This window comes from Anguilla anguilla, chromosome 6 (assembly GCF_013347855.1).
Source record: "Anguilla anguilla isolate fAngAng1 chromosome 6, fAngAng1.pri, whole genome shotgun sequence".
In the NCBI taxonomy this organism is placed as follows: domain Eukaryota; kingdom Metazoa; phylum Chordata; class Actinopteri; order Anguilliformes; family Anguillidae; genus Anguilla; species Anguilla anguilla.
In genome coordinates, this window is record NC_049206.1 from 32,029,487 (window position 1) to 32,142,133 (window position 112,647).

The 112,647-nt window shown below is 40.6% G+C and overlaps 1 protein-coding gene and 4 long non-coding RNA genes across 14 annotated transcripts; 1 reads left to right on the forward strand and 4 right to left on the reverse strand.

Annotated features, from left to right (window-relative positions):
* Positions 1 to 10,537: 10,537 nt before the first annotated feature.
* On the reverse strand, positions 10,538 to 33,879 carry LOC118229853. Of its 3 annotated transcripts, XR_004765745.1 has the most exons (6): positions 33,495 to 33,879; positions 32,583 to 32,642; positions 29,994 to 30,103; positions 28,599 to 28,779; positions 11,375 to 11,562; positions 10,538 to 11,258 (listed from the first exon to the last, which is right to left on the reverse strand). It is a non-coding gene; the product is annotated as an uncharacterized LOC118229853 (long non-coding RNA). The 3 variants fall into 3 exon arrangements; XR_004765746.1 differs by lacking the exons at positions 10,538 to 11,258; positions 11,375 to 11,562 and having other exon boundaries at positions 28,087 to 28,745; positions 33,495 to 33,875; XR_004765744.1 differs by lacking the exons at positions 10,538 to 11,258; positions 11,375 to 11,562; positions 28,599 to 28,779 and having other exon boundaries at positions 29,750 to 30,103; positions 33,495 to 33,875.
* On the forward strand, positions 14,920 to 92,197 carry LOC118229847. Of its 2 annotated transcripts, XM_035422310.1 has the most exons (6): positions 14,920 to 18,202; positions 89,971 to 90,140; positions 90,257 to 90,495; positions 90,615 to 90,730; positions 90,982 to 91,222; positions 91,307 to 92,197. In XM_035422310.1, exons 2-6 carry the CDS (start codon positions 90,134 to 90,136, stop codon positions 91,487 to 91,489), a joined length of 786 nt encoding a protein of 261 aa, XP_035278201.1. In that variant the 5' UTR covers positions 14,920 to 18,202; positions 89,971 to 90,133; the 3' UTR covers positions 91,490 to 92,197. The 2 variants fall into 2 exon arrangements, 1 of the variants encoding a protein (XP_035278201.1); XR_004765737.1 differs by lacking the exon at positions 14,920 to 18,202 and having other exon boundaries at positions 90,001 to 90,140; positions 90,615 to 90,864.
* Positions 35,790 to 41,579, reverse strand: LOC118229851. 3 transcript variants are annotated; one of them, XR_004765740.1, is made up of 4 exons: positions 41,199 to 41,579; positions 40,287 to 40,346; positions 37,697 to 37,806; positions 35,790 to 36,448 (listed from the first exon to the last, which is right to left on the reverse strand). It is a non-coding gene; the product is annotated as an uncharacterized LOC118229851 (long non-coding RNA). The 3 variants fall into 3 exon arrangements; XR_004765739.1 differs by having other exon boundaries at positions 35,790 to 36,482; positions 41,199 to 41,578; XR_004765738.1 differs by lacking the exon at positions 35,790 to 36,448 and having other exon boundaries at positions 37,453 to 37,806.
* LOC118229852 lies at positions 43,494 to 49,283 on the reverse strand. 3 transcript variants are annotated; one of them, XR_004765743.1, is made up of 4 exons: positions 48,903 to 49,283; positions 47,991 to 48,050; positions 45,401 to 45,510; positions 43,494 to 44,152 (listed from the first exon to the last, which is right to left on the reverse strand). It is a non-coding gene; the product is annotated as an uncharacterized LOC118229852 (long non-coding RNA). The 3 variants fall into 3 exon arrangements; XR_004765742.1 differs by having other exon boundaries at positions 43,494 to 44,186; positions 48,903 to 49,282; XR_004765741.1 differs by lacking the exon at positions 43,494 to 44,152 and having other exon boundaries at positions 45,157 to 45,510.
* On the reverse strand, positions 51,199 to 60,442 carry LOC118229854. 3 transcript variants are annotated; one of them, XR_004765749.1, is made up of 4 exons: positions 60,417 to 60,442; positions 55,693 to 55,752; positions 53,106 to 53,215; positions 51,199 to 51,857 (listed from the first exon to the last, which is right to left on the reverse strand). It is a non-coding gene; the product is annotated as an uncharacterized LOC118229854 (long non-coding RNA). The 3 variants fall into 3 exon arrangements; XR_004765748.1 differs by having other exon boundaries at positions 51,199 to 51,891; XR_004765747.1 differs by lacking the exon at positions 51,199 to 51,857 and having other exon boundaries at positions 52,862 to 53,215.
* Positions 92,198 to 112,647: the final 20,450 nt, after the last annotated feature.

Sequence of the window (112,647 nt, forward strand, 5' to 3'; positions counted from 1 at the left end):
GTGTTTAAGTGGTTGCTAGGGTGTTTGAACTGGTTGCTATGGTGTTCCTGGTGGTTGCTAGGTGTTCTCAGTGGTTGCTAGGGTGTTCTAAGTGGTTGCTAGGGTGTTCTAAAGGGTTGCTAGGTGTTCCAGGTGGTTGCTAGGGTGTTTTATGTGATTGCTAAGGTGTTCTAATTGGTTGCTAGGTGGTTGCTATGGTGTTCAAAGTGGTTGCTAGGTGGTTGCTATGGTCTTCAAAGTGGTTGCTAGGTGGTTGCTAGGGTGTTCCAGGTGGTTGCTAGGGTATTCTAGGTTGTTGCTAGGGTGTTCCAGGTGGTTGCTATGGTGTTCTAGGTGGTTGCTAGAGTGTTCTAAGCGGTTGCTAGGGTGTTTTAAAGGGTTGCTAGGTGGTTGCTAGGTGGTTTCTAGGGTGTTCCAGGTGGTTGCTAGGGTGTTCTAAGTGGTTGCTAGGGTGTTCTAAAGGGTTGCTAGGGTGTTCCAGGGGGTTGCTAGGGTGTTTTATGTGGTTGCTAAGGTGTTCTAAGTGGTTGCTATGGTGTTCAAAGTGGTTGCTAGGTGGTTGCTAGGGTGTTCCAGGTGGTTGCTAGGGTGTTCTAAGTGGTTGCTAGGGTGTTCTAAGTGGTTGCTAGGTGGTTGCTAGGTGGTTGCTAGGGTGTTCCAGGTGGTTGCTAGGGTGTTCTAAGTGGTTGCTAGGGTGTTCTAAAGGGTTGCTAGGGTGTTCCAGGTGGTTGCTAGGGTGTTTTATGTGGTTGCTAAGGTGTTCTAAGTGGTTGCTAGGTGGTTGCTATGGTGTTCAAAGTGGTTGCTAGGTGGTTGCTAGGGTGTTCCAGGTGGTTGCTAGGGTGTTCTAAGTGGTTGCTAGGGTGTTCTAAAGGGTTGCTAGGGTGTTCCAGGTGGTTGCTAGGGTGTTTTTATGTGGTTGCTAGGGTGTTCTAAGTGGTTGCTAGGGTGTTCAAAGTGGTTGCTAGGGTGTTCCGGTTGGTTGCTAGGTGTTCTAAGTGGTTGCTACGGTGTTCTAAGTGGTTGCTAGGGTGTTCTAAAGGTTGCTGGGTGGTTGCTAGGGTGTTCAAAGTGGTTGCTAGGGTTGTTCCAGGTGGTTGCTACGGTGTTCTAAGTGGTTGCTAGGGTGTTCCAGGTGGTTGCTAGGGTGTTTTATGTGGTTGCTAGGGTGTTCTAAGTGGTTTGCTAGGGTGTTCTAAGTGGTTGCTAGGGTGTTCCAGGTGGTTGCTAGGGTGTTCCGGTGGTTGCTAGGGTGTTCTAAGTGGTTGCTACGTGTTCTAAGTGGTTGCTAGGGTGTTCTAAAGGGTTGCTGGGTGGTTGCTAGGGTGTTCAAAGTGGTTGCTAGGGTGTTCTAGGTGGTTGCTACGGTGTTCTAAGTGGTTGCTAGGGTGTTCTAAAGGGTTGCTATGTGGTTGCTAGGGTGTTTTAAGTGGTTGCTAGGGTGTTCAAAAGGGTTGCTAGGGTGTTCAAAGTGGTTGCTAGGGTGTTCCGGTTGGTTGCTAGGGTGTTCTAAGTGGTTGCTACGGTGTTCTAAAGGGTTGCTAGGTGGTTGCTAGGGTGTTCAAAGTGGTTGCTAGGGTGTTCTAGGTGGTTGCTACGGTGTTCTAAGTGGTTGCTAGGGTGTTCTAAAGGGTTGCTAGGTGGTTGCTAGGGTGTTCAAAGTGGTTGCTAGGGTGTTCCAGGTGGTTGCTAGGGTGTTCAAAGTGGTTGCTAGGGTGTTCTAGGTGGTTGCTAGGGTGTTCTAAGTGGTTGCTAGGGTGTTCTAAAGGGTTGCTAGGTGGTTGCTATGGTGTTCAAAGTGGTTGCTAGGTGGTTGCTAGGGTGTTCCAGGTGGTTGCTAGGGTGTTCTAAGTGGTTGCTAGGGTGTTCTAAGTGGTTGCTAGGGTGTTCTAAGTGGTTGCTAGGGTGTTCCAGGTGGTTGCTAGGGTGTTCTAAGTGGTTGCTACGGTGCTCTAAGTGGTTGCTAGGGTGTTCTAAAGGGTTGCTAGGTGATTGCTATGGTCTTCAAAGTGGTTGCTAGGGTGTTCAAAAGGGTTGCTAGGGTGTTCTAAGTGGTTGCTAGGGTGTTCAAAGTGGTTGCTAGGGTGTTCCGGTTGGTTGCTAGGGTGTTCTAAGTGGTTGCTAGGGTGTTCTAAAGGGTTGCTAGGTGGTTGCTAGGGTGTTCAAAGTGGTTGCTAGGGTGTTCTAGGTGGTTGCTACGGTGTTCTAAGTGGTTGCTAGGGTGTTCTAAAGGGTTGCTAGGTGGTTGCTAGGGTGTTCAAAGTGGTTGCTAGGGTGTTCCAGGTGGTTGCTAGGGTGTTCAAAGTGGTTGCTAGGGTGTTCTAGGTGGTTGCTAGGGTGTTCTAAGTGGTTGCTAGGGTGTTCTAAAGGGTTGCTAGGTGGTTGCTATGGTGTTCAAAGTGGTTGCTAGGTGGTTGCTAGGGTGTTCCAGGTGGTTGCTAGGGTGTTCTAAGTGGTTGCTAGGGTGTTCTAAGTGGTTGCTAGGGTGTTCCAGGTGGTTGCTAGGGTGTTCCAGGTGGTTGCTAGGGTGTTCTAAGTGGTTGCTACGGTGCTCTAAGTGGTTGCTAGGGTGTTCTAAAGGGTTGCTAGGTGATAGCTATGGTCTTCAAAGTGGTTGCTAGGTGGTTGCTAGGGTGTTCCAGGTGGTTGCTAGGGTGTTCCAGGTGGTTGCTATGGTGTTCTAGGTGGTTGCTAGAGTGTTCTAAGCGGTTGCTAGGGTGTTTTAAAGGGTTGCTAGGTGGTTGCTAGGTGGTTTCTAGGGTGTTCCAGGTGGTTGCTAGGGTGTTCTAAGTGGTTGCTAGGGTGTTCTAAAGGGTTGCTAGGGTGTTCCAGGGGGTTGCTAGGGTGTTTTATGTGGTTGCTAAGGTGTTCTAAGTGGTTGCTATGGTGTTCAAAGTGGTTGCTAGGTGGTTGCTAGGGTGTTCCAGGTGGTTGCTAGGGTGTTCTAAGTGGTTGCTAGGGTGTTCTAAGTGGTTGCTAGGTGGTTGCTAGGTGGTTGCTAGGGTGTTCCAGGTGGTTGCTAGGGTGTTCTAAGTGGATGCTAGGGTGTTCTAAAGGGTTGCTAGGGTGTTCCAGGTGGTTGCTAGGGTGTTTTATGTGGTTGCTAAGGTGTTCTAAGTGGTTGCTAGGTGGTTGCTATGGTGTTCAAAGTGGTTGCTAGGTGGTTGCTAGGGTGTTCCAGGTGGTTGCTAGGGTGTTCTAAGTGGTTGCTAGGGTGTTCTAAAGGGTTGCTAGGGTGTTCCAGGTGGTTGCTAGGGTGTTTTATGTGGTTGCTAAGGTGTTCTAAGTGGTTGCTAGGTGGTTGCTACGGTGTTCTAAGTGGTTGCTAGGGTGTTCTAAAGGGTTGCTAGGTGGTTGCTATGGTGTTCAAAGTGCTTGCTAGGTGGTTGCTAGGGTGTTCCAGGTGGTTGCTAGGGTGTTCTAGGTGGTTGCTAGGGTGTTCTAAGTGGTTGCAAGGGTGTTTTAAAGGGTTGCTAGGTGGTTGCTATGGTGTTCAAAGTGGTTGCTAGGTGGTTGCTAGGGTGTTCCAGGTGGTTGCTAGGGTGTTCTAAGTGGTTGCTAGGGTGTTCAAAGTGGTTGCTAGGGTGTCCCAGGTGGTTGCTAGGGTGTTTTATGTGGTTGCTAAGGTGTTCTAAGTGGTTGCTAGGTGGTTGCTAGGGTGTTCCAGGTGGTTGCTAGGGTGTCCCAGGTGGTTGCTAGGATGTTTTATGTGGTTGCTAAGGTGTTCTAAGTGGTTGCTAGGTGGTTGCTAGGGTGTTCAAGGTGGTTGCTAAGGTGTTCTAAGTGGTTGCTAGGTGGTTGCTAGGGTGTTCAAAGTGGTTGCTAGGGTGTCCCAGGTGGTTGCTAGGGTGTTCTAGGTGGTTGCTAGGGTGTTCTAAGTGGTTGCTAGGGTGTTCTAAAGGGTTTCTAGGGTGTTCTAAGTGGTTGCTAGGGTGTACGAAAGGGTTGCTAGGTGGTTGCTAGGGTGTTCCAGGTGGTTGCTACGGTGTTCTAAGTGGTTGCTAGGGTGTTCTAAAGGGTTGCTAGGTGGTTGCTATGGTGTTCAAAGTGGTTGCTAGGTGGTTGCTAGGGTGTTCCAGGTGGTTGCTAGGGTGTTCTAGGTTGTTGCTAGGGTGTTCCAGGGGGTTTCTAGGGTGTTCTAGGTGGTTGCTAGGGTGTTTTAAAGGGTTGCTAGGTGGTTGCTATGGTGTTCAAAGTGGTTGCTAGGTGGTTGCTAGGGTGTTCCAGGTGGTTGCTAGGGTGTTCTAAGTGGTTGCTAGGGTGTTCAAAGTGGTTGCTAGGGTGTCCCAGGTGGTTGCTAGGGTGTTTTATGTGGTTGCTAAGGTGTTCTAAGTGGTTGCTAGGTGGTTGCTAGGGTGTTCCAGGTGGTTGCTAGGGTGTTCTAAGTGGTTGCTAGGGTGTTCTAAAGGGTTGCTAGGTGGTTGCTATGGTGTTCAAAGTGGTTGCTAGGTGGTTGCTAGGGTGTTCTAAGTGGTTGCTAGGGTGTTCAAAAGGGTTGCTAGGGTGTTCTAAGGGGTTGCTAGGGTGTTCTAAAGGGTTGCTAGGTGGTTGCTATGGTCTTCAAAGTGGTTGCGAGGTGGTTGCTAGGGTGTTCCAGGTGGTTGCTAGGGTGTTCTAAAGGGTTGCTAGGTGGTTGCTATGGTCTTCAAAGTGGTTGCTAGGTGGTTGCTAGGGTGTTCCAGGTGGTTGCTAGGGTATTCTAGGTTGTTGCTAGGGAGTTCCAGGTGGTTGCTAGGGTGTTCTAAGTGGTTGCTAGGGTGTTCAAAAGGGTTGCTAGGGTGTTCTAAGTGGTTGCTAGGGTGTTCCAGGTGGTTGCTAGGGTGTTCTAAGTGGTTGCTACGGTGTTCTAAAGGGTTGCTAGGTGGTTGCTAGGGTGTTCCAGGTGGTTGCTAGGGTGTTCTAAGTGGTTGCTAGGGTGTTCAAAGTGGTTGCTAGGGTGTTCCAGGTGGTTGCTACGGTGCTCTAAGTGGTTGCTAGGGTGTTCTAAAGGGTTGCTAGGTGGTTGCTATGGTCTTCAAAGTGGTTGCTAGGTGGTTGCTAGGGTGTTCCAGGTGGTTGCTATGGTGTTCTAGGTGGTTGCTAGGGTGTTCTAAGTGGTTTCTAGGGTGTTTTAAAGGGTTGCTAGGTGGTTTCTAGGGTGTTCCAGGTGGTTGCTAGGGTGTTCTAAGTGGTTGCTAGGGTGTTCTAAAGGGTTGCTAGGGTGTTCCAGGTGGTTGCTAGGGTGTTTTATGTGATTGCTAAGGTGTTCTAATTGGTTGCTAGGTGGTTAGTATGGTGTTCAAAGTGGTTGCTAGGTGGTTGCTAGGGTGTTCTAAGTGGTTGCTAGGGTGTTCAAAAGGGTTGCTAGGGTGTTCTAAGTGGTTGCTAGGGTGTTCAAAGTGGTTGCTAGGGTGTTCAAAGTGGTTGCTAGGGTGTTCCGGTTGGTTGCTAGGGTGTTCTAAAGGGTTGCTAGGTGGTTGCTAGGGTGTTCAAAGTGGTTGCTAGGGTGTTCTAGGTGGTTGCTACGGTGTTCTAAGTGGTTGCTAGGGTGTTCAAAAGGGTTGCTAGGTGGTTGCTATGGTGTTCAAAGTGGTTGCTAGGTGGTTGCTAGGGTGTTCCAGGTGGTTGCTAGGGTGTTCTAAGTGGTTGCTAGGATGTTCTAAGTGGTTGCTAGGGTGTTCTAAGTGGTTGCTAGGGTGTTCCAGGTGGTTGCTAGGGTGTTCTAGGTGGTTGCTAGGGTGTTCTAGGTGGTTGCTAGGGTGTTCTAAGTGGTTGCTAGGGTGTTCTAAAGGGTTGCTAGGTGGTTGCTATGGTGTTCAAAGTGGTTGCTAGGTGGTTGCTAGGGTGTTCCAGGTGGTTGCTAGGGTGTTCTAAGTGGTTGCTAGCGTGTTCTAAGTGGTTGCTAGGGTGTTCTAAGTGGTTGCTAGGGTGTTCCAGGTGGTTGCTAGGGTGTTCCAGGTGGTTGCTAGGGTGTTCTAAGTGGTTGCTACGGTGCTCTAAGTGGTTGCTAGGGTGTTCTAAAGGGTTGCTAGGTGATTGCTATGGTCTTCAAAGTGGTTGCTAGGTGGTTGCTAGGGTGTTCCCGGTGGTTGCTAGGGTATTCTAGGTTGTTGCTAGGGTGTTCCAGGTGGTTGCTATGGTGTTCTAGGTGGTTGCTAGAGTGTTCTAAGCGGTTGCTAGGGTGTTTTAAGGGGTTGCTAGGTGGTTGCTAGGTGGTTTCTAGGGTGTTCCAGGTGGTTGCAAGGGTGTTCTAAGTGGTTGCTAGGGTGGTCTAAAGGGTTGCTAGGGTGTTCCAGGGGGTTGCTAGGGTGTTTTATGTGGTTGCTAAGGTGTTCTAAGTGGTTGCTATGGTGTTCAAAGTGGTTGCTAGGTGGTTGCTAGGGTGTTCCAGGTGGTTGCTAGGGTGTTCTAAGTGGTTGCTAGGGTGTTCTAAGTGGTTGCTAGGTGGTTGCTAGGTGGTTGCTAGGGTGTTCCAGGTGGTTGCTAGGGTGTTCTAAGTGGTTGCTAGGGTGTTCTAAAGGGTTGCTAGGGTGTTCCAGGTGGTTGCTAGGGTGTTTTATGTGGTTGCTAAGGTGTTCTAAGTGGTTGCTAGGTGGTTGCTATGGTGTTCAAAGTGGTTGCTAGGTGGTTGCTAGGGTGTTCCAGGTGGTTGCTAGGGTGTTCTAGGTTGTTGCTAGGGTGTTCCAGGTGGTTGCTAGGGTGTTCTAGGTGGTTGCTAGGGTGTTTTAAAGGGTTGCTAGGTGGTTCCTATGGTGTTCAAAGTGGTTGCTAGGTGGTTGCTAGGGTGTTCCAGGTGGTTGCTAGGGTGTTCAAAGTGGTTGCTAGGGTGTCCCAGGTGGTTGCTAGGGTGTTCTAGGTGGTTGCTAGGGTGTTCTAAGTGGTTGCTAGGGTGTACGAAAGGGTTGCTAGGTGGTTGCTAGGGTGTTCCAGGTGGTTGCTACGGTGTTCTAAGTGGTTGCTAGGGTGTTCTAAAGGGTTGCTAGGTGGTTGCTATGGTGTTCAAAGTGGTTGCTAGGTGGTTGCTAGGGTGTTCCCGGTGGTTGCTAGGGTATTCTAGGTTGTTGCTAGGGTGTTCCAGGTGGTTGCTATGGTGTTCTAGGTGGTTGCTAGAGTGTTCTAAGCGGTTGCTAGGGTGTTTTAAGGGGTTGCTAGGTGGTTGCTAGGTGGTTTCTAGGGTGTTCCAGGTGGTTGCAAGGGTGTTCTAAGTGGTTGCTAGGGTGGTCTAAAGGGTTGCTAGGGTGTTCCAGGTGGTTGATAGGGTGTTCTAGGTTGTTGCTAGGGTGTTCCAGGTGGTTGCTAGGGTGTTCTAAGTGGTTGCTAGGGTGTTCTAAAGGGTTGCTAGGTGGTTGCTAGGATGTTCAAAGGGGGTGCTAGGGTGTTCTAAAGGGTTGCTAGGTGTTTGCTATGATGTTCAAAGTGGTTGCTAGGTGGTTGCTAGGGTGTTCCAGGTGGTTGCTAGGGTGTTCCAAGTGGTTGCTAGGTGGTTGCTAGGGTGTTCAAAGTGGTTGCTAGGTGGTTGCTATGGTGTTCAAAGTGGTTGCTAGGTGGTTGCTAGGGTGTTCAAAGTGGTTGCTAGGGTGTTCCAGGTGGTTGCTAGGGTGTTCTAAGTGGTTGCTAGGGTGTTCTAAAGGGTTGCTAGGTGGTTGCTAGGATGTTCAAAGGGGGTGCTAGGGTGTTCTAAAGGGTTGCTAGGTGTTTGCTATGGTGTTCCAGGTGGTTGCTAGGGTGTCCCAGGTGGTTGCTAGGGTGTTCTAAAGGGTTCCTAGGTGGTTGCTATGGTGTTCAAAGTGGTAGCTAGGTGGTTGCTAGGGTGTTCTAAGTGGTTGCTAGGGTGTTCCAGGTGGTTGCTAGGGTGTTCTAAGTGGTTGCTACGGTGTTCTAAGGGGTTGCTAGGGTGTTCTAAAGGGTTGCTAGGTGGTTGCTAGGGTGTTCAAAGGGGGTGCTAGGGTGTTCTAAAGGGTTGCTAGGTGGTTGCTATGGTGTTCCAGGTGGTTGCTAGGGTGTCCCAGTTGGTTGCTAGGGTGTTCTAAAGGGTTGCTAGCTGGTTGCTATGGTGTTCCAGGTGGTTGCTAGGGTGTCCCAGGTGGTTGCTAGGGTGTTTTATGTGGTTGCTAATGTGTTCTAAGTGGTTGCTAGGTGGTTGCTATGGTGTTCAAAGTGGTTGCTAGGTGGTTGCTAGGGTGTTCTAAGTGGTTGCTTGTGTGTACTAAAGGGTTGCTAGGTGGTTGCTAGGGTGGTCCAGGTGGTTGCTAGGGTGTTCCAGGTGGTTGCTAGGGTGTTCTAAGTGGTTGCTACGGTGTTATAAGTGGTTGCTAGGGTGTTCTAAAGGGTTGCTAGGTGGTTGCTAGGGTGTTCCAGGTGGTTGCTAGGGTGTTCTAAAAGGGTTGCTAGGGTGTTCCAGGTGGTTGCTAGGTGTTCTAGGTGTTGCTAGGGTGTTCCAGGTGGTTGCTATGGTGTTCTAGGTGGTTGCTAGGGTGTTTTAAGAGGGTTGCTAGGTGGTTGCTAGGGTGTTCCAGGTGGTTGCTAGGGTGTTCAAGTGGTTGCTAGGGTGTTCTAAAAAGGGTTGCTAGGGTGTTCCAGGTGGTTGCTAGGGTGTTTTATGTGGTTGCTATGGTGTTCCATGTGGTTGCTAGGTGGTTGCTAGGTAGTTCTAGGTGGTTGCTAGGGTGTTAAGGTGGTTGCTAGGGTGTTCTAAGTGGTTGCTAGGGTGTGACGAAAGGTTTCTAGGTGGTTGCTATGGTGTTACTAAAGTGGTTGCTAGGTGGTTGCTAGGGTGTTCCAGGTGGTTGCTAGGGTGTTCTAGGTTGTTGCTAGGGTGTTCCAGGTGGTTGCTAGGGTGTTCTAAGGTGGTTGCTAGGGTGTTCTAAAGGGTTGCTAGGTGGTTGCTATGGTGTTCAAAGTGGTTGCTAGGTGATTGCTAGGGTGTTCCAGGTGGTTGCTAGGGTGTTCTAAGTGGTTGCTAGGGTGTTCTAAAGGGTTGCTAGGGTGTTCCAGGTGGTTGCTAGGGTGTTCTAAGTGGTTGCTAGGGTGTTCTAAAGGGTTTCTAGGTGGTTGCTATGGTGTTCAAAGTGGTTGCTAGGTGGTTGCTAGGGTGTTCTAGGTTGTTGCTAGGGTGTTCCAGGTGGTTGCTAGGGTGTTCTAGGTGGTTGCTAGGGTGTTCTAAGTGGTTGCTAGGGTGTTCTAAAGGGTTGCTAGGGTGTTCCAGGTGGTTGCTAGGGTGTTCTAAGTGTTTGCTAGGGTGTACGAAAGGGTTTCTAGGTGGTTGCTATGGTGTTCAAAGTGGTTGCTAGGTGGTTGCTAGGGTGTTCTAGGTTGTTGCTAGGGTGTTCCAGGTGGTTGCTAGGGTGTTCTAGGTGGTTGCTAGGGTGTTCTAAGTGGTTGCTAGGGTGTTCTAAAGGGTTGCTAGGGTGTTCCAGGTGGTTGCTAGGGTGTTCTAAGTGGTTGCTAGGGTGTTCTAAAGGGTTTCTAGGGTGTTCTAAATGGTTGCTATGGTGTTCTAAGTGGTTGCTAGGTGGTTGCTAAGGGTGTTCCAGGTGGTTGCTAGGGTGTTCTAAAGGGTTGCTAGGTGGTTGCTATGGTGTTCCAAGTGGTTGCTAGGGTGTTCCAGGTGGTTGCTAGGGTGTTTTATGTGGTTGCTAAGGTGTTCTAAGTGGTTGCTAGGTGGTTGCTATGGTGTTCAAAGTGGTTGCTAGGTGGTTGCTAGGGTGTTCCAGGTGGTTGATAGGGTGTTCTAGGTTGTTGCTAGGGTGTTCTAAATGGTTGCTACGGTGTTCTAAGTGGTTGCTAGGGTGTTCTAAAGGGTTGCTAGGTGGTTTCTATGGTGTTCCAAGTGGTTGCTAGGGTGTTCCAGGTGGTTGCTAGGGTGTTCTAAGTGGTTGCTAGGGTGTTCTAAAGGGTTGCTAGGTGGTTGCTAGGGTGTTCCAGGTGGTTCTAGGTGGTTGCTAGGTGGTTGCTAGGGTGTTCCAGGTGGTTCCTAGAGCATTCCAGGTGGTTGCTTTACTTTTGCTAGGTGGTTGCTAGGGTGTTCCAAGTGGTTCCTAGCGTGTTGCTAGGGTTTTCCAGGTGGTTGCTAGGGTGTGACAAGGTGGTTGCTATGGAGTCCTGGATGTTTGCTAGGGTGTTGCTAGGTGGTTTCTATGGTGTAGTAGATGGTTACTAGGGTGTTGCTAGGTGCTTGCTATGGACTACAAGATGGTTGCAAGGATGTTGCTAGGTGGTTGCTATGGAGTCCTAGATGGTTGTGTTTAGCAGCTTGAAGAAACATTAGGACATGGGTCCATGGGTTTGAATTATAGTATTCATAATATTTACCTTGTTTTCCAACAATTTAAAATGGGTTATCTGATGTTTTCATAGGCACCAATGGCTTCAATTAGGGTTTAGGGCTCAAACCATGGATAAACTAGGCTTAGGGTTAGGGAAACGGTAAGTCTGAAAGTTGAGGCAAGTTTACGGTATTTAGCTGCTTGATTAAAGGTAAGGAAATGGGTTTGTTAATGATTTTGAATGAACCAAAAAAAAATCTCCAGTAGCATGTGTAACATTGACCAAAGGTATGTATGTACAATATGTATTTCACATGCAGAATTTATTGTATGCAGCAGATATACAATTACTTGCACATGTACTGAATTTCAGTTCAGAAGCAAGTACAAACATGTTTTCTGGAGAAAAATGCTTTCTGTAGTTCTCAGCAGCAGTGTTGTACATTAATTTCAATGTGTTCCATGAGGCAATTCAAAATATTTTGTATTTTGTCATTTTGATATCAATACTTTTGAGTAACTTGGCATTTTTGTACATTGAAAACATGCTTTTTATTAGTTTAAACATATACTTAACCGCAACATAGAAAGTGTTATTTCTGTTTAAATGCTCAACATGAATTTTTATTTGACTCAGGAGAGATGAATATCCTCCCCCTATACATTTCCCTTCTATCATGTCAGCGAAAGACTGTGGAAACTCGTTGACAATCTTGACAGAAATTATGAGGCACTGCGACCACGAAGGGTTGGCCTCAAACTTTCTCATTTTGTCCACCAAGACCCAAACCACTTGCCTTCTATCTGCTGGTGAGGACATTATCCCACTTTCAGTGGCAGTACAAATACCTGGTGGCACTTTCTCCAAGGGTACCTGGAACGTTTCTGGCCATTTCTGCTTTACTGGTGGCCGTATGGAATGTGATTGTGAAGGGCTACTGGATCTCAAGGAGCTTGACAGTGATGAACCGCTTTCTGGGGACTGGAGTAGGGGGGTAGCACAACTTATGGCATCTGGCAATGAAAACAAAAATCTATCATTATGAATATTGACTAAAATTATGCCATAATTCATTTAGATAAAACAATAAGCTTTTTAATTTGATAGTGAAGTAGTAAATATACAGTACCTGCTCATTTCCATGCATTTAAATGTTTTCTGCACTGGATTGGTCGATTAACCTCTGCAATTTCCTGTTCTCTTATGTACTGCAAGTCATCTTTGCTTTCCACTCCCTGGTGTAAGATCATTTCTTCTGGCACACTTGGCAGGACAGAAATGACTGCGTCCTTGATGCTCTCACTTATATCAGACATTCTGAAGGAAAGGAGTGGCTATTAGAGACAGACCAAACATGTTGTACACAGGCAAAGGGTAATAGTCAAGCAGGCTTGCATGTTCGAGGCAGAAATAATTTGAAATGGGGTTCTCTGAGCCCATCTTTAGGCAGTAAATCCCCTGATCAAAAAGGAAATCAGACTGGCATTTCTCTGTGACAAAGTAAACACAACTGTTGCAAACAAGAATCAGTTCTATCTTGCCAAAGACTAGTCCCTCATCATTCTTCTCAAAGACAACACACGTGGCTTTTTTTGTAGCTTGTGCCTTTAACGGTGACATTGTGTACAGCCACAGAGCTACGTAGTTGGAGGCCTAAATAATCAACAGATCACAAATTCTTGAAGTTGTGTAATTTGCGAGCACACTGTTTAAAATTTGTGTGTGTTTACTCTCAAACCTAAGGGTCCAAGAGCGAATAAGAGGCCCAAAGCAAAGTATCAGTTCAGGATAGTCACGTATATGATGATTGTAACCCACCTAAAGGGTCACTTAGCAGTATCCCTTTTCCAGTTTCAAACATGTATTTTTATGATTAATATTATTATTATTATTGTTATTATTATTTCTTAGTATCTATTCTCAGTACATTAATTATATTTTCTTATTTTATTCCTACTAAGACTATCAAACGAGCTTCCCTGTCCATAAGAATTAGGCGGTGAAAATAACTACAATGCGCTCTGACGCGTGACTAGATGACACACTCGCTCGCAATAACGCATTAGCTATGACACAGCCTCGTTATTTCTTATTATACTTTCTCAGTAAGTTAAATTAATTATATTTTCTTATTGTATTTTCTTATATGTATGAGCTTTCGTGCAGGTTACCCGCGCTAACTATTGGTTGATTCAGTTCTCCAACAGCAATCCTTCTCTCATGTTATCACGACAAAGCTAGATAACATGGCTTAAAATGATTCATGTTCGAAGTGTTTTATCTGCTTTTTTACTGTCTGGTTAGCTTGCTACGATGACGCGTGACAAGATGACACTCACTTTCAATCACGCCTTGGCTATTTACAAAACATCATATAGTAGCTAATATCATTATCTCAGATAAAAAAAACTAATGTGTGACCACCATTTTATTTTGGCTGGTTATTTATTTGAGAATACAGCGATGTCCTCTGGAAATGTAGATCCTACGCTGCTTATGTGCTCACTTCCAGTTCATAAAGGCTTGCTAGCTTGCTAAAGTGAACCAAATGTTAGCTAGCTCGCTCGTTTGATAATGAGGATAGATAAACATAGTGGTCGTATAAACGCATTTAATTAAAAACTTTCACTAAATCTACATACCTTTATTGCCGCAACCGAATCTGTGCAGACAAGTCTTGCAGTGGAGAATATTGGATGAGGCACGAGTAACAAACGTCTTATTAGAGAAGTAGCGCGTCAGCTGCTGCAGTTCACACTTGTATTAGAGCTCCCTCTACTGGATAATTGTAGTAAATAGCAATTACAACGTTCAAGCAGACAAGTACAGATAAATAATCGTTTTTTTTTGTTTATTATATAATATATATTAATATATTATAGATATATCGGTCAGGCTCTAGTACATAATCTGCAGAAATGGGTGCTTTTACTGAAGTTTTCACTAAAGCCACTCTGTGATCCCATATTATCTCCAGCTATGGCACACAATGTACCTCGGATGCATTTGCTTCTCTTTTCTTTAGCTTTCGGCAGTCTGTAAAAAGATAGCTCCGATTTCTTGTTGACTGTGCATGGACCACTGTTTCTTTGGTAAGTTGTAAGGATCACTGTCGAGTCCAACTGCCCTTGATTTAAGCAGATAATCGTTTGTTTTACTCCCGGTTTTGCAGTTCTCTCTACTAAAGGCAGCCAAGTCCCGACTGAGGGGGCGTATTCCGGTGGGAAAGTGACGTCAATGCATAGCCTCTATAACACCTCTAGTGTCTGCAGCAAGGATGTCACATTCCTATGCTAAATGGCTGAAAGGGTTCCCAGGGAGGGACAAGACCATTTGTCTCCGGCCCGCCACTTAACTCAATCTTTTGATATGTATGACCGCAAACTGTATATCCAGACACCACACCGCGTGATCAGCAGAGACTTACTTGGCGCACTGCCCGAATGTTCTGAGTTTGTCTCTCCCTTGCGTATTGTAATAAACATCAAATTCTCTGAGACGACGTCGTCAGCGTGTTCTTCATCGTCCTGCATTTGACTCCATAGAGAAGGGCAAAATAATCCTAACACTATGTAATAAGGAGGCAATGTAAAAAAGCAATATACCTTTTTGGTGGCAGTGTAGTATACTTCCATTCCATGCAGCGGAATGGAAGGAACCATACTAAAGGTCACAGATTCGATTCCTGGGTAGGACACTGCCATTGTACATCCAGTTATATAAATGGATGCAATACTTCACTGTGGAAATAACAGTAAAAATATGTCAAGCATATGGTAGCAGGCTGTATTTCTATTATATTACAATGGTTCACAGTAAAAATGCAATGTTTTACATTTCAGCCTTTTACAATTTCATACCATCGCCATTTTACAGACCTTTACTGTAAAATTCATATATTTTTGTAAAATATTTGGCAGCGTACAGTGCAATTACAACAGGCTAGCATGGTGACCTATGGAAAAAGCAGACACCTTGAAAAGCCATAAAACTTAGCCTACTCACACATGGGAAGGGCATCGATGAGCCTCACGTTATGCAAAATCCTCGAAACTCTTGAAGTTCAGCTCTAAAACTATGATGGTATTGACAGAAAGTAAAGCCAGTCTGTCTCTCATGCCCATTGCTGCTCCGCAGGTATATCTTTATTCAATTTAATTTAGAAAGTTAGCACTCTGCTGTTGAGACTGTGACAGGCAGGGTCATGAACAACAGCAGCCAGTTGCACTAGCTAGGCTGTATGTAAAATCAAACACAGGCTAGTTATAACTACTAAATGAAGGTTTAAACTAGGGCTGGCCAACCCTGTCCTATACTTTTTCACTCCAAGCCTAACAAAATATATCTCATGTAACAGCTAGGGTTGGGTCGGTTTCCGGTTTTGCCGGTCCGGTGTATGAGCTTAAACCGGTTTGATTTTATGCGAACCAACCGGCATGTGTCATAAGACATTCTGGCAAATTAAAAAGTAGCCTACGTCAGCAACCTGTACCGAAGGCGCTAAATCCAACATGTATTGCATTAGTAATAAGAAATATGGCAACGTGATTAACATAATATTATGTTTGTTTATAAGCCACTAATGTCTGAGTGGGAAACAAAAAAAGAAAAAAGATTGATAGGCACAATTTAGTGCCTGGTCGCGATCGCCATCATAGACGTCAGAAGGAAATGTCACTGACAAAAATTTTAAAAGTTCGCTCTCTTTGCAGTGGTTTGGGCTGGAAACAAGCTGTAAGAGCAAATAAGCCCCCAAAGTGAAGCACAACACTGCCTACAGATCGTAGATGAGATCGCTGTGAGGTTGCTTTCTGTAGAGGATTTCAGCTGCATGCTTCCAAATTCCTGAAAATGCTACAGCGGTGGCTTATAAGTGCATGCTGCCGTATGAGTGCTCTGTGCCAGGGCGATCGCGACCACAGCATTTATTTTGCCTTTTTGTACAGCCATTTCCGTGGATAAAATCGCATTTATTATTATTTTCTGTTAAAAACATTTAATTTATACCCAGAGAGATAACCAACTACTTGCAAGTTAGTATTAGTAAATGCCTACACATGTCATCTATCGCATTTCAGGCTGGAAAATAAACCGTTAAACCAGAGAAAATGCTGAGTTGTCTTAGAATCTTTATCGCAACAGAATGGATCAAGGCTGGCAGAGTCCGCATTGCAACGAAGGCTGTAAGGAAACGTTAACTACGTCACATAACAGCTGTTTTAGAATGTCATTGCGTCACCTGGATCATTTTTGCTGCCCGGATAAAAATTGGCGTGGCAGTTCCACTAGGGAGCGGCTGAGTCACGTGCGACACCTAGTGGTATAATTCGGTATTACCGGTCCGGTCCGGCATTTGGCTTAATATCGAACCGGTTTGAAAATTTCTACATCGGCCCAACCCTAGCAACAGCTAGATGTCTCGTTAAGCTTCTAATTCCTAGAACTAAGTGCGCAAATTTAAGGTTGGAATAAAAATTTACAGGATGTTAACTCGGCAGGATGAGGTTTGGGCATCCCTGTTATAGATTACTTAATGCAGGACAGCCCAACCCTGTTCCTGGAGATCTACTGTCCTGTTGAGATTCACTCCGACCCTAATAAAACACAACGTATTCAACAGCGAGAGCTTGTTGAGCTGCTAATTAGTAGAACCAAGGGTGCCAAATTAGGGTTGAAATGAAAACCTACAGCATGGCAGAATTCCAGGAACAGGGTCGGGCAGCCCTGCTTTACACTAACAGTAGCCTACTAAACCAAAATGGGTTGCACAAACATACAAACTAGCTTTTACACGGAATAGTAAGCTACTAAACGCTACAAGTACCCCTAAGTAGGAGTAAATAAAACAAAACCATGGACCATTTTGTTTGAAGGAGGCTAGCTAAACAACCATAATCGTTATTTTGAAATTTTGTAGCCATTCGGTTGTCACGAGGAGACATTCAAATTAATTGTAACCGCTAGTCGAAACCTTCTCCAAAAAAGTTTTACTTCATGTGGGCTACATTCCATGTGTTTCCATGCAGTTTCATAATTTTAAAAGCATGTTCAAAATCTACTAACTACAGGCATACCCATAATGGCTCTAAAAACCAAAACGGCGCTAAAATTATTTCACAAACGTTATCACAAACTTACATATAACCAGTGCAACACAGTCCAGGGCAGGTACAGAATGACAGCAGGGGAGGCCATTTATTTAATGTTGTGGTCAGACGTTTTACCATAGTTGAGACAAGACTGCTTTTTTGAAAATCCATCCACGCATAAGGCATTTAGATTCGCTTTGTTATGGCTAGAACTACTCTTTCGTCTCACCTTCACGTAGCTAGTACCATAGACTGTAGCCGACATAAAAATGTTACCGCCAAAACTAAGAGCTGCACACCCGATCATCACATAGTAAAAAGACACGTGACAACAAGACGCATATCTCCCAGCAACCTCTCTGCATATCTGAAAAGACAAGACTTCTGCCAAAATAAAGTACCACAAATATAAATTACGTTTTTGCAATACATTTGCTATTATGAAATTAAAAAGTTCTTTACCATGAATGTGATTTTTTAAAGAAAGGGTAGGCTATATAAAACACAAATGATTTGTATATGTAGTCGTTCATACGTCATGCGCCAAATCCACGCTTGGCTGAGACAGGTAGTTTACAAACTCCATACCTTTTCGATTCAATAGCCTAATGGGCAAAAACACATTTCTCTACAGTGCAGCAGTACAGTGGAATAATCTGCCCACAAATCTGAAATAGAGTGTTCAACAGAGCACGTTTAAAGTTGGCCTTAAAGAAATCGTCACAAAGTACCATGTAGCAATTTCAATTTTAACCTTTATGACCAAGAAAGAATGAGCATGTTCACATAGCTGCCCCACCGCCTGCTAATTATACGTTGATTGTATTGTCTTCGCTTGCATTCTTGTTTTTATCAGGTAGTGTGTTAAGTGTTATACCCTACTAGAGGACCACAACGGAAATAAGCCTTCGGGCTTTATTGAGTTTTCATCCTCTGTGATTTTTAATGTAGGCTATGTAATGACTGCAGTGCAATGTTTTTTTAATAATCAAATTCATTCACCCTCCCCTGTACAGTGCTTTGTGTTGGCCAGTGGAAAGGTTTGAGCACCTCTAGTAGGAATATTTCATATTACCTTTTTTTTCCCCCACAGACGCAACGAGAAAGAACCCCGAGTCAAGGGCCGCCACGTAGAGGGCTACATAATTCGCTGGCTGAATTACTCAAGCGACCGAGGAGGTGGACGAAGGAATAGGGAGCTTTGTCGTAATCAGAATAAATAAATAAATATTAATCAACTTAACCAGCAGATATAATAAACATTGTTATTTCATCTTTCTTATTGTCATTATTGGTATTATAGTTTCTTAACAATACACAAATACATTTCTTGATGCTTACTCTTGACTGCGGTTTCCTGTTGCAATTTCATAGGCGAAGACAGTTAAGATATAAGCAGAATCACTTTCCCCCGATGTTAAGTACGAGCAGTGTGAAATCGGATAGTCTACTTAAGCTAGTAAACCTACATAAAATCTTAGTGAGATATTTACATCAATCATCAATGGCATCTGTATATAAAGAGGTTTATTATTGTGTTTTGTTAAGGGCAGTTAGGGTGATATTCAGCTTTAATGAAAAAGCAATAGACTACCAATATAACAGACCTAATTCTAGAACTCTAAAATTAGCCAATCACAACCAAGAAAAATCGTGTGGCTGTGAGTCGTTTGCCAGAGCCGGGCCAGACGTCATAACGGCTCTGGCCCGACTGCAGAAACCAACTATAGGCCGGTTGTGCGACGAGTCGGTGAACAGATCAGGCCCAGTGTAGAACCGGCTCTCCTTGGCTATCTGGGAAGAAACATTGTGAAGGAATTCACACAGAAGAATGCAAGGAGGAAAGGGCGTTTTGGTCATTGTTAAAGGTAAGTATATATTTAATTCTATTAGGGATATGTATTAATCATGGAATCAAATTAACTCGGGGTAAGATGTTGGCCTAGCCGTAGGCCTATTTGTAGGTCTGTTCTCTGTGCTGGTTTGTGCATGGATGTGTGTAGCTGTGTGGGCGGGCGCACACGCGCGCACACACACACGCACACTCCTGAGTGTTGGCATTCTGAGCAAAGAGGCAGCGCGGTGTAGCTGATATAGATGTATATACCATATATTAAAAAATCGGGCCCCGATTTTGCGTTACGCCACTGACTAGTATTAAATACAAGAATAATATTTTGAAATTTGGACTACTAAACATAAGATCCCTTAATTCTAAGGCAGCTCTTGTGAATGAACCAATTATGGTCTTAATGTATTCTCTCACTGAAACATGGCTGAAAGTGGATGAGAAATTTTCTTTAAATGATTCCTCTCCACCAGGCTTCATAGTCAATTACTCCATCTTTGTCAAAGAGGGGGTGGTGTTGCTACAAAATCCTTATTCATGCATTTACAAAACCTGATTAGGAATTTGATTCCTTAGAAGTGGTATTTATGAACCTCTCTCAGCCTGATCATGGTAGGAACGGCCTTTTCTCTCACCCCATTGTCTTGGTGACTGTCTACAGGCCCATACACTAGCTTTGTTCATGACTTTGCAGAATTTCTCTCACTTAGATATAAGCTATGACAAAGTGGTGTTGGTTATGTGAAAATTCCATGCATATCTAAAACCTATGGTTTTAGCAAAAAGCCTATGGTACGCACTCAACCTCCTCCTCTGGAACTTTCTCACCCATTTGCCCCAGGAACAGAAGCCTGAGAAGCCATTAATAATTGGTGACTCCACAGCCCAAGATGTGAGTTTTTAAACCAGCAATAGTAGTCAATAGTCAATAGTAGAGCAACTGACATCTAGGCAAATCTGAAAGTGCTGGCTAAGGGTATATGTCAATTTTCCAAAATTGTTATTCACGCCGGCACTAACGACATCCGTATGAGGCAATCAGTGGTCACAAAAGCTAATTTTTTGAGTTTGTGTTCTTGATGCCAAAGACTATGTCTTAGTCAGGTGCAGTGATTTAGGGTTTCAGTTGACGCATTTGCCTCTGCGGTACAGGTTCCGCTGTCCAGAGGGAAATGCTTGCAGGATTCTGACAGTAGGGGGAAGCAGTGTGTAATTTTTCCTCATAAGGACAGCTTCCATAATTCTGCATTGTATGTGACGTCACGCCGCATTGCATTTCAGGGTGATTCGCTATCTTAAGATGAATTCTTAGCAAGATAACATTAGTATTTGGGAAAAATAAAGCCATAATACCAGGTATTGGGCTGGTATCAGCATAGAAGACATCTGAAAATTTTTATGGATCCAGTAACTCTCGTTATATAATTGCAACATAAAACCCATGTAAAATGTCAAACTCGTTTTTGGTGATTTTTCAGAAGACATATTTTGACAGTTTATTTTTCACAATGTCATAAATGCTACTCAAATAACATATACATGTTATACATGTCATATAGATGTTATGTCCTAAAATGTTAAGCTGCCTAAAAGTCAGAAGTCACACAACGATACCCTTCCCCCCAATGATAATGATTACATGCCAAGGGAAGCAGCTAATTTTACACCGTATTTAAAGGAAACAACATATTTTCATATATATATATATAAAGTGGCCAGTGAGTGTATGTATGTATATATATATATACACACACACACACACACACACACACACACAAGTCAGCGATTTATATATTATTATTTGATTATATATATATATATAGCATTTATGCCATTATGTATGAAAAATAAATTGGCAAACTGTTTTCTGAAAAATCGAATAGCTCTAATTACACTAATAACTCATTTGCGAAACAAAAGAAACCTGCTTGGTGCAGAGTAAATGGATATCTCCAAAATAAATTTAGTGAAGATGATTTCACTTGCTTTCTTGCAAATCTTTGAGCAAATAGAACAAAAAATGTTTCTATGGGTTTTTACACAAATATGTGGTCGTTTAACATTAGAAAGGCAGTGTTTTTTTTCTACTTCCGGTTACTTTCTGCTCCCATAGAAATCTGAACTCATGCATATTAGGGAACAACAGGCTATGTTGCTAAATTAATTTCTTGAAATAAAGTACACAGCTGAATCAATTCCAATGGTTTGTATTTCTAAATTATAGCGCTTTTCCTTCTAGGCGATAAGTGATTTATTACCAGTACAAAATCATTGCACACATGAAAACACATTTGAGTATTAGGACAGGGGGTGCAAAGCCAGTTAAGGGAGCCCCTATTATCCGATTATTTTAGAAAAATTGCTGTGACCCAGATGCAGATGCAGGTCTGTATCGGCATATCACACTTGTTACAGAAATCTAGCTCATAGATTATGACCATAGCAATTGTTAGAACATCACATGTAGACCTCACCGGCTATAGGTTAGATTTTCTACATACCAAAATGCTAAACTTTTCATTTCAATAATTTGGGCAATTAAAAATTAAAACAATTTTACTGTATAGCTACTGGTCACAGAGCAGAGAGAGTCGGTAACAATTCCATGCACAGTTTTTTGAATATCTCATTTTCTCAGAAAACATTTAGCCTGTGAAACTTTACTTCAAACAGCTCTGGCATGTCCGTAATCTCCCATTTCAGTTGTTCATAACTTAATCGTGTTAGATAATTTATGCTGGATTTTTATTACCATTACTGTAAATTACTGTAGCCTACATCAAAACCTCCATGTAGTCTACTGTTGTAAGACAATCTACAATTTAGAAAGTATCTGGTAGCACTGCTTTGGAATACAGCTTCTTTAATTTTGGTGAGGCAAGATAGCCTATATTGTTTGTATTACAGCAACTTGGCATCATTTTGATATCAACACTTAATGGCAGGCATAGATTTTGCCCGTTTCAATGAGTGAGTTATAGACAGTGCTTTGTATGTGTGAGTAACTTGACATTTTTGTATGTTGAAATTAAGATATAATTTCTTTTTGCAAAGTATTTGAGAAAGTGAGAACAGTAATGCATATAAATATCAAATATGCACACAGCATAGGCAGAGGCAGAGCGAGATTTTGGGGTGGACAAGTTGAGGACATGATTTGTGATGAACAGTGGAGCGGACCTGGGTGTAAAAACGCAAAGTAACCCTTTAAGAAATGGTTGCGGATTATGGGTATCATTGTGTGAATTTGTACATTCTGATGAACGTGTACCGTTTAGCACTTTTGCTTTGCTATACATGTAAAACAATGGTTGTGTTGTGACAAAGTGGTGTAAGTAAAAAAGAGGCTTGCACCATCTCGAAAAGCAACAGAAATGACCCGTGTATGGGCATGTAGGTGACATGATCACAGACTATAATGCAAAGACAAGATGAGTTTCTTTATTGAACTGTATAAAATAGACGGTAATGACTCATTTAAATAATTGTTGAAGTAACGTGTGAAATTGCATTGGAAAACTGTTGTATAAATGTACTTTTCTCACATTCAGTACTAGTAGTTATAATTATGAATGAGTCATGTTTTTAAATGTAATGGTTTTAATGGGGTGTTACAGACAATTAATACGTAGAAATTGTTTGTATGTGGGTAGATAGAGAACACGGTGAGGTAACAAATGTAGGAATGGGGCGTTCGCTGATAAGAACGTTTTCTACAGTTGCCTTGAAGAAATATAGTTAGTAGAAACGCCAGTGGTCAGCCGGTGTAATTTAAAAAAAAAATCAATACATTTACTGTCATGAAATGCATATGGCTGGCCATGAGTGACTTTTGGAAACATATGCATTGAAGATTCTGATATTTTGGTAAGTGCAAAATCAATAGTTCAAAAGCAATAGACAATTACTTGTTAGCAAATAAGTGTAAGAAAATGTTAGTTTAAGATGAACAGATCTGCCTGAGGGCAAGGCGGGATTCGATCGTCCAACCTTGCACTTCCCAGTCAATAACATTGACAGTATCCCACCGTGATGCAAAGGGGTGAATTTCTTGGTCAAATGTGTCCATGGTTTTAAAGAAGACAGGTCAGTAAGCACAGCTGAGCTCCAGTTATATCCATATGGCCTGGCGATATTGTAGACTGTTAACTGAACATGTAGATGGTATGTCATAATGCAGTCTATATGTTCGGTGAACGGCGGGCGGGTGGTGCAAAAGTAATGGTTGTGAAGTAAAAGACGATTACTAGTGAGCAAATAAGCACGTGTAAGAAATTTGCTTCAGGTGGGATTTGACCCTTTGACTCAACGATCCATAAACCGCAACATTACCACTGAGCCACAAACTGACTAGCTGAAGAGATTGACAATTTTCTTGGGGAAAAAGATGTCAATTTTGCGTGTGTATGTGACATTTTGATTGGCTGCTGTAGGTGAAGGATTGGCTGGTGTACATAAAATTCTTTACGTATTCTTTGTGGGCAAGGAGCATTTCTGGCAGGAAATGCAAAATCCACTTTTGGGGCTTTATTGTGGGGACATGTGAAGTTGTTGAAATGGGGTCAGAATATACCGAAATTAATGTTTTTAAGGGCTGATAGTCTGTGGCTGTTGTGGTTATTTCGGTGGGGATCCCTGAAAAGTGCCAAAAGTGCCAAACTCTCTGGGCATGCTCCCCAAAGGTGTAACTAAAGCCGCGTTTCCACCAAAATTACCCGGAACTTTCAGTCCCAGGAACTACTTTACCAGGAACTAAAAGGTTCCTTCAGCCAATGGTTGTCTGCGTTTCCACCGGGGTCTAAAGTACCGCGAAGATTAGGCAAATTAGCCCACTGACGTTGTCGTCGGTCCATCTGTCATATGATTTCTTCTGTAACCCTATACTACCACCGAAGTAGCCTACATTATTTTCTAATAACCGGGACAGCCCGGAGGGGTTTATTCCACTTATATACAACGGGTTACCAACAATGACTATATATGGTTACTTTTGTATTTATTGATTTTCATATATCCTCTCAAACACATTCATTAACAGCAGAAAACATGCACACGTTGTAAACAATTTGCTGTTTTATTACTTTCTCGTCGTCAATTCCATATAGGCTAATCGCAAAATGACAAGAATAGAACGAAAACTCGGACTTGCGTGAAAATGTAAATTAGTAGTGGTACAGCCACCGTTTGCTTTCCTTCGAAGTTACTGCTAGCCGAGCAGCGAAGTGTGCCCTCCAGATGCGAACCATGCACCATAAATGAGTCCATAGTCTTCCTGGTCTTTTCGTGGAATTGAAAAATGGCAGTAAAATTGAGTAAAATTACGGCAGTCTGAAAAAGCTAAAGGGAAGATTACTAGAATTAACCTGTTATTTTACCCGGATAAAAAGTGCGGAAGGTGATTTCCAGTTTGCTTGTACTGTATCACCAATGTTAATTATGCAGAACTACCGCATACCTCACATAACTGTATCAAACGTTTTGAGTCAATTACAACGGGCTAACAAAGAAAATCCGGAAGAAAATATTCAGCAACCGAATCCGTTTGAATGTTTTGGTAGCCTACGTAATATGCTGTCCCAGCACGAATGCTTAGCATTTTATAAAACGAATACTAAAGCAAGAAAAGAACAGAAGAGCACACGTTATAATTCCAAGACGTTGACAGGCTATAACCAAAAGTAGGCTACTGCGCCGCATAACATACAAGTTTGATTTGAAGTTATTATGAAAATAAATTGGTTTGCCGCTGCATATTTTCAAACATGGCGGGTAATGGCGGAAAATAAATACAACACAAATGCTACGAGTACTCGACCAATCAGAAATGTTCAGCGCTGCAAGCTCCACCCAAAAGGTTCCTGTACTTTCGGAAAGTACTACCCCCCGAGCAGGAACGTTTTGGGGGGTAAAACAAAGCCCCCAGAACTAAATTTAGACCCTAGTTCCTGCGGTGGAAACGCACTGAGTTCCTCAAAAGGTTCCTAGTTCCGGGGTATAGTTCCTGCGGTGGAAACGCGGCTTTAGCTGGATGGCATACCTGCCATCCCAATCTGTCCTCGTATTAACACTCACTACAGAGTTCCAAACTACCTCCAAATAACATCAGAACGGTTCATCAAATTTCATGAAATGGGTTTCTATGGCTGAGAAACCATACACAAGCCTAAGATCACCACGTGCAATGCCAAGCGTTGGCTGGAGGGGTGTTAAGCACACCACCATTGAACTCTGGAGCAGTGGAAATGTGTTCTCTGGAGTGATGCATAACACTTCACTATCTGGCCCAGGTATGTATTTTTGTTACATGCACTGTCCCATACTGAGAACACGTTCTCTTTTATGAGCTTTGACTATTGCAGGTGAGATCTCTAATTCATTCATTGCCTGTGGATTTTTGGAAAACAATAAATGTTCCCAGGTTGTATGCCATTAAATGCTTTACGAGATATCACCACGTGTACTTAATCGAAAATAAATTGCATGCATGGATTACTGCATGTTCAGAAACTTTGCAGCTATTACTGGCAAAATTACAACTTCCCTTGCAACCTTCCCATTTCTGTTCCACCAGACACCCTTTAATATTTAAGATCAAAGCTACAGATGACATTGGGGGGTTTAACAACCTATTTGCATATAGTGGAGGCATGGAACGTGCATTGTAAACCACGCATGAGGTGTTGACCTCCCACTGTGTTATAGCGTCAAACTGCGCCAGCTTGGAGCCCGGATAATTGCTCTACATTCCTAAAGACAGCTAGCGAGCACTCATTTTTAGCTGCAACCGCAGCTCTGTAGCTCTGTCTGTCGGTCAGTCGGTCGGTCCACAAAAAGTGTCCCACCCCGTAGCGGTCACAGTTTTCGCCCCAGGAGTCTGAAATTTGGCATGGACGTTGGTCATGACCGAAGATAGAGCTGAGTAACGTTCAAGGCCGATTGACCAAGAGGGGATGTGGCGATGGGTGTGGCCTATCACAAAAAAGCACATAACTCCTGAATGGATTCACAGATCTGCACAAGATTTTCTGGAAAGGTTGGTCATGAGCCAGAGAAGAGGTCACGTGTTTGTGTGAGGGTGCGTGGCGATGGGCGTGGCCTATCACAAAAAGGCACATAACTCCTGAATGTATATACACATTTGCACAAGATTTTGTGGAAAGGTTGGTCATGAGCCAAAGAAGAGGTCACGTGTTTGTGTGAGGGTGTATGAGGGGGCGTGGCGATGGGCATGGCCTATCACAAAAAGGCGCATAACTCCTGAATGGATATACAGATTTGCACAAGAGTTTGTGGAAAGGTTAGTCATGAACCAAAGAAGAGGTCACGTGTTCATGTTAGGGTGTGTGTGTGGATGCATGCATACTAGGGGTGTGCAGAGACATCATTATCTGTATCTGTTCAACCAACAAAACTATCTGTATTCGGATACAAGACAGGAAGTTGGCGGGGTTTATACAGGAAGTCAAGTTAAATCCCCCCCCCCTTTAACTGGGGGGGGGGACATTGAACAATCAGAAACTGAATATATAAATGGAAAGATTCTGTTTTGCATTGGAAATAGAAACTATTTACAGTAAAGATATATAGAAAAATGAATATCATTGGAATTTAAGAAGGGAATAATCTTAAATTCCAATGATGCTGCGTTTGCGTTTCTTAATGTGGTAGGGAAACGTGAATGCCCACTTTACAACACTAATTACATAACAGTACATGAACTTTTTCGCCTGTTTTATTTTATTCTCCTACTGAACTAAGTTTGGATAGACTGCAAACCATCTGATGTCAACTGTTAGCCTACCATGAAATCTGGACTGGATTTCATGTTCATTTGATAGCCAAGACCTATGGCTGATACATACAGCATGTTACATCTTAAACTGATGAATATTGACTGAAATACAAAACGTTTCGTAAAATATTTTGACTGGATTTTTTTAAATGGAGGAAATTAACACATACAGCTGAAACTTACAGGTTCTAAGCTTCATTTTGATGTATAGGTTGCGGGGGTTTGAAAGAAATCCAGCTGCCACACCAGGCTTTTGTCTCGCTAGCTCCCGCAGTGGTGTGTCAGCCGGAGTTCCAGATACAGCTAGCAGCCGTGCGTAACATCCCTCTGTCTGTCTCTCTCTCGTTAGACTTCCGGTGTAAACCACACCCACTTCCCGTCTTCTATCCAAATACAGATACAGATAATGATGTCTCTGCACACCCCTAGTGCTGGTGCACCTAAATGAAAATTAGGTGCACCAGGGAAACCAATGTAAAAAGTTAGTCTGGAGCCCTGCCATGGCACAACACCAAGAATTTGGCACTTGTCAGGGCCCTTGGCCATTAAAAGCATTCATTTCTGTACGTTGAAACCGCATCATAACTAGAGCCCGAACGGTATCGGTTTGGCCGATATATCGGCCATTATTTGACTTTTTTGAGGACATTGGGATCGGCAGTTATGCAGCCGATGTCTCCCGATTTTTAAATAAGTATAATAAACAAAACATTGATTATTTATCTGCACTTGTCTGTTCAAACGTTATAATTGCTATTTACTAGAATTATCCAGTAGAGGGAGCTCTAATACAAGTGTGAACTGCAGCAGCTGACGCGCTACTTCTGTAATAAGATGCGTCACCCGTGCCTCATCCAATATTCTCCATTGCAAGACTTGTCTGCACAGATTTGACTGCCGCAATAAAGGTATGTATATTTAGTAAAAGTTTAAAATTAAATGCATTCATACAACCACTATGTTTATCAATCCTCATTATCAAGCGAGCGAGCTAGCTAACATTGGTTCACTTTAGCAAGCTAGCTGGCTAGCAAGCCTTTATGAAGTGGCAGTGAGCGCACAAGCAGCATAGGATCTACATTTCCAGAGGACATCCCTGTATTCTCAAATAAATAACCAGCCAAAATAAAATGGTGATTGAATGAATCACACATTTGTTTTTTTTATCTGAGATAATGATATTAGCTACTATATGATGCTGTGTCAATAGCCAACGCGTTATTGCAAGCGAGTGTGTCATCTAGTCACGCGTCATCGTAGCAAGCTAACCAGACAGTAAAAACGCCGATAAAACACTTCTAACATGGATCATTTTAAGCCATGTTTATCTAGCTTTGTCGTGATAACATGAGAGAAGGATTGCTGTTGGAGAAGTGAATCAACCAACACTTAGCGCGGGTAACCTGCACGAAAGCGCATTGTAGTTTTTTTCACCACCAAATTCTTATGGACAAGCCTCACGTTACGTATTTCATCCAATCAATTTAGTTTCATCTAACGTTACACTTGATTCACTCATTAGCTCGCTAGATAAAGTCTTACTCTTTGAGATCATGTAGTAGGAATAAAATAAGAAAATATAATTCATTTACTGAGAATAGATACTAAGAAATAATAAATTAATAACAATAATAATATTCATAAAAATACATGTTTGAAACTGGAAAATGTATTTTTTTTTATAGATGGCTGGAAAAGAAAGGAACATGGAGTTATTTTTAAGTCACACCACTTGAATATGGTGTTTATATATATACACATTTAATTTACTTTAATATCATCATTTACATTTTTTTATCTATCAAAAAGTTCTTTGATAGACCTAGCTGACATCATTTTCTGGAGTAAAACAGAAGCGAATAGAACAGTATCACTGATACCGTCTGTCTCCATCTACTGAACATAGATGAGATTTCATCATTGCTATGTAAGTATTACTGCTCAAAATAGTTCGGTTATATACGTTATTTTTGAAACTGAGTATCTTTAAATAGTTAACTGAGTTAGCGGTGTTATATAATGTGGATATTTCACACTATAATGTAAGCGTTAGATGGTAGTGTAATAGATTTTGTGAACATGTAACAGTGATGACGTGAGAGTTGGAACATTGCCAAAACGTGGTGGACAGTTGAAAATTGTTTTCATGTCGTCCCATCCCCATACGAGAGTACAGAGTATATATGCTTCCTTTCTTGAATGAAATCACTCGGTGTATAACCAACCAATCACTTAAGTAGACCGTAGTTAGTGGTTGCTTAGTTTTAAATGTATTTAGAATCTAAATTATGCTATATTGACGGTTGGCCTAGAGTTAACCTACCCAACTAGTTTAACTCACACGCTGTTTTTTTTTCATGAGCTAAACCCCTTTTTGTGTATTAGCAAAACACATTTTAACCTCAATGTATATACATCAAAAGATCTTCATTGGTGTATGTATCAAAATACCTTTTAAAAGAAATAGTATCAATTCCCCAAACATCAATATCAATCAACAGAGCAATAAAAGTAACTTCAACCAATGAAACAGTGATTCCATTTTTTTCAGTCCAATGAAGGGAATGAAAATATACAGTCTATTAAATGTGTCCTTCAGTGTTCTGGCAATGATCAGTCCTACCAGGATTTCAGATGAAAGCAACAGTTCAGATCTTTCAGAATCGTCCCATCAATTAGCTTGGCTCGCCACAACTGCTGAACTCTACCACCACTGTAGTAGCGCAGAGAAGCAGCAGAAGAAATCCACTTTCCTCCAAAGATGTCGAATCTAACACAAACAGGGAGAAAGGAAAAGACCCGGCCTGAATAGGCCAAAAAGCGGATTACATATTCACTCTTTGTGCATTTACATATAGTTGTGATCATAAACTGCTCCAATTACACATTTATGTGATTCATTTCTTTGTGCGTCTCATTACTCTTCATTAAATTAACCATACACATGGCTAAATACTTTTTTATAAACATCACCGTATTAATTAGTTGCTCTGACCCATAATTTACTTTCCCTTTTATTTTTACTGCTAGCGCACTTGCCAAATACACACAGGCGGAGCGCCAAATTACAACGCACTGGTTCAACACGTCACGTTCAGAAATGTCCAAGAACCCTTAAACGCGAATTGGCGTTTTCTTTGAAGTTACAATCTCGAAGATTTCCGTTTCGTTCTCTTTGGCGGTACCAAAGGCGAAAAGCAGTAATTGCAAGTGTGTTTTTGGACCTCACTTCCCAGAGATCCAACCGGATCCAACCAGTTTCGCCTGTGTGACGTCAGTCAGTTGGCACCTGGGCCACGCCAACTATCCCTACTAACAAAATGTGGTTGTGGCGACGTACTATCAACATCATCTATTGGTCTCGTAACGTCCGCGTTACGTCTCAATTTACGTAGTATTACCGTAAAAACGTAAGACCAGCACCCCGTCGCTGCGACGTCGCAAAACAACGTTGTGGATACGTAACAGTTACGTCCTTACAACTTTACGTTTGACAATGTAATAGAATAACCTTACCCCGAAGTTGTGATTACGTCGCCAGGCAGTCATCCGTCGTAACGTTATAGATTTACGTCGCCGACACGTTGTTTAAACTTCTTTATTACGTTATTTACCTTTCCACAACGTTGCGGATTGGTCACTTACTTACTAAACCCTGACCATACATTTTCATCTCCATTCTATCCTACCAATGAAATGCCATTGCTTCTGTAATTCTTCAAAATTTAAGATACTTTAAGTGCAGCAATAAAAAATGTACACATAAAGCCCAAATAGAATAGAAAGCCTTTATTGTCATTGTATAGAATACCATTGAGATCAGGTTCAAGTTACATTTCTAGGTAGGCAATATGTGCAAGCATAATTATGGTACAGAAGATGAGACAAACTAGATACAAAAACAAAAAGGGTGAAGGGTTTCAGGACAGTAATAACCATAGACCAATGATTTCAACGTTAATAGTGTTGAGTATTTTTGTCTTTTTCAAGCGGTGAACTACATTTAAGTTAGGATCACCTTGGATCAACTTGGAATACAGTCACTCTTGTCTCAGGCATGTCTTGAGTGGGGAAGGCTGGACCTCGGGTTCTTCACTGGGGCAACAGTCATAAGGCCATGTGTGGGAGCTGAAAGGATATGAAATTGGACCAAGTAAGAAAAATACATTGAGTAACACACGCAGCAGGCTAAAATCGTAATTGTGTTTTGACAACGACAAACGGTCAATGAGCAAAGAGCTGTTTCCATATAGGGTAAATGTCCCTATTAAGCCCACCAAGTCCGCTTTTCAGACATTTTTTAATGTATACTGCCCCAATTTAAGTGAGAACATTTTAGTTAAAATGAAAGTCTAATCTCCATTTGAAGTGCCAATAATTCGTTTATACCAAATTCTAATGTTTTTATTGTTTAATTTGTCAAAATATGTCAAAAGTCTGGCATGGGCTTAATGGGAACCTAACGTACCCTTTAAGCCCATGGGTGTTCCAAATAAGCCCACTTCATGATTTGTTGATAAATAAATATACATTTAAAAAATCTTAATACAAACTTCTATTCAAATCTGTAATCTCTTAGCTCTCAATAGCTATTTTCATTTTGTCTCCACTCCTATCCTATGGCCTGCAAATGGCATTTGAAATAGGCACGACCAGCCTTTTTGCTGTGTTGTCAACACAGAAAAAGCTAAACTTACAATATGTCTTCTTTGGAATGTAGCCAAAAAAACTATTTACGAACAAAATCAAAACTATAGTGGAAATTGCTCTTCAATACTTCATCTTTCAATACGTGTTGTCATTTTGTCTGTTTATCTATCCTATCATGTGCTGTTGGCATTTGAAATTGGCCAAAATTTCTGGTCCAGCCAGCTGGTTGAAAGTGCAGGTGTTATGAAAATTTCTGAAGACCGACTGACTGAACGAAAAACAATTTCAGGTTCAATACTAATGTTCTAAGGATAGTAATGAGTCAATTTCAGGATTTACAATTAAACAATAACTTTAATTTATTTTCAAATGTTAATCACATTTAGGATAGTAGTTTGAAAACATAGTAAAAACACATTTTAGAACCATTCAGTTCAGTAACATTAAAACACAGTTCATTATGAGGAGACAGTCATAACATCTTGAAGCTCATGTATCATTAGCCTATAACTTAAACAAAATAAACAAAAAAGATTTCAACGTTTCTGCAATTTCTACTTTCTCCTAGACTAAACGTAGGCCTATGCTCTTTGAGGTGATTGTATCGTTTTAGTAAGGCTATCATTTGCTCCATGCTCCATCTTAGTAGTGTAACATAACATAGGTTATAGGGTGGTCTAAGCTTGATTTTATTGGTTTGTTTCAATCTTTTGCCCACGTTGTGGTTGTCTTTGTCTTACGCTAACAAGTCTTTCATGGCTTTCATCTTGTTTTTGTACAGATTTTCAATGACCTCATGATTGCGCAAATAGAATGGTCCAGGTCCCTACAGCCCTGCTTTGCAGAGGATGAACTTGCGCTTCTATCATGCGTGGACATGAACTGTAGTTCTTTTGTGTTTTAGTCATCTTAAACTAAAACTCATCTGAAAAGTAAAGATTAAAAAATTATTGCTTATGTTAAGACACAGGCCTATCCAGAATGAATTGACCTATGCAATATCACTGACATTTAAATATGGGTATTAATTATCTGAATTATGAAGCTGATTCATCAGGTGAGGTCAAAATTAGGGAGGGAAATGGTTCAAAGGTGAAAAGGGAGAAAATCCCCACTGAAACACAGTAAAGTGGGCTTAATGGGAACAGATGGGCTTAAAGGGAACATCAGTGAATTCATGGTTAAAAGACAGAATATTTTATTCTACTCGCATGACATTAAAAAAAACAACTATATGAAATAAATCTATATATGGTGCACTAACATAATATGAAAAGTATAAATTGATCATGCAGAGAAGTAATTAGCTATACTCATTTACATCCACCCCAGACAGTGTGATTTGTTTTGCTAGAGTCCCCTTTAAGCCCACCAGGCAAAAATGTTAATTAAAAAAATAAATAAAGATTAACACACACATTTATTGTCTATTTAACAATATAATAATATAAACTGCATACAAAAATATAAACTATACATGCTTATCATGCTTTATGTCATTGCAATGAACCGTACTATGTAGCTACTGTATTAGTGCAGCATGTGGTCTGTTTTCTAGCGTGCTAAAACTCATATTTTGATTTCAAAAGAAACAATATTTCTTATTCAGGTAATATTCTAACATATGCCTCATTCAAAACACTAATCACTTAAATTTCAATAACAAATGAGTACTTACCAAAAACAGGAGTAGAAATATACAAAAAATGTTATTTTCTGAGGGTACCAAAATCACCTAAGTTTTTTTTTGCAACTTCTGGGATCAGCAGGCACATGTCACACGTGCTTCGATAACTCAATAAAAAGTGTAATTTATGTAACAAGCAGCTTCATTTGAAAAAACATCACACAGCAAAAAATGATGTTTTTTTTATTTTTTATTTGACTCAGAAGTTGCAAGTGGGCTTATATGGTATGTGGGCTTAATCGGGACGTTTACCCTAATATCCATAACTACCTTCATTCTGATCTTGTGCTCTAGTTTCCATTTGAGCTGTTGGGCCAAATGTAGAGAACTCTGCAAAAGAAAATCAATTTAAGTCAGTATTTGGTGAAAATACAGAGAAATACTCTTGATTAATATTGATTACACAATGCACTGGCGCGAAGCCAAAGCCTATTTATTTAATTTTTTAAGGCCACGATTACACCAGGTATAGAGAAATAATGCTAGAGTTGAGTTTTTGTATTTCTAATGGAAATAATGCTTAGCTAAATGCTTTTAAAAGAGCGCAAAAATAGCTTTCAAAAGAGGCGCCAACAATGCTAGCTTGAAAAGGCTTGCTAGCTCCAGTTTGTCAAACACCAAAAACCAAATGAAGACCACAACTATTTTATATCATATTTATGATGCATATTTTAACCAACATGTTAATATCTCATTAGGACGTGGACAAGGTGAATTACAGCTTTCAAAAGAGGCGCTGGCAACAACGCTACCTAAAAGGACAAACAAAGGTGCTTTACGGACAGCCGTTTATACATGTCGAATTAGCTCAATTGTTAGCTAACTAAACAGGCCATCGCCGAGATCAGCTAGGTAATGTTAGCTGGTCTTACATTACATTTGCACTGGGCTATTAGCGTTAAATACTCAAAGTAGCAAATATGTTATCTAACAGAACACTAACTCAAATTAGCCCCAAACAGACGCCATTTCACCTACTAACTTAAAGCATTAGCAACATTAAGCTAGAACTGCAAACATGCATGCTGAAAGTAGGACTCCATCATTACATTGCAAATACTACTAACTGAAAATGTCTCCAATGCATTCAGTTCTTCTTGTTAGTTTTTACGGCGGTTGGCATCCAGTATTGTTGCATTAATACATTCAGTTAAAAATATAAAGGCGTAATGAAACGCTTACCTGCTCTTGAACGCCGCCAGATTTTCCCACGGAGAATTTGAAATCACAACGACCTTCTTCCAAGATCACGTCACAGCAACATGCGCATGTGATTGGATATACCGTCTTCTTGTTTTACAGCGGGTGGTACACAGCTTATTGGTGAATTACCGCCACTTTCTGCTCCGGAGTGTGTATCAGACAATAGATTTACACTCAAAAATCCCTTCACCCTAAGCTATATTTTATTCTCCATGCTTTACACCGAGTCCTACTATATAAAATCCCTATCCATGTCAGCCACCCTAGAACCCTATACCTGCTTATGCATCATATCCTATATTTAAAAATAAATAAAAATTTAGTTTTCTCCGGCTTGACATCTTTACACAGAAATCAGACTCGGCTCTGCTCCACCTATACCCCAGGTTAATGCTCTGTGTAAAGACGGCTTTATTCCGATCATTATAATATATTGATGAACTTGATGGCAATGTAAATAACGGTAACGCCAATTCAGATCAATGATTCGCAACGAGACGAAACTGTTTTAGAATGTTGCAGAGAAAATTGCAGCGGTGTGAACTGGTTAGTTGCAGAGCGTCTGAAGCCGTTGCCTGGTCTCAAAAGACCCACCTTGTCAAATCGGCAAGTGCAGATAGAACGTTTACATTCAGACGTCTTGGAATTTTGCAAGTTGCATACAGTCTCGTTACGAATCATTGATCTGAACTGACCTTTAGTTAGCTACATTGCAACGTTGCAACAAGGTAGCATTGCATTCGAGAGACGTTTTGCGAGGTCAGTACCAGTCGGTAGCGTTAGCTAGCGTTTTTTTCTAATTGTTAGCTGACATTAGATTGTGTTAATTACATTAGCTATCTAGCTAACGCAACGTTACCTGAAATGAGAGATGGCTACTGTGCGCAACTCTGTCTAAACTAATGTTGCCTTTCTTGACATGATCCGGTAGCTAGCGTTAGCTGTGCAAATAGCTAGAAGTGTGAACTGCAGCAGCTGACGCGCTACTTCTGTAATAAGGTGTGTCACCCGTGCCTCATCCAATATTCTCCATTGCAAGACTTGTCTGCACAGATTTGACTGCCGCAATAAAGGTATGTATATTTAGTAAAAGTTTAAAATTAAATGCGTTCATACAACCACTATGTTTATCAATCCTCATTATCAAGCGAGCGAGCTAGCTAACATTGGTTCACTTTAGCAAGCTAGCTGGCTAGCAAGCCTTTATGAAGTGGCAGTGAGCGCACAAGCAGCATAGGATCTACATTTCCAGAGGACATCCCTGTATTCTCAAATAAATAACCAGCCAAAATAAAATGGTGATTGAATGAATCACACATTTGTTTTTTTTATCTGAGATAATGATATTAGCTACTATATGATGCTGTGTCAATAGCCAACGCGTTATTGCAAGCGAGTGTGTCATCTAGTCACGCGTCATCGTAGCAAGCTAACCAGACAGTAAAAACGCCGATAAAACACTTCTAACATGGATCATTTTAAGCCATGTTTATCTAGCTTTGTCGTGATAACATGAGAGAAGGATTGCTGTTGGAGAAGTGAATCAACCAACACTTAGCGCGGGTAACCTGCACGAAAGCGCATTGTAGTTTTTTTCACCACCAAATTCTTATGGACAAGCCTCACGTTACGTATTTCATCCAATCAATTTAGTTTCATCTAACGTTACACTTGATTCACTCATTAGCTCCGCTAGATAAAGTCTTACTCTTTGAGATCATGTAGTAGGAATAAAATAAGAAAATATAATTCATTTACTGAGAATAGATACTAAGAAATAATAAATTAATAACAATAATAATATTCATAAAAATACATGTTTGAAACTGGAAAATGTATTTTTTTTATAGATGGCTGGAAAAGAAAGGAACATGGAGTTATTTTTAAGTCACACCACTTGAATATGGTGTTTATATATATACATTTAATTTACTTTAATATCATCATTTACATTTTTTTATCTATCAAAAAGTTCTTTGATAGACCTAGCTGACATCATTTTCTGGAGTAAAACAGAAGCGAATAGAACAGTATCACTGATACCGTCTGTCTCCATCTACTGAACATAGATGAGATTTCATCATTGCTATGTAAGTATTACTGCTCAAAATAGTTCGGTTATATACGTTATTTTTGAAACTGAGTATCTTTAAATAGTTAACTGAGTTAGCGGTGTTATATAATGTGGATATTTCACACTATAATGTAAGCGTTAGATGGTAGTGTAATAGATTTTGTGAACATGTAACAGTGATGACGTGAGAGTTGGAACATTGCCAAAACGTGGTGGACAGTTGAAAATTGTTTTCATGTCGTCCCATCCCCATACGAGAGTACAGAGTATATATGCTTCCTTTCTTGAATGAAATCACTCGGTGTATAACCAACCAATCACTTAAGTAGACCGTAGTTAGTGGTTGCTTAGTTTTAAATGTATTTAGAATCTAAATTATGCTATATTGACGGTTGGCCTAGAGTTAACCTACCCAACTAGTTTAACTCACACGCTGTTTTTTTTTCATGAGCTAAACCCCTTTTTGTGTATTAGCAAAACACATTTTAACCTCAATGTATATACATCAAAAGATCTTCATTGGTGTATGTATCAAAATACCTTTTAAAAGAAATAGTATCAATTCCCCAAACATCAATATCAATCAACAGAGCAATAAAAGTAACTTCAACCAATGAAACAGTGATTCCATTTTTTTCAGTCCAATGAAGGGAATGAAAATATACAGTCTATTAAATGTGTCCTTCAGTGTTCTGGCAATGATCAGTCCTACCAGGATTTCAGATGAAAGCAACAGTTCAGATCTTTCAGAATCGTCCCATCAATTAGCTTGGCTCGCCACAACTGCTGAACTCTACCACCACTGTAGTAGCGCAGAGAAGCAGCAGAAGAAATCCACTTTCCTCCAAAGATGTCGAATCTAACACAAACAGGGAGAAAGGAAAAGACCCGGCCTGAATAGGCCAAAAAGCGGATTACATATTCACTCTTTGTGCATTTACATATAGTTGTGATCATAAACTGCTCCAATTACACATTTATGTGATTCATTTCTTTGTGCGTCTCATTACTCTTCATTAAATTAACCATACACATGGCTAAATACTTTTTTATAAACATCACCGTATTAATTAGTTGCTCTGACCCATAATTTACTTTCCCTTTTATTTTTACTGCTAGCGCACTTGCCAAATACACACAGGCGGAGCGCCAAATTACAACGCACTGGTTCAACACGTCACGTTCAGAAATGTCCAAGAACCCTTAAACGCGAATTGGCGTTTTCTTTGAAGTTACAATCTCGAAGATTTCCGTTTCGTTCTCTTTGGCGGTACCAAAGGCGAAAAGCAGTAATTGCAAGTGTGTTTTTGGACCTCACTTCCCAGAGATCCAACCGGATCCAACCAGTTTCGCCTGTGTGACGTCAGTCAGTTGGCACCTGGGCCACGCCAACTATCCCTACTAACAAAATGTGGTTGTGGCGACGTACTATCAACATCATCTATTGGTCTCGTAACGTCCGCGTTACGTCTCAATTTACGTAGTATTACCGTAAAAACGTAAGACCAGCACCCCGTCGCTGCGACGTCGCAAAACAACGTTGTGGATACGTAACAGTTACGTCCTTACAACTTTACGTTTGACAATGTAATAGAATAACCTTACCCCGAAGTTGTGATTACGTCGCCAGGCAGTCATCCGTCGTAACGTTATAGATTTACGTCGCCGACACGTTGTTTAAACTTCTTTATTACGTTATTTACCTTTCCACAACGTTGCGGATTGGTCACTTACTTACTAAACCCTGACCATACATTTTCATCTCCATTCTATCCTACCAATGAAATGCCATTGCTTCTGTAATTCTTCAAAATTTAAGATACTTTAAGTGCAGCAATAAAAAATGTACACATAAAGCCCAAATAGAATAGAAAGCCTTTATTGTCATTGTATAGAATACCATTGAGATCAGGTTCAAGTTACATTTCTAGGTAGGCAATATGTGCAAGCATAATTATGGTACAGAAGATGAGACAAACTAGATACAAAAACAAAAAGGGTGAAGGGTTTCAGGACAGTAATAACCATAGACCAATGATTTCAACGTTAATAGTGTTGAGTATTTTTGTCTTTTTCAAGCGGTGAACTACATTTAAGTTAGGATCACCTTGGATCAACTTGGAATACAGTCACTCTTGTCTCAGGCATGTCTTGAGTGGGGAAGGCTGGACCTCGGGTTCTTCACTGGGGCAACAGTCATAAGGCCATGTGTGGGAGCTGAAAGGATATGAAATTGGACCAAGTAAGAAAAATACATTGAGTAACACACGCAGCAGGCTAAAATCGTAATTGTGTTTTGACAACGACAAACGGTCAATGAGCAAAGAGCTGTTTCCATATAGGGTAAATGTCCCTATTAAGCCCACCAAGTCCGCTTTTCAGACATTTTTTAATGTATACTGCCCCAATTTAAGTGAGAACATTTTAGTTAAAATGAAAGTCTAATCTCCATTTGAAGTGCCAATAATTCGTTTATACCAAATTCTAATGTTTTTATTGTTTAATTTGTCAAAATATGTCAAAAGTCTGGCATGGGCTTAATGGGAACCTAACGTACCCTTTAAGCCCATGGGTGTTCCAAATAAGCCCACTTCATGATTTGTTGATAAATAAATATACATTTAAAAAATCTTAATACAAACTTCTATTCAAATCTGTAATCTCTTAGCTCTCAATAGCTATTTTCATTTTGTCTCCACTCCTATCCTATGGCCTGCAAATGGCATTTGAAATAGGCACGACCAGCCTTTTTGCTGTGTTGTCAACACAGAAAAAGCTAAACTTACAATATGTCTTCTTTGGAATGTAGCCAAAAAAACTATTTACGAACAAAATCAAAACTATAGTGGAAATTGCTCTTCAATACTTCATCTTTCAATACGTGTTGTCATTTTGTCTGTTTATCTATCCTATCATGTGCTGTTGGCATTTGAAATTGGCCAAAATTTCTGGTCCAGCCAGCTGGTTGAAAGTGCAGGTGTTATGAAAATTTCTGAAGACCGACTGACTGAACGAAAAACAATTTCAGGTTCAATACTAATGTTCTAAGGATAGTAAATGAGTCAATTTCAGGATTTACAATTAAACAATAACTTTAATTTATTTTCAAATGTTAATCACATTTAGGATAGTAGTTTGAAAACATAGTAAAAACACATTTTAGAACCATTCAGTTCAGTAACATTAAAACACAGTTCATTATGAGGAGACAGTCATAACATCTTGAAGCTCATGTATCATTAGCCTATAACTTAAACAAAATAAACAAAAAAGATTTCAACGTTTCTGCAATTTCTACTTTCTCCTAGACTAAACGTAGGCCTATGCTCTTTGAGGTGATTGTATCGTTTTAGTAAGGCTATCATTTGCTCCATGCTCCATCTTAGTAGTGTAACATAACATAGGTTATAGGGTGGTCTAAGCTTGATTTTATTGGTTTGTTTCAATCTTTTGCCCACGTTGTGGTTGTCTTTGTCTTACGCTAACAAGTCTTTCATGGCTTTCATCTTGTTTTTGTACAGATTTTCAATGACCTCATGATTGCGCAAATAGAATGGTCCAGGTCCCTACAGCCCTGCTTTGCAGAGGATGAACTTGCGCTTCTATCATGCGTGGACATGAACTGTAGTTCTTTTGTGTTTTAGTCATCTTAAACTAAAACTCATCTGAAAAGTAAAGATTAAAAAATTATTGCTTATGTTAAGACACAGGCCTATCCAGAATGAATTGACCTATGCAATATCACTGACATTTAAATATGGGTATTAATTATCTGAATTATGAAGCTGATTCATCAGGTGAGGTCAAAATTAGGGAGGGAAATGGTTCAAAGGTGAAAAGGGAGAAAATCCCCACTGAAACACAGTAAAGTGGGCTTAATGGGAACAGATGGGCTTAAAGGGAACATCAGTGAATTCATGGTTAAAAGACAGAATATTTTATTCTACTCGCATGACATTAAAAAAAACAACTATATGAAATAAATCTATATATGGTGCACTAACATAATATGAAAAGTATAAATTGATCATGCAGAGAAGTAATTAGCTATACTCATTTACATCCACCCCAGACAGTGTGATTTGTTTTGCTAGAGTCCCCTTTAAGCCCACCAGGCAAAAATGTTAATTAAAAAAATAAATAAAGATTAACACACACATTTATTGTCTATTTAACAATATAATAATATAAACTGCATACAAAAATATAAACTATACATGCTTATCATGCTTTATGTCATTGCAATGAACCGTACTATGTAGCTACTGTATTAGTGCAGCATGTGGTCTGTTTTCTAGCGTGCTAAAACTCATATTTTGATTTCAAAAGAAACAATATTTCTTATTCAGGTAATATTCTAACATATGCCTCATTCAAAACACTAATCACTTAGATTTCAATAACAAATGAGTACTTACCAAAAACAGGAGTAGAAATATACAAAAAATGTTATTTTCTGAGGGTACCAAAATCACCTAAGTTTTTTTTTGCAACTTCTGGGATCAGCAGGCACATGCCACACGTGCTTCGATAACTCAATAAAAAGTGTAATTTATGTAACAAGCAGCTTCATTTGAAAAAACATCACACAGCAAAAAATGATGTTTTTTTTATTTTTTATTTGACTCAGAAGTTGCAAGTGGGCTTATATGGTATGTGGGCTTAATAGGGACGTTTACCCTAATATCCATAACTACCTTCATTCTGATCTTGTGCTCTAGTTTCCATTTGAGCTGTTGGGCCAAATGTAGAGAACTCTGCAAAAGAAAATCAATTTAAGTCAGTATTTGGTGAAAATACAGAGAAATACTCTTGATTAATATTGATTACACAATGCACTGGCGCGAAGCCAAAGCCTATTTATTTAATTTTTTAAGGCCACGATTACACCAGGTATAGAGAAATAATGCTAGAGTTGAGTTTTTGTATTTCTAATGGAAATAATGCTTAGCTAAATGCTTTTAAAAGAGCGCAAAAATAGCTTTCAAAAGAGGCGCCAACAATGCTAGCTTGAAAAGGCTTGCTAGCTCCAGTTTGTCAAACACCAAAAACCAAATGAAGACCACAACTATTTTATATCATATTTATGATGCATATTTTAACCAACATGTTAATATCTCATTAGGACGTGGACAAGGTGAATTACAGCTTTCAAAAGAGGCGCTGGCAACAACGCTACCTAAAAGGACAAACAAAGGTGCTTTACGGACAGCCGTTTATACATGTCGAATTAGCTCAATTGTTAGCTAACTAAACAGGCCATCGCCGAGATCAGCTAGGTAATGTTAGCTGGTCTTACATTACATTTGCACTGGGCTATTAGCGTTAAATACTCAAAGTAGCAAATATGTTATCTAACAGAACACTAACTCAAATTAGCCCCAAACAGACGCCATTTCACCTACTAACTTAAAGCATTAGCAACATTAAGCTAGAACTGCAAACATGCATGCTGAAAGTAGGACTCCATCATTACATTGCAAATACTACTAACTGAAAATGTCTCCAATGCATTCAGTTCTTCTTGTTAGTTTTTACGGCGGTTGGCATCCAGTATTGTTGCATTAATACATTCAGTTAAAAATATAAAGGCGTAATGAAACGCTTACCTGCTCTTGAACGCCGCCAGATTTTCCCACGGAGAATTTGAAATCACAACGACCTTCTTCCAAGATCACGTCACAGCAACATGCGCATGTGATTGGATATACCGTCTTCTTGTTTTACAGCGGGTGGTACACAGCTTATTGGTGAATTACCGCCACTTTCTGCTCCGGAGTGTGTATCAGACAATAGATTTACACTCAAAAATCCCTTCACCCTAAGCTATATTTTATTCTCCATGCTTTACACCGAGTCCTACTATATAAAATCCCTATCCATGTCAGCCACCCTAGAACCCTATACCTGCTTATGCATCATATCCTATATTTAAAAATAAATAAAAATTTAGTTTTCTCCGGCTTGACATCTTTACACAGAAATCAGACTCGGCTCTGCTCCACCTATACCCCAGGTTAATGCTCTGTGTAAAGACGGCTTTATTCCGATCATTATAATATATTGATGAACTTGATGGCAATGTAAATAACGGTAACGCCAATTCAGATCAATGATTCGCAACGAGACGAAACTGTTTTAGAATGTTGCAGAGAAAATTGCAGCGGTGTGAACTGGTTAGTTGCAGAGCGTCTGAAGCCGTTGCCTGGTCTCAAAAGACCCACCTTGTCAAATCGGCAAGTGCAGATAGAACGTTTACATTCAGACGTCTTGGAATTTTGCAAGTTGCATACAGTCTCGTTACGAATCATTGATCTGAACTGACCTTTAGTTAGCTACATTGCAACGTTGCAACAAGGTAGCATTGCATTCGAGAGACGTTTTGCGAGGTCAGTACCAGTCGGTAGCGTTAGCTAGCGTTTTTTTCTAATTGTTAGCTGACATTAGATTGTGTTAATTACATTAGCTATCTAGCTAACGCAACGTTACCTGAAATGAGAGATGGCTACTGTGCGCAACTCTGTCTAAACTAATGTTGCCTTTCTTGACATGATCCGGTAGCTAGCGTTAGCTGTGCAAATAGCTAGAAGTGTGAACTGCAGCAGCTGACGCGCTACTTCTGTAATAAGGTGTGTCACCCGTGCCTCATCCAATATTCTCCATTGCAAGACTTGTCTGCACAGATTTGACTGCCGCAATAAAGGTATGTATATTTAGTAAAAGTTTAAAATTAAATGCGTTCATACAACCACTATGTTTATCAATCCTCATTATCAAGCGAGCGAGCTAGCTAACATTGGTTCACTTTAGCAAGCTAGCTGGCTAGCAAGCCTTTATGAAGTGGCAGTGAGCGCACAAGCAGCATAGGATCTACATTTCCAGAGGACATCCCTGTATTCTCAAATAAATAACCAGCCAAAATAAAATGGTGATTGAATGAATCACACATTTGTTTTTTTTATCTGAGATAATGATATTAGCTACTATATGATGCTGTGTCAATAGCCAACGCGTTATTGCAAGCGAGTGTGTCATCTAGTCACGCGTCATCGTAGCAAGCTAACCAGACAGTAAAAACGCCGATAAAACACTTCTAACATGGATCATTTTAAGCCATGTTTATCTAGCTTTGTCGTGATAACATGAGAGAAGGATTGCTGTTGGAGAAGTGAATCAACCAACACTTAGCGCGGGTAACCTGCACGAAAGCGCATTGTAGTTTTTTTCACCACCAAATTCTTATGGACAAGCCTCACGTTACGTATTTCATCCAATCAATTTAGTTTCATCTAACGTTACACTTGATTCACTCATTAGCTCCGCTAGATAAAGTCTTACTCTTTGAGATCATGTAGTAGGAATAAAATAAGAAAATATAATTCATTTACTGAGAATAGATACTAAGAAATAATAAATTAATAACAATAATAATATTCATAAAAATACATGTTTGAAACTGGAAAATGTATTTTTTTTATAGATGGCTGGAAAAGAAAGGAACATGGAGTTATTTTTAAGTCACACCACTTGAATATGGTGTTTATATATATACATTTAATTTACTTTAATATCATCATTTACATTTTTTTATCTATCAAAAAGTTCTTTGATAGACCTAGCTGACATCATTTTCTGGAGTAAAACAGAAGCGAATAGAACAGTATCACTGATACCGTCTGTCTCCATCTACTGAACATAGATGAGATTTCATCATTGCTATGTAAGTATTACTGCTCAAAATAGTTCGGTTATATACGTTATTTTTGAAACTGAGTATCTTTAAATAGTTAACTGAGTTAGCGGTGTTATATAATGTGGATATTTCACACTATAATGTAAGCGTTAGATGGTAGTGTAATAGATTTTGTGAACATGTAACAGTGATGACGTGAGAGTTGGAACATTGCCAAAACGTGGTGGACAGTTGAAAATTGTTTTCATGTCGTCCCATCCCCATACGAGAGTACAGAGTATATATGCTTCCTTTCTTGAATGAAATCACTCGGTGTATAACCAACCAATCACTTAAGTAGACCGTAGTTAGTGGTTGCTTAGTTTTAAATGTATTTAGAATCTAAATTATGCTATATTGACGGTTGGCCTAGAGTTAACCTACCCAACTAGTTTAACTCACACGCTGTTTTTTTTTCATGAGCTAAACCCCTTTTTGTGTATTAGCAAAACACATTTTAACCTCAATGTATATACATCAAAAGATCTTCATTGGTGTATGTATCAAAATACCTTTTAAAAGAAATAGTATCAATTCCCCAAACATCAATATCAATCAACAGAGCAATAAAAGTAACTTCAACCAATGAAACAGTGATTCCATTTTTTTCAGTCCAATGAAGGGAATGAAAATATACAGTCTATTAAATGTGTCCTTCAGTGTTCTGGCAATGATCAGTCCTACCAGGATTTCAGATGAAAGCAACAGTTCAGATCTTTCAGAATCGTCCCATCAATTAGCTTGGCTCGCCACAACTGCTGAACTCTACCACCACTGTAGTAGCGCAGAGAAGCAGCAGAAGAAATCCACTTTCCTCCAAAGATGTCGAATCTAACACAAACAGGGAGAAAGGAAAAGACCCGGCCTGAATAGGCCAAAAAGCGGATTACATATTCACTCTTTGTGCATTTACATATAGTTGTGATCATAAACTGCTCCAATTACACATTTATGTGATTCATTTCTTTGTGCGTCTCATTACTCTTCATTAAATTAACCATACACATGGCTAAATACTTTTTTATAAACATCACCGTATTAATTAGTTGCTCTGACCCATAATTTACTTTCCCTTTTATTTTTACTGCTAGCGCACTTGCCAAATACACACAGGCGGAGCGCCAAATTACAACGCACTGGTTCAACACGTCACGTTCAGAAATGTCCAAGAACCCTTAAACGCGAATTGGCGTTTTCTTTGAAGTTACAATCTCGAAGATTTCCGTTTCGTTCTCTTTGGCGGTACCAAAGGCGAAAAGCAGTAATTGCAAGTGTGTTTTTGGACCTCACTTCCCAGAGATCCAACCGGATCCAACCAGTTTCGCCTGTGTGACGTCAGTCAGTTGGCACCTGGGCCACGCCAACTATCCCTACTAACAAAATGTGGTTGTGGCGACGTACTATCAACATCATCTATTGGTCTCGTAACGTCCGCGTTACGTCTCAATTTACGTAGTATTACCGTAAAAACGTAAGACCAGCACCCCGTCGCTGCGACGTCGCAAAACAACGTTGTGGATACGTAACAGTTACGTCCTTACAACTTTACGTTTGACAATGTAATAGAATAACCTTACCCCGAAGTTGTGATTACGTCGCCAGGCAGTCATCCGTCGTAACGTTATAGATTTACGTCGCCGACACGTTGTTTAAACTTCTTTATTACGTTATTTACCTTTCCACAACGTTGCGGATTGGTCACTTACTTACTAAACCCTGACCATACATTTTCATCTCCATTCTATCCTACCAATGAAATGCCATTGCTTCTGTAATTCTTCAAAATTTAAGATACTTTAAGTGCAGCAATAAAAAATGTACACATAAAGCCCAAATAGAATAGAAAGCCTTTATTGTCATTGTATAGAATACCATTGAGATCAGGTTCAAGTTACATTTCTAGGTAGGCAATATGTGCAAGCATAATTATGGTACAGAAGATGAGACAAACTAGATACAAAAACAAAAAGGGTGAAGGGTTTCAGGACAGTAATAACCATAGACCAATGATTTCAACGTTAATAGTGTTGAGTATTTTTGTCTTTTTCAAGCGGTGAACTACATTTAAGTTAGGATCACCTTGGATCAACTTGGAATACAGTCACTCTTGTCTCAGGCATGTCTTGAGTGGGGAAGGCTGGACCTCGGGTTCTTCACTGGGGCAACAGTCATAAGGCCATGTGTGGGAGCTGAAAGGATATGAAATTGGACCAAGTAAGAAAAATACATTGAGTAACACACGCAGCAGGCTAAAATCGTAATTGTGTTTTGACAACGACAAACGGTCAATGAGCAAAGAGCTGTTTCCATATAGGGTAAATGTCCCTATTAAGCCCACCAAGTCCGCTTTTCAGACATTTTTTAATGTATACTGCCCCAATTTAAGTGAGAACATTTTAGTTAAAATGAAAGTCTAATCTCCATTTGAAGTGCCAATAATTCGTTTATACCAAATTCTAATGTTTTTATTGTTTAATTTGTCAAAATATGTCAAAAGTCTGGCATGGGCTTAATGGGAACCTAACGTACCCTTTAAGCCCATGGGTGTTCCAAATAAGCCCACTTCATGATTTGTTGATAAATAAATATACATTTAAAAAATCTTAATACAAACTTCTATTCAAATCTGTAATCTCTTAGCTCTCAATAGCTATTTTCATTTTGTCTCCACTCCTATCCTATGGCCTGCAAATGGCATTTGAAATAGGCACGACCAGCCTTTTTGCTGTGTTGTCAACACAGAAAAAGCTAAACTTACAATATGTCTTCTTTGGAATGTAGCCAAAAAAACTATTTACGAACAAAATCAAAACTATAGTGGAAATTGCTCTTCAATACTTCATCTTTCAATACGTGTTGTCATTTTGTCTGTTTATCTATCCTATCATGTGCTGTTGGCATTTGAAATTGGCCAAAATTTCTGGTCCAGCCAGCTGGTTGAAAGTGCAGGTGTTATGAAAATTTCTGAAGACCGACTGACTGAACGAAAAACAATTTCAGGTTCAATACTAATGTTCTAAGGATAGTAAATGAGTCAATTTCAGGATTTACAATTAAACAATAACTTTAATTTATTTTCAAATGTTAATCACATTTAGGATAGTAGTTTGAAAACATAGTAAAAACACATTTTAGAACCATTCAGTTCAGTAACATTAAAACACAGTTCATTATGAGGAGACAGTCATAACATCTTGAAGCTCATGTATCATTAGCCTATAACTTAAACAAAATAAACAAAAAAGATTTCAACGTTTCTGCAATTTCTACTTTCTCCTAGACTAAACGTAGGCCTATGCTCTTTGAGGTGATTGTATCGTTTTAGTAAGGCTATCATTTGCTCCATGCTCCATCTTAGTAGTGTAACATAACATAGGTTATAGGGTGGTCTAAGCTTGATTTTATTGGTTTGTTTCAATCTTTTGCCCACGTTGTGGTTGTCTTTGTCTTACGCTAACAAGTCTTTCATGGCTTTCATCTTGTTTTTGTACAGATTTTCAATGACCTCATGATTGCGCAAATAGAATGGTCCAGGTCCCTACAGCCCTGCTTTGCAGAGGATGAACTTGCGCTTCTATCATGCGTGGACATGAACTGTAGTTCTTTTGTGTTTTAGTCATCTTAAACTAAAACTCATCTGAAAAGTAAAGATTAAAAAATTATTGCTTATGTTAAGACACAGGCCTATCCAGAATGAATTGACCTATGCAATATCACTGACATTTAAATATGGGTATTAATTATCTGAATTATGAAGCTGATTCATCAGGTGAGGTCAAAATTAGGGAGGGAAATGGTTCAAAGGTGAAAAGGGAGAAAATCCCCACTGAAACACAGTAAAGTGGGCTTAATGGGAACAGATGGGCTTAAAGGGAACATCAGTGAATTCATGGTTAAAAGACAGAATATTTTATTCTACTCGCATGACATTAAAAAAAACAACTATATGAAATAAATCTATATATGGTGCACTAACATAATATGAAAAGTATAAATTGATCATGCAGAGAAGTAATTAGCTATACTCATTTACATCCACCCCAGACAGTGTGATTTGTTTTGCTAGAGTCCCCTTTAAGCCCACCAGGCAAAAATGTTAATTAAAAAAATAAATAAAGATTAACACACACATTTATTGTCTATTTAACAATATAATAATATAAACTGCATACAAAAATATAAACTATACATGCTTATCATGCTTTATGTCATTGCAATGAACCGTACTATGTAGCTACTGTATTAGTGCAGCATGTGGTCTGTTTTCTAGCGTGCTAAAACTCATATTTTGATTTCAAAAGAAACAATATTTCTTATTCAGGTAATATTCTAACATATGCCTCATTCAAAACACTAATCACTTAGATTTCAATAACAAATGAGTACTTACCAAAAACAGGAGTAGAAATATACAAAAAATGTTATTTTCTGAGGGTACCAAAATCACCTAAGTTTTTTTTTGCAACTTCTGGGATCAGCAGGCACATGCCACACGTGCTTCGATAACTCAATAAAAAGTGTAATTTATGTAACAAGCAGCTTCATTTGAAAAAACATCACACAGCAAAAAATGATGTTTTTTTTATTTTTTATTTGACTCAGAAGTTGCAAGTGGGCTTATATGGTATGTGGGCTTAATCGGGACGTTTACCCTAATATCCATAACTACCTTCATTCTGATCTTGTGCTCTAGTTTCCATTTGAGCTGTTGGGCCAAATGTAGAGAACTCTGCAAAAGAAAATCAATTTAAGTCAGTATTTGGTGAAAATACAGAGAAATACTCTTGATTAATATTGATTACACAATGCACTGGCGCGAAGCCAAAGCCTATTTATTTAATTTTTTAAGGCCACGATTACACCAGGTATAGAGAAATAATGCTAGAGTTGAGTTTTTGTATTTCTAATGGAAATAATGCTTAGCTAAATGCTTTTAAAAGAGCGCAAAAATAGCTTTCAAAAGAGGCGCCAACAATGCTAGCTTGAAAAGGCTTGCTAGCTCCAGTTTGTCAAACACCAAAAACCAAATGAAGACCACAACTATTTTATATCATATTTATGATGCATATTTTAACCAACATGTTAATATCTCATTAGGACGTGGACAAGGTGAATTACAGCTTTCAAAAGAGGCGCTGGCAACAACGCTACCTAAAAGGACAAACAAAGGTGCTTTACGGACAGCCGTTTATACATGTCGAATTAGCTCAATTGTTAGCTAACTAAACAGGCCATCGCCGAGATCAGCTAGGTAATGTTAGCTGGTCTTACATTACATTTGCACTGGGCTATTAGCGTTAAATACTCAAAGTAGCAAATATGTTATCTAACAGAACACTAACTCAAATTAGCCCCAAACAGACGCCATTTCACCTACTAACTTAAAGCATTAGCAACATTAAGCTAGAACTGCAAACATGCATGCTGAAAGTAGGACTCCATCATTACATTGCAAATACTACTAACTGAAAATGTCTCCAATGCATTCAGTTCTTCTTGTTAGTTTTTACGGCGGTTGGCATCCAGTATTGTTGCATTAATACATTCAGTTAAAAATATAAAGGCGTAATGAAACGCTTACCTGCTCTTGAACGCCGCCAGATTTTCCCACGGAGAATTTGAAATCACAACGACCTTCTTCCAAGATCACGTCACAGCAACATGCGCATGTGATTGGATATACCGTCTTCTTGTTTTACAGCGGGTGGTACACAGCTTATTGGTGAATTACCGCCACTTTCTGCTCCGGAGTGTGTATCAGACAATAGATTTACACTCAAAAATCCCTTCACCCTAAGCTATATTTTATTCTCCATGCTTTACACCGAGTCCTACTATATAAAATCCCTATCCATGTCAGCCACCCTAGAACCCTATACCTGCTTATGCATCATATCCTATATTTAAAAATAAATAAAAATTTAGTTTTCTCCGGCTTGACATCTTTACACAGAAATCAGACTCGGCTCTGCTCCACCTATACCCCAGGTTAATGCTCTGTGTAAAGACGGCTTTATTCCGATCATTATAATATATTGATGAACTTGATGGCAATGTAAATAACGGTAACGCCAATTCAGATCAATGATTCGCAACGAGACGAAACTGTTTTAGAATGTTGCAGAGAAAATTGCAGCGGTGTGAACTGGTTAGTTGCAGAGCGTCTGAAGCCGTTGCCTGGTCTCAAAAGACCCACCTTGTCAAATCGGCAAGTGCAGATAGAACGTTTACATTCAGACGTCTTGGAATTTTGCAAGTTGCATACAGTCTCGTTACGAATCATTGATCTGAACTGACCTTTAGTTAGCTACATTGCAACGTTGCAACAAGGTAGCATTGCATTCGAGAGACGTTTTGCGAGGTCAGTACCAGTCGGTAGCGTTAGCTAGCGTTTTTTTTCTAATTGTTAGCTGACATTAGATTGTGTTAATTACATTAGCTATCTAGCTAACGCAACGTTACCTGAAATGAGAGATGGCTACTGTGCGCAACTCTGTCTAAACTAATGTTGCCTTTCTTGACATGATCCGGTAGCTAGCGTTAGCTGTGCAAATAGCTAGAAGTGTGAACTGCAGCAGCTGACGCGCTACTTCTGTAATAAGGTGTGTCACCCGTGCCTCATCCAATATTCTCCATTGCAAGACTTGTCTGCACAGATTTGACTGCCGCAATAAAGGTATGTATATTTAGTAAAAGTTTAAAATTAAATGCGTTCATACAACCACTATGTTTATCAATCCTCATTATCAAGCGAGCGAGCTAGCTAACATTGGTTCACTTTAGCAAGCTAGCTGGCTAGCAAGCCTTTATGAAGTGGCAGTGAGCGCACAAGCAGCATAGGATCTACATTTCCAGAGGACATCCCTGTATTCTCAAATAAATAACCAGCCAAAATAAAATGGTGATTGAATGAATCACACATTTGTTTTTTTTATCTGAGATAATGATATTAGCTACTATATGATGCTGTGTCAATAGCCAACGCGTTATTGCAAGCGAGTGTGTCATCTAGTCACGCGTCATCGTAGCAAGCTAACCAGACAGTAAAAACGCCGATAAAACACTTCTAACATGGATCATTTTAAGCCATGTTTATCTAGCTTTGTCGTGATAACATGAGAGAAGGATTGCTGTTGGAGAAGTGAATCAACCAACACTTAGCGCGGGTAACCTGCACGAAAGCGCATTGTAGTTTTTTTCACCACCAAATTCTTATGGACAAGCCTCACGTTACGTATTTCATCCAATCAATTTAGTTTCATCTAACGTTACACTTGATTCACTCATTAGCTCCGCTAGATAAAGTCTTACTCTTTGAGATCATGTAGTAGGAATAAAATAAGAAAATATAATTCATTTACTGAGAATAGATACTAAGAAATAATAAATTAATAACAATAATAATATTCATAAAAATACATGTTTGAAACTGGAAAATGTATTTTTTTTATAGATGGCTGGAAAAGAAAGGAACATGGAGTTATTTTTAAGTCACACCACTTGAATATGGTGTTTATATATATACATTTAATTTACTTTAATATCATCATTTACATTTTTTTATCTATCAAAAAGTTCTTTGATAGACCTAGCTGACATCATTTTCTGGAGTAAAACAGAAGCGAATAGAACAGTATCACTGATACCGTCTGTCTCCATCTACTGAACATAGATGAGATTTCATCATTGCTATGTAAGTATTACTGCTCAAAATAGTTCGGTTATATACGTTATTTTTGAAACTGAGTATCTTTAAATAGTTAACTGAGTTAGCGGTGTTATATAATGTGGATATTTCACACTATAATGTAAGCGTTAGATGGTAGTGTAATAGATTTTGTGAACATGTAACAGTGATGACGTGAGAGTTGGAACATTGCCAAAACGTGGTGGACAGTTGAAAATTGTTTTCATGTCGTCCCATCCCCATACGAGAGTACAGAGTATATATGCTTCCTTTCTTGAATGAAATCACTCGGTGTATAACCAACCAATCACTTAAGTAGACCGTAGTTAGTGGTTGCTTAGTTTTAAATGTATTTAGAATCTAAATTATGCTATATTGACGGTTGGCCTAGAGTTAACCTACCCAACTAGTTTAACTCACACGCTGTTTTTTTTTCATGAGCTAAACCCCTTTTTGTGTATTAGCAAAACACATTTTAACCTCAATGTATATACATCAAAAGATCTTCATTGGTGTATGTATCAAAATACCTTTTAAAAGAAATAGTATCAATTCCCCAAACATCAATATCAATCAACAGAGCAATAAAAGTAACTTCAACCAATGAAACAGTGATTCCATTTTTTTCAGTCCAATGAAGGGAATGAAAATATACAGTCTATTAAATGTGTCCTTCAGTGTTCTGGCAATGATCAGTCCTACCAGGATTTCAGATGAAAGCAACAGTTCAGATCTTTCAGAATCGTCCCATCAATTAGCTTGGCTCGCCACAACTGCTGAACTCTACCACCACTGTAGTAGCGCAGAGAAGCAGCAGAAGAAATCCACTTTCCTCCAAAGATGTCGAATCTAACACAAACAGGGAGAAAGGAAAAGACCCGGCCTGAATAGGCCAAAAAGCGGATTACATATTCACTCTTTGTGCATTTACATATAGTTGTGATCATAAACTGCTCCAATTACACATTTATGTGATTCATTTCTTTGTGCGTCTCATTACTCTTCATTAAATTAACCATACACATGGCTAAATACTTTTTTATAAACATCACCGTATTAATTAGTTGCTCTGACCCATAATTTACTTTCCCTTTTATTTTTACTGCTAGCGCACTTGCCAAATACACACAGGCGGAGCGCCAAATTACAACGCACTGGTTCAACACGTCACGTTCAGAAATGTCCAAGAACCCTTAAACGCGAATTGGCGTTTTCTTTGAAGTTACAATCTCGAAGATTTCCGTTTCGTTCTCTTTGGCGGTACCAAAGGCGAAAAGCAGTAATTGCAAGTGTGTTTTTGGACCTCACTTCCCAGAGATCCAACCGGATCCAACCAGTTTCGCCTGTGTGACGTCAGTCAGTTGGCACCTGGGCCACGCCAACTATCCCTACTAACAAAATGTGGTTGTGGCGACGTACTATCAACATCATCTATTGGTCTCGTAACGTCCGCGTTACGTCTCAATTTACGTAGTATTACCGTAAAAACGTAAGACCAGCACCCCGTCGCTGCGACGTCGCAAAACAACGTTGTGGATACGTAACAGTTACGTCCTTACAACTTTACGTTTGACAATGTAATAGAATAACCTTACCCCGAAGTTGTGATTACGTCGCCAGGCAGTCATCCGTCGTAACGTTATAGATTTACGTCGCCGACACGTTGTTTAAACTTCTTTATTACGTTATTTACCTTTCCACAACGTTGCGGATTGGTCACTTACTTACTAAACCCTGACCATACATTTTCATCTCCATTCTATCCTACCAATGAAATGCCATTGCTTCTGTAATTCTTCAAAATTTAAGATACTTTAAGTGCAGCAATAAAAAATGTACACATAAAGCCCAAATAGAATAGAAAGCCTTTATTGTCATTGTATAGAATACCATTGAGATCAGGTTCAAGTTACATTTCTAGGTAGGCAATATGTGCAAGCATAATTATGGTACAGAAGATGAGACAAACTAGATACAAAAACAAAAAGGGTGAAGGGTTTCAGGACAGTAATAACCATAGACCAATGATTTCAACGTTAATAGTGTTGAGTATTTTTGTCTTTTTCAAGCGGTGAACTACATTTAAGTTAGGATCACCTTGGATCAACTTGGAATACAGTCACTCTTGTCTCAGGCATGTCTTGAGTGGGGAAGGCTGGACCTCGGGTTCTTCACTGGGGCAACAGTCATAAGGCCATGTGTGGGAGCTGAAAGGATATGAAATTGGACCAAGTAAGAAAAATACATTGAGTAACACACGCAGCAGGCTAAAATCGTAATTGTGTTTTGACAACGACAAACGGTCAATGAGCAAAGAGCTGTTTCCATATAGGGTAAATGTCCCTATTAAGCCCACCAAGTCCGCTTTTCAGACATTTTTTAATGTATACTGCCCCAATTTAAGTGAGAACATTTTAGTTAAAATGAAAGTCTAATCTCCATTTGAAGTGCCAATAATTCGTTTATACCAAATTCTAATGTTTTTATTGTTTAATTTGTCAAAATATGTCAAAAGTCTGGCATGGGCTTAATGGGAACCTAACGTACCCTTTAAGCCCATGGGTGTTCCAAATAAGCCCACTTCATGATTTGTTGATAAATAAATATACATTTAAAAAATCTTAATACAAACTTCTATTCAAATCTGTAATCTCTTAGCTCTCAATAGCTATTTTCATTTTGTCTCCACTCCTATCCTATGGCCTGCAAATGGCATTTGAAATAGGCACGACCAGCCTTTTTGCTGTGTTGTCAACACAGAAAAAGCTAAACTTACAATATGTCTTCTTTGGAATGTAGCCAAAAAAACTATTTACGAACAAAATCAAAACTATAGTGGAAATTGCTCTTCAATACTTCATCTTTCAATACGTGTTGTCATTTTGTCTGTTTATCTATCCTATCATGTGCTGTTGGCATTTGAAATTGGCCAAAATTTCTGGTCCAGCCAGCTGGTTGAAAGTGCAGGTGTTATGAAAATTTCTGAAGACCGACTGACTGAACGAAAAACAATTTCAGGTTCAATACTAATGTTCTAAGGATAGTAAATGAGTCAATTTCAGGATTTACAATTAAACAATAACTTTAATTTATTTTCAAATGTTAATCACATTTAGGATAGTAGTTTGAAAACATAGTAAAAACACATTTTAGAACCATTCAGTTCAGTAACATTAAAACACAGTTCATTATGAGGAGACAGTCATAACATCTTGAAGCTCATGTATCATTAGCCTATAACTTAAACAAAATAAACAAAAAAGATTTCAACGTTTCTGCAATTTCTACTTTCTCCTAGACTAAACGTAGGCCTATGCTCTTTGAGGTGATTGTATCGTTTTAGTAAGGCTATCATTTGCTCCATGCTCCATCTTAGTAGTGTAACATAACATAGGTTATAGGGTGGTCTAAGCTTGATTTTATTGGTTTGTTTCAATCTTTTGCCCACGTTGTGGTTGTCTTTGTCTTACGCTAACAAGTCTTTCATGGCTTTCATCTTGTTTTTGTACAGATTTTCAATGACCTCATGATTGCGCAAATAGAATGGTCCAGGTCCCTACAGCCCTGCTTTGCAGAGGATGAACTTGCGCTTCTATCATGCGTGGACATGAACTGTAGTTCTTTTGTGTTTTAGTCATCTTAAACTAAAACTCATCTGAAAAGTAAAGATTAAAAAATTATTGCTTATGTTAAGACACAGGCCTATCCAGAATGAATTGACCTATGCAATATCACTGACATTTAAATATGGGTATTAATTATCTGAATTATGAAGCTGATTCATCAGGTGAGGTCAAAATTAGGGAGGGAAATGGTTCAAAGGTGAAAAGGGAGAAAATCCCCACTGAAACACAGTAAAGTGGGCTTAATGGGAACAGATGGGCTTAAAGGGAACATCAGTGAATTTATGGTTAAAAGACAGAATATTTTATTCTACTCGCATGACATTAAAAAAAACAACTATATGAAATAAATCTATATATGGTGCACTAACATAATATGAAAAGTATAAATTGATCATGCAGAGAAGTAATTAGCTATACTCATTTACATCCACCCCAGACAGTGTGATTTGTTTTGCTAGAGTCCCCTTTAAGCCCACCAGGTAAAAATGTTAATTAAAAAAATAAATAAAGATTAACACACACATTTGTCTATTTAACAATATAATAATATAAACTGCATACAAAAATATAAACTATACATGCTTATCATGCTTTATGTCATTGCAATGAACCGTACTATGTAGCTACTGTATTAGTGCAGCATGTGGTCTGTTTTCTAGCGTGCTAAAACTCATATTTTGATTTCAAAAGAAACAATATTTCTTATTCAGGTAATATTCTAACATATGCCTCATTCAAAACACTAATCACTTAAATTTCAATAACAAATGAGTACTTACCAAAAACAGGAGTAGAAATATACAAAAAATGTTATTTTCTGAGGGTACCAAAATCACCTAAGTTTTTTTTTGCAACTTCTGGGATCAGCAGGCACATGCCACACGTGCTTCGATAACTCAATAAAAAGTGTAATTTATGTAACAAGCAGCTTCATTTGAAAAAACATCACACAGCAAAAAATGATGTTTTTTTTATTTTTTATTTGACTCAGAAGTTGCAAGTGGGCTTATATGGTATGTGGGCTTAATAGGGACGTTTACCCTAATATCCATAACTACCTTCATTCTGATCTTGTGCTCTAGTTTCCATTTGAGCTGTTGGGCCAAATGTAGAGAACTCTGCAAAAGAAAATCAATTTAAGTCAGTATTTGGTGAAAATACAGAGAAATACTCTTGATTACTATTGATTACACAATGCACTGGCACGAAGCCAAAGCCTATTTATTTAATTTTTTAAGGCCACGATTACACCAGGTATAGAGAAATAATGCTAGAGGATTTTGACGAAAAAAAGTTGAGTTTTTGTATTTCTAATGGAAATAATGTTTAGCTAAATGCTTTCAAAAGAGCGCAAAAATAGCTTTCAAAAGAAGCGCCAACAATGCTAGCTTGAAAAGGCTTGCTAGCTCCAGTTTGTCAAACACCAAAAACCAAATGAAGACCACAACTATTTTATATCATATTTATGATGCATATTTTAACCAACATGTTAATATCTCATTAGGACGTGGACAAGGTGAATTACAGCTTTCAAAAGAGCGCCACATACGTTAGCTTTCAAAAGAGGCGCTGGCAACAACGCTACCTAAAAGGACAAACAAAGGTGCTTTACGGACAGCCGTTTATACATGTCGAATTAGCTCAATTGTTAGCTAACTAAACAGGCCATCGCCGAGATCAGCTAGGTAATGTTAGCTGGTCTTACATTACATTTGCACTGGGCTATTAGCGTTAAATACTCAAAGTAGCAAATATGTTATCTAACAGAACACTAACTCAAATTAAAGCCGCAAGCGGTGTTGGGAGGGGTCCAAGCATTGGCACCATCGCGCCCCCTATGGAGCGATTTTAAAATGGCTTTGTCCTCATGATCATATGCCTACACCCAACATATCTACTGAATATCACGATGATCGTATGAAATATTGATGACTTATGGCCAATTTTGTGCTAAGAGACGCTGTCGGATGGCTTAGTTACGTCGCCATGGATGTGTCCTGTCCGCTTCCCGTAAAGGCCTTTACTATGTCGTAACACTTAGATGGCATGTCGTAACACTTAGATGGTCCGGCGTGTATGCACAGCTGCAGTGTTTCTGCGCCGCAACTAAAAAAAGGCGTCACACTAGTGTTGTCACGATACCAAAATTTTGACTTTGATACTGATACCAGGTTTAGTATTATGATGCTCAATACTGAAATGATACCTGAAACTTAAACGATGCTAATTCGATACTCGGTACCTAACGATACTGAAATTACCTTAATAGATGAGAAACGAAATGTCCACAAGGGTTGACCTCATTTTCGAATTCATGGTTTATTAACAACCTGGTTCATTAACAACCTTTAAGTTGAAGCCTCTTCAGCATATTAATATGCAAAGGCCTATAGTGTTACAACACTGAACAATAGAAAAATATGTTAAATATATTTCCCAAATTAAACAGTTGTAAGCTAAAATATCTTTAAAACAGGTCTTTCACCTTTAAATAGATTTAAAAACAGCATATTTTAATAACAATACAGCATCTATCTATAATAAAATATTTCCAAATTGGAACACCTATTGCTACTGAAGTGAACTGAGTCAAACTTGCGCTGTATCAAGGAGCTGAGTGCATAAGCGCAAGTCACCTCACTTGGCAACCTTAGTTGCTACTGCCTTCTAGCGAAGATTCTGACAAATTACACTTTTCATCCTCTCAATCAGTAATGCGGGAGACAATTTTCCCTTGGCTTTTACATTTGACTCAAAACTACCGAACGTCGGAATATTCTAATACCGAACCGTTTCTTTTTTTTTTCTTGTTTTTTTTTTTTTTTTAAGTGCCGAGAAAGTGCAGAAGTTTTGGTATACCGTGCAACACTACGTCAGACACATATTCCAATCCATTGCTCAGTTTAGCAGAGAATGCACATTTCAGAGCGCCACAGAGATAGATAGAATAATAACACATGAATGCACATTTCAAATAATAAATACGACATTGAGAAAAAACTGAAAAAAGACCTAATATCAACTCGCGAATTGCGTGCTGCGCGCAAAGTAGACTACCGTTTTATTTATTTAGACATTGGCAGATAAGAAACATTTTGGTTACGCTGACCTATAAAACGCTATTCCAAAAGCAAAATCAGACATGTTATACATCGTTAGAAAGCTTATACTCTCACCTACGAAATAAATGAGTTGTCAATCAAGCCAAATTGTACTAAAAAGGGCGACAACGCCGTAAGCAACAGGTGTGGTATTACGCACAGCTATTATTGAAGATAGCCGAGCCAGGCGTGACAGATGCGCGTATATTTCGCAAACGGATTGTCCAAGACAATATATGGCCACGCAAAGGGGACATCTCTACGCGTGAAACCAGTGGTAAGATTGTATATTTATTCAAAGTTTAGTCCCAGATATTGAATGTAGAATGACATGGTATAATTTAAAAAAACGTTGTCTCGTTTATTTCGTTATTCAGTGAGCAGCGTTTTCACTGCTGTATTGGCATATTTTAGAGCTAATGTCGGGTTTATCTTGTTGCTACGGAATATTACATTAGCCTACATTACAGGCATTTGGCAGACGCTCTTATCCAGAGCGACGTACAACAAAGTGTATAACCATAACCAGGAATAAGTGTGCCGAAAACCCTAGAGAGAAATACCGTTCCAAGTGCAGGGAACAACCGCATAGTTCAACTTGGACCCAGTAGGTTAAACTGATTAACGCTAACATAAACAAGAACAGCAACAACGCAGTCTATGAGAACATTCAAGCAATAGTTAAGACGAGTTAAGACAAAGTCACCTACGGAACAACTACCTAGTTACAACCCTAAGCTTACAGTCAATTTAGAGATTAAATAGAGAATACGATTTCTCAGGACAATGACGGATTTAAAGACTAAACGAACTCACCCGATATTGTCTTCAAATGGACCGTATTATTTATTTAGACATTGGCAGACTACAGCGTAAAATGCGTCTTTTGTTTATATTCAATATTAGTAATTGCAGCGAGAAACTGCAGCTGTAGGTCGTTATGTTATGGTAGCAACGGAACGAAGCGTACTATATATGTATTGGGCTACCGTCATTGTTTCATTATACCAGCGTGTTTTCGCGCGTTTGCACAGAAACTCAGAACCTATCAATAAAATGGTTTAGCTATTTCTCAGCATAATGACAGCTTTAAAGACTTAACGAACTCACCCGATACTGTCTTCAAATGGATCCATGCCAAAGAAAAGTAATGATTCATCCTCTCCAAGCTTTACCGTAGCGTATTATTTATTTAGACATTGGCAGAGTACAGCATAAATTGCGTCTTTTGTGAATATTCAATGTTTGAAATTGTAGCGAGAAACTGCAGCTGTAGACACAAGACAGCCTGTTATGTTATGGTAGCAACGGAACGAAGCGGACTATATATGTATTACCGTCATTGTTTTATTATACCAGCGTGTTTTCGCGCGTTTGCACAGAAACTCAAAACCTACCAATAAAATGCTTTAGCTTTTTCTCACCATAATGACAGATATAAAGACTTAACGAACTCACCCGATACTGTCTTCAAATGGATCCATGCCAAAGAAAAGTAATTATTCATCCTCTCAGAAAGCTTTTACTGAAAAACTTTTGGTAGCCTATCCTAGCATGCACTCTGGGTCAGACCGTCCTTTCACTGATAAAAACTAGACCCTACGGTGTCGGATTACTTGCATCGCCATGGATGTCGCTTGCCATAAAGAAGTTTACTCGATGTCGTAACCGTTTAGATTTGGAGCTCCAGCTTTTCCGCACCCCACCTAATGAAAAAGTCTAAATGGTGTGCAAACCATATGGCGGACATAGGTGCTCCCAATAGGAAAGTTGTAGAGCACATTCAGATGCATCAGTCGATGAAGTTTTGTGTTGATCTGACTTACGGTGTGGGAGTTATGACCTTTTAAAGTATGATCCTTTGTTATAGCGCCACCATCTGGCCGACATAAGTGATTTTTAGTGTCTGAGTAGTGGAGGGCCATAGGAACCCACCTACCAAATTTGGTGGGTCTACAACTTATGGTTGCTGAGCCTCAGACATTTTAGCGGAGAAAACTGCCACGTCTCAACTAAAAAGTCTAAATGGCGGGCAAACAATATGGCGGACATAGGTGGGGCCAATGGCAAAGTTGTAGAGCACGTTCAGATGCATAGGTCGATGAAGTTTTGTGTTGATCTAACTTACGGTGTGGGAGTTATGGCCTTTTACGCATAACCCTTTGTTATAGCGCCACCATCTGGCCGACGTACGTGATTTTTAGTGCCTGAGTAGTGGGGGGCCATAGGAACCCACCTACCAAATTTGGTGGGTCTACAACTAATGGTTGCTGAGCCTCAGACATTTTAGTGGAGAAAACTGCCACGCCCCAACTAAAAAGTCTAAATGGCGGGCAAACAATATGGCGGACATAGGTGGGGCCAATGGCAAAGTTGTAGAGCACGTTCAGATGCATAGGTCGATGAAGTTTTGTGTTGATCTAACTTATGTTGTGGGAGTTATGGCCTTTTACGCATAACCCTTTGTTATAGCGCCACCATCTGGCCGACGTACGTACGGTTGCTGAGCCTCAGACACTTTTAGCGGAGAAAAATAATAATAAGAATAATAATAATAATAATCCTAACAAATACAATAGGGTTCCACCAGCTTCGCTGCTTGGACCCCTAATTAGCCCCAAACAGACGCCATTTCACCTACTAACTTAAAGCATTAGCAACATTAAGCTAGAACTGCTTACCTGCTCTTGAACGCCGCCAGATTTTCCCACGAAGAATTTGAAATCACAACGACCTTCTTCCAAGACCACGTAACAGCAACATGCACATGTGATTGGATATACCGTCTTCTTGTTTTACAGCGGGTGGTACACAGCTTATTGGTGAATTACCGCCGCCTTCTGCTCCGGAGTGTGTATCAGACAATAGATTTACACTCAAAAATCCCTTCACCCTAAGCTATATTTTATCCTCCATGCTTTACACCGAGTCCTACTATATAAAATCCCTATCCATGTCAGCCACCCTAGAACCCTATACCTGCTTATCCATGAAATGCACAACCTAGTGAAGGCTTTCATGACGAAGTTACAGTTTCTTTCGAGGCAACTGGAGAGCAACAATCTTACTCACATGCAAACCCTGAAAGAAGTCACACCATCAGATGATAACCTCCGCAGGTACTCATCCATGTTAGGAGCACTGCATGATGAGTTTTCAAGGCGATTTAAAGATTTCAGAACAATGGAGAGTGAAATGCACTTGATTTCCTCTCCATTTACCTGCAATGTGGATGATGTGCCTAGTGATGTCCAGCTGGAACTCATTGACCTGCAGTCTGATGCAGTACTCACAGAGCACTTTAAGTCACAACCACTGCTGCAATTCTACTCTTCTCTTAAGCAAGAGAAGTTTCCAAACATGAGGAGACATGCTCAGAAGATGTTTGTTCTCTTTGGATCTACCTACATATGTGAACAAACATTCTCAGTGATGAAGTTTAATAAGTCCAGATACAGATCCTTTCTCACTGATGATCATCTGTCAGCTGTGCTTCGCATCTCAACCTCAAACATTCACCCTGACTTTGATGCACTTGTTAAAGACCAACAGAGACTAGATTTCTCTCACTGAACAAGAAAAAACTGAAAAACGCAGAATGAGTGACAAGTGAAAATGTTTTAACTACAAATGTAGGCATCATTATTTTTCTAATATGATGTATCTTACTGAATTTGGCTGAAAATGGTCACTAATGTAATGAATCAAAAACTGTTCAAATGTTCACATTTTGTTAACCATTATTTTAGGAAATTTTATTGAGTAAATCTCATTTTTCCTAAGACAACCTCTCTTTTTCATTGCTCAATTTTAACTTATACTCTTACCAGTCTTACCAACTAATCAAAACAATTAATATTATGCAGACTTTTGTCCAGCCTTTTGGTCCGGCCCTCCATAATATTTTCTTGTTCTCATGTGGCCCCATGTAAAAAATAATTGCCCACCCCTGCCCTAAGCTATATTTTATTCTCCATGCTTTACACCGAGTCCTACTATATAAAATCCCTATCCATGTCAGCCACCCTAGAACCCTATACCTGCTTATGCATCATATCCTATATTTAAAAATAAATAAAAATTTAGTTTTCTCCGGCTTGACATCTTTACACAGAAATCAGACTCGGCTCTGCTCCACCTATACCCCAGGTTAATGCTCTGTGTAAAGACGGCTTTATTCCGATCATTATAATATATTGATGAACTTGATGGCAATGTAAATAATGGTAACGCCAATTCAGATCAATGATTCGCAACGAGACGAAACTGTTTTAGAATGTTGCAGAGAAAATTGCAGCGGTGTGAACTGGTTAGTTGCAGAGCGTCTGAAGCCGTTGCCTGGTCTCAAAAGACCCACCTTGTCAAATCGGCAAGTGCAGTTAGAACGTTTACATTCAGACGTCTTGGAATTTTGCAAGTTGCATACAGTCTCGTTACGAATCATTGATCTGAACTGACCTTTAGTTAGCTACATTGCAACGTTGCAACAAGGTAGCATTGCATTCGAGAGACGTTTTGCAAGGTCAGTACCAGTCGGTAGCGTTAGCTAGCATTTTTTCGAATTGTTAGCTGACATTAGATTGTGTTAATTACATTAGCTATCTAGCTAACGCAACGTTACCTGAAATGAGAGATGGCTACTGTGCGCAACTTTGTCTAAACTAATGTTGCCTTTCTTCACATGGTCCGGTAGCTAGCATTAGCTGTGCAAATAGCTAGGCTATGTAATTTAGTAACGTTACATTGTCATCAAATGTAATACGAAATCTACATCAACAAATAATATGACCTCTCATGTTACACAAAAACGTTTTAGGGTTCCATAACCCCCCCCCCCCTTTCTCTGTTATTGTAACGCTAGCAGACACCGGGGAAAAATCAGTACGCCGCTCACACACAAGTGAGTTGAAGAGCAAGCCTGTTGCGTTAGCTCCGTCTACCCTCTCTGGCGGACCAACCACTGATGGGTGATGGAAAACGCGTCCCTAACTATGCGCCGCTTGTGATTTTTTTGTTTATGTCGCCACAGACACCCAGATTTCCACAGACACGGAAATCTCTAAAAACGCTCAACCGCAACTAAATCGCTGAAACAATTACTTTTAACTATTCAACAGTTCGCAAAGGTTGGATTCAACTAATTCACTCACAAGGATTTAGCAATAAAATTCACTCACCAGAAAAGTTTGCTCATAGGCAATACCATCCTAGCTTAAGGAAGAACACGGCTCACACACTCCAGATCTCCGTCCACTTTGCAGAGTCAGGTGACATAGAATAGAGTAGACAGCATTTTAAATATCTAAACTCACACAACAACCAAATCTTGTTGGGTTTCATGCGGCCAATAGGCTACTGTTAGCAACCATGGCGATCTAAAAGTAGAGTAAGTTGACTCACGTTTTTCCTCCGAATTCCACTGTGTAGAATAGCCGGGTTTAGATCGATATATCGCAAAACAGGAATTTCTCCACTTATACAACTTGTATTTTCGAAAACAAAGTAAAATAATAACTAAAATACTATGTGATTCATCGCATAATCTTCAGAGCAATCGCACACGCGACCGCCACAAACCTCGTTCGCAGCAGAAAAGAAAGCTCTAAACAAAAGAATGCTGGATACGTTAACTCACGCAGCAAATCAATACTCTGATTGGATGTTGAGGTATATGACCCCAATATCGCGAGAATATTACATGAGACTCACTGATTTCAGATCTATTCAGGTGACTCCAATGTCACCTGAAACTTCACACATATTTCAAAATGAGCACATTCACTTCCTTAAAATGTCGGAGACATTTCTATATTAAAATCTACGTTCTTTTTTTCCATTTATACCCTAGTTTTGTTCATGCTACAGTACACTATTTTGTTTGTAATCCACTCCTAAGTTATTTTCTTTATGGAAAATATTAATGCTGCAATAATTATTTATTGCTAATTCTTACTTTTCTACCGTCTCCTAGTTAAGGCCTAGTAACATGGGTTACAGTAGACTTTTACACATCTACACCTGCATCCAGGAGAGTGTTTTTGATCTGTTGGGCTGTTGTCAGGGTTTTCTTCACCATAGAGAGTATTCTCTGGTCATCCACTACAGTGGTCTTCCTGGGTCTACCGGTTCTTTTGACATAATTGAGTTCACCAGTTGTTTTTTTCTTGTTAATGATAAACCAAACTGTTGACTTGGGCATGCCCAGGGTTTTTGCAATGTTCCTGATTGATTGATTTTCATCAGGCTTATGACAGCTAGCTTAATTTGCATTGACACTGCTGTCTTCCTCATGTTGTCACAGCCTAACAACAATCTCCAAAGGCAATTGCAAAGTCTAGAATCAAGATTAGACATCAACAGCTCTCTTCTACATTCACTAACGACACAAATGAATACACCTGCCTAACGAAACACATCTGTGAAGGCAATTCAACAAATACTTGTAGTACCTTAAAATGGGGGGACCATGTACAAAAGGTGCTGTCATTTTTAAATGGTTCATCCAATATGAACCATTTAAAATCAAAAAGTGGAAAATCCTTGACTGGCTGAGTCAATCACCGGATCTGAATCCAATTGAACATGCATTTTACATGCTGAACAGGAGACTGTAGGAAAAAAGTCCCTGAAACAAGCAGGAACCGGAATTCTTGTCCGTCAGTGTTCTTGCGGACACCCTGTGGTGATCACACCTTTAGTGACAGTTAGGGATCCGAGGGAGCAAGTGCCTTCTGGATTGCAGAAATTATCCAGGTATCCTACCCTTCCGTACACTTCATATTTTATATTTATAAAAACCAAGTAAAATACACCCACACTTTAGACAGATGCTGTTGCAGCATTTTGACCTTGCTAACGAGACAAACTGAATCTATACTAAGAAGACCACACTAACTTTTCAAGGACAGATAAACTTGGTGAAGTGGTGACTGCTGACAGGAAAGACACTGAGAGGTCAAAGATTGCCTGTTTCAACACAAAACTTTATCGACCTATGCATCTGAACGTGCTCTACAACTTTGCCACTGGGACCACCTATGTCCGCCATATTGTTTGCCCGCCATTTTGACTTTTTCGTTGGGGCGTGGAAATTTTCTCCGCTAAAATGTCTGAGGCTCAGCAACCATAAGTTGTAGACCAACCAAATTTGGTAGGTGGGTTCCTATGGCCCCCCACTACTCAGGCACTACAAATCACCTATGTCGACCAGATGGTGGCGCTACAACAAAGGGTCATGTTTAAAAGGTCATAACTCCCACACCGTAAGTCAGATCAACACCTATCAGCACCTATGTCCGCCATATTGTTTGCCCGCCATTTGGACTTTTTTATTAGTTGGGGTGCAGAAGAGCTGGAGTGTTACGGCATCTAGTAAACTTCTTTACGGCAAGCGACATCCATGGCGACGCAAATAATCCGACACCGTAGGGTCTAGTTTTTATCAGTGAGGGGAGGGTCTGAATGTCGGGGAAGCAATGGAAGACAGTGCCAGCTAGAGTGCATGCTAGGCTACCAAAGGTTTGTTAGCAAAAGCTTTTTGAGAGGATGAATAATTACTTTTCTTGAGCCTGGATCCATTTGAAGACAGTATCGGGTGAGTTTGTTTAGTCTTTGAATCTGTCATTATGCTGAGAAATAGCTAAACCATTTTATTGGTAGGTTTTGAGTTTCTCTGCAAACGCGCGAAAACACGCTGGTATAATAAAACAATGACGGTAATACATATGTAGTCCGCTTCGTTCCGTTGCTACCCTAACATAACAGACTATCTTGTGTGTACAGGTGCAGTTTCTTGCTGCAATTACTAATATTGAATATAAACAAAAGACGCAATTTATGCTGTACTCTGCAAATGTCTAAATAAATAATACGGTACTCTGAGCGTAGGAAGCAGCTAGCATGGATGGCGAGTTGATATTTCGTTTTTTGCTACTAAAAGTTTGTTAGTAAAAGCTTTGAGAGGATGAATCATTAGTTTTCTTTGGCATGGATCCATTTGAAGACAATATCGGGTAAGTTCGTTTAGTCTTTAAATCCATCATTATGCTGAGAGAAATCGTATTCTCAATTTAATCTCTAAATTGACTAAGCTTACGGTTGTAACCAGTTAGCTGTTTCGTAGGTGACTTAGTTAATGCACTCGTCTTAACTATTGCTTGTATTTTTGCATAGACTGCGTTGTTGCTGTTCTTGTTTGTGTTAGTGTTAATCAGTTTAACCTACAGGGTCCAAGTTGAACTATGCAGTTGTTCCCTGCACTTGGAACGGTACTTCTCTGTAGGGTTTTCGACACACTTGTTCCTGATTATGATAATACACTTTGTTGCCCATCGCTCTGGATAAGAGCGTCTGCCAAATGCCTGTAATGTAATGTAATATTCCGTAGCAACAAGATAAACCCGACATTAGCCAATACAGCAGTGAAAACGCTGCTCACTGAAATGTTCATTCTCTGCTAAACTGAGCAATGGATTGGAATATGTGTCTGATGCCTATTTTAGTTGCGACGCTTAAGCGCTGCAGCTCTACATACACGCCAAACCATCTAAATGCTGTTTTATAATTTTGCGTAGTCTGCATAGTTTCCGTTGTGTGTGGCACTCGCGAAGGGCCAAATCATTTGTGCGGCATATTGCACAGGTTGCGCAGGCCACGGGATTAGATTTTGTTACTGACCATTGCAGTTCAAAAGACACCTTCATTCATATTTCCAAACCTACTAAATACTGCACCAATGACCACAAAAATGCTCAGCTAGATGTAACTTGTTGCAACGAAGACATTCACCTGACAAAAGCGCTTTTAGTTGCATATTTAATGTTGCCTATCGGTTTTGTGAATCAACTTTTATAACCTGTTAGTCAGAGCCGTATGCCAGTGACCTTATGTCAGCAGCCAACCAATCATCTTCTTTACGGCGTATGCGGGCGCTGGTTACTAACTATGCACTTTTAATTTCTTGTGGAGGTCTGCGTCTTCAACGGGCTGTGGTCTGCAACCGTCGCACGTGCCGCACATTGCGCACAACCCCTACACAGACCCATTTTTACCTGTACTATGCAGAAGTATAAAACAGGCTTTAGTGTTATGACATAGTAAAGGCCTTTACGCCTAGCGGCTAGGAGACATCCAGGGCGATGCAGTAGATATGTTGGGTGAAGGTATATGATCATGAGGACAAAACCATTTAAAAATCGCTCCATAGGGGGCGCACTTGTGCCAATGCTTGGACCCCTCCCAATGCCGCTTGCGGCTTTAATTATATATTAATATTACGATACTAGTAGTAATGTTACCTGCCATCATTTTCTTGTGTCCATTGGCTCTTAAATTAAGATTCTATTTTGCTGATTCCACAATATAATTTTGATTACATTCTCATTTTGATATTGCTACTAATAGCCTAATATCATTAAAATGTTATTCGCTGTAGTATTTCTGTCTTTGTATGATGATGGTGCTGATGATGACAATGTAATCACATATAAAAAATAAATATGCCAACATAAATTGAAAAATGAGAATAGCTATATTTAATTTGCTCTTACAATGTTTAGATACATTAAGATCAAGTGGCGATGAAGATGATAACATGTCATTTATGGTAAATGGTAAATGGACTGCATTTATATAGCGCTTTTATCCAAAGCGCTTTACAATTGATGCCTCTCATTCGCCAGAGCAGTTAGGGGTTAGGGGTTAGGTGTCTTGCTCAAGGACACTTTGACATGCCCAGGGCGGGGTTTGAACCGGCAACCCTCCGACTGCCAGACAATCGGTCTTACCTCCTGAGCTATGTCGCCCCTTTACAAAGGTGCAGATTGTAGGAATATAATACATATGCCTTATTTATCAAGATTTTATGTAAATGTTTGCATTTTGCCCATTTATTTATTTCTCAACTAACTCATAGTCCATTGCATTCAGTAAAAATTTGGCTGTGTGCTGTGATAAACCGACCATCACATCAGTGGCTACAGCTTTTTAGAATTAATTTAGTTCTCTTTTAATTGTAGGCTACTGCTCATCGCTTTTCTAGGGATACGAACTTTCACTTTTCAGTGGATTTGTCATATCTTAGCATGTATTTCATGATTTATAAAAAACAGTACCCGAGTTCAGGAGAGCATGACGAACAACATTACAGTACAGCAAATCGTATCAAAAGGTTGTCATTGCCCATATTGTACTTTTTCCTGTAAACAATGAAAACGACCCAATATTGCAGTGGGTGACAAGCTTCCATTTGAATAAAAAATAAAACTTACTCTTGATGAATTTTTTAACTTTCTCTCAGTAAGAGGCATTCAAGTCAAAGCAAGCAGATAAATCAAGTGAATTATATTAGCTAGCTGTTCCAGTCTGCAATCGCTTTTCACAATGGTACATTTTGCTTGAGATCAGGGTCACGCTGGCTAAGAATAGCTATAAACCGTAGGGAGATCATTTACGGATTTAGAAAGCTTAGACTACAATTGAATCATCGATTTTCTTTAATTTAAACAACAGTAGCTAGAAAGTAGCTAGCTCCCATGACACAGAATGGCTGAATGCACACTTCTTGACTGTAGGATTTAAACCAATCAGAAGTTGTGACTAGCCTGCTAGCTAGGTATAATTACTTGTAACAGTCGACTGTCACTGAATGTTTGTATCTTTCGGAAAAGTTAGCCATCTACAACTGTTCTACTGTCTAGCTAACTGGCTGTGGCTAGTAAGTAAGACAGCTCGATAGCTAGCTTGTGAAACCTAGTAGTTATTTAGTTAGCTAGCTAACCACAACTTCTCACTGCATTTCAGTACTGCTAGCTTTTTCATAAGTAGACAACATATCTAGCTAGCTAATGTAATGCACAGTCTTGCCGAATGCCTCTATAAAAGTATCAACTCACTTATTTATTACTTTTACTTGGTTAGAAACCATATCAGAAATGACCACAATGAGTCCTGTGGCTAGCCAGCAAAGCCACAGTCACAGTTCAGTGGCCACAGTTTTGAAACAGTTTTTGATTTGAAAGCTTTTTCGGAACACACCCCTGCTGGTTAATGTCATTTCTCTGCGCTTACCGTGATCCTTCACATTTAGGTACCCAGTGCGCACGCTCTGGTGCCAAAGGCCCATAGTCAAACATGGCTGCGTCCATGAATTGGCTCCATGCGCCTTTGAGCAGCTCCCATAGGAATCCAAGGAACCGGCAAATGGAAGCTGTCTCTAGTTCTTGTATATCTCAATGTTTGAAACAAACTTGTTTCCTAAATAGATGAGGTCAGGTGACTTCTGTTCCTGGTGTGGAGGTTACGTGAGTTCCAGTCCTTGATATGGAGGTCATGTACTTCCGGTCACAGCGTGGAGGTCCCCCTGGTAAGGGTCGCCCAGCGTGCTGCAGGAGTGAGAAAATAAGAAGAAAAGATGGAAAGAAGTAGAAGAAGGAAAGAAGAAAAGAAAAAGTGAAGAAAAGAAGTAGAAGAAAAGAAAAAGCCAAAGGAAAGAAGAAAAGAAGAGGAAGAAGGAAAAAAACTACCATACCTGCTATCCCAATCCAATTCATTTGTTGTTAGTTTTGCATTCATTTTTTATCCCTGACCAGTGTTGATAGATATAGACAGATTATAGCCATTTTCCCTTCATTTTTGGTTAACTTCTAGTTTCTAATCTATTAGAGAGCATGTGAGAGTTCTGTCCTTGCTCAGAACTTGTCCTGAACTCAGTATCCGTGGGATGCTGCATTTGGGTTCATGAGACTATTTACTGTGAATTATATGCGTGAATAACTCACATATAATGAAAGTCTATTTTTGTTTGATTCAATCATACAAAAATGTAGACAATTTGACAAGTATCACATGAGCACATTTACATTATTCAAAATATGCCAGGTCATAAAGGAATTCATTGAGAATACTCAAACGCTTCTTGGAGACAAATTTGCTGTGGTGTTTTACACAGTTTTGTTTCAATAAAAAAACTATTATTACTAGGCTATTACTTTTCATGAGTAGCTTTTAAAATATACATCTAAAATTACTAAGGAACATATAACAGTGGACAAAATAAAGAGAGGACACAATGCACATTTAGGCAAATTTTATTGAGTAAACCTTTCTTTGATTGGCCAGACATCCAACATTATTTATTACATATAAACTGGGAATGTATCAAGTATAGGACTATGAAAGTGCAAACAACATTTCAAGAAGTTGTTTTACTATATAAAATTTTACTGGGTAATAAAATACTTAATTTTTCATGTTAATAATTTGTCTTTTCACTTGTACCAAGAAAATACAAACATAATTTAGTATGCCCCTTTTCATACTGCATAGTTACACTGCAGCAGACAACATAAAATTCCAGAAGAATCCCACACCAATTTTAGTCCATATATAGCACTCTTTACACAGCTTCACTTTTGCAAGAGACATTCCATTGTAATATGTTTGTTTTCTTGCTGTTCTGATTTCAAAACAGCCACAAATGAAATTTGAGAGATGAATTTAAAATTTGAAACTTTCATGAGTTTCGGGATTCTATTTTAACATAACACAACAAAGCCAACAATGTATTTCTTTGTGAAATTTACAATAATTTAGAGGGAATTTCCATTTCAAATAAGGATTACAACATTTCTAAAATGTTTAGGATATTTCCCACAATTCTTTTATTATTTCTGGACATTAAAATTGCTTTCCCAATTTCTCACAGCATTGCACTTCTCTATAACTAGTTTGCACATTTCTTTCTGTGCATGCCTCATGTGCAGTAAGTTTGGGACAAAGACTTTTTTCTTGACCTGGCTCCGTATTCCTCAATTTTCGATTTGTAATCCAGACAGGCTAACAAACATACATTCTCAGCTTTTATTTATACACTTCAATTTTACCATGTATAAATTGCAGCACTTTTTACATTGGTCAATATTTGCTAAGACGTATCCAAGGTACTAATATACTAAGGTTAACTGCTGAGGCTAACCTGTTAAAGGTTACAGTTAACATTCACAAATAAATGGAGATACACAACAACTCATTAATTTAGATGTAGATTTAAATATAACTGTCCATACTAAAAGTGCCTGTCCTGGGAAAATATCTTGTGGACAGATGAGACCAAGATTCAATTGCATCAGAGTGATGACTATTGTGGAGGCGAAGAACTGCCCAAGATCCAAAACCACACCCCCTCATCTGTGAAATATGGTGGTGAGGGTGCTATGGATTGGGCATGTATGGCTGTTGCATGTTTATGGTAAGGGTTAGCTCACTTGCTTCATTGTAACTTTGTAATGGTGTGCTTGGCCAGGTCTCCCTCGAAAAAGAGATTTTAATCTAAAGGGATTTCCTGGTTAAATAAAGAATAAAATAAATATAACTTTGCTAGCAGCAGCTGGATGAATTCTGAAGTGTACCGAAGCAACTTATCTGTTTAAATTCAAGCATCTGCTTCCGGATGGCATCATGTGACAAAACACTCAACATGACACTATGTCCCAAACATTATGGTGCTGTTAAATATAAAAAGTGCTGTTATTTCTACATGGTGAAACCAAAGAGTATGCAGAGAATGTGCACTTTGGCCACATCTGAGTTGTGGAGTAAAGAAAAAATGTCTCTGTCCCAAATGTTATGGAGCTCACTATAAGTCAAAAACTGTTAACATTTACAATTAAATGGAGACAACTCGTAATGTTACATATAGATATAATTCATTTAGATTAGATATAATCAATTTAAATACAACTGTCATCCATAAGTACTTGGACAGTGACACATTTTTTGTAGTTTTGGCTCTGTACTCCGGCACACTGTATTTTAAATAACATGATGAATATGAGGTTTAATGTACTAGCAGCTTTAATTTGAGGGTTAGGTGGAATTCAGTGACTTTGTAGTCATCATTCAATGAGCCAAAACAACAAAAATACTGGCCAAATACTTAGAGACTGCACAGTACATGCTATGTCTGGTGCATCAAAATGTCTTTAAATAATCTAAACAGTTAATGAGGTTTAAAGACAAAAATATGTTAAATGTATTATATGTTAATTTTAAATGTCATTTCAATACACTTCATTTGATTTATATGAACTTACTGTGAGAAGTGTGAAGTGTGTTTATACTTCAATGCTGAGGTACTTCTGAAATGTGACAATAACTAAAAAAACACATAAATCCAAATAAAGGCACATTCAGTAGAAAACCATTAGGGATCAGCTGCAGCATTAATAAGTGAGTTTCCAAATGTAGCCATCATTGTCTATTCCATTATGATTAAGTTATGTAAAAAAAATTAGCTGATTGAATTTCCAAATTTCTCTTCTCAAGTCCGGACTGTGATTTTTCAAATGCAGACTTCACTGTTTTTCATTTCTTCCTTTAACTGTTAAAAGTCTATTTTGTGTTAATTACATAAATACTAATGGATCATTTCTGATTGGTTCTTAGCAATGTAGGCACAATATGCATGTTATAACCTTGGTTCCTTCTGGAGTGCATTATGCTTAGCCAAATTGCAGCTTGGCACCTTTTCTGACAGAAATAGGCAGGCAGAAAAAGGTTGATGGGAATGAGATCAGGTTTCCTGGTCAAATTCACAGTCACCAATCTCTGAGCAAAAGTTAAAGACTCCTGTCCAGTAGTCACTTGCACCCTGCAACTAGTGTCCCATTCTAGTGAAAAAAACCACTCTGATCCCAAGGATCCCACATATATACTACTCCATATATGAGAAACAACATACAAAAATCATTTGCTTTCTCATTTACATGAAGTTTGCATCTCAATTCTCTCTTTGTGTTCTTGCCAACTTTTTTTTTTTTTTTTACAAACAATGATTTTATCCACATCTAGTACATGTATACATTTTTTTCTGATTTCAGCAGTCTACAATTTGCTTTAGATTTTAAATCAAAACAGTTTCCCTCCCAATGTGCTACCCAAAACATTTTTTTTGCTCAGTTGCTGGCACAGTTGATAATTTTCCTATGTGATAGTGGGTATAGATATTACAGGAGGCTCTCAAACCAGGTGGACTTGCTCCTCCCACTCAGGGCTGTGTGGTTGAAGGTCAGGAAGAGACTCACATTCAGGGACATCAGGATGACTGGGATCAGCATTACAGTCAACTTGTCTGTTGTCAGGCTCTGTGTTCAAGACACCCACAGTGGCCATGCCCTCCAACTCCAGCTGGGTGAGGCCCACTGCATCGTCCCCAGTTTGGGATGACAGATCTCCCCCATCTACATTGTCCTGCATTGCAGGGTCCCTCTACATGTCCAGGAGAGGGTCTGAGGAGGCGGAGGGGATGAATGCAATGCTCTGAGGGTTAATGTCATGGAACCAGACCATGGATGTTGCCAAGCAGGTTGGCATTGGTGGTAGGCTCATGGCAAGTGGAGTTTGTGTCACTGGAGGAGGAGAAGATGCCTCCTGGAGACTCACCGAAGGGATGCAGGTTATCAAAGGGCTCAGGGGTGTATTGACTGGTAATGTTTCCCAGTCCCATCAAGCTGTCTCCCAGCTCCAGGAGCTCAGAGCTGCTCAAGGCACCACGAGGCAGCTCCACACTGGGCAGCACAGGGTCCAGTCTGGATGGCAGAGAGGTGCCAATCGCTCCCATGGAGGCTTCATTGTTGAGGATCTCCTGAGTCTCACCATCCATAACCAGCCCAGATTCCTGCAGAGACAGCTGAATAGCCAGCAGGACATTGGGGTCATCCTCATCCAGAGAATTAAGGCCCTGGAACAAAGCAAAAGTCATCCTTAAATAAAACTCAACTTGAAGCAATAAGCAAGTCATTTGAGAGATATAAAAATTCTGTCAGCATTAGAAACCTGGTACACATTACATATGATTTTGGTCCATAATTAAATTTTTAACATCAAAAACTCTGTGTAGAAATTACAGTTCTTTATATACAGGGTCCCCCAAAATAGGATCACAAAAGTAATTGGACAGTTGGCTGTTTCTTGGCCAGCTGTGTCTCTTCGCAAAATTGCATCATGCACAATAAAGCTAACAAAAAAGCTAATTCCAGGAGAGGGATCTGTATTTGGAGTTTCTGTTGCCGTTGTCTTTCAACATAAGGACCAAATAACTGTTAATGCAAGTAAGCTTCATGATTTTTCAGAATCATTACGCATCATCACTGCCACTGAACATTTGAAAGCACCACATTTAACTTGAGATAACAGAAATTATATGGAGTAAATGTATGCTGTTCTATCCAAATAAGAAAAAATCTGGGAATAGTTTTGCAGCTCCACATTTTATTCTGCTTTTAAGTACAGTTTTCTGGACTTTATAAATACTTATTAAAAATATACTGAATATTGCATTTATAACTTTGTGAGGGAGCATCAGTATAGAGGGCAGGATCATTCATTACATGTTTCCCAGATGAAAACTTGTGTTTCCTTGGATTCAGCTGTTGTCTTGTGACAACATCCATCATCCATCCATTTTCTAAGTCCATTTTCTGAAGCAAGCCATTTGCATTTACCATTTCCAATAGTAATTTAAATTAGTTCATATTCATAATTTAGGTAGAAATAAAGTGCCAAAAATGCAATTATCTTGGCGAAAATGCAAAAATTAAGTTGATTTTTTTTAGTTTGTCATGAAATACTGAGAGATCCCATATATAAACAAGGTACCACTATACATGCCCTGGATTATACACTTCTTGCCCACAAGTGTGCAAACTCTGGGGGTGATATGGGCAACTACTAAAGATCTATGAAGCAAAAGGTAAGCAGTGTACCCTGGTGTCCCTTAATGTCTTCAAATCTATCCAAAATGCCTAAATTGCTGTTAATCACAATATAATCATGTATTTCACTACCAATTGGTTTGACTCAAGAAACTCACCTTTGCATAATTTTCAATTGGGAATTACTATCTTTCCACCAGCACAAAGGTCTAAAATATTTAGGGGTCCAAAAACATATCCAAATTCTGTCTAAAAATAATAATAACATGTTGGTGTAATCCCCCTAGTGGCCACGACATTGGCATCCTGCGATTGTTCAACTCAGACTTTCAGTACTCCTGCAACCAAACTATGAGTTGAAAATGTGGAAGAATATGCTGTTTAATCATTGTTTTATATTATATACTCTAACACATAAGTGATTAGAATTGTATTCTTTTAACAGTTTTCTTGTGTAATGACTAACTCACATATTCTTAAAGAGAACATGCTCTTTATTAAAATGATGAAATCTCAAGCATATGAGATAATGACATGTGCTTTGAGATACTCTATGCAATTCTGTTACAATTCAGGAAGGTTCCATGAACAGAAGATGGCCCCCCTTTCCCACTTTTCTCTCTCTTCTCATGTTGCAAAATAATTATCTTAGCTTTGCTAGCAAACCGAAATGTCAAGGTTGCAAGAAAAGAAAGTGTCTTTGTGTTAATTATGGAAGAGACGTAATTTCTGGGAAATGTTTTTCTGCAAGAGAACTATACGTGTGGCATGCAACCAAGCGCAGAACCTAAAAGATAAGATTCTCTATAGAAAGTGTGCAATTTCTTTGTTATGTTGAGTTCACTGCGGTATGCTGGGGAACTCCTGTCGGTCTTTAGCCCCTTTTCCACCAAATGGCTGAACGGTTCTGAGCACGGAGAGGAACAGTTCCAATGGTGTTTCCACCTGGAAACGGTTTGGCGTGGAACGATTACAAAAGCCCCTTTTCCATTGCAGGGCCGAACGGTTCTGATCACAGAGAGGAACGGTTCCAATGGTGTTTCCACCTGGAAACGGTTTGGCACAGAACGATTACAAACCGTGCCCAGCACGATATTTTTGGCGCGGTTAGACAACCATGCTCAGTGCAGCTGAACCGTTCGCGTGGGCAGGCTTAATGACGTATTCACTGATTGGTTATGTCAGTTTTGTGACTCTGCATACGGTCTCTTCACATCTGTTCCCGTAAGCTAGGTCGGTGGAGAAGCTAATATAAATAAAAATGCCAATCAAAAATCGTATTCCGTCATAGCAGCAAGATAAACCCGACAATAGCCCTAAGATATGCCAATACAGCAGTGAAAACGCTGCTCACTGAATAACGAAATAAACAGGACAAAGTTTTAAAAAATGATACCATGTCATTCTACAGTCATTATCTGGGACTAAATATTGAATAAATACATAACCTTACCATTGGTTTTATGCGTAGAGATGTCCCTTTTGAGACTATTGTCTTGGACAATCCGTTTATGAATATATTTCGCACATTTGTGATGACTGGGTACGTTCAAAATAGCTGTGCATAATACCACACGGATCGTTTACGGCGTTGTCGCCCTTTTTTTAGTACAGTCTGGCTTGATTGACAATTCATTTATTCAGTAGGTGAGAGTATAAGCTTTCTAACAATGTATAACATGTCTAATTTTGCTCTTGTAATAGCGTTTTATAGGTCAGCGTAACCGAAAATTTTATTATCATCGCATTCACTCTGTGGTAAAAGACGCTGCACCTAATGAAACGTTGTTAAAATTTTTTCGTAATTTCTTGGAAAATACTAATAATTATTATTGAGGACTTCTGGGCATAGCTAAGCCATATATTTGCTGATAGACCTATCTGACATCGTTTTCTGGAGCAAAACAGAAGCGGATTGAACTTGTTGATTTACTGTCTCTGTCTCCATCTACTGAACACAGAAAATTTCATTTCATCATTTCTATGTAAGTAGTAAGTAGTAAGTTAGTGGTATTATATAATGTGGATATTTCACTGTAATGTAAGTGTTAGTAGTGTAATAGTTTTTGTGATGCATGCAACAGTGATGGTCAGTGGAGGATATGCTAAAAAGAAAAACCAAAAACAGACCAAAATACACAGAATCCTCATCCGTTTCGTCAGCCAACGAAACATAACAAAAACAAAACAGTATGGGGAGCGACGACAACAACTGGCGCATATTTATTACATATCACAACGGGACACCGTCGCTGATCCACCTAGGTCTAGGTATCTTCCAGAAACGGTAATCGTTCCCACGAGTACTGAGCAGCGCGAAATGGCACGGAGTGGCCCTGGTAACGGTTCGGCCCTAAGGTGGAAAAGCACCTATAGTGCTCCTACATACTCTGTATTATAAACCGCTTGTGATTTTAATGTATCCTTGCTTTCAGTGTTGAGTGTGTTTAATTCAACATATATGGAATTCGCTGCACCCGACTGAATCTACTGAGGAAACAGTGATAAGGTTTTCCTCCACAAAAACACAAACTCTGTGTTCTGGCTTTATTAGTAGACGATTCAGGACAACTACGATGAAGACAGAGACTGTAAGCACCACCATTGTTGCGTTGGTTGTCCATTTACCAAACACCCCCTCCCTGCTATGTCATCTACAACTACACCCCCCACTTATGACACACTGGACAACAGTGTCTATCGGGGAATTCATGAAAATATTCTTTCACCACTAAAAATTTGTATTCCGTTAAAAATAAAACCAACCAAAGCATTAACATATGCCAATACAGTGGTGAAAATACTGCTCACTGAATAACGAAATAAGACAAATTATCCTAAAATTATACCATGTCATTCTATTGTCAATATCGGCAACTAAATATGGAGTAAATACACAATCTTAACATTGGTTTTACACATAGAGATGACATAGAGATCCCTTTCAAGACAGAGTAGTCATATATTGTCTTGGACAATCCGTTTGTGAAATATACACTCATTAGTGACGTCTAGGTATCTTCCAAAATAGCTGTGTGTAAAACCACACGTTGTTTATGGCATTTTCGTCATTTTTAGTGCAGTCCAGCTTCATTCACAATTATTTTATCCAGTAGGTGTCAGTATAAGCTTTCTAATGATGTATAACATGTCTAATTTTACTTTTGGAATAGCATTTCATAAGCCAGTGTAACCGAAAGTCTCATCAGCACTGTCTTACTTTCACTCTGTGAAAACAGTAAAAGACACTGCACCCGGCAAAAAAACATTACCGATCACATTTCAGAAAATATTATTATTCTTGAGAACTTCTGTGCATGGCTAAGGCATATAGTTGCTGATAGACCTAGTGGATACTGTTTTCTGGACCAAGTCAGAAGAGGAGAACGACAACAATGATTCTTTGTTTCTGTCTCTATCTATTGAGCACAGTTAAGACTTCATCTTCCAGCTCAAAATATTTAGGTTATATATGTTATTTTTTAAATGGAGTGTCTTTTACTGGTACTTCATAATGACAATATTTCAGACTGTAATGTTTATGCATTCGTTGGTAGTAGTCTGTTTGTGTTTCATGCACCGGATCTGATGTGAACCTGGAACATCGACAAAAGTTTTTGGTGGCCGGTTGAATATTATTCTAATGTCGTTCCATCCCCATACAAGAAAACATTACATACTGTAGAGTACAGAAAAACACACAAGAGTTAATGATTACACATTTAGGTATGTGTACCACATTCTGTCCCACAGAATTGTTTTTTTTTCCCCATCTGATATCAACGTTTCATCTTAAACATTGTAAAGGGCAAAGTTATATGCTTTATAATAGACAAAAAGCATTTTATTCATTTTTGGAGCAATTTTGGGTATGTTTCTAGTAGGGTTGTGCAGAGACGTCATTATCTGTCTCTGTATCTGTATTCGGATAGAAGACCGGAAGTGGGCGTGGTTTATACCGGAAGTCACGTTACATCGGGCAAATGTTGTATTCTAACCTAATATTCATTAGCAATGCAATTGTTGTGCCTTCAAATAATAATATTAATTAATTAATTAATTAATATTGGCATATAATTAATTATGAAATATATTTCCACATCCTCATACTGTACTTTTCGTCTCTCTCTTTTTTCCATTTTTTTTTTACTAAACTAAGTTTTATGAACTGTCTGAACCCCACCACCACTCCCGCTTTAACTGGGGGACATTGAACAATCAGAAACTGAAAAAAATGTTTTATAAATCGAAAGATTCTGCTTTGCATTGGAAATAGAATCTATTTACAGTAAAGATATATAGAAAAATATCCTTCAGTTGAAGGGAATAATCTTAAATTCCAATTAAAGCCGCAAGCGGCGTTGGGAGGGGTCCAAGCATTGGCACCATCGCGCCCCCTATGGAGCGATTTTAAAATGGCTTTGTCCTCATGATCATATGCCTTCACCCAACATATCTACTGAAGATCATGATGATCGTATAAAATATTAATGACTTATGGCCAATTTTGTGCTAAGAGACGCTGTCGGATGACTTAGTTACGTCGCTATGGATGTGTCCTGGCCGCTTCCCGTAAAGGCCTTTACTATGTCTTAACACTTAGATGGCATGTCGTAACACTTAGATGGTCCGGCGTGTATGCACAGCTGCAGTGTTTCTGCGCCGCAACTAAAAAAGGCGTCACACTAGTGTTGTCACGATACCAAAATTTTGATATTGATACTGATACCAGGTTTAGTATTACGATACTCAATACTGAAATGATACTTGAAACTTAAACGATGCTAATTCGATACTCGGTACCTAACGATACTGAAATTACCTTAATAGATCAGAAACGTAATGTCCACAAGGGTTGACCTCATTTTCGAATTCATGGTTTATCAACAACCTGGTTCATTAACAACCTTTAAGTTGAAGCCTCTTCAACATATTAATATGCATAGGCCTATAGTGTGACAACACTGAAAAATACGAAAATATGTTAAATATATTTCAAAAATTAAACAGTTGTAAACTAAATAATCTTTAAAACAGGTCTTTCACCTTTAAATAGATTTAAAAACAGCATATTTTAAGAACAATACAGCATCTATCTATAATAAAATATTTCCAAATTGGAACACCTATTGCTACTGAAGTGAACTGAGTCAAAGCTTGCGCTGTATCAAGGAGCTGAGTGCACAAGCGCAAGTCACCTCACTTGGCAACCTTAGTTGCTACTGCCTTCTAGCGAAGATTCTGACAAATTACACTTTTCATCTTCTAAATCAGTAATGGGGGAGACAATTTTCCCTGGCTTTTACATTTGACTCAAAACTACCGAACGTCGGAATATTCTAATACCGAACCGTTTCTTTTTTTTCTTTCTTTTTTTTTTTTTAAGTACCGAGAAAGTGCTGAAGTTTTTGTATATCGTGCAACACTACGTCAGACACATATTCCAATCCATTGCTCAGCTTAGCAGAGAATACACATTTTAGTGCGCCTCAGAGACAGATAGAATAATAACACATAAATACGCATTTCAAATAATAAATAAGACATTGAGAAAAAACGGAAAAAAAGACGTAATATCAACTCGCGATGTGCGTGCTGGCCGCAGAGCAGCCGACCGTTTTATTTATTTAGACATTGGCAGATGAGAAAATGTTCGGTTACGCTGACCTATAAAACGCTATTCCAAAAGCAAAATCAGTCATGTTATACATCGTTAGAAAGCTTATACTCTCACCTATGGAATAAATGAGTTGTCAATCAAGCCAAATTGCACTAAAAAGGGCAACAACGTCGTAAGCAACACGTGTGGTATTACGCACAGCTATTTATGAAGATAGCCGACGCAGGCGTCACATATGCGCCTATATTTCACAAACGGATTGTCCAAGACAATATATGACCACTCATTCGCAAAAGGGACATCTCTACGCGTAAACCCGATGGTAAGATTGTATATTTATTAAATGCGTAGTCCCAGATATTGACATGGTATAATTAAAAAAAAAAAAACGTTGTCTCGTTTATTTCGTTATTCAGTGAGCAGCGTTTTCACTGCTGTATTGGCATATTATTTAGGGCTAATGTCGGGTTTATCTTGTTGCTACGGAATATTGCATTATATTACATTACAGGCATTTGGCAGACGCTCTTATCCAGAGCCACGTACAACAAAATGTATAACCATAATCAGGAACAAGTGTGTCGAAAACCCTAGAGGGCAGTAGCCTACCGTTCTAAGTGCAGGGAACAACCGCATAGTTCAACATGGACCCTGTAGTTTAAACTGATTAACACTAACACAAACAAGAACAGCAACAACGCAGTCTATGCAAAAATACAAGCAATAGTTAAGACGAGTTAAGTCACCTATGAAACAACTACCTAGTTACAACCCTAAGCTTACAGTCGATTTAGAGATTAAATTGAGAATACGATTTACAGCATAAATTGCGTCTTTTGTTTATATTCAATATTAGTTATTGCAGCGAGAAACTGCAGCTGTAGGTCGTTATGTTATGGTAGCAACGGAACGAAGCGGACTATATATGTATTAGGCTACCGTCATTGTTTCATTATACCAGCGTGTTTTCGCGCGTTTGCACAGAAACTCAGAACCTATCAATAAAATGGTTTAGCTATTTCTCAGCATAATGACAGATCCAAAGACTAAACAAACTCACCCGATACTGTCTTCAAATAATGTCTGGCACTGTCTTCCACTGCTTCCCCGACGTTCAGACCCTCCCCTCACTGATAAAAACTAGACCCTACGGTGTCGGATTACTTGCGTCGCCATGGATGTCGCTTGCCGTGAAGAAGTTTACTAGATGTCGTAGCACTTCGATTTGGAGCTCCAGCTCTTCCGAACCCCACCTAATGAAAAAGTCCAAATGGCGGGCAAACCATACGGCGGACATAGGTCCCAATAGAAAAGTTGTAGAGCACATTCCGATGCATCAGTCGATGAAGTTTTGTGTTGATCTGACTTACGGTATGGGAGTTATGACCTTTTAAACATGACCCTTTGTTATAGCGCCACCATCTGGTCGACATAGGTGATTTGTAGTGCCTGAGTAGTGGGGGGCCATAGGAACCGACCTACCCAATTTGGTTGGACTACAACTTATGGTTGCTGGGCCTCAGACATTTTAGCTGAGAAAACTGCCACGCCCCAACTAAAAAGTGAAAATGGCAGGCAAACAATATGGTGGACATAGGTGGTCCCAATGACAAAGTTGTACAGCACGTTCAGATGCATAGGTCCATGAAGTTTTGTGTTGATCTAACTTATGGTGTGGGAGTTATGGCCTTTTACGCATGACCCTTTGTTACGCATGACCCTAAGCGTATCATAACTTAATTTGTTTCTGCTGTTGCTAAGCGTATCATAACTTAACTTAACTTAATTTGTTTCTGCTGTTGCTAGTTAGCGAACATAGTTATGTGTAATTTAGGTAGCCTAATCTTTTTTAAAACTTGTCTCAACTGTTGCTAGTCAGCAAGCTTAGTTGGGCGTTAGCTGAGAATATCTGTAGTTGACTTGCTGTTGTTAGTTAGTTAAAGGCGTTAGTGAAACTGTGTGTGGGGATTGGTGTTTAACTGCCCCGTATTGTTGAGCTAATTTCGAGGAGCTTCACCTGGTGCTTATCTGCTCTAATGAAGCTAATGCAAACACGTAATTGTCACCCAGTATTTATAGCTCCAGCAGAGGCTGCCATAGGCAGCCTCGTCATCAGTTTATCATGTTTTTAAACCCCATTCCCTTGTGCGTGCTGCCTCGCCCCAAATGGTCTGTTCACCGCAGGCGTAATTTAACCAACTTGATCTACCCACCCTTATCCACACCTCAGGAATTCACTGTCACAGGTGGATTATGGAACTGCCAGTCAGCCGTCCAGAAAGCTGACTTCATTACTGCCTTTGCCAAGACGAAGTCTCTTGACTTCCTGGCTCTCACGGAAACCTGGATCACTCCCGATAACACCGCCACCCCAGCTGCACTGTCTGCGGGATACTCCTTCTCGCACACCCCCAGGGCCTCTGGCCGAGGCGGGGGTACCGGTCTACTCATTTCCTTGTCCTGGAAGTTCTGTGTCCTCCCCAGTCCTAACCCTACTTTCTCCTCCTTTGAATTTCACGCGATTACTGTTACTCATCCCTCTACATTTCACGTTATTGTTCTGTACCGCCCTCCAGGTCCACTCGGCTCATTTCTGGACGAGCTGGACACTCTCCTGAGCTCTCTCCCTGAGGATGGCACTCCTGCTATTCTACTGGGAGATTTCAACCTCCCACCAGAAACCTCCCAACTGTCCAGGGTTGCCTCACTCCTCCAGTCTTTCGCCCTATCCCTGTCCTCCTCCCCCCCCACACACAAGGCTGGTAACCAACTAAACCTTGTATTCACCAGAGGCTGCTCCATTCCCCAACTTGCAGTGACTCCCCTCCATGTCTCAGACCACTTCTTTCTTTCTTTCTCCCTCTCCTATTTACTCCCCCTCAGTTCATCCAATAGCTCACCCACAGTAACTTTCAGGAGAAATCTCCCTACTCTGTCACAATCCTCCCTCGTCTCCACTGCTCTGTCTACACTTCCCCCTCCTGCGTCTTTCTCTAACCTGCCAGTTGACCTTGCCACCTCCACCCTCAACTCCTGCCTCTCTCAGTCCCTCGACTCACTTTGTCCTCTTGTCTCCAAACCAGCACGCTCCTCACCCCCCTGCCCATGGCTGACCGAGTCACTACGCTCCAGCAGAACATCACTGCGGGCTGCAGAGAGAAAGTGGAGAAAATCCCGATCCTCTGATGACCTGACTGCATACCATACCCTGCTGGCGACTTTTACATCTGCCCTCACGTCTGCAAAAGCCTCTTTTTCCAATCCAAGATCAGCGCATGTGTCTCTAATCCACGTAAACTATTCTCCACCTTCTCTTCCCTCCTCATTCCTCCTCCACCCCCACCTCCCTCTTCCCTCTCCGCAGATGACTTTCTGGCCGCCTTTGAAGGAAAGGTGGCTACAATCCGGAACTCCTTCACCCATCCAGTGAGCCCCCCAACCCCCCAGGACAACCCCACAGCCACACTGACCTCCTTTGAAATGCTGGAGGACTCCGATGTATTACAACGGATCACCTCTCATCGCGCAACCACCTGTCCACTTGACCCCATCCCATCTAAAGTTCTCCAATCTATCTCCAGCGAGCTCCTTCCCTATCTGTCTTCCATTATTAATTCCTCTCTCTCCTCTGGTCATGTTCCCTCTGTTTTTAAGACGGCTCGTGTTACCCCACTACTCAAAAAACCCACCTTAGACCCCTCCGATGTAGCAAATTATCGACCCGTATCCCTTCTACCCTTTCTGTCCAAAACCCTCGAACGAGCAGTTCTTAAACAATTAACCTCTTTTCTCCATCAGAACAACCTGCTAGACCCTCACCAGTCTGGCTTCCGATCTGGGCACTCAACAGAGAATGCACTCCTAGCTGTGACGGAGGCACTTGCCACTGCAAGAGCCTCACGCCTTTCCTCTGTCCTGATCCTTCTTGACCTGTCTGCAGCTTTTGACACGGTCAACCATAAAATACTCCTCTCCACCTTGGCTGGGATGGGAATTGCCGGGACTGCCCTGTCTTGGTTCGCTTCCTATCTCGCAGATAGGACCTACCAGGTCACCTGGAAGGGGTCTGCCTCTGCTTCTCATCCACTTGTTACGGGAGTGCCGCAGGGATCTGTACTGGGTCCTCTGCTGTTCTCCTTATACACCAGATCTCTTGGTTCAGTCATTAATTCACATGGCTTTTCCTATCATTGTTATGCAGATGACACACAACTCTTCTTTTCTTTCCCCCCCTCGGCCACACTGGTCAATGATAAGATCTCTTCCTGCCTGGCTGACATCTCCACCTGGATGGCCAGCCACCATCTGAAGCTCAACCTCAACAAAACTGAGCTGCTCTTCTTCCCGCACAAGACCTCCTTGCTTCGTGAATTCTCAATCACGGTTGATGGCACCACAGTGACTGCCTCTCACTCTGCCAAGAGCTTGGGGGTGGTCCTGGATGACCAACTGGACCTCAAGGAGCACATCAAGGCAACATCAAGGTCCTGCAGATTCCTCCTATACAACATCAGGAGGATTCGACCATACCTGACGACGCACTCCACCCAGCTGCTCGTCCAGGCTACGGTGACCTCTCGCCTTGATTACTGCAACTCTCTCCTTGCAAACCTGCCAGCTTGTGCCATACAGCCACTACAGATGATTCAGAATGCCGCTGCCCGGCTCATCTACAACCTCCCCAAATTCTCCCACGTCACTCCTCTGCTGCGATCACTTCACTGGCTACCGGTCGCTGCCAGGATCCGATTCAAAGCCCTGACCCTTGCCTACACTGCCGCCAACAGGACAGCCCCCATCTACTTGCAGGACATGACTCAATTCTACGTGCCTGCTCGACCACTCCGCTCTGCAGCAGCAGGGCGTCTTGTAACCCCTCCCACCCGCCCAAAGGGATCACAGAGCTTCTCCACCCTAGCTCCCCAGTGGTGGAACGAACTCCCCGTCCCTCTCCGAACCTCCCCCTCACTATCCATCTTCCGCCGTGGCCTGAAGACTCATCTCTTCAGACTATACCTAGAATAACCACCACCATGCTGTGTATATATATATTTAAAAAAAAAAAAAAAAAAAAAAAAAAACCTTTTTTCCTTGTCACTTGTTACATGTTGCCCCATCCCTGCACTTCTTGGTAAATTGTATTTGTCCTAATACTCTAGCTTAATCTTCTGCCTAGTTTGGCTTTGCAGATGTTAGACCAGGATAGTGTTCATTGTTCTCAGCTAGAAATAGCTGTACAAAATAAGTAATTGTACCTTACTGAACCCGTGTTCAGCAGTTGTCTACGATCATGAAAATGCACTTCTTGTACGTCGCTTTGGATAAAAGCGTCTGCCAAATGAATGTAATGTAATGTAATGTTATAGCGCCACCATGTGGCCGACATAGGTGATTTTTGGTGCCTCAGTAGTGGGGGGCCATAGGAACCCACCTGCCAAATTTGGTTGCTCTAGGACTTATGGTTGCTGAGCCTCAGACACTTTTACCGGAGAAAAATAAGAATAATAATAATAATAATAATAATAATAATAATCCTAACAGATACAATAGGGTTCCACCAGCTTCGCTGCTTGGACCCCTAATAATAATCCTAACAGATACAATAGGGTTCCACCAGCTTCGCTGCTTGGACCCCTAATAAAGGAAAAATAACAAAACAAAATAACAAACTTGTGTCTCGATGAAAGGATTTTTAGTCCAGCTGGGAACACACTAACAGGAGCACTGGGATGATGGGAACAAGTCAATGGTTATACACAAGATCTAATCAACAAACAAATCAGAAGGGCTAGATGGGAATCGGAGTCAAACAAGATAGGGTCAAATACACAAAGTCAAATGAAGCAATCACTAAACACACTGCACCAACCGTGAGTTTGAAGAGCTAGTCTCCGCTGGTAGGTGGCAAATGGCAGCTTTTTAAAGCCGAGCAACCGGATACGGAAACGAGTAATTAGATGACAACTGGATCGAAGAAACACACGCAAAAGTAACAAATGTGAACACAAACTTACGACTGGGGTTGTAACACCAGCAAACTAGCATTACAATCTGAAATGGTTAGTGCTAGCTAGCCATATCAAAGTAAGTTAGTTAGACAGTTAGCTAGCAGAACAGAGATCCTAGCTACTAAACATATATAACATTAGTCACCCCAACTGCAATCAGCTGTCTAGGTAACAGATAGCAAAGACAATATGATACATAACGTTAATAGAACTGGCTAACCACATGGTCTTGCCCTTGCTTTACTGGATCCGACTCAAATTGCCTGCTTGCCACTTCAGAGCGAGTCATTGTGTGACTGACTGCCTGCTGCTGTCACAATTAACTATTAGCTAAGGTGCACGCTCCTCATGATGGAGTGCAGCTAAGTTTTCTGCTCTAGCTGATCTCTTTTGGCCACCCTCACTTCGCTGGAGCTGGCACAATATCAAAAGAATTATTGTAATTTTGGACAGACTGATACTGTCCTTCTACTGGTGTGCCAATATGCTGCTGCCTGTCTGTCACACTGTCACTGGACATAACAGTCTCCCATTGTTCTCATCTAATGTTCGTTTAGAACTTTAGAATGATGGAATTATTCAAACTTGAAGAGGCTAGCCTGATTTTATAAGTCAGCATTGTGTCTTGCCATGTGAAGTCTCTTGAACATTTCAGGATCCAAAATTAGAATTTTGAGGTCTCATTCAAATTTAATTGGGATGACAGGTATACCATTCCACCAAGTTACACCTTGGCAGGGCAGCATGCCTCATACTTATACAACACTGAGTTTGCCACTTTTCAGGGCCCTTGGCCATTTAAAAAATTAATTTCTGTACCTTATGATAACAGACAGAATTCATAAGAACTTCACACGTCCACAAAATAAAGCCCCAAACTTAGGGAATTTTCTTCTATTCACCTATGACAGCTCCGCAACACACAACAACCACAATCACATTGCTGGAGCAATGGTCGAAGTTGTCAACTGCTTCAGATTCCTTGAACTTCAGATATGACAACCTCACCTGAACCACAATCACTGACTGCATTCTGAAGAAGGTACATTTTCTACACTGTCTGAAGAAGTGTGGCAGGGGCAGACAAACGCTTGTGAACTTCTACCTCAGCACCATTGAGAGTGTCATCACTGACGGGATCATCGTCTGGTACGGAAACACCAAATTACAGGACAGGAAGGGTATTTATAAAATAATGAGAATGGCACAAAAATCATAGGATCTGAGCAAAACTCCATTGATCAGTGTGTTGAAGACGGCAAGTGTTAGCGAAAGTTCGCGAACATATTCAAACATATGCAAACTTTTTTCTGTTCACCACGAACGTTAACTAATGTTACCAAACAGTCTGAAAGGGTAGTGTGCCACGAACAAAAATGACTGCTGACAGTAAAGACACTGAGCGAAAAAAGGTTGCCTGTTTCATCTTGAAATGTGAGCGAAAAGTAAAATCATCATATTGAGCAATGACTACCTCGGCATATCGCTCAATTCTGCAGACCTGTTCATTAGTTGTGCTACATGACAATACAGAGTGTACTCGTATAATATCTTTCATGTCAGGACCGCTATCAGTGAAGTACTCGAATGTGGTGGAAGCCACTGTGAAGACCCTCTGTTTAGACACATCCATTTTTAATAAAAATGCGTTGGTGGCAAACTAAATGAAATGTTTATTTAAAATCGTTCAACATTAACTGTTCGCCGCAAACTTAGTTTAACATGCGCGCATCTTGAATGCACGTCAGATCTACACTGATCACAAAAAAAAAAAAAAAGCATGAACCGTACAGGACCCAAATCACCCAGGATACCAACTGCCGAACCCATTTGATTATTTACTCATTACATTTGTTGCCATATATTCTATCCTTATTTTTATGCAGACTGGCCAGAGGTGAATGGGCTACGTAGCCGGGTTCCTTCCAAGATGTCTTACCTTTGGGGAGTTTTTCTCACCACCGTTTCAGTTTTGTTTTCCGCCCTACTGGGGAGGATTTACCTGACCTGCTTTCTTTTTGGAAGTACAGGCCTGGTTTCTTCCCAGCTTTCCTTCTGTTTCTCTGTTAAGCATCTTTATGACTGTTCTCAGCAAAAAGTGCTATACAAAATTTTAAAAAATTGAGCTGAATTGAAGTTTGTGCAGTTGAAGCAGGGCAAGTACTAGAGCCCGTCCGATGCCAGATTTTTGGGTCCGATGCCAATCCCGATTTTGGAGAGTCCTAGCCCACCGATTACCGATGAGGATTGATAAACATAGTGGTCGTATAAACGCATTTAATTAAAAACTTTCACTAAATATACATACCTTTATTGCGGCAATCGAATCTGTGCAGACAAGTCTTGCAGTGGAGAATATTGGATGAGGCACGAGTGACAAACGTCTTATTACAGATGTAGCGCGTCAGCTGCTGCAGTTCACACTTGTATTAGAGCTCCCTCTACTGGATAATTCTAGTAAATAGCAATTACAACGTTCGAACAGACAAGTACAGATAAATAATCAATGTTTTTTGTTTTGTTTATTATACTTATTTAAAAATCGGGACACATCGGCTGCATAACTGCCGATCCCGATGTTGTCAAAAAAGTCAAATAATGGCCGATATATCGGCCAAACCGATATATCGGTCGGGCTCTATACGAGAGTGCAGAGTATAGAAATACATACAAGAGTTAATTATTACACATTTAGGTACTGTACTGCATTGTGTGAAAATATTTTTGTATTATTTTTTAAATATGATAGCAATGTTTCATCTTAAACCTTCATAAGGGGCTCATTTATATATGCTTTATAATGGACAAAAACATTTCATTTAATTTTGGAGAGATTTTGGGTATGTTTCTGGACCCCTAGATATTTTAGACCACTGTATGGACTGAAAGCTTGTAATTCCGACTTGAAAATAATGCAACAGTGAGTTTCTTGAGTCGAAACAGTTGATTTGTAGTGAAATACGTGAATATGTTGTGATTTACAGCAATGCATAATTTAGACATTTTGGATAGATTTGGAGACGCTGGGTACACTGCTTAGTTTTTGCTTCATACATCTATAGTAGTTCTACATATCCACCCTTAGATTTTATGAACTTGTGGTCAAGAAGTTTTTGATCCAGCGCATGTGTAGTTTAACCTGCTGTATATATGCAATCTCTCAGTAAGTCTCTGTAGTGTTCACATTTGGAGTTATAAAGCTTTAAATAGGGTACCCCCTAAATGGGCAAGGATTGGCAAGATTTGGCTTGTGCGCTAAGGGGTTAATGTAAAACTGATGTTTGGTATTTTGCTGCATTGTCCAGGTCACACTGACACAACAGCCCTTGAACCAGTGTTGAGAGTTGAACATGAGGCTGTGGTGGGTGCTTTCAAATGCCTTTACTGGCTGGTGAAGCATGAAATTGCCCACCACACCAACTATCCAGCTCTACTTGAGCTAGCAGAGCTGCTGGGTTGTGATTATTTTGTCAAACTTAAGGTAACTACATGCTTATTAATATCTAAAGCAACTCTGTCACCCTTATTATAATTTGACGAATATCACATCTATTTAACTATTAGTATTTATTTTTTCAAAGATTGGAAAATCAACCAACTACAGGTCCCATCGCATGGTAGATGAAATGCTCGAAATACTGGCCAGTATTATCGAAGCACCCATCCTGGAACACATCAGAAACTCTCAGGCTGACGGACTTGAACTTGATGAGAGCACAGATGTTGCTGTTATTAAACAGCTAGATGTGCCTGTTCGGTAAAGAGATATATTTTTAATATGACATAAAACATGGATTCACTTAGTTTGATATCTAAAAAATATGTATCATGTCATGAATATTAAAAGATCAAGCTATTCAATGTGTATCTGTCTAATTTTCAAATAATTTTCTTTCAGATACCTTGATAAAGAGGGAGCTGTCTTTTGTCAATTTTTGGACTTAGTTCCACTGCCTGATGGGAAGGCCAACACAATCGTGACTGCCATCCATGACATCACCGATCGGAAGGGCATTCCCCAGGTCAAGATATCAGGTCTTGGGACAGATGGTGCAGCAGTGATGACAGGTAAATTTACTGCATCCTTCTCCACACCAAAGCACTTTATATATTTATTGTGCTTTAATTTATTGTGTTTGTATAATTAAACTTTTTTTCCTCTTCCCTTGTCTTTTTTTAAATAGGATGCCAAAATGGAGTGGCAAAACAACTCTGTGACACCATGCCATGGCTAGTTACAGTGCACTGTGCTGCCCACTGTTTGGCCCTGGTCTGTAAAAATGCTTCAGAGACAACACCGTACATGAACACCTTCAAGGACCACCTGCAGCAACTCCACCTGTACTTTAGAAACAGCGTCAATAGAACAGCAGTCCTGAAGGCAGCAGCCACAACCCTGGGCATCTGTGATCTGAAGGTGAAGGTAAAACAAATCTTCATTCTTTCCAGGAGAATTAGAGATCATAGACATCTATATTTAGGGTTAATTGTGCTTTATTTGTGCCAGAAATGTACTAATTATTTCCCCACAATATTTTATAGGAGGTCAAAGACAGTTTCTCAGCACCAGGCAGTAGCCAATCTGTGCAGGAATCTCCATGCAGTACTAACGGCCCTGGCAGAGGAGGTGGAGCACAACGAGTGCCCTGTGGCAAAAGGTCTTTACTCATTTTGTGCCACATACCGATTTGTGGCTATTCTGTACCTCCAGGCTGACGTGCTGCCTCATCTGGCAAGGTTGTCAAAAGTTTTCCAAAAGGAGGATGTTAATTTCCTTGCCGTGAAAGACCAAGTAAGATTATTCCCCCTCCTTTTTTTTTACTAGACAATTGATTTGATATTTATGGAGAAGATTTAGGTGTGTGGTTGTCACATTGCATACTAAATTGAATTTGTGTTTTTTTCTCAGGTGCCAGTCACAATATCCATATCTAGAACACCTAACAGATCAGCAAAATGAACGGTTCCATCAACTGCACATCATGGGTGCATTCAGTGTCCTGGGTCCACAAGCAGCCAGGAACCCAGATCAAGATGTTCCTGTGAGTCACCTGAAGACCCTTGCTGCCAAGTTCCCCCCCATGGTTGAGGAGGCACTTTTGGAGGAATGGCCTTCATTTAAAGAACATCTTCTGACTGGTGTGGTGAAGGTGAGAGACATTTTACACAACTAGCTTTGTCCATTATCACGTATCTTATTCATGTGCCTTGTCTTCTGCTTTATCTAATTGCAGGACAAGACTCAGTTAGCTGTCATGAGGGAGCTGGCATTACAGTATGATGAGCTTGTTCAGCTCTATCCCTGCCTGAGCAAGCTCACTGCCATTGCGCTCACCGTTCCTGTGGGAAGTGTGAACTGTGAACGTGATTTCTCCACCATGAACAGCGTACCAGATTACAACTCACACAACTCATGATTGCTTTTATAAATCTATCCATAAATTTACGAATTTACTAATAAAGACAAATCTTTTGGTAGGTGAAAACAGACCTCAGGAACAGGCTGCAAGGAGAGTACTTGGGGGCCTGCATGAAGACTTGGGGGCCTCCTGTGGCAAAATTTCCATATCATGATGCCATGGTGAAATTTTTCTCAAAGCCAAGGAAGATAAAGTGCAGCAATGAATCATGCACACTGTGTTCATGATGTCCTAATGTTTTGCAAAGGTCATAGGTTACACAGCTTATTTTTATGCAATAAATGCAGCTTATTAAGTCATCCTCTCCTTGTGATCACTTTGTTTTAAGTCTTGAATATACTGAGCGAACAAATCTGAACGCGAATATAAATTGCAGACCGCCTGCTACGTCATCTGACTGGAACCAACTGCGCCAATATGCCATCCCGCGCACCTCGTCTGTTTAGGGTTTTTTCGGTGCGTACCACCAGGCCTGAAAAAAATTCTAGGGGAAACACTGAATCATTATCACTGGGGAGAAAGGCATCATTGTTTGTGTGACTTTTGATTTCGTTTCTAAGCTCCTCAGGATGCTGGAAGTTTAACATTTTAGGACACCTAAATATATGAAAGCATGAATACATAATAACTGAGTAACGTGTAAAGCAAGTTTTTCTTCAAAAATAATGTGTAATAATACCTTCAATGAGGTTAGACAAAGTATCTTATTACTGTCACTGGATTTTGATACTTCTCCTGAGGAGAGGAGCGGAGGAAATGCAGTTTCTCTCTTCCTGGAGGAGTAGGGGGGGTTTCTTGGTGGGGCAGATGTTACCAGCCTATTCGTGTCCAGACCTTATTTGGGCAAACCAAGGGAGCTGTGGGGTGTGGAAGGCTTTCTCAGGATTGGATTTAAGGGAAGTCCAAAGAAACATTCGGGGAGAATCTGCTTAACAGTTCTCCTGGTAACATAGTCTTTGCTGTACAGAATATTTGGGTATTCATCAATACACACTTTGCGTTCCTTTTCTTTATCCTAGTTTGTTAGTTTGTATTTGTATTTGTATTTTTCTTTTCATAGCGGTCTTTTGTCTTGCTTTGTAAAAATAAAGTGTTCACCTTTTCCATCATTGAAACTGCCTATCTTCGGTTATTGCCAACGGTCATATTGTGTCATAATAAACAGTTTTTTCCTTTTTCAGAGCTGCCAATGGACGTATACGCGAACCCGTATTCACATACATCTTCACTTTACAGGATTTGAAGTTAATGGAGTCAGATAAACATGTTTTCCACCCTGCGACTAAATCTAATTCCTTACAATAGTTTAAAAGTAATAGACAATTATTAGTTAGCAAATAAGCATGCATAACAAATTAAAGATTTATCTGAGGCTTAGGTGGGATTCGATCCTCTGCCTCAACAAGGCAAGGAAGAAAGTTAGCAGTGAACCACCAACAAACTAGTGGCAACAGCTGTGAATTTTCTTGGTGAAGAATATATATGTCAGTTTTGTGGGTGTACGTGATGTGTTGATTGTCTGGTCTAGCTAAATGTCCAATGGGGGGACATATTGTTTGTGGGCTTGGAACATTTGTGATGATGTAATCAGGCAGGAAAAATAAGAAGAAGAAGAAGGAAAAAATGCTAAATCTGCTAAGTTTGGGGCTTTATTGTGCGGATGTGTAAAGTTGTTTGTGTATTCTGTCTGTTGACATGAGGTCAGAAGGTACAGAAAATAATGTTTTTAAGGGGGGCTGAGAATCTGTGGTCATTGTGGTTCTTTCTGTAGGAAACCCTGAAAAGTGCCAAACTCTCTGTGCCGTATAGGTATGGGGCATGCCGCCCCGCCAAGGCGTAACTTGGTGGGATGGCATACCTGCCATCCCAATCTTGGCGAAGAAATACATGTAAGGATCTTGTTGTTGAAACAAGTTTTTCTAGTGACCCAGCCACCAGAAAACATGTACACTGGCAGCAGGTCATAACTGGCTTTGGAATACTATTTCGGATGCTGGGGATTCGGATTCCAGAAGGTGGTGCATGTCCCTTTTCACCATAATTACAAAAAACACCCATTTCTAAAACAAAAAGGCTTTATAGCACACTGTAGATAAGATCTTGCTGAAGATATATACGTGTAAGGATCTTGTTCAAATGAGCTTTCCTGGTGAATTAGTCACCAGAAAACATGTATACTGGCAGAAGGTCATAGCTAGCTGTGGAATACTATTCTTGCTGCTAGGGATTCAGATTTCAGAAGGTAACGCATGTCTTCTTTTCACCATAATTACAAAAAACACTCATTTGTAAAACTAAAATGCTTAATACCACACTGTAGATAAGACCGTGGGAAAGATATACATGTAAAAATATTGTTGTTCAATCGAAGTTTAGCTGTCTAGACATGTCAGAAAACATTTTATTGGGCCTTTTCCCCAGCATAATTTGGACGAATCGGAATTGAACAATCAAGATGATGTCAAGAGAGGGATTGGCTACAATTTTAATAACATTTAATTTCAGCTAAACAAAATCCCTTCTGGGTTATTTTGAATAAGATAAGTGCCAGGTTTTTTTTGGTGCCATATTGCTTCTGAAATGGCTGTAGAATTCCCTCAGAACGCTGGCAGCTGTAACGTTATTAGGACACCCATATATACAAATGTATCAATAAATAATAACCAATGAACATTTTAAACATTTCTGAGTTTTTCTTGTGGTGAAATGAGTAATAATGCCTTCAGTGTGGTTAGATTTTTTATAATGACCTCACTGATTTTGGTGAAGCATAAGTGCCAGCACAAATGCTCATAGAGTCAAGTTTGCATAATAATTTCTGACTTCTAAAGTTAAGAAGTAACATCGCTGAACTGTCAGTGCACTGTCAGTTACATTTTAAGAGATATTTTTCAAGACTTCTGGACCAAAACAGTCATTGTTTCACAAGCTGCTACAAATAATTAAATTTATGATCACAAAAAAATGTACCAATTAAAGCCGCAAGCGGCGTTGGGAGGGGTCCAAGCATTGGCACCATTGCGCCCCCTATGGAGCGATTTTAAAATGGCTTTGTCCTCATGATCATATGCCTGCACCCAACATATCTACTGAACATCACGATGATCGTATGAAATATTGATGACTTATGGCCAATTTTGTGCTAAGAGACGCTGTCGGATGACTTAGTTACGTTGCCATGGATGTGTCCTGGCCGCTTCCCGTAAAGGCCTTTACTATGTCATAACACTTAGATGGCATGTCGTAACACTTAGATGGTCCGGCGTGTATGCACAGCTGCAGTGTTTCTGCGCCGCAACTAAAAAAAGGCGTCACACTAGTGTTGTCACGATACCAAAATATTGACTTTGATACTGATACCAGGTTTAGAATTACGATGCTCAATACTGAAATGATACCTGAAACTTAAACGATGCTAATTCGATACTCGGCACCGAACGATACTGAAATTACCTTAATAGATGAGAAACGAAATGTCCACAAGGGTTGACCTCATTTTCGAATTCATGGTTTATTAACAACCTGGTTCATTAACAACCTTTAAGTTGAAGCCTCTTCAACATATTAATATGCAAAGGCCTATAGTGTAACACTGAACAATAGAAAAATATGTTAAATATATTTCCCAAATAAAACAGTTGTAAGCTAAAATATCTTTAAAATAGGTCTTTCACCTTTAAATAGATTTAAAAACATAATATTTTAATAGCAATACAGCATCTATCTATAATAAAATATTTCCAAATTGGAACACCTATTGCTACTGAAGTGAACTGAGTCAAAGCTTGCGCTGTATCAAAGAGCTGTGTACACAAGCGCAAGTCACCTCACTTGGCAACCTTAGTTGCTACTGCCATCTAGCGAAGATTCTGACAAATTACACTTTTCATCCTCTCAATCGGTAATGCGGGAGACACTTTTCCCTGGCTTTTACATTTGGCACAAAACTACGGAACGTCAGAAAATTCTAATACCGAACCGTGCCTTTTTTTTTTTTTTTTTTTTAAAGTACCGAAAAAGTGCTGAAGTTTTGGTGTACCGTGCAACACTACATCAGACACAAACGTATACCAATCCATGGCTCATCTAAGCAGAGAATGCACATTTCAGAGCGCCTCAGAGACAGATAGAATGATAACACATAAATACACATTTCAAATAATAAATACGACATTGAGAAAAAACGAAGAAAAAGATGAGATATCAAGTCGCGACCGACGCGCGTTTTATTTATTTAGACATTGGCAGATGAGAAAATTTTCGGTTACGCTGACCTATAAAACGCTATTCCAAAAGCAAAATCAGGCATGTTGTACATCGTTAGAAAGCTTATACTCTCACCTACGGAATGAATTAATTGTCAGTCAAGCCAAAGTGCACTAAAAAGGGCGACAACGCCGTAAGCAACAGGTGTGGTATTACGCACAGCTGTTATTGAAGATAGCCGACCACAGATGCGCATATAACGGATTGTCCAAGACAATATATGACCACTCATTCGCAAAAGGGACATCTCTACGCGTAAAACCAATGGTAAGATTGTATATTTATTCAATGTTTAGTCCCAGATATTGTCCTATCCTATCCGCTTCTGTTTTGCGTCAGAAAACGATGTCAGATAGGTCAATCAGCAAAGAAATGGCTTAGCTATGCCCCGAAGTCCTCAATAATAATAGTACTCTCCAAGAAATTATGAAAATCGTTGACAGCGTTTCGTTAAGTGCATCGTCTTTAATGCTACGCCACAGTGAATGCGCATGTGAATGCGATAAGAAAACATTCTGTTACGCTGAACTATAAAACGCCATTCCAAATGCAAAATCAGACATGTTATACATCGTTAGAAAGCTTATACTCTCACCTACTGAATAAATGAACTGTCATTCAAGCCAAATTGTACTAAAAACGGCGACAATGCCATAAGCAACAGGAATCACAAACGGATTGTCCAAGACAATATATGACCACTCAGTCGCAAAAGGGACATCTCTACGCGTGAAACCAGTGGTAAGATTGTATAATTATTCAAAGTTTAGTCCCAGATATTGAATGTAGAATGACATGGCATAATTAAAAAAAAAACTTTGTCTCGTTTATTTCGTTATTCAGTGAGCAGCGTTTTCACTGCTGTATTGGCATATTTCAGGGCTAACGCCGGGTTTATCTTGTTGCTATGGAATATTACAGTAGCCTACATTACAGGCATTTGGCAGACGCTCTTATCCAGAGCGACGTACAACAAAGTGTATAAACATAACCAGGAATAAGTGTGCGAAAACCCTAGAGAGAAATACTGTTCCAAGTGCAGGGAACAACCGCATAGTTCAACTTGGACCCTGTAGGTTAAACTGATTAACGCTAACACAAACAAGAACAGCAACAACGCAGTCTATGAAAACATTCAAGCAATAGTTAAGACGAGTTAAGACAAAGTCACCTACGGAACAACTACCTAGTTACAACCCTAAGCTTACAGTCAATTTAGAGATTAAATTGAGAATACGATTTCTCTCAGCACAATGACGGATTTAAAGACTAAACGAACCCGATATTGTCTTCAAATGGACCATATTATTTATTTAGACATTGGCAGAATTGCTATCTTATGGTAGCACCGGAACGAAGCGGACTATATATGTATTACCGTCATTGTTTTATTATACCAGCGTGTTTTCACGCGTTTGCACAGAAACTCAAAAACTACCAATAAAATGGTTTAGCTTTTTCTCACCATAATGACAGATTTAAAGACTTAACGAACTCACCCGATACTGTCTTCAAATGGATCCATGCTAAAGAAAAGTAATTATTCATCCTCTCAGAAAGCTTTTACTAACAAACTTTGGGTAGCCTATCCTAGCATGCACTCTAGGTGGCATTGTCAGACCGTCCCCTCACTGCTAAAAACTAGACCTACGGTGTCGGATTACTTGCGTCGCCATGGTTGTCGCTTGCCGTAAAGAAGTTTACTCGATGTCGTAACCGTTTAGATTTGGAGCTCCAGGTTTTCCACACCCCACCTAATGAAAAAGTCCAAATGGTGTGCAAACCATATGGCGGACATAGGTGGTCCCAAAAGCGAAGTTGTAGAGCACATTCAGATGAATCGGTCGATGGAGTTTTGTGTTGATCTGACTTACGGTGTGGGAGTTATGACCTTTTAAATTATGACCCTTTGTTATAGCGCCACCATCTAGCCGACATAGGTGATTTGTAGTGCCTGAGTAGTGGGGTGCCATAGGAACCCACCTACCAAATTTGGTTGGTCTACAACTTATGGTTGCTGAGCCTCAGACATTTCAGCGGAAAGAACTGCCACGCCCCAACTAAAAAGTCTAAATGGCGGGCAAACAATATGGCGGACATAGGTGGGGCCAATGGAAAAGTTGTAGAGCACGTTCAGATGCATAGGTCGATGAAATTTTGTGTTGATCTAACTTATGGTGTGGGAGTTATGGCCTTTTACGCAAAACCCTTTTTTATAGCGCCACCATGTGGCCGACATAGGTGCTTTTTAGTGCCTGAGTAGTGGGGGGCCATAGGAACCCACCTGCCAAATTTGGTTGCTCTAGGCCTTATGGTTGCTGAGCCTCAGACACTTTTAGCGGAGAAAAATAAGAATAATAATAATAATAATAATAATAATAATCCTAACAGATACAATAGGGTTCCACCATCTTCGCTGCTTGGACCCCTAATAATCCTAACAGATACAATAGGGTTCCACCAGCTTCGCTGCTTGGACCCCTAATTACGTTTTCTTTGGTCAAATCACCTTGGTTTTCTACTTTGAATTCAATGGACAGCAAGCTCTTTTGCACTTTCTCGTTATAACCTAGGCTTCACTGACTAGCCACTCCTACCCTCTCCAGTTTCTATATATGCTCAGTTTGTAGTTCTATAACCCAGAAGTTCACATTTTTGAGCCATGGGTTACCGTCAGATTTCCAATGTATTTTTCCCATAGGATTTTCATTTTCTGCCATAAGGTCTGTGGTGAACGTAAGCTGTTCGAAGCTGTTATGGGCTTTTAAAAAGTCATTTGCTAACAAGGTGCTATAGTGAAACTACAACCAACTATGGTTGCGTCCTGGCAACTCTAGTTTTCATACTAGCCCACCAGCACACGACAACCATTTTTCTCTCAATAGAGTGTTACAGTTTGTAGTCCTAAAACCAGGAAGCAAGTTTGTTTTTAACATTGGGATGGCAGGTATGCCATCCAGCCAAGTTACACCTTGGCTGGGCGGCATGCCCCATACCTATACAGCACTGAGAGTTTGGCACTTTTCAGGGTTCTTCACAGAAATAACCACAATAGCCACAGACTCTCAGCCCTTAAAAACATTAATTTCTGTACATTCTGACCCCATTTCAACAGATAGAATTCATAAACAACTTCACATGTCCACACAATAAAGCCCCAAACTAAGGGGATTTTGCGCTTTCTCCTTCTTTTTCATGCCAGAAATGCTCCTAGCCCACGAAGAATATGTCTCCCCATTGGTCATTTTATGTACCCCAGCCAATCCTTCACCTACACCAACCAATCAAAATGTCACAAACACACACAAAATGAACTTGTATCTTCTTCCCCAAGAAATTTGCCAGTCTCTATACCTAGACAGTTCATAGCTCAGTGGTAATGTCGCGGTCTATAGATTGTTGAGTCCCAGAGTCAAATCCCACCTGAAGCAAATTTCTTATACATGCTTATTTGCTCACTAATAATTGTCTATTACTTCACAACTGTTGCTTTTGCACCACATCTACCCGGCATTCACCGAACGTATAGACTGCATTATGACATACCATCTACACATTCAGTTAACCACCTACAATATCAACAGACCATATGAATACAACCAGAGCTCAGCTGTGCTTATTGTCTTCTTTAAAACCAGACACATTTCACCAAAACATTTCCACCTTTTAAACCGTTACTTGACGGTGGTGCACTGCCAATGTCATTGAGTGGGAAGCATAAGGTCGAATGATCAGTCTAACATGGAGTTTGATGTTGAATGGGCTTCTCTTGGATGGGGGGGTTTGCTTACACAGGTATATCTAAATATCTAAACATTGAAGCAAGCACCCTAAAACCTGTCTGGGGTGAACACAAAAGCCTGGGTAGGTGTGAAAATGACCCCATAAGTGTTATACAGTGAAATTCCCCTTTAAACTTACATTTTCTTACACTTATATTTGCTAACTAATAATTGTCTGTTGCTTTTCAACTATTGCTTTTGCACTGATCAAAATATCAGAATCTTCAATGCATATGTTTACCAAAAGTCACTCACGGCCAGTCATATGCATTTCATGATGGTAAAAGTATTGATTTTCTTAAAAAGTTACACTAGCTGACCACTGTGGTGTTTCTACTAACAATATTTCTTCACTTGGCTATTCTAGAAAATGTTCTTACCAGCAAACGCCACGTTTCTACATACATGTTACCTCGCCTTGTTCTCTATCTACCTACATACTACGTATTGTAGCGGGTGTACTGTTGCTTTGGGAACACATAGGGGAGCCGGGCTAGGGCGCCTGCGCAGACTCTCTCGGCCAGAGTAAAAAAAAAGAAGTTCAGAAGTTGGTTATGGTCAGATCTACGGAAGAGGATGCCACGTGAATTTTTTTTTTTTTGAGTTCTGAGATTAAAGTCAGGATTCTGAGAATAAAGTCAGAATTCTGAGAATAAAATCAGAAATTATGGGTACCTGTAAGGAACCAAGTTAAGTGAGAGAGTCACCCAGAGACTGTAAAAAATATAGACAAAGCTACTGTGACGTCACCCATTGACTCTCCGTGGGTCTCTAAAACACATTTTGAAGCTCAATGGCGGGCGCGGCCATGTTGTCGATTTGGAGCCAAAACCATAGAGTTAAGCGGTTCTGTGATTTTTACAATATGACTGACAGTCCGGTGCGGAAAAACCCATCAACCTGAACGAACGATTGCAGAACAAACTTGAGGCTAGCTGACTGTCTGCCGTTATGTTTTTAAATATATTATCAAATGTTTACGGAGTTTAATTTCCATCTGTGACTGTACTGTGTCATGTAGGCCTAATCACGTTATATGTATGACATTAATAATACAATTATGTTCAGTTATCTTCAATTTACGCAGCAAAACAAATATGCTTAGCTAGCATATCAGCTTGCCAGTGAGCTAGGTAGGCTATCCATGGTTAGCTCACCCATTAGCAATATGAACCACAGGGGAAGAACATTGACTACACTGATGGTCAATCAATCAGAGATGTGTAGGCTACTGGTGATTTGACTAGGCTCATTTTCATATAACTGTCTGGTAGACCTGCTGTTAACCGAGCAAGTTATCGTCATAGGTTTTCGCCACAGTCAGTTAATGAGCCAGTAACTGCTCCATCGCCGTTTGTGGTGTTCACTTGCTGGGTGACGCTAGCAAGTCACTTTTTACCGAATAAAAATTAACACTGTCAGCGGTGATTAACAGATCTACCAAGTATTTTAATAACTGATCTGCAGGCGTGTAAATATGACAACGCACTCTGTACAGCAAGATTTCCACCTGGTGCATGAAGACAAAAATAATGTACATTGAATTTCTAATTATTATTAGGCTATTTTTTTCTTGTAGATCATCAAAACCAATGGAGAAAAGCCAATATAAGCAAGGAGGCCCCAGGACCGATTCTGAGAACCACTGTCTTAAATGCTCTTGTCGGTCTCTTAAATGCTAAAAACATGTTCCTTTCTAAATGCCAATCTTACAAAGATGGTTAATTTCGTTAAATTCTGTGTGTGTGATTTCATCGTGTGTTGTATGTTATCCAGCAAATAAACCTAAGACTCTTAATTCGCTTCGTGAAACTGGAAATTTTGCAGTGTTTTATCCCAAAATCGCGATTATAGTAGCTTTGTCACATGCGTGAAGCATGGCCCAGGTAGACATTTACGGAATGTACACGACTGACAAGCCGTCAAGCACGTTTGAAAAATTGAATATTTGCCGGTTACGGTTAGTTAGCTAGTCAAATGGCTTGGTAGCCGAAGTTGCGAACTGTTTTAGCATAGGCTACTGGACTACCAAATATAGCAAGCTGATTATTCTTTCTGTCAACTCATTATTTGGTTAAGTAGGCTAAAGGAAATAGCAAAAATGACTCGGCTACCGAAAAACTTCAGAGGAGGATTATTTTATGGTCGTCTAGTGCAGCTGTAAATAGCAGACGCCATAATGAAATCACTATGAAATGGGATGCCTGCATTTTCTGACTTTGCACAGGTGGACCGTAGTCGGAGCCGCAATGTCAAGGCCAAGAAGCGCCACCAGTGACCATAGACTGTAGCCCCTACTGTAGCTTAGTCCTCTGCAGTAGGGGGAAGTACCTCATTGGTCCACAACAAATATTATAACAGTGCCCAAATGACACAATAAATCATGAAATCGACCCATGGACAGTCATAAGACGAATAAAATACACATATTGTGACTATTTGTTCTTATGAGAAAAAATGATTGACTTTGTATCTTGACCGCATTTGTACCGTAGACATGGAAACCGGATATGAAAACACCTATACTGGAGCCAACCGTAGTGGCGCTAGTGAGCAACCAGGAACAACAAGACCAGGAAATGAGCTTCAAAAACGAAGTCTGGTTTTGGCCGCTTGGAGTCACCCTGCGTCATACAGGAGGGGAACCACACGCTGACTGAAAATGTCGGACTTTGAGTTTTTGCGTGTTCGAGGGGTCCCAGAGGAAGCCATTTCATTAATGGAAGAGCAAAAGGTGAGTGAAAAAGAAATATGTGTTGGTTTGGTGCCTGGTGTTTGTAAAAACAAAGAAAAGGCTACGGATATGAAGGATGTGAAATGCAGACACGGGTTAGCTAACGTTAGTAGCACGTTTGTTAGCTAACATTAACGTTACTGCAGACTAACGTTGTGCATGTAACAGTAGTGTAGAGGCTAGCGGTTAATAGTACAATGCCTGGAGAATCTTGGCTAACTAGCCAGGTAAGGGATAATGCCCGACGAGGTATCCATTATGTAATTGTAAGGAATAAACCATGACGTGTTGTCCTGTTAATGAAAAATAATGTACGACGCGTGGTGATGTGCCCGAGGCGAAGCCGAGGGTTGCTTTACCAGCCCCGAAGTACATTATTTTCCAATAACGGGACAAATTAATCTCCCTACCTCTGTCTTGCTTTTTCAAATGTTGCAGTCTCTCAGTGTAAACATAGCGTTTCTCCAAGACCGTCTGAAACCGGGTTTGAACGCCAGCTAATTTTATGATAGTTTCGCCTTCACTTGCCACCTAGTCCTAGCCAATATTAAAATTCTGGGTTTTAGGTCTGAATGGTCTCATGGCTTGCTTGTTATCCCGGCTAGCTAGCTATTGAATTGTATTCAAAACAGTGGTTACTACAAACGCAATCGTTTACAAAGATACGGATGAAAATGCGTCCCATAGCCATGACTTAAATACGGAACGCCTATTCTACTGTCAAAATAAGGGGCGATTCCGTATTTTGCGAGATGGTTGGAATTCCTAAATGAAGCCAGTGACTAGAACCATGATTCAACGTTGCCATTGCGAAACTGGACATTGTAAAGGGGAGAGGACGTAACAACAATTCAAAACCGAAAGAATAATGTTGCTGTTTAACTTTAAATGCTGGATTTTGTAGCACATTGATTTTAGAACTGTTAAAAGGCCTGAGGTGTCCCTTTACTGAGAAATAATGAATCAGAATCGAGTATTCAGCCAAGCCGTTGTATAACAGGAAATAAAATGGTTACTACATATACCTTACACGGTTTCATGAAATAAACACACAGCAACAAAGATAGTAATAAGTGTCTTATTGCTGATTATTGTTGACGTTAACGAAAATGCGTGCTGTGTCTGTTCACTGTTGACTTAGCTGATGGGGGCATACAGTGAACGCAGCAACCTAGGCCTCAATTTAGACAGGCAGCAGTTACGTAGTACAAGACCTATTTGACACGTTTGTAATCTATATTTACTGTGCTTCTTTTTGTACAGGATGAACTTGATGAAGTCGTCAACACATGGAATTCACACAAAATCAGACCAAGATCAAGTAATGACGCGGCGTCGGGTCGGCCAGTTGTGATGTACTCATTCCCAGAGTTGCACAGTGCTGAGGATAGACTCAGAATGGATGGGATGCTCCAGCATATCCACTTGCTGCAGCTGATCTGTACATCATGTTAAGAGAGGAAATACAGAAACATATTTGATCACTGGTACAAATCCAATTTTTACTAAATACAAAGGAAAATATGCAGTTTGAGGTGAAGTTTAAAAGAAGAAAACTACAACACAAGACCCCTTATAAAAATAGCAAAATTGTAGCTACATTTTCATAAAAGGTAATCAGTGAAATGTTTTTTTTTTTTAAAGAAATATTCTACTGTAAAAAAATGGGGACAAATGAATGTATTAAGTACTACATGTAGTAAGGAAAATTGAGGAATAAGTTGGGTTCTAAAGCTCTTAAAGTCAGAATTCTGAGAATAAAGTTCTGACTTTAATCTCAGAATTATGGGTACCTGTAAGGAACCAACTTCTACGACGTATTTTACGGGCCCTCGGAAACAGCTTTTCCCAGTCCTTCCTGCCTGTGCTAAACACGAAGCACCACGAAAAGGACCCCCTTGACTTCAAGCACGGCTTTTCCGGCCTAGAAGTCAAAGACATGGCTGCCCACGCCATGGGGGAACCCCTGGCTGTCGAACCCTCCGTAGTTTGACACCTGAACCTCATGCAGGGAGGGCTTTTGGCGCCACCAAAGCCCACCCTACCAAATAAGATGGACCGTTTCACAGCCTCCATTCACCAGGCTTCCTACAGGTCCTCAGCCCTCGCTATTCGAGCCCTTAATGTCTCCTCTCTACGAAGTTTACCAAGCCGAGCTGATTGAGGAGATGAGGGAACAGCCCGAGAAGGTGAGCCCTTCCCCAATACTGTGGCAAGAGATTGTCACTATTAACGACCTGGTTCTGCGCAATGCTCGCCAGTGTGTCCAGGCCTGTGGTCGCTCCATGGCCCTGGCTGTAGCTGGTGAGCAGGCCCTGTGGCTTAATCTCTCTGGTCTGCCTGACAGTGAGAAGAGGTGCATCGCAGGTGCCCCAGTTGAGCCAGGCCACCCTCGTTTCAGCCCTGCGCTGATTCTCATACAGCAGCGGTGCAATGATAAAAAGAAAGAGGATGAGGCCTTCAAACTCTGCCTCCCCCGAAGAGCTACGCCTCAGCTGCTGCATCCCACGCATCCCCCACAGCCTCTGGCTGTGAACCGCCGTGCCCAACCGAGCCAGGGCAGAGCCAAGCCCCAGGGAAAAACCCTAGGCCAGCAGGGTAACCCCCCTCCCAGGCCTTGGGGTAACATGACCTTTGCTGCGGCTGCAGCGAAGAAACCATCACCCACCCCCCCTGAGCCCAAGCGGAAGTGGCTTGCCTGACCGGCTTCCCCGCTGGGGGGGCTAAGTCCACGTTCTGGGGCGACCAACCCCATGGACACATGTTCATCTCCCCTCTCCAAGAAGAGGAGACTTCAAGTTCAGCGGGACGCATTGTAGCTTGGCAGGCTGCGTCAGCCCCAGAATGGGTCCTGAGCACAATAGCCAAAGGCTACAGACTCCGGTTCAGAGTGAAACCACCATGTTTCAACGGAGTCATTTACTCTCGAACCAAAGAGAGTACGGCCCATGTTTTAGAGGAGGAAATCTCTTCTCTCTTACACAAAGGGGCGATCTATGTGGTTCCGTGAGATCAAGCCCAACGCGGCTTTTATTCTCGCTACTTCCTGGTTCCAAAGAAGGACAGCTCTCTATGTCCGATCTTGGATCTCAAGGTACTGAACAAACATTTGAGGCAATACAACTTCAAAATGTTAACGTACATCACTCTTCTACGCTCAATACGTCAGAACGATTGGTTCACATCAATCGATCTGAAAGATGCCTTTTTCCACCTGGGCATCTATCCCCTTCACACAAAATTTCTCTGCTTAGCCCACCACGGTATTTGCTACGAATACACATTTCTACCCTTCGGCCTCTCCCTAAGACCACGGGTGTTCTGTCTTTATGTAGAGGTGGGTCTGGCTCCGTTGAGACTAATGGGAATCATAATTCTGACTTATATCGACGATTAGCTCATCACTGCCAATTCGAAAGTCAGAGTTGTGCAGGACACACAGCTAGTTCTGACACATCTGTCATCTCTTGGTTTCAAAGTGAACCTCCCCTAGAGCAATCTCTCTCCATTCCAGAATGTAACATTCTTGGGACTGGACCTAAACTCTGTGTCGATGCGAGCTCGGCTAACAGCAGACCACATCTTATCACTCAGAGTCTGTGTTTCTCAGTTCAAACCGGGCTTGAGAGTACAGTATCGCACATACCTTCGGCTGCAAGGGTTGATGGCTTCAGTCTCTCAGATCCTTCCACTGGGGCTATTAAGAATGAGGGGCTTTATGAGGTGGATTTCATTCCTCCACCTCAGCCCTGTGGGCAATCTCCATCACTGCCTCTCGGTGACACGAGTGCTACCAAACTCTGCGTCACTGGGAAAGCACAGACTTTTATACTCAGGGAACCCCTCTCGGGATCGTTCTCATGAGGAAAATCGAGCCACTTAGGAGGGATGTATTGTGAATGAGACGTGGCCAATCCAGCTATGCTCAGCTCACATCAATTATCTGGAGCTACTAAGCATTTGGATAGCTCTCAGGTATTTTCTCCCCCTCTAAGGGGACATCATGTGCTAATCCGCTGCGACAACACAACTGTGGTTGCATATGTCAATCGGCAAGGTAGCATGCGCTCCCTCCAGCTCCACTGTCTAGCCTACAGTACAGACTGCTGGTCTGGAGCAGCCGTCACTTTCTGTCGATACGCGCAACCCATGTTCCAGGCATTCTGAGCACGGGCGCGGATTTGTTGTCAAGGAAAACCCACTTTACGGGGAATGGTGGTTGCATCCCCAGATTGTGGAAATGCTGTGGCAGAGATTCGGCCGTGCAGCTGTAGTTCTCTTCGCTTTGCATGGAAATGCCTACTGTCCAATGCATTTCTCGCTACAGGACGAGAATGCGCCTCTCGGCGTGGATGCACTGGCCCACCCATAGCCCGATGTGCTCCTTTATGCGTTTCCTCCCCTCGCTCTCATCTCTCCCACTCTAGCCAGAGTGAGAGAACAGAGCTTGACACTGATCCTGATAGCACCCAGGTAGCCGAAATCAGTGTGGCTGGCAGAGATTATCCCTCTCCTTTATGCACAGCCATGCGCACTCCCGTTACACACGGACCTACTGTCTCAGGCAAACGGGGAAATACACCACCCCCACCCGGAGCGAATAGCTCTTTGGGCTTGGCCCGTGAGAGGTATAGCGTTAGGGGTCCCCTCTCGTGTGGCTGCTACCATCCAATTCGCGAGATTTCCCTCTAACAGGTCACTTATCACTGAAGGATGGTGTGCCTCTCGTCAGTCAGTGCCTTACCAGTGCTCTGTTACTTACGTGCTGCGCTTTTTACAGAACCTTATGGATAAAGGGAAAATCATTTCAACCATTAAGGTCTACCTGGCAGCTATCACTGCTTGTCATGTTGGTTTCAAAAACTATGCAGTGGGGCAACACCCCCTCAATTGCAGGTTTATGAAGGGGGCTCGCCGTTCTCTGCTTGTTGCTAAAAAGCACATCCCTTCTTGGGATTTATCACTGGTGCTGGAAGCTCTGTCTCTATGGCTAATCGAGCCTATAAATAAGATAAAAGAGTTAAAATGGCTGTCTCTCAAGACAGCATTGCTGCTCGCTCTAGCTTCGGCTAAGCGAGTCAGTGACCTCAATGCTCTCTCAGTGCATCCCTTGTGCGCAATGTTCTCCCCTAATATGGATGGGTTTCTCTTAAGCCCAATCCAGCCTTCATGCCTAAAAGCATCCCAGCTTTCACGTGTGCGGTGTTGGAGCTTGCTGCTTTGCACCCATCGCCTTACTCCTCTCAAGAGGATCAAAGGCTGCATATGCTATGTCCTGTGCGTGTTCTCCACACATACATGACAAGGACTAAGGCTTTCAGAAAGAGCGACCAGCTCTTTGTCGCCTGGGGCCCGCCCTGCAAAGGGAAAGCCATCTCTAAGCAGCGGCTGTCTCATTAGCTTGTGGAAGCTATTGCTATGGCATATGACTCAAAGGGGATAACACCCCTTCTACGAGAGGCATAGCTGCATCGTGGGCCCTATTCCGTGGGGTCTCCTTGCAGGAGATTTATCAAGCTACAGGCTGGGCTTCTCCACATACCTTTGCTAGGTTCTACTGCTTGGACGTCACCAGGACTCTGGTAGCCCACGCAGTTCTGGGGGTGAGCTCTGCGTGAAGCTCACGCATCTCCCCTCACCTGCTTTGTGTTTAGTAATCGGATGCTTCTGAGGAGTCATGGCCGGATGTCATTCACCATAGGTGGATCTCTCCACTTAATGTTTCAGAGAACCGGGGTTACGATAGTGACCTAAAGTTTTTTATGCGATCGAGATATACAAGAACTGGAGACAACTTCCGTTTACCGGTTCCATGGAATCCTATGGGAGCTGCTCAGTGGCGCATGAAACCAATTAATGGACGCAGCCACGTTGGCACCAGAGCGTGCGCACTGGGTACCTAAACGTGAAGAATCACAGTAAATGTAGATAAATGACGTTAAGCTGTTAAATATTACTTGCTTCAAAGCATTTGAAACTTTTATTATTAAGCACAAGGTAAAAACACTGAGGCAACAGTTGCTAGCCAGCTAAGCTAGCAAAATTCACAACTGTTAGCTAACAGGTAGTTACAAGTTTATAAACTCCAGTGGTTACTCGAGGTATTGCAGTTTAATAAGCCTCTGATGCCAAAACATTTCCAAATTGAAGTCCATTCAAAACTACGAATTTAACCTGGCCAAAATACAATTATTTAGGACAGAACATTTTAGCTCTAATTTATTCACACTGAACTGATTACTCTCCATGCACCAATTTTTTTATGAGTCCCACAGAAGAAGATATAAGATTAATTTCATTTCAACTTGGTCCGCATGGTTTTAGGTCACAGTGCGTGTGACTGCTTAGATGAGCACGGAGCACACCCACGCTTGAACGAGTATGAGGTTGTTATTAACTCATTTATGTAGAAAAGGGTTGAATTCAGAGTTGCTTGCACAGAACCGATGTATCAGAATTCGCGAAACTTATTAAACCATAACCTAGGATTACATGAATCCACCGCCATTATTGTTTTGATTATATTGTTATTTTGATATATGAATAATACTAATAATTATGTTGCCTGCCATAATTTTCTTGTGCCCATTGGTCATGGTGATGACTCGTGACAAATAAATAAATGATTAGTAATAAAGCTGAAATATGTGGCTCTTAAATTAACATTCTATTATGCTGATTCCACTATATTATTTTGACTACATTCTCATTCTGATATTGCTACTAATAGCCTAATATCATTAAAAATGTTATTAGCTGTAGTATTTCTGTCTTTGCATTATGATGGTGCTGACTAATCACATAGGCTAGGCCTATGAAAAATAAATAGGTGAACATTAATTTAAAAATGAGATTAGCTATATTCACTCTTAAATTATATTTCAAATGATGCTATGGTGCTGATTAAGGTGAAATGGTGATGATGAAGATGAAAAACGTAATTTACAAAGATGACGATTGTATGAATATAAAATAATACATAAGCCTAATTTATCAAGATTTCATGTAATTTTTTCATTTTTAACATTTATTTATTATGTCTTGGCTAACTCGTAGTTCAATGCACTCCGTAACCGTGAAAATTTGTCTGTGTGCTGTGACAGACCGATCATCATGTCAGTGGCTAAGGCTTCGCGGTTCCCTTTTAATTGTAGGCTACTACTCTCCTTTTATAAGGATACGAAAGTTTGTTTTTCGGTGGATTTGTAATTTCTTTAGCGTGTATTTCATAATTTTAAAAAACACACAGACATAAAATTTAAGTGATGGGGGTATATTTATCAGCACTGGACATCTTGAATAATTTCTACTTTGTACTGCTTCGATTATGTCAGTACATGAGTTCAGGATAGCAGGACTAACAACATTACGGTACAGCAAATCGTATGGAAAGGCTGTCGTTGCCCAACTAATTGGCAAGACGTCGCCGAGAGGTCGGCATTTGTATAATTTGTGTATAATTGTATAATTGTGTAAGTGTATAATTCGTCCAGGTGCGTAGAACTGCCGAAATCCGTCCCGCTAGAGTTGGCTAAGTATCTGCTTTCATTTGCTAATTACATACCGCATTAGATTTAAACTTTTCCCTGTGTGGAAACTGTTCTTTGTGTTAGGTTGTATTAGGTTTCTATCTGGCGCTTTTTGATTCTTAGAATTGATAGATTGGCTACTTGGGCTTAGTGATTGCGATTATTGTATTATTACTGACTGTGAACCTGTGTAATCAGCGCGTTATTCAATTCAGGTTTTCAACTGCTAATTAGGTACACTCGGAGCGACGCTATATTAGTCCTGCTAACTCGCAGTTTAGGTAGTAAGTGTATAATTCGTCCAGGTGCGTAGAACTGCCGAAATCTGTCCCGCTAGAGTTGGCTAAGTATCTGCTTTCATTTGCTAATTACATACCGCGTTAGATTTAAACTTTTCCCTGTGTGGTAACTGTTCTTTGTGTTAGGTTGTGTTAGGTTTCTATCTGGCGCTTTTTGATTCTTAGAATTGATAGATTGGCTACTTGGGCTTAGTGATTGCAATTATTTTATTATTACTGACTGTGAACCCGTGTAATCAGCGTGTTATTCGATTCAGGTTTTCAATTGCTAATTAGGTACACTCGTAGTTTATGTGTCAGCTCTCCGTTCCAGTCTCAGAAGGCGCTTCCAGCAACGTGGCCTCCCTCGATAACGGAACCTCTCCAACCTCTGCTACCCCCCCGCTGGCCCCCTGTGAGAACTTCACAGTCACAGGGGGGCTATGGAACTGCCAGTCTGCTACGCGCAAGGCGGACTTAATTTCCGCCTATGCCTTATCCCTGCAGTTCCTTGCCCTCACAGAGACCTGGATCACACCAGACAACTCTGCCACTCCTGCTGCCCTCTCGTCCTCCTACTCCTTCTCCCACACCCCCCGGCGATCTGGCCGTGGTGGTGGTACTGGTTTACTGATCTCCCCCACTTGGAAATTCTCTGTTCTCCCCCTCCCTGACCTGTCTATATCCACTTTTGAATTCCATCCTGTCTCTATCACCTACCCTACCAACCTCTATATTGTTGTTGTTTATCATCCCCCGGGGCCCCTGGGAAGTTTCCTGGATGAGCTAGACACCCTGCTCACCTCCTTCCCTGAGGACGGCACCCCGCTGATCCTCCTGGGAGATTTTAACATCCACCTAGAGGCCTCCTAGTCTGCTGCCTTCCTACCACTACTCCACTCCTTTGACCTCTCCCTACAACACTCTCCCCCAACCCACAAGGCAGGCAACCTCCTAGACCAGATCTTCCTGAGGAACTGCTCCAGCTCCAATCTCACGGTTACCCCCCTGCATACATCTGACCATCACTTCATCTCCTTCTCCCTCCCTCTCGCTCCCCATCCTCCCTCTCCTCCTCCCACCCCCACTGTCACTGTCCGCCGTAACCTCCGCTCCCTCTCACCCTCTTCCTCGCTCCCAGAGTTACTGTTCCCCTCCCCCCTCTTCAATCATTCTCCAACCTCCCCACTAACTCTGCATCCTCCACCCTAACTTCATCTCTCTCCTCAGCACTCGACTCCCTCTGTCCTCTTGTCCCTAGACCAGCACGCTCATCCCCATCCAGTCCACGGATGTCTGACATCCTACGCACCTCCAGGACCAGCCTCCGCGCTGCTGAGAGAAAGTGGGGAAAATCCAGGGACCCATCTGACCTTTCAGCCTATCAGTTTCTCCTGACAGAGTTTTCTTCTGCTGTCACTGCCGCTAAGGCAAACTTCTATCAAACTGAAATTCATAACTCCATTTCTAATCCTCATCAACTGTTCTCTATTTTCTCCTCTCTCCTCAGCGTGCCACCTCCCCCACCCCAGTCTTCCTTCACTGCAGATGACTTTGCAGCATTCTTTGACGAGAAGATCACAGACATCCGCAGCTCCTTTGCCCCCTCTGCGCCCTTCGCCCCCTCTGCGCCCTCCACACCCTCCGCCACCTGTTTCTCCACATTTTCTCTCCTCACAGACTCTGAAGTTTCCTAGCTGCTGCTCTCCCACCGCCCTACCACCTGCGCCCTCAACCCTATCCCCTCTTCTCTCCTCCAGGCAATCACACCAGACATCCTCCCATTTGTCACCTCCCTCGTGAACTCCTCTCTATCTTCTGGATGTTTCCCCTCATCCTTCAAGAGGGCCTACATCACCCTGCTGCTGAAGAAGCCCACACTAGACCCCTCCGTCATCCAGAACTACCGACCAGAATCTCTCCTTTCTTTTTCGATCCAGTGACTTCATGCTGCATGAGCAGCCTCCCTCTCCTCTGTCCTGATTCTGCTAGATCACTCAGCTGCTTGCTGAGCACTCCAACCTCCTGTCCTCCCTGGCAGCAACAGGGATCTGCAGCACAGCCCTTGACTGGATTGAGTCCTATCTCTCCAATCGCTCCTTCCAGGTTGCCTGGGCTGGTAGAGTATCGCCGTCCCGCCTACTTGCCACGGGAGTTCCCCAGGGCTCAGTCCTCGGTCCCCTTCTCTTCTCCTTATACACTAGATCCCTTGGCCCTGTAACCCCTGCCCATGGCTTGTCTTATCACTGCTATGCTGATGACACACAACTCTTTCTCTCCTTCTCCCCATCGGACACACAGGTCCCTGCCCGCATCTCCGCTTGCCTGAGGGACATCCAGAGCTGGATGGACAATCACCACTTGAAGCTCAACCCGGGAAAGACGGAGCTAATCTTTATTCCTGCTCTAACTTCTCCCCTCCTCGATTTTTCCAGTTCCCTAGGGGACACTTTAGTGACATCATCACCCTGTGCCAAGAATCTCTGAGTAGTGATGGACAACAGGTTGTCCCTCTCCAAGAACATCACAGCGGGAAGCTGGGCGTGCAGATTTTTCCTGTATAACA

Bases quoted from the DNA above. Each gene is read 5' to 3' on its own strand.
- LOC118229847 (XM_035422310.1), top strand. The intron at 90,496-90,614 runs GTAAAACAAATC...AATATTTTATAG, and splicing joins TCTGTGATCTGAAGGTGAAG to GAGGTCAAAGACAGTTTCTC. The intron at 90,731-90,981 runs GTCTTTACTCAT...TTTTTTTCTCAG, and splicing joins CGAGTGCCCTGTGGCAAAAG to GTGCCAGTCACAATATCCAT.